Source organism: Argopecten irradians, chromosome 2 (assembly GCF_041381155.1).
Source record: "Argopecten irradians isolate NY chromosome 2, Ai_NY, whole genome shotgun sequence".
Taxonomy (NCBI): domain Eukaryota; kingdom Metazoa; phylum Mollusca; class Bivalvia; order Pectinida; family Pectinidae; genus Argopecten; species Argopecten irradians.
Window position 1 is genome coordinate 32,069,779 of NC_091135.1, and position 144,179 is coordinate 32,213,957.

The following is a 144,179-nucleotide window of genomic DNA, read 5'->3' on the forward strand; positions in this document are numbered from 1 at the left end:
TTCGTCTGAAAACAATATAAAATCACCAGGTCCGTTTTAAATTCATAAACGAACAACTTGGTCCAACCAATCAAACCGAATAATCGAAAACGGTTTTAGTTTTAATTAACATATTTACTTTTTTAACATTTCCTACAGATAATTATTCTGCTAACCATTTTCAAAAAATGATTTAATGCCAATGCATGTCCATTAAGGGATTTTTCTAAAAAGTTGCACCAAAAATCAATACACATGAAAATATAACGGCAAAACTGCATCGCCTTGTAGCACCCCGTGTAGGGTGATTTTACTGATTTTTACAGGTACTGAGATAATCTGATAACTCAGTGATCTTTCTTCATACATATTGCAATTTTACCAGTTTCAAAGATTTTACATTTTTCATGTCAAAAAGTTAAAAAATGTAGCATATTTCATGTAAAATAAATGATGTAATTTGATTTGAATTTAATGTATTTTTCCTTCTTTTTTTCATTTCAATCAAAAGGGTTATAGATGTTTTGGCATTATCAAAATAATCAATGAAATACATCATGCATTTTTACCAAACATTATATTGATAATCAATCAAAGTGTTTTCTAAGCTGCCTATAGTATACAAGCTTAAGGTATCGCACAGCATTTTCTCATCAATGTCCAGTGGGCTATGTACATTGTATGTTGTATGCATATCTTTCAATGTATAAATAAAACAAAAATGGTGTTTTCTGTAAGACGTTGATATTACTTTGACCCGTATCAATACATTCTGTAAAGGTAAAGGTAAAAAATCCTACCTGTAAATAAGTATCAGTAAAAACAGACTTTAACCTTTATGTAAAAAAATGCCTCGATGAGAATTTGATATTTTATGTGGTTCATTTGTCTGATCAAACAAGTTATTCTCTATGGTTTGCATAATCATTACTTTGCTCCATTAGCAGTAATAGGCACCAATTGCAGCTCTAAAGACGATACTATTTTCATGTCAAAAAGTCTTTTGAGCTACAATATTGCAGCTAATATGTGCCTAGCATATCCTAGTATATGCCCTTGATAAGAGTATAATTCTATATTCTTCTTCATAAATATACATAGGTAAATATGTATCTACATTTTAAGACAAGACTATTAACTACAAATAGAGAGTTATTTCCCTTCCATTATTTGAACTGAAACATCAAAAAGCGTTTCAAACTACGGATGGAATATTTCTTGTAATATCATAACAATAAAAGAAAGGCCCCGATAGAACGATCCTTATTAATTTTACACCTTTATATGCTAAGAATTTACTGGACATCTAAGCTTACTGCAAGTTTAAGTTTACATGTTAGCTATTTGTTTCCACACGTTTGTTCTTCCAATCTTAAATGTCAAACATCGGTCATTATTTATCACAACGATTACAATCTAATTTGCGGATGAAAATAAAAACACGTATCCATAGCAGATACACGGCTTGGCTGCTATACTTACCTCTTGTCAAATTTTCTGATTCATAACAAACAGCACATGACTGGCGGAAGTTAGGGTGTACTCAAAAGGGAGACAACTGTAAATAACTTCCTGTTATGAATTGGGAGTCGTATCAAAACCGAATCGTATACGAAGTAGAATTTCATAGGTTACATACTTGATTGATCGTGTTTTGCAATTCTTTCTTTCTTCTCGTGATAAATCCTTATTTTTTTGTTAATTGAAATATTTTTGAGGAATTTAGATAGGAAAGTAATTGGAAAAGCGATAACCTCTGTTATTGGATTTTGAGGAGTACCTGGGCCGTTTTTGTTTATTCGGAACAACCGGTTCGACTGTTTGTTAAAGTCATTATTTCATGTATAAATCCTGAAGAACCTGCATTTTTTTTATACAGGCCTGTGAGTTTTTTGTCAAGGTTCGTCTGAAAACAATATAAAATCACCAGGTCCGTTTTAAATTCATAAACGAACAACTTGGTCCAACCAATCAAACCGAATAATCGAAAACGGTTTTAGTTTTAATTAACATATTTACTTTTTTAACATTTCCTACAGATAATTATTCTGCTAACCATTTTCAAAAAATGATTTAATGCCAATGCATGTCCATTAAGGGATTTTTCTAAAAAGTTGCACCAAAAATCAATACACATGAAAATATAACGGCAAAACTGCATCGCCTTGTAGCACCCCGTGTAGGGTGATTTTACTGATTTTTACTGGTACTGAGATAATCTGATAACTCAGTGATCTTTCTTCATACATATTGCAATTTTACCAGTTTCAAAGATTTTACATTTTTCATGTCAAAAAGTTAAAAATGTAGCATATTTCATGTAAAATAAATGATGTAATTTGATTTGAATTTAATGTATTTTTCCTTCTTTTTTTCATTTCAATCAAAAGGGTTATAGATGTTTTGGCATTATCAAAATAATCAATGAAATACATCATGCATTTTTACCAAACATTATATTGATAATCAATCAAAGTGTTTTCTAAGCTGCCTATAGTATACAAGCTTAAGGTATCGCACAGCATTTTCTCATCAATGTCCAGTGGGCTATGTACATTGTATGTTGTATGCATATCTTTCAATGTATAAATAAAACAAAAATGGTGTTTTCTGTAAGACGTTGATATTACTTTGACCCGTATCAATACATTCTGTAAAGGTAAAGGTAAAAAATCTACCTGTAAATAAGTATCAGAACAGACTTTAATTAGTGTGCCATTGTCTGATTATTCTCTAGTGTTTGTATAATTTCTTTGATCCAAAAAAGTGGGAGAATAGAGAACAAACCTTTCACAGGACCTGATCAAGTGCTTGATTTTTACCGTCCAACACTTGAATTTTTATAACGACTAACTGTTTAACATAATCAATTTCATGACCCCCCCCCCCCCCCCCCCCAAAAAAAAAAAAAAAAAAAAAAACTAATGCAGAAATTAAATGTCAGCACAATATGACATGTGTACCGATACCAGTTTGCAGTAAAGACAACATTTTCTCTTTGGGTGGTCTTTGTAGACAGGGTTTGGTGCAGTATGTAAAACAAATGTATATGATTACATGAGGTGTGTCTTTGAGTATTTTCGGCTGCCTTGTTGTTAGGTAATTATAAAAGACTAGTAAGGACGTCGTATGCTTATACATATTGTGATATCAGAGGTAATTTGTTTGTATAAAACCCACCAGAACAATGTACATACCTGGCGTAAGGTTACAGATAAATAATAGGATTCTGGGCCATCAAGGTCAGTCCCCCACCCCACCAGCAGATGGGAACACTCACCAGTTATCGTGTCTAACTACGACAATGGCTGGTGTCTGTCACTTATCATGTAAAAACTTCACATTGTTTACTGATACCAATATCATACAGTGTCGTATCGAATAACAGAATAAAAACGAGTTTTATCCTCCCCGGCGAAATAGGTTCTCGAGGAGTCCCTTTAGATAAAATGTACAGTGCCCTATATACCCAATAGTCATTGAGATACATACACAGTTTGTTTCCTTTAGTTTCATAATACCGTGCAGTCGATTATTTCACGGGCTAACATTTTCGCGACTTTAACCTAAAAACGAGAAAATTAAGTTTATCGGTTTTAAATTTTAAATTATTGGAATTTGGGGGGGGGGGGGGGGGGGGGTGTTGGTTGGTTGGTTAAAAAAGAATACGCATTTTGCCAGATCATTATCTTCAACTGTCATGGGATGATGGGACAAAGACGATTTTGTAGCACGGGGTCAATGGGGTCAGGTCCTGAGTAAACTAAAGGTAAACGATCACACGAGTTCTTTGATATATGTATACATACCAAAGGTGGATTTTAACAAATTTACCCCATTTTAAATGAGTGACCGTGGGTGTAGGTTAAGTTGACCGCCACGCACTTCAATAATACATATGTGATTTTAGATATGGACATTTTGCTTTAGTGTTTCAAGTTTTGAAGAGTGTTTTTGTTTGTTTGTTGTTTTTATACGTTTTGAACATAACATCTTTTGACCTTTTGAAAAGAGTCAACGTTATATATTGGTTAAGACGTACCAATGTATCACCGCAAACCCTTCACCTCTGGGTCGCGAGTTCGAATCCCATCAGAGACAGTTACATTGTACTAGACACTGACCACTAATTGGTGGCTTTTCTCTGGTTACTCCGGCTTTCATCCACAGGTCTATAAAGTTGACAAATCACACTGGCTGTTTTAATAGAACGTTAAACGAATTAATCATTCAAATTATATCTGCACTCTGGATCGTTGCATCAGGAGACACAGGTAATTTGATGTACACCAAAGGAATTGAGTAACTATACACTGTGCATGGTTGACTGTGTTGCTTTGAAATTGGGTGTCGCTCTCTCTAATTTTCAAAGGAAGTCTCTACAGGTCTGTAATTGGTCTTTTTTTTCTCCTGGACAGCCTTCAGTTTTACTATGAGGTAGTCTAGAGGTGGATATAAATGTCAGTGATAGTAACCCCTGAAGTATGGAGGATGCTATCGTTGATGACGACGGACAAAATATTAATAGGTCGCAATTACCAAAATACTGTTGGGAACCTTTAATTTCTTATCGAGTTATAGCTCTTCGAACAAATCGACTAGGTACATGTGAGGCGCATCCTCGACATTCCAGTGATTACTATCACTGTTGTAATACCCATCCTCGGATTACGTCATAGTAAAATTGAAGGCAACTCATTATCAGGAAAAAAACAAACCTATAACAATCAAATTGAGAAGTCCTTTGATGGTTACAAAGAGCAACGCCCGACTTCAAAGCCACTTAGTGTACCGTTATTCGATTCTTTTGATGTACATCAAAGGACCATATTATACATGTTCATCTGATGTCGCACACGGAGCCCTTAGTTCTAAGACAGTGGTAGTAACCCCTGCGATATCGAGAAAGTTTGAGGGGCAGTATTGTGTGGCTCTGTTCAAACGACACATGGTCATATTACCTATGATCAAATGTATGTCACAAATTAAAAGAGCACATGTTTCTTAAAATAACTTGTTATGCCTATATCCGAGAAGATAATTTTTACCGGAAGTTGGTCCTAGCCCCTTAAGATTATACACATGAGAAAACAAATCACACACCGTCACCAAACTGTCCGGTAAAGGCAATAAACCGGAAACATATCGCTAATGGGTTGGAGAGGGAGATATTACAACGACAGGCTACCTTCAAATTGTTTTTTAACATTATCATTTCCTGCATTGTATATATCAAACATTATTTTACTGTTTTCGTCGTATATTGATATGAATATTTACTGAATAATTCTATTTATCGTGGTTTTACAGCAAGTTAGTAAATTGAAAACAAAGACACGATTGTGACACTGAGCAAAATGTACTTTATATTCTATGTTCTTTTAATTTATTGAAGTCATTGGGAAGTAAACACACAATGCCATGAAGCTGTCAAGAGGTGAACAATCTTCGAATTCGCCGCCAGGAAACTTTACCTGTACCTCCCGCGAGACCGAGGCAAGTACCGGCGAGAAAGGTAAATCCATTAGTTTCCATCAGTATCACAGTTCCGGTTCACATCAATGAAATGGTACATGCTCAATAATTTGCGTCGTACATGGTCATTATAAAATAAAAAAAACACTTTCACCACCAGACGATATGTTAGAAGATCTGGTCCGTGTGTTAATTGGCGGTGCGCGTGGTCTGATAACGCTCCCGTTATCCCACTTCCCGCGACATTCTTTTGTTCTGAGTCTCCTCCCGATACACAGCAACCGCTCGTGGCTATCTCGTGCGTCAACAATGCATTTTATTTGTGACGTTACATGGGAAATAACGTAATTCAGATAACCAAATTTTTCGTGACAGTATATTTCATAGAAAAGGATGAACTTTCATTGGCGGAACGATTCACTATAGAGTGAATGAAGAAAGACATGTTTTTTGTATCACCAACACTGATGGCTACTGTCGCATCTTCTCGTTGACTGACGATTACAAGATTTGGTGGGGGAAAATCCCATTAATAATTTTTAGATTGATTGACAAATTTCGTTTGATCAAGTTCTTGCATTCTTGAGTGGATTGTTTAAGTTACCTGAGCAAGCAGTTAGAGTCAATGGAAATCCAACCAAGGTAATTTTCTTTTACGGACAATTTTTAGTTTAGGTTAATATAGAAGCTACCAAAGACAATGAGATATAGGATCATGCATTTTAGTTTAAAACAGTTGTTTTATTTTTATTAATTATTTCCAACAGATGGAAACAATACCACCGGAGATCGTAAATCAAGCCTGAAATTTTTGTTTACAAGTAGCATTGCCTCTTGGACCGTAATTACACAGAACAGATTATCAATTTTTCATAAAAATGAAACTTGTTTGAGATCAAAACCATTGCACATGTAGTAAAATACAGGGTTGTGTCTTTTATCCTTTGTTACGACAATATTTATAACGCAGGTTAATTTCGTTGAAATTTAATGTTTGCAAAGCATTTAAATTAACTTTTTCCTCACCATTAATTGAGACATTATCACCTTCTTTTCTCACTAAGAGTGCATAGAATATCTTAATATACCTTTATGAAGAAACATATTTGATACAGTTTTACAAATCAAAAACATTAAAATGGTTATTGTTCTTAAAAAATTGTCCGAAAAGGCCAAATTCCATCATTGTTTAAGCCTCTCTATTTCAGGTGTAGGAATATTATATTTAGTTTTTATAAGTGTGTTTGATTGTATAGTTTGCACTTATAGTCAAATTAATCCAATGGTACAAATGGTTATATCGTCCAGATAGTTCTAATGGTTATATTGTCCAGATAGTTTAAATGGTTAGATTGTCCAGATAGTTCTAATGGTTAGACTGTCTAGATTAAGTTCTAATGGTTAGATTGTCTAGATTAAGTTCTAATGGTTAGATTATCCAGACAGTTCTAATGGTTATATTGTCCAGATAGTTATAATAGTTAGAATGTCCAGATAGTTCTAATGGTTAGATTATCCAGACAGTTCTAATGATTATATTGTCCAGATAGTTCTAATGGTTAGATTATCCAGACAGTTCTAATGGTTATATTGTCCAGATAGTTCTAATGGTTAGATTGTCCAGATGGTTCTTATGGTTATATTGTCCAGATGGTTCTTATGGTTATATTGTCAGGATAGTTCTAATGGTTATATCGTCCAGATAGTTCTAATGGTTAGATTGCCCAGATAGTTCTAAAGGTTAGATTGTCTAGATTAAGTTCTAATGGTTAGATTTACCATATAGTTCTAATGGTTAAATTGTCCAGATTAAGTTCTAAAGGCTAGATTGTCCAGATAGTTTGACCAGATAGATCTAATAGTTACATTGTCTAGAAATAATAGTTCTAATAGTTATATTGTCTAGATAGTTCTAATGGTTAGATTGTCAGGATAAAGTTCTAATGGTTAGACATAGATTGTCCAGATAGTTCTAATGGTTAGATTGTCCAGAAAGTTCTAATGGTTAAATTGCCCAGATAGTTCTAATTGTTAGATTGTCCAGATAGTTATAATGGTTAGATTGTCCAGATTAAGTTCTATTGGTTAAATTGTCCAGATAGTTCTAATGGTCAAATTGTCCACATAGTTCTAATGGTTAGATTGTCCAGAAAGTTCTAATGGTTAAACTTTCCAGATAGTTCTAATGGTTAGATTGTCCAGATAGTTCTAATGGTTAGATTGTCCAGATTGAGTTTTAATGGTTAGATTGCTTTGATAGTTCAAATGATTAGAATTTTCCAGAAACCTTATATAGTATTCAGGTTGTTCAAAAACTAAAACAGTTCAATTGTCCACATAGTGGATGTTTTAATGGTTGAGTGATTTTCAGATGATTTTCCGGATAGTCAAATCTGGTAGATAGCTCAAATAGTTAGACTATCCAGATAGTTTAAAACACCATGTCTAGAAAGTGTTGCGGTCCAGTCTATAACATGTACTTAACCATGAAAGACTCTAAAATAGGATACACCAGTATTGCAATTATTCTTAAATTGTGCGACATGCCTATATGTTTACATCATACATAATTATTCTTATTTCAGCTTACACTTTGCATGACCTTGAACTGTATTGACCTGACCTTTTATGACATTGACCTGACCTAATTAACCTGTGCCTGTCCTGACCTCATTGCTGACGTGAGGATATCCAGGAGATGACTTCCAATATGCTAGGGCTGCTACTACTTCTTACCGGTACAATCTTCTTTGTCCAATCTACTGACCAGAGGTCAGATGTAGTGGAGAGAGGTCATCAGGTTTTAGAGGATTTCTATCAGCGTTATTCTTACTATGAAGTAGACCTTGTGTTTGTTTTGGACCGGTCAACGAGTGTGATGGCCGAGGGTTGGGGAGCAATGCTGGCCTTTGTAAGGTCAATTCTCCAACATTTTACAGTAGACAACAATAACACACGCGTAGCCATAGTAACATACAGCACCATACCAACGGTAGATATCAATGACCTTGGGGAGACTTTAGAGGACAAATGTTCACTGATGAGGAGAATAAGACAGAAGCTTATGAGAATACAGCTGTCTGGTTATACAGCCACACATGACGCCTTAGTGACAGTTCGAAACATTCTGTACTCGTCCCGAAGACGCGCCAAGAAGGCAGTGTTTGTATTGACTGATGGAAGGTCTAATATTGGACTACCGCCTGTCCGAGCCTCTGTGGAACTCCGGTCTCTTCGATGGAACTCTACGTGGAATGTAACAGTCGGGGGACCACAACTAGAGATATTTACCTTCGGGATACAGAATGCGGATGTGTCAGAGCTAGCTTCTATAGCCTCCCCACTTCCAAATCATACTTACCATCTACCCAACTTTAGAGAATTTGAAAAGCTGGCACGCTCTCTACACCTAGGTATGTTGTCACATTAAAAAAGTCAAGTTAATGATTAACATTTGAATTAACCTTTGAACTATAGAATCATTCAGCTCAACTAACTAGATGATTGTTAACACATTTAATCATATCCTTATACTATTTTTAGCTCTTTTTGCAACTGACCGAAAAATTAGTGAAAATTATTCAATGTCAGATTAACTGCTGTTTTGCAAAAAGAAATAGATTCAAAGTTATTTTACATTCTTTATCAATTGAAAAGAACCAAAACTGAAGGATGTAATCGCTAATTTTCAGACCAACAGAATGAAAATTGGCATTTTCTATCTGATAGAGAGGTATGTCACATGAACTGTTCTCAGCATGCTCAGTGTGCCTGTGGAACAAGGTCAGGTGACTATCACTGTGTTTGTCGGGGCGGATACAGCGGGAATGGTGTTACCTGTGAAGGTAAGTGAAAGAACCCACCCTATCGACCAATATTTATACATCATTCATGGTTGTGATGTTTCTGTAGGCCTGTCACGATTGGTCACTTTTTTTCTCCAGAAATGCCTTCAGCTTTGCTATGACATAGTGCAGGGATTTGTGTATACAATGTATATGGATAACAACAATGATAGTAACCCCTTGACTATCGAGGATGCCCTATTTGAATGCAAATTAGGCTTGCCATGTATTGCTTATTGAGGTTTTGCTTGTTGCTACCAACTAAAAGACCATATTCATTCTTATATGGCATATATCTCCTGCATCACCAAGTGAATTTCTTGATTCAAGAATATATATTCTTTTTGATTTTGGTTGTTCTGCAACATGTATACAAAATAATTTGTATGACTGAAAATAATATTACCATTACGTAATTGATATTTGTATCTTTGAAGTTACCTTTGTACATTTTCAGCATGTCCAGTTGGATTTTATAAGCCAGGACTGACCCCTGGTAGATGTCACCCCTGCCCCACCCACTCACTGACTAGGTCCCCAGGGGCCAGCTCTATTGAGCAGTGTCTATGTAGATCTCCTTACTATAGGGAAGGGCCAGGATTACCCTGTCAAAGTAAGTAAATGCACTTTTATATAATACTGCTTGAATTTTAAATAATTTACCATTATATTTATATAAGTGCCCCTGTTCCTATAAGCACCATTCCCTCTGTTCCTATAAGCACCTTACCCCCTGTTCCTAAAAGTGCCCCTCCACCTTTTTGAGGGCACAATTTCACTCACCTTAATTTTCAGTAAATGCAGACAAACTATGAAAACTGGGTAGGTTTCTCATTTGATTTTTAGGTCACCTGAGCATAGGTCATGGTGAACTATAGCGATAGTCTTTTGTCCGTCATCGTGCATCGAGTAAATATGAACCAAGCTTAATTAAACTTTGTATGAAGACTAACATTGGAAATATCTTGGACACATTCGAAAATCAACTTGATTTGATGGTAATTTGCAGAATTATTGCACTTTGCACTAATAATTATTATTGTATCTTGTGAACACGATAACTTGATAAATCGAGCTTAATGAAACTTTGTATGTAGACTAACATTGGAAATATCTTGGACAAGTTCGAAGATCAGATTGATTGGACTGTAACTTAATTACAGAGTTATTGCCCTTTGCACTAATAATTATTATTGGACCTTGTGAACACCATAACTTGAGTAAATATGTACTGAAGCTTTTTTTAGACTATATAACTTTGGAAAGATCTTGGATGAGTTTGTAAATCCGCCTGATTCAATTGTAACTTACAGAGTTATTGCCATTTGCAATAATAATTATTGATCCTTGTGAACATGTTAACTTGAGTAAATATGCACCAAGCTTAATGAAACTTTGTATGTAAGCTAACATTGGAAAGATCTTGAAAAAATCAGTTTGATTTGACTGTAACTTAATTATGGAGTTATTGTCCCTTCCAATAATAATAGTTGAACCTTGTGAACACGATAACGTGAATAAATATATGCACCATGAACAAAAGACATCAGTTGGCTAGTAAATGACATAACTAATTTGTATCAAATATCAGATGACCGTTAAGACCCATGGGCCTCATGTTCCTATTAAGCACCTTCTCATTTTTAGCTCACCTGGTCCAAAGGTGAGCTTATGCAATTTTTTGAGTTTTTGTGATAATTAGTAAAAAAAAATACCAAGGTGAGCAATACAGACCCTCTGGGCCTCTTGTTTTTCAATTTTTAGGCAAATGGGAATAATTCACGTAACACGTGATACACTATAAGGTTAATGTGCAGGACACTAGTCCTGCACAAACGTTGTCGGGTATCACGTGGTAAATGAATAAGTCTTATTGTATTTATGTATATATCGATTGTATTTAACCATTATGATGATTGTACGAATTCATCATTGTGCTAAGACGTTCAAAATTACTTTTGCACTAAAATTTGGTTGATTGATTATGCCACAATAAGTACCGTACAAATATTTACATTATTTTTGTTTTTGTATGTGAATAGTAAAAAAATGTGAGGATTTACCCAGCATTCCCAATGGTAGGAAGTTCCTTATACGAGGAAAGGTACATGATGAACGTCCAGACAGTGGAGAGCCATGTGACAACTTCCCTGACAACTCATGTCACTACCACTGTAACCATGGTTACAGACTGACAGGCCACCCAGGGCTAGTCTGTCTACCTAATGGAACGTGGCAGGGTCAGGTCCCCAGTTGTGATGGTAAGAAGCAAACAAATAGATGGGACATGTTAAATGTGTATATATGTGTCTGATTAACACAAAAATACATATAAAAATAATTTATTTTGCTTTTGGTGCTTGCACAATCAGTACTTATTACTTAATTGCATACAGGGCATAGTGCCATTGATTTGTTTCAGGACGCAATTAGTTATTTAGATATTTATAGATCTTAACGTAGACCGTCCCTTGTGTGACGTCATACGTTTGTTACGTCGCTATCCGAATCCCGGCAAACGTATTTTATTTCTCCGTACCCATCTATTACAACTTGCTTCTGAAATTGGCATTCGAGCAAGTATTTCGTCTAGAACCTTTTCTAGTGTTTACTTGAAGTGAATCAATCTAAAGGTGTGCCAATCGGTAAAAATTAACAAGGGTAGATGAATAACATAAAACGTTGAAAAGTTCTACGGATTCGCCTATTTTTTAACATTTTCAGACCAAAATTTAAGGGGTAGTAGGAAGCAAATCGGTCATAATTTGAAAAATAATGCGGTGAGGTATACTTTTTATTGGCTTTTCGTATTGCAAATAAGCCAATCTTCATGGAAATTCTAAAAAATCGATTTTTCTTGAGATCATTTTTTCAGAAAAAAAGAAAACATTACTATTTTGATGCAATTTTTCACTAAAAATGGGTCCAGATATAATTTTAAAATAACAATATTTCGTTTTATTTTGGAAAACCCAGCTTATTGGATATGGTAATGAATTCTAGATCACCTACTGAAGGTATGAACATGTTACAGGTATATTATTTATATGTTAAGGGATGCTACAGGGAGGAAATATTATTTATTTAAAAATCCTTAAAATCCGGATTATTAAGTCATTTGTACATATCTTTAAGCAACCCTGGAAGAAAAATTAACCCGGTGACATATGATTTTTATGCGGTTTTTGTGATCAGGGTATACCTAAAATCAAAATATCAAAAAATGAACGAAATCCATGAGAGGAAACCAGAAGGGACGGTCTACCTTAATCGCCATGTGGTCTTTATACACAGGTTGAATTATGACCCTAGATAAGTGGTCTTATAAAGCAGGTGGACTTTATACAGAGGTTTTACTGTATATGCAATTAAGAATTATAAGCAGAGATAAAATACTGAATACATATAGCTTTTACTACTTCTGCTTCTTAGAAGGGCTCAATACAAAGAATACAGGACAACTGGATTGCCCCTTGTAAGTATAATGTGATAAGTAATACAGGACAATTGGTTTGCCCGTTGTCAGTATAATGTGATTGGTAATACAGGACAACTGGTTTGCCCGTTTTCAGTATAACATGATTGGTAATACAGAACAACTGGTTTGCCCGTTGTCAGTATAATGTGATTGGTAATAGAAGACAACTAGATTGCCGTGTCAGTATAATGTGATTGGTAATAGAAGACAACTAGTTTGCCCGTTGTCAGTATAATGTGATTGGTAATACGAACAACTGGTTTGCCCGTTGTCAGTATAATGTGATTGGTAATAGAAGGATGCTTCAGTGAGATAGCACTATGACATTGATGGTTCTGTGTATTCATCGTGTCAATCGTTGTAAACGCTGACAGAAGTTTGGCTTTTGCTTTCAGTGATAGACTGTCAGAGATTAGACTTCCATCAAGAGGAAGTGAAGCATGGTGTGGCTACCTACACTGATAATAGAACCACATATGGTGCCACTTTGGCGGTGACATGTGACAAAGGCTGGCGAGCATTTGGTGACACAGTGAGGACATGTACTCGCCATGGAACCTGGTCTGGTACAAGGACTTGGTGTGTAGGTAAGATAGAAGTCTGGAGATCTCTGGATGTAGTATCGGTTAAGGTCAATTGTAAGGTTACATTAAGGTTATGTCAAGGTCACTTAAGTTAAGAAAAGGTCAGGGGTTACCTTTCCGATAACGTGGGTTTTCTCTGGACACTTCAGTTTCCTCCCACTCTAAGACCTCTTACATGCTTACATTCAAGGGCCATCAAAAGTGATTTATATAAGTTATATAACTTCTTTAGCAATCGATGTAAAATAAATAATGTTTATGTGATATTTAAGTGTAAAACTGTATTGCTATTATAAGGAGAATTTTTTGAAAGAACAGGTACTTGACACAGTTACCTGGGACATGTGACAACATTTCATTCCAAATGAATCGTTGCCAATTTCATTTGAATTGTTTATCAGTATGGTCCCTCATTAGCTAACAAATCTTTTCTTCTCTTTTTTACATATTTTTTTCTAGAATCCAAGTGTCCACCTTTGCCTCCAATTTCACAAGGGCAGATAACTCCAGAAAACTGTAGTAGAAGTCGCCAGATGCCAGGCCAGGTGTGTAATTATAAATGTAACCATGGTTACCAGATTCATGGCCCTGCTGTTCAAACATGTGACTTGTTCGGACATTGGACAATGGCCCTTAACACTTCATGTGTTGGTAAGTATATATATTCTGCTAATAAGCATGTAAATAGTACAAATTAATAAAATATAGAAAACATAATTGCACATGACTACTGTTTGATTTTTAGTACAGTATTTAAAATTTTTGGTTCGATTATAGTTTGACTTGTGTCAAAAGCCATGATCATTGAACTCATTTACTTATGAAATTTCATAATAGACTGGTCTAGTCTTTGATTAGAAGAGTCTAAATGTGTCTACAGGGGTGATTGAGTGAAGGACAGGTTTTTGCAGCTTTTGTGAAGGTGGATACCAGTGGATCTACCATTAGTACCTGACATCAGTGTTCTATGTTGGTTTTGAATACCTAACCCTGCCCCGATGTTGAAAGACTTGATGTAGAATGTCAGCTGGTAACCATTAACATGTAACGTGCTGGGATGAAGGGCTACCAAGTTTGCTCAAATAATGACCTTGACTTTCATTCAAGGTCATAGGGGTCAAATAGGCTAAAACCTTTAAACAACTTCTTGTGTATAACTAAGAGGCCTAGAGACCTGATATTGAGCATGTGGCATGCTGGGATGAAGGGCTACCAAGTTTGTTCGAATGAATGACCTTGATCTTCATTCAAGGTCACAGGGGACAAAAATGCTAAAATCTTTAAACAAATTTTCAAGAACTACAAGGCCCAGGGTACTGATATTGGGCATGAAGCATGCTGGGATGAAGGGCTACCACGTTTGTTCAAATCGATGACCTTGATCTTCATTCAAGGTCACAGGGGTCAAAAAGGCTAAAATATTTAAACAACTTCTTGTAAGTAAGTAAGAGTCCTAGAGACTGGATATTGGACTTGTAGCATGGTGGGGACCAAGGGACCTTCATTCTTGGTCTAATTCATCAAATATATCAGAACCTGAACTTCTTATATTAAAAGAGTTCTTTGTATTGCCTTAATTGTTTGCCACGACTATTTTCTTTGAGTGTTGTATTGTGCCAATTATCAGATGATTGTTAAGGCCCATGGGCCTCTTGTTTACAGATGTGGAACCGCCAGTTATCACTTGTCCAGAGGACATCAGAGTTCCTATCACCGAGGGAAATTTCACCTTCGTACACTGGCGAGAACAGAGTCCAAAGGTCACGGATAACTCAGGACAGGTCACCATTAAGCCTACTGTTTGGAAAGAAAGTCCTGCCAAAATGTCCTCTGGGTACCATCAGATTGAGTTCATGGCTGAAGATGGAGCAGGCAACCAGGCTTTCTGTACCCTAGGAGTCTTAGTGGTTGGTATGTGTCTGTCCAATAATTAAAGTAGAGATGATATATTCAGATTTACATTGAGGTATATTAAAAAAAAATCCATATGTATTAATTCCTTACAATTTGAATATGATTTTAAAGTGAAAATAACTAATTTTTGAGATTGAAAATGGTAGATATAGTCATATGCCTTCTGCCAATGACCTATATGAACTGTTTTCTGTGGCCACAGAGAGAACTGTGAGGAACACGTATTGTCCCAGTAACATAACCAGAGTGAATGTAGCAGGATATAAAACCCAGGTAACATGGGATCCACCTATATTCCTCGACAACAATAACGAAAGTGTAGAGTTCTACTGCAACCCTCAGAGTGGAACACTTTTCTCTATGGCAACACACAGTGTTTTCTGTGAACCTCTGATGCAAGGACAGACGGCAAGCTGCAACTTCTACATCAGTCTCACAAGTAAGCTTGAATATAACATCAGTCTCACAAGTAAGCTTGACTAATAAATTGTTATCAAGTCTCACAACATATAGTTCACAATGACATCAGTTTCACAAGTAAACTTGACTATGATATCAGTCTCACAAATAAGCTTGGCTGTGACATTATGCTCACATGTAACTTGACTATGACATTATTGTCACAAGTAAGGTTGAGTATTGACATCATTCTCACAACCAAGCATGACTTTGACATCATTCTCACATGTAAACATTAGTCTTATGAGTACCAGGAGAACGTAAACTGCTGGGTCATTCTCACCAAGAGTGCAAGACTAGGAGGGAAAATTACTCACATGGGAATGAGATCTGGATGATAAATCTATCTTGTAGATAATTTGAGAAGTCATTCAAATGAAAAATGTGAGATCTGGAACGTATGCCAATCTGACAGAGAACTTTAATGTTTTAGGAAGAGTTATTAGTTTATTACTCCCTTCGTGAGAATGTGATATTTTAAGGCGAGTCAATCCCACAGAGATTTTAAGTTGTAGAGTGAGTCATTCTCATAGAGAATGTGAGATGTAGATCACTGGCATAAGCAACTCCTTATGAAGATGTTAGAATTAAATTGGAATATAATCACTTGGAGCTTGTGAGAAATGAAGTGTGAGATACTCTATGAGGATATGATAGTTGGGAATGAGCCACATGTAAATATGAGCTTTTAATGTCAATGTTGCAGGGCGCCAGTGTGACTATCCCGCCCCACCGAGACATGGCAGCCTGATTTGTCCCGAGACCGCCGACTACCTGATGCAGTGTATTGTACAGTGTAATGACCAGTATGACTTCTACGACTTTCCTCAGGAAGTCTACAGCTGTCAGCTTAATGGTCAATGGTCACTCAGTGATGGTCATTTCTGGCCAGACTGCTCAGGTCAGTAAATGTAGATCCATTGTACTATAGAATGCACACAGCAGATTTATTTTATTTATACAGGGCAAACACCATGGCAAAGCTTGTAAGACTTGGTACTACTTAAGTAACAACAAAGACATTCCATTTGAGTTGAAAATGGCCGTTTATTATATTAAACGACGGTTGTAACAAAATATAATATTTGTTATATTTATACCAAAAAAGTCTTAGATGGGGGTCAAATCCGCCCATAAAAGTTAGACAATGTATAACATCAAATGAAAAGTTAGACAATGTATAACATCAAATGAATAATAAAAGAAACAGGAGGCTGTAAAGGGGAAGGTGGTGGGTAATGCTTAAAACTGTAAATTTAAATTAAATAATTGATGCAAAAGCACAATTAAAAACAATTGACCTTGACCGTACGAACCTTGTTGATCCATGATTGTCGTCCTCAGCTTCTGCTTGAATTAAGCTGCGTAATTGGTATTTATAGTGGTCTAAAAATAGCCTAAATTAATGCGCCACGAGATTAGACTGACCGCATCATGCGCTACGAGATTATACTGACCGCATCACTTATCCCTACCAGCCTCTTCATACATCTATATACATAGATCAATCTAACAGATACAGGAATAAAACATAGTCTGCCTGCATAAATTACATTAAAACAAGTTTTAATTTGCATTTATACAGGGCAAACTCCATGGCAAAGCTTGTAAGACTTGGTACTACTTAAGTAACAACAAAGACATTCCATTTGAGTTGAAAATGGCCGTTTATTATATTAAACGACGGTTGTAACAAAATATAATATTTGTTATATTTATACCAAAAAAGTCTTAGATGGGGGTCAAATCCGCCACAATGTTTTCCGCATACACTTAAGTGTATGCGGAAAACATCCCCCATCCGAAGCCATGGAGTTTCCTAAACCTGTATAACAACTGGGATATAGAAAATGGTAAACATGTAAATGAACCAGCTACTATTAAATGAGAACTGAATATAACGTTAAATCAAATCTTTCAGATTAGATATGTCTTAAGATATAAAACCTATTAGAATGAAACGACAAAAACTGTTGACACTGTCGATGAAATGGCCTTGAAATAATGTGGCACAAGCACTTAATGTACAAAAATATGAGATTTTGAGTAAATGCCCAGTCTCATATCCTGTTTACAGAAGCCATATTCATGAACATATATATATAAATATCTAAAGTTATTCTACCTAGCTTACAGACATTAATGACAACAAATATAGAATATTGTGTTGTTCACCACAAAGTGGTAGTTTCTGCTCCTTTACTCAGCATACTGGGAGTGGGGCGACTAGATTGCCCGTTGTCATTATAATGTGACCGGGTTGAGTGTGTTGCATGATGTCTTCAGTGACATGCTTCAGTGATATAGCACTATAAAAAAGACAAGGGTCCCACTATACAAGAAGACACAACACAAATAAACCGCAGTCTCCCAAAACATGCAACGCACGCTTCATCCACACTACTCACCGCATAAATGGGAGGCCATCCTTGCATGACCCTGGCTGTAAATTGGAGGTAAATTTAATCAAACAATCAAACAAACCATTTATTTGACAGAGAGGCATTTTCCTGGAATGGCAATGATGCAGTCCGAGTACGAATATTACTACTACAGTGGAGAATGTGAGGCTATGGAACCACATGTGGTGACCAGGTTCCTGTCTAAGATCCAGGCAGTGACACAGCAGATGTGTGGGGATGTCCTGTGTACTACAGGGGATGTAACTGTTGAATGTGGGGCACAATCTCGTAAACGAAGGGAAACTATATTGGACAAAAGTGAAATGTCAAGACTAAAAAGGGAAGTAACTCCTGATAAATCCAACTATAACTCATCATCTGATGGTCACAGACAAAAGTTGATCGTTCATTTTACAGTAAATGTTAGCAACCAGGGTTTCAACGACACTCTACAGGGACAGAAAAAAATCCTACGAACAATGAGGAGAATCAATGTAGCCTTACGGTACCACTTTACGCAGCAGAATTTGACCATGACCGACCCTGTCATGAATGAGACAATGGAGATATTACTTAGTGAACACAATCCTATAATACATAGACATCAGTTTGAGGAATGTGGACGTGGATTTGTTTCCAAAGTGCTGCACATCAATTTTGTATCCTGTGGTAAGATTTTCCTAGTGCCGTATTTATCGTAATTAGCGCCCCCCTCCTTCTATAAGTGCCCCTCCACTCTTCTGGAGAAGGGGTTACTAAGTTATATTAATGCCCCCATCCAATGGGTTTTACAATGTTTTACAGTTGTGTGATGCTTAATTCTAACATCAGCAATGTGTCCTATATTACATAACCTTGCAAGTCGTTCACATGTGAATTTGTTATAATTCAAGTTATTTTTGAGCACCCTTGGTACTAATTACGGTAATATAGTATCTTAATTTTACTCCAACAACACAAGAACTAAATAAACAGAATCATTCAACCCCTCTAAAACATTTTAACATTGACAAGCATAATGCTGCATTTGTCTCACACCAGTCATTTTTCTCTCACTCTAACTTTACCCTGATGAGCATCTTAATATATTGCCATATGATTTAAACCAATGCAAAAGAATATTGATTTGACATTATTGAATTGTTATTGTTAAGACATTGCATTTCTGTCTTGATGATACATTCAGAATCTGAATCAATGTTCTTGTGAAGCTTATGTTTCACTTGGGTGACAAATAAAAGGGAAAAATATGGTGAAAACCTCTATTTGAAGTAATAAAATCCTTTTTGTATGTGTTCCAGGATCATCATCACTGAATTTCCTGAAATTGATTCATATGTTCTATGACCTTAATGTGATAATAGACCTTAGAACACATGCTCCATAACCTTGATCAATTTCCTTTTAACCTTCTTGCATGTATTTCATGACCTTTAATAATGTGTTCCATAATATTGATACATGTGTTCCATGACCTTGAGTCATGTGTTCCATGACCTTGAGTCATGTGTTCCATGACCTTGATTATATGTTCTATGACCTTGAGACATGTGTTCCATGGCATTGAGAATGTTTTCCATGACCTTGGTACATGTGTTTGCATGACCTTGATACATGTGTTCTATGACCTTGGTTTATTTTTGTAGTTGCCTGTCCGGTTGGAATGTTCCATGACCAAGAAAATAACACGTGCAAGTCCTGTCCAATGAGGACATACCAAGATAAGGAGGCGAGTACCCACTGTGAACCTTGCCCTCGTGATACAATAACCTTGACCCCTGGAGCTGATAATGTCACCAAATGTTTAGGTAGGTAGCTTTATGATTGATTACATGAGAAAAAAAAATGTAAAACAAGGGACTTATTTAACCAGATTTGATACATGTACACTAATGAAACCATTTGATATGGAAACTTCATTAGGACAGCATACATAATATTCTGCATTAGTAAATAAATGTACAGATGAATTAACAAGGATAAATTGCAATTTTGTCATATTTAATGTTATGTTGTTGTTTTCCTCCCAAGAGCATTGTCCTGTTGGCCACTATTCATTGAATGGTCTAGAACCCTGTTCTCCCTGTAGAGTCGGGTCATACCAGGAGTTCAGAGGTCAAAGGTCATGCAAAGCTTGTCCATCTAACACTACAAATATTCCAGGACAGACTGAATCAAAAGAACGCTGTAAAGGTGAGTATCTGTGCGAGTCATACTTCATGTAATGGCTAGTGTTTACAGAGGTTAGATAGTAGATACCATGATGATTATTGCTTATATAAGTCAGATGTAGTGTAAAGTGTTAATATAGGTCAGAGATAATATAAAGTTCAAGTTTTAAAGGCCAGGGATCATGTTTGTAAAGGTCAGAGTTCATGTAAGGTTTGATGTTAATTTAGGCTAGAGATGATAAAAATCAGTGTTTATAAAGGTCAAGTCAGTTAAAGGTTAAATGAAATAAAAATCTAGTTTCTTTTTATGTAAAAAAAAGATAAATGCACATAGCTTCAGAATGAAGTTTTCCTGTATTCAGAGAGATGTAACCCGGGGACATACAACTCTGAGTCTGGACTGCACCCCTGTGTTCCCTGCCCTGTGGGAACCTTCCAGCCTAATCCTGGATCTCTCAGCTGTATCCTGTGTTCTAACAACATGACAACACCTTTATCAGGGGCCATAACTGGAGACACTTGTCAGGGTAAGTACTGTCTTTATAGAAGACAGAACTGTATGTTAGACTATAACTGTAGATTTTTGTCAGGGTAGTTACTGTCTTTATAGAAGACAGAACTGTATGTTAGACTATAACTGGAGACACTTCTCAGGGTAGGTACTGTCTTTATAGAAGACAGAACTGTATGTTAGACTATAACTGTAGGTGTTTTTCAGGGTAGGTACTGTCTTTATAGAAGACAGAACTGTATGTTAGACTATAACTGTAGGTGTTTTTCAGGGTAGTTACTGTCTTTATAGTAGACAGAACTGTATGTTAGACTATAACTGTAGATGTTTGTCAGGGTAGGTACTGTCTTTATAGTAGACAGAACTGTATGTTAGACTATAACTGTAGATGTTTGTCAGGGTAGTTACTGTCTTTATAGAAGACAGAACTGTATGTTAGACTATAACTGTAGGTGTCTGTCAGGGTAGGTACTGTCTTTATAGAAGACAGAACTGTATGTTAGACTATAACTGGAGACACTTGTCAGGGTAGGTACTGTCTTTATAGTAGACAGAACTGTATGTTAGACTATAACTGTAGGTGTTTTTCAGGGTAGTTACTGTCTTTATAGTAGACAGAACTGTATGTTAGACTATAACTGTAGATGTTTGTCAGGGTAGGTACTGTCTTTATAGTAGACAGAACTGTATGTTAGACTATAACTGTAGATGTTTGTCAGAGTAGGTACTGTCTTTATAGTAGACAGAACTGTATGTTAGGCTATAACTGTAGATGTTTGTCAGGGTAGTTACTGTCTTTATAGAAGACAGAACTGTATGTTAGACTATAACTGGAGACACTTCTCAGGGTAGGTACTGTCTTTATAGAAGACAGAACTGTATGTTAGACTATAACTATAGATGTTTTTCAGGGTAGGTACTGTCTTTATAGAAGACAGAACTGTAGACTATAACAATAGATGCTTGACAGAATGTATACAGTTCAACATGATAGTTGAAGGTAATTAAAATGAGCATGCAAAATATCTATAAACACATCAGTGCATATTGGAGAGAAAATAAAAGATAAATTCTTAGATGTCTTGTTTCCTCAGATTTTGATTTTTGTGGTAATGTAACACGTGACCACTGTAACCATGGTGACTGTGTTTCTCTGGTGGATGGATATCAGTGTAACTGTCACCAAGGCTATACCGGCGACATCTGTGATGTAGAGAAAAATGAATGTGAGGATGATCCCTGTCTCCACAACTCTACCTGTCTCAATTCTGTGGGCAGTTACCTTTGTCTTTGTCAGCATACCTATACAGGTAAGGTATTCAACTACAACAGATAACTTGTATTCAACTATCACAGGTAAGGTATTCAACTATCATAGGTAAGGTATTCAACTATCATAGGTAAGATATTCAACTGTCATAGTTAAGGTATTCAACTATCATAGGTGAGTTATTCAAATATTACAAGTAAAGTATTCAACTATTACAGGTAAGATATTCATTTATCATAAGAAAGGTATTTTAGCTATCATAAGTAAGTACATATTCAACTATCACTGGTGTCACAGGTAAGGTATTCAACTGTCATTATATAATATAAGTTATTCAAATATCAATTTATCCCATGCCATTGTTTATTATTTAAACTGTTACAGGAGAGAGATGTGAGACACGGGTAAGTCTGTGTGACTCTGATCCATGTGAGAATGGAGGCTCCTGTCAGGATACTGAGGAGGGCTACCATTGCTACTGTCCCTTCTCTTACACAGGAAGTCAATGTCAGAATTATCTCCCCTGTGCCTCCAGACCATGTTACCATGGCGACTGTGAGACAGATGACCTTAACTTTCGTTGTAGATGTCACTCCGGATTTACAGGTAATGACAATAAGACAAGTGTATTTGTCTTGATCCGCAGCAATGTCTGTGTTTAGATACCCTACAGATCCAGACATTTGAAATTAGTTTTATAGCTGTATATTTATAACTCATTCATTTTTTTTTTCATTAAATAACATGCAGATCTACAGAAATGACCTTGACTTGGGTAATTCAATGTTATATTAGTTAACGATTAAAGATCCATGAATAGTATAAAAAGTTGTAATGCTGGTGCTTTGTCTAAACACGTTAGTAATATATGAATTACAAATATAGATGAGTGATGCAGACCCTAATACTTCTTTGATTTTAAGTATTTTATTAATTAATTTACTAGGTAAACTCTGTGACCAGCCTGACCACTGTGTACCTCAGCCTTGTAGAAATGGAGGATCATGTGTCTCCCTACTAACGAATCACACCTGTAATTGTCTACCTGAGTACACAGGTGGAGAGTGCGAGATCCCCAGCAGAGAGACATGTGTAGGAGTTGTGTGCGGTAATGGTGGTGTTTGTGTAGTTAAAGACCGACGTCCAAAATGTAGTTGTGCGGCAGGCTATGGAGGACAATACTGTCAGCAAAGTAAGGGTCTTCATAAAAGTCTGCAGTTACTGAAATGTGACTTGTTATAAGAAAAATTCTCAATGACCAGGTAGTAAAATCAATTCAATATTAAGATCACATGGCATTAGTCATGTCAGTTTATTTGCAAACTTGAAAACTTTTTTCAATCTAATGACAAATAAAACCTCCTCATATGTCCTTGGTGGATGATATAGAGAAAGGAATTTGTTTGATTTGCCCTAAGATTAATAGATACTAACATAACAATGTCATTGTTGTCTAAAGTCAGGGTTGATCAAAACATGGAATATTATCAACTAAATATGGATAATTTGTACTGTGACTCGTAAATAAGTTATTGAGAGAATTAGATAAAGGAGCTCCTTAAGTGAAAGTTTGGCATTGTATGATAATTTCCAAGGATACTTTGTCTTCAATTTAATCATACCTGGATAATTATTTAAATCTTGCAGTCATATCCCCTGACTTTGACCTGGTGTTTGATAATTTGGGTCCTCCTGGGTCTGTACTGCTCCGCCCCACCCACGGGGATCTAAAGTCTATCACAGTTTGTATGTGGCTGCGGAGCGTGGACACTATGAACTATGGTACACCATTCTCCTATGCTGTGGAGACCAACGACCTATACTGGCAGGAGAACAACATGTTCACACTCTCTGATTACGGACAGCTTACGGTAAACAGATACCATGGTATCACTGCCATTACATTGACTGGATCCTTTCTGTATAAGTGTATATCAAAGCTCTTTTCAAATATGTTTTTATAGTGTTTCTTATTAGGTATATAATTATCTAGGGTGCCAAAACAATTTTTGAGGGGCAGTTATTGGAAAATTATTCCTTGATTATTCTTCAGATTTCCCAGATTATTCCGTAAGCTGTAAAGTGGAAAATGAAAAAGCAAAAAGAAAGATCCTTGAATTAATTAGATTTTCAAAGAAATTTTACCATTAGTCAACATGCCCTTGATCACTTGTATATACTGGATGTTGGTTGATGTTTTTTTTTTCAGGGATTCTAGTTTTTCTTTACTGCTTATAATAGCCTGGCAATACGGGGGCTTTAAGATATAAATTAGTAACACCTTCTGGTGATTGTATCATCATATTTCGACACAATTGTGGTGATGTCATTATCTCCAGAAGATGGGACTAATCGACGATAAATCATACTTTACCCACAATGTCTTGGGATCTCAAAACCCCTGGGCCCTGTATTAAAACAGATTTGTATTTCCTTGAGTTAACTTGTGAAATCCCTAAAAAGTAAAGCGTTAAATCAGCATCTATACATATGCATTAATATCTCGCAGTTATATGTCCATGGTGATGTCGCAGTGACCAATGTCGGGGTAAATGATGGTAGGTGGCAGCATATATGTGTGGCTTGGCAGAGCAGTGGCGGCCTCTGGTGGCTGTATGTCAATGGAACGACCGTGGACAGGGGAGATAACTTAGCACCAGGTCAGACCATTCAAGGAGAGGGATACCTGGTTTTAGGTAAAATTCTGTAAGACATAAAAATAATGCCATATTATTGTCTAGCATGTGAAGTGTTGCTGTAAGTTAACCTACAGATGAAAAAATATTGATTTCATTAAATTGATTTTTAAAACAAATTCATTATTTCAAAGTCAGAGTTGAACCTTTTTTTATGTTTATCATATTTACCTGACTGGTCTGTACTGTTGTAGTTTGTCATATTATCTTGACTGGTCTGTACAGTTTAAGTTTGTCATATTAACCTGACTGGTCTGTACAATTGTAGTTTTATCATATTAACCTGATTTGTCTGTACTGTTGTAGCTTGTCATGTTAACCTGAGCTGTCTGTACTGTTGTAGTTTATCATATTAACCTGAGCGGTCTGTACTGTTGTAGCTTGTCATATTAACCTGACTGGTCTTTCTTTACTGTTGTAGTTTGTCATATTAACTTGACTGGTCTGTACTGTTGTAGTTTGTCATATTAACTTGACTGGTCTGTACTGTTGTAGCTTGTCATATTAACCTGAGCGGTCTGTACTGTTGTAGCTTGTCATATTAACCTGACTGGTCTGTACTGTTGTAGTTTGTCATAGTAACCTGACTGGTCTGTACTGTTGTAGCTTGTCATATTAACCTGAGCGGTCTGTACTGTTGTAGTTTTGTCATATTAACCTGATTTGTCTGTACTGTTGTAGTTTTTCACATTAACATGACTGGTCTGTACTGTTGTAGCTTGTTATATTAACCTGGCTGGTCTGTACTGTTGTAGCTTGTCATATTTACCTGACTGGTCTGTACTGTTGTAGCTTGTCATATTAACCTGACTGGTCTGTACTGTTGTAGCTTGTCATATTAACCTGAGCGGTCTGTACTGTTGTAGTTTGTCATATTAACCTGAGCGGTCTGTACTGTTGTAGCTTGTCATATTAACCTGAGCGGTCTGTACTGTTGTAGTTTGTCATATTAACCTGAGCGGTCTGTACTGTTGTAGTTTGTCACATTAACATGAGCGGTCTGTACTGTTGAAGCTTGTCATATTAACCTGGCTGGTCTGTACTGTTGTAGCTTGTTATATTAACCTGATTTGTCTGTACTGTTGTAGTTTGTCATATTAACCTGACTGGTCTGTACTGTTGTAGCTTGTCATATTTACCTGACTGGTCTGTACTGTTGTAGCTTGTCATATTAACCTGAGCGGTCTGTACTGTTGTAGTTTGTCATATTAACTTGACTGGTCTGTACTGTTGTAGCTTGTCATATTAACCTGACTGGTCTGTACTGTTGTAGTTTGTCATATTAACCTGAGCGGTCTGTACTGTTGTAGCTTGTCATATTAACCTGAGCGGTCTGTACTGTTGTAGTTTGTCACATTAACCTGAGCGGTCTGTACTGTTGAAGCTTGTCATATTAACCTGACTGGTCTGCACTGTTGTAGCTTGTCATATTTACCTGAGCGGTCTGTACTGTTGTAGTTTGTCATATTAAGATAAAGATATACTGTAAATTGGGATATTTTGGATGTGGTCATATTTTGGCTTATATGGCGTTTGGCATGAAAGCACCAAAATTTAACACCAAAATGTGGCTATGTGTTTATTTGTTTGTATATAACGATCAATACATCTGCATACCATTTATTAGGTATGTAAACATGTACTCTCAGGCAAATTACTTAATCACGTTTTATAAACAAACAATTAAGGTATGTGCTGTCTGCCGGAAAAAATATGTTACCTGCAGGAGTCTTTCTTTTGTGCAAACATGTATATAATAAGATGTGTGACTATTAATCACTTCTATTGAAGACCAATATTTCAAAGGGTTGTCTTTGTATCGATAAGGCTTCTAAACTATTCACGTCGGTTTTCCATTGTAGCGGGATCTATGTGGATAGACAAAGTAAATCTTCAGTTGTTTTTTTCTTTAATCAAATCAAGTTATGCACCAAAATCTTACATGACATAGGGAAACTACATGGCATAGGGAAACACCAAATTTAAACAAACCAAAATTTAGCCAACCTATTTTGATACAAAAATACTGAATTTTCCAGACACCAAAATATCCCAATTTACAGTAAATGTATCCAATACAGTCATCAAAATTATTGCATTTTCAAAAAATCTCTGCATATAGAAATTCCTTTTAAATATTTGATACAGGACAGGAACAGAACACTGTTGGTGGTACATTTAGTAGTTCAGAGGCCTTCATTGGAGAAATGTCACAGTTTAATGTCTTTGATCGGCTGCTAAATAACGATGATATCAAGAAATTAGCCAATCAGGACATCTGTAACAAAACTTTCGGAAATATTGTTGCATGGACAGAAGTGATTGGAAATGTCCATGGGAGTGTCAAAATTCGGCAAGGTAGTCACTGCTTAGGTATGTATTTCACATCTTCTATATAATTTTACAAATAATTATGGTTTTACTTTCATATTAATAAATGTGAATTATTATTCCCCTATATATTTATTTTATGACAATGGTCTAGACCACTAAGGGAGGGATTGCAACAATTTTGATGCAACATAATTATTGGCCAAATGATGGCTCCCGAAAAGGTTTACTGTAGGAGGAAGCTGGGCTCAGTATCCATGTAGTTAGGAAGACTGTCTTTGGTAGTATATAAGTATAATGTATATTTCATTGAGATAGCGCTATATATTTAACATCATCTTCGCACAGTCACAAGGAGACTTACATAGAATTAAACACTGTAAAAAGCAGCAATCAGAGGGACATGCAGCTTTATTTACTAATACTTCAAAATAAAACCCATTTATTTATAAGACATGTGTTAAACTTTAAATTCTTATCCATGTCATACATTATTTCCAAGATAATATTTTTTTTGGCTCTGTTTGAAAAGACCAAACAGTATTGAATTTTAAATATGTAATTATATACCCCCTGCAACGAAGTCTGTCTGTCTGTCTGTAGATACTACTTTATGTCCGGCAAACTCCTCCTAAACTACCTGACAGATTTTTGATAACATTGGTATGAACAGAACCCTGAACCCTGACATAAAGGGGAGTTCAGGATAAGTTATAGCGTTCTGCAATGTCCCCTATTACTGGAGTCATTACTAAAATTGTGCAGGGTAGGGGGGGGGGGGGGGGGGTATATTAGGGGGTATTCACCTTGGTGACATGGTTACATTTCTAGATCTATATGCCTCATTAACATGATTGTAAAGTGAGTGCCTGTCCAATGACTGTGCCATACATAAGACAGTTTGTATAGACTTGATTGTTAGGGTTTGAATGCGATAAACTGTCACTATGGTTACCAGCGGAGAACCACAAGTTAATGAACCAATCAATGAATGTTACTTGGATGTATGTCATTTTTTTTGGTTCTGTTTGAAAAGACCAAACAATATTGAATTTTAAATTTTAACTACAAGACTTGTTATATGACCTATGTCTATACAGACCCAATCTCTTTTGTTCCTGCGTATGTAATTATATACCCCCTGCAACGAAGTCTGTCTGTCTGTCTGTAGATACTACTTTGTCCGGCAAACTCCTCCTAAACTACCTGACAGCTTTTGATAACATTTGGTATCACAGAACCCTGAACCCTGACATAAAGGGATGTTCAGTAAGTTATAGCGTTCTGCAATGTCCCCTATTACTGGAGTCATTACTAAAATTGTGCAGGGTTGGGGGTGGGGGGGGGTATTAGCTGTTCACCTTGGTGACATTTCTAGTACTATATGCCTCATTAACAGATGTAAATGAGTGCCTGTCCAATGACTGTGCCATACATAGACAGTGTATAGACCTGATTGGAGGGTTTGAATGCAAGAACTGTCACTATGGTTACCAGGGAGACCACTGTGATGAACCAATCAATGAATGTCTACTGGATGTATGTCAGAATGAGGCTAAATGTTCTGATGGACCTCTTCCTTTTGATTTCCTGTGTGAATGCAGGCCTGAATACACAGGTAAAATATTGAGATGATTAATTTGTATATATCAACAAATCTGCAGTCATCAAATTTTCTGATAATTTGAAATTAACTTTCAAATGACTGTTTTATTCCACAAATGAATTGCTTAAGAAGTCTAGATATAACTGTTAGGCCAGATAAAAACAGCTGTCTTAGTTAGCAATCGCCTATGTATAAAGACCACATACTTCTTAAAGCCTCTTTCTTTATGTTCCAAATAGAACATTTTAACACAATTGACTTGTCTATAAGACCTACTGTCTATACAGACCCTATATCTTTTGTCCACTGTGTGGTCTATATTGACAGGTTCCAACATTCATGACTATATTTATGAAATCAAAATTCATTATCAACTTGTTTTAAATATGTCCATTTTACCTTTACAATAATTGCATTACTCAATGAATCTAGGATCCAGCTGTGAGGTTGTTATTAATGTATGTGACTCGAGCCCATGTCAGGCAAACAGCACCTGTGTGATTGGTTCAGACGGTCGCCACAACTGTCTCTGTCCCTCAGGAGTCAACAACTGTGATTCCCCCATCCAGGCCTGTTACCATGGTTACTGTCAGAACAACGCCATCTGTACTCAAACAGAACTCCACAAACCACAATGTGTATGTTCTCCAGGCTTCCAAGGTCAGTTTTGTGAGGTCAAGGACTGTCAAGGTCATCCTTGTCAGAATGGAGGGACTTGTACAAGTACAGGTCAAGGATACAAGTGTAGCTGCAGAAATTCATGGAAGGGAGATAACTGTGAGATATCCTTTGTGCCAAGCTGTGAAATGAACCCTTGTCTGAATAATGGCACCTGTGTTGTCTCCCCTGACGAGGAGCTGGGGTATAGGTGTAAATGTAAGTCTAAATCTGGACTGACACTGGGACCAAACTGTGAATATAACCCCTGTGAAATAAATCCTTGTCAGAACACAGGGACCTGTATCTTGATGGAAGACAGTAAATATCGCTGTCTCTGTCCAGCAAATGTTAGTGGTCAGTTGTGTGAGGGAGATAATGAAAAACTGACCACTTATCAGAATATCAAGACCTTGGTCGTTACACAGACTTCAACCCTGAAACATACAGGTAAACATACACTAACACACTTGATTAATTCATATAAGTAATACATGTATTGAAGCAGTTTAATCTGTTGCTGTAGTCATATTTACTATTACACTGTACAGTTTCATTGCTCTTGGGTTGTAACAGGTACCCGGTACATGTTATATTAGTGTATAATGTGTATGCTTTTTTAGTCTTTTATTTAGGTTGAAATGAAATCAAATATTTCAAATAGTCCTAAATATAATTTTTTGAGATGGCATGCACCAAAATTTTTTTCTAAACCTATGATGTGGATGTTTATCATCATAGGAAGTGACAAGATTTGTACAACTGTGGAATGTGAGAATGGAGGGACATGTATAACCAGGCAAGGACAGGATCACTGTATCTGTACTCTGGACTATACAGGGTGGGATTGTACCAGGTATAGACACAGAGGTAAGGCCTAGACTATACAGGGAGGATTGTACCAGGTATGGACACAGAGGTAAGGTCTAGACTATACAGGGAGGGATTGTACCAGGTACAGACACAGAGGTAAGGTCTAGACTATACAGGGAGGGATTGTACCAGGTACAGACACAGAGGTAAGGTCTAGACTATACAGGGAGGGATTGTACCAGGTACAGACACAGAGGTAAGGTCTAGACTATACAGGGAGGGATTGTACCAGGTACAGGACACAGAGGTAAGGCCTAGACTATACAGGGAGGGATTGTACCAGGTACAGACACAGAGGTAAGGTCTAGACTATACAGGGAGGGATTGTACCAGGTAGAGACACAGAGGTAAGGCTAGACTATACAGGGAGGGATTGTACCAGGTATAGACACAGAGGTAAGGTCTAGACTATACAGGGAGGGATTGTACCAGGTACAGACACAGAGGTAAGGTCTAGACTATACAGGGAGGGATTGTACCAGGTATAGACACAGAGGTAAGGTCTAGACTATACAGGGAGGGATTGTACCAGGTAGAGACACAGAGGTAAGGTCTAGACTATACAGGGAGGGATTGTACCAGGTATAGACACAGAGGTAAGGTCTAGACTATACAGGGAGGGATTGTACCAGGTAAGACACAGAGGTAAGGTCTAGACTATACAGGGAGGGATTGTACCAGGTATAGACACAGAGGTAAGGTAGACTATACAGGAGATTGTACCTACACAGAGGTAAGGTCTAGACTATACAGGGAGGGATTGTACCAGGTATAGACACAGAGGTAAGGTCTAGACTATACAGGGAGGGATTGTACCAGGTACAGACACAGAGGTAAGGTCTAGACTATACAGGGAGGGATTGTACCAGGTACAGACACAGAGGTAAGGCTAGACTATACAGGGAGGGATTGTACCAGGTACAGACACAGAGGTAAGGTCTATACTATACAGGGAGGGATTGTACCAGGTAGAGACACAGAGGTAAGGCCTAGACTATACAGGGAGGGATTGTACCAGGTACAGACACAGAGGTAAGGCCTAGACTATACGGGAGGGATTGTACCAGGTACAGACACAGAGGTAAGGTCTAGACTATACAGGGAGGGATTGTACCAGGTACAGACACAGAGTTAAGGTCTATACTAAACAGGGAGGGATTGTACCAGGTTATAGACACAGAGGTAAGGTCTAGACTATACAGGGAGGGATTGTACCAGGTACAGACACAGAGGTAAGGTTCTAGACTTACAGGGAGGGATTGTACCAGGTACAGACACAGAGGTAAGGCCTAGACTATACAGGGAGGATTGTACCAGGTACAAGACACAGAGTAAGCTAGACTATAAGGTACCTAGACATAGCTAGAACAGGGAGGGATTGTACCAGGTACAGACACAGAGGTAAGGCAACTAGACTACACAGGAGGGATTGTACCAGGTACAGACAGACACAGAGGTAAGGTCTAGACTATACAGGGAGGGATTGTACCAGGTACAGACACAGAGGTAAGGTCTAGACTATACGGGAGGGATTGTACAGGTACAGACACAGAGGTAAGGTCTAGACTATACAGGGAGGGATTGTACCAGTACAGAACAAAGTAAGTACAGACAAGATAAGGTCAGGGAGGATTGACCAGGTACAGACACAGAGTAAGGTCTAGACTATACAGGGAGGGATTGTACAGTACAGACACAGAGGTAAGGTCTAGTACGGGAGGGATTGTACCAGTACAGACACAGAGGTAAGGTCTAGACTATACAGGGAGGGATTTGTACCAGGTACAGACACAGAGGTAAGGTCTAGACTATACGGGGAGGGATTGTACCAGGTACAGACACAGAGGTAAGGTCTAGACTACACAGGGAGGATTGTACAAGGTACAGACACAAATGTAAGGTCTATACTAAACAGGGAGGGATTGTACCAGGTACAGACACAGAGGTAAGGTCTAGACTATACAGGGAGGGATTGTACCAGGTACAGACACAGAGGTAAGGTCTAGACTATACAGGGAGGGATTGTACCAGGTACAGACACAGAGGTAAGGTCTATACTACACAGGGATGGATTGTACTAGGTACAGACACAGAGGTAAGGTCTAGACTATACAGGGAGGGATTGTACCAGGTACAGACACAGAGGTAAGGTCTAGACTATACAGGGAGGGATTGTACCAGGTACAGACACAGAGGTAAGGTCTAGACTATACAGGGAGGGATTGTACCAGGTACAGACACAGAGGTAAGGTCTATACTACACAGGGAGGGATTGTACCAGGTACAGACACAGAGGTAAGGTCTAGACTATACAGGGAGGGATTGTACCAGGTACAGACACGGAGGTAAGGTCTAGACTATACAGGAAGGGATTGTACCAGGTACAGACACAGAGGTAAGGTCTATACTACACAGGGATGGATTGTACCAGGTACAGACACAGAGGTAAGGTCTAGACTATACAGGGAGGGATTGTATCAGGTACAGACACAGAGTTAAATTTATAGTACTTATCAAGTTACATTGTGCATTTCAATTTACTTTGGTTTACTTCTTTTTCAGTTACCATGGAGTACACAGCCACCATCATGGTGAAGATGCCATATCACACTTTCTACAAACATGGCTGGCTCTTTAAGCATAACTTCACTAAAGAGGTGGGTCTCCATTAAAAACAGTCTCGGACATATAAAGGTGAGGACCATTGTTACAGTTGATTGAAATCCACCTTTTATTGTGTTGTAGGTCAGTATGCTGTACTCCGGGATGATGAATGCTGAGGATTATGTCAGGACAACTAACATCCTCATCAGGTGCAGTTCTAATTACCATTTCTAGGATAACAAAGTGATCACCTTTTTATGAATCGGTTACCCATGTCTATCTTGTCTAGTTAATAGATCACCAGACAGCTAGTATAGTCATGCCTAATAAGTGTATATGCTGTAGCAAATGCCATAGCATATACACAATATATAATGCAAAGTGACGTACGGTACCGGGAAGGTTTGATTGGCAGTTGGTGATTTGTCAGCTGCTTCTTGTCCAATCATGTCATGTCATATGAATGATACAATATTATTTTAAAATAATAATAACTGCATGTTGTCTCATTCTGTTCTGATTTCATATAAAAGGAGGGGGAGACATCTGTTACGGACATTTTTAGGTAATCCCAAAGTCAGATATTCACCTCAATTATTTTGTCAACTGTTGAAGAATGCTTCTTTATTGATATTTGTACAGACCTGGTCGCCGACAGCACCAGATGATGGTCACCTTTACACTGGTCTATACCAAGTTCGGAGACAGTGACGGTCACACCTTGACCATGTCAAACCTGCGCCAGGTCCTGGAGGACAGTCTCCTCAGTGGCTCCCTAGGGAGTCTCCCTGTGTCCCACAACAAATTCTCCTTCAGGCCATTGGATAATGGTACGGTCACAACTTTATGAAAGTAATATCTTGAAGTAAAAAAAGTAAGAATGGATAAATGAATACATAGGAATCTAAGAAAATATATGGAAGTGGTACTGTATCTTATTATCTGGTTATCATTAGTTAAAACCTGATGTAATGTAATCTGGTAATATTGAACTCTCAATAATTATATGATTCAATTTTATAAATGATTATTAAGTTATTTAATTATTCGAACAATTAAATTAAAAGTAACATGCTATAATTACAATGTAATTTGATGTGTTCCAGGGGAGAATTTGAGACGGAGAGGATCTGACCCTGGAAAGGACACAGTGACCTACTTAGTGGCTGGGATTATCTTCCTGCTCCTCAGTCTGATTGTACTGGCTATATTTGTGGTGGTTCGTCTGCGGAAAGTGGCATATAATCGGACATCCAAGTAAGTATTTGGAAAAGTTAACTCTAAATTGAGATTAAGTGGCAATTACCCTCAAGTTAGTGATAAATTTTCTTGGTGATTGTTTGTAATCAAAACTTGATTTCTCATTGAAAGTGAAAGGATACGGCAGCCCTTTCACATAAATATTTTTAAAATGACCCAGCATATCTGATGCAGGTGCCTATAGGGTGATCACCACCTTTATTTCTGTCTGTCCATGTTTGTCTGGCCATCTACAATTGGAAATGTTCTGAAAATAATGTAAGGCTGAATTGCTTCTCATAATACTAGCTAAAAGTGACTTCGACCATTTTACATGTAGCTAATTATTTAACTGAGAATATGTCTGTTTTAGGTTGATGCAGAGAGTAAGACTGAACAACACCAATAACATGTCTCTACAACTGTTGTCCAATCCTGTGTTTGATGACCTCGCAGACCGCCATCCATCAGGTAACAGGCGACATAGTTCTGACTCGATAAACACAATAAGATATTAATGATCTGGGTACGTTATTTTACCTTTAGTAGATGCTTACTATGAAGATAACATGCTCAGTTAAAAAGATTATGCACCGATTTGAATGATTCTATCAATGATCTTCCAATGTCTTAATATTGTATATAACGTTACTACTTGTACTCTAATAAGCTCAGTGATGCTACCATTGACCCTTTTGTTTTATATAATAACTTGTATACTGATCGGAGACATTTACCATGTAACATCTGTTTTATTTAGATAACTTGTACGCTGAGCTGAGTGACTCGGTCATTGATCCATACTGTGTAAGCACTAAATCTGAGATACAGCGAGGCTCATCAACTTATTCCTCCAAACGCAGCAATAAGGAATGTAACCTGGAAAGAGAGGCTGCGCGTAAAACCTCCGAACTTTCCGACACTGCCAGTGACTGTGCCAAGAAAATGGCCCCCGCATATGACTCTGTTTTTTCAGACAGTGACAGCTATATTAGTCCCTTACACAACAAAAACCAGTTCGAGTACGCAAATGTGAAAGAAAAAAATGAAAACAAAATGTTACTTTCCCTGTCAACAAAGCAAGAAAAGACTGTCGATATGACAACATCAGATTCAGAGCATGACATGGAAAGTGTGGGGTTTGTACCAAGTTATAGTGAAAGCTTCGACAGTAAGGAAGATTTCTTACCAAAGGGAGGTAATCCTGTTGATACAGAAACAATGTCCAGTAGTCTACAAACCAGTACTGATGGAACTGAAAATCCTTCAATACCATCATATGCCAACACAAATACTGAAAAGGTAAGAATGTGAGAATAGCCCCACAAATATGAAAATGGCCTTACTGTGAGGTTGAGTGAAAATTTTATCAGATAAAAACAGAATGGATTTTGATTAAACAAGCTTCCATTTACTTTCTAATTAAATCATATTTTTGGCTCTTAGGGATTTTGAAAAAAAATGAGGTAATGACTTAAAAGCTGCGGCATAAGAAATAAATTACACAATGTCATTCAATTTGTATGTTGTCTTTTCAAATTTTTATACACTTTCAGCAATGATTGTATAATCAATTTTGAATTTTCAGGGATCAGAAAATAGCTGTAAGTCTTCAGAGTCTGCAGCATGTGTGTTAGTGGCCAGTCCAGATGACCCGCCTTTATGTGTACAGCAGGTATCTACCGGTACATCCCCCGACATCCAACCCGCCAACCTTACATCTGATGTAGATAAAACATTTACATCACGGAACGTTCATACCTACCATAACTCACTGGAGTCTGAGTCTCCACCACTAGAAGTTACGTATGACATTCCAAATGCACAATGTCCAGAGACACCTGCAGTAGAAGATGACAAAAATCCAAAGTCAGAGACAATTAAGGACAAAACTTCCATTAAACCCAGGAAAATTTCAAAAACAAATAAAGAAGATGAGAAAAAGCCGATCAAGAAAAAGAACAATACTACTATAATGAGGACAGAGTCGGCCAGTCAGACCGATTATGTAGATATGTCTAATGGACTTGTTCTGGACAAAGTCATTCGCTGGAGACGCAAGAGGACAGAAGAGACAACTGCCAAAAATCCAGAGGATGAAGATTACAACTATTTTGAGCCCAATGTTCCAGAAAATCTGAAAACGAAGCAGTCTGGGTCCAAGGTAAATTGGATAAATTACTTTTTTGAATTTGAATATCATTTAACATACTAAGAGTGACTTATATGTGGACGAAAACTAAAATCGGGCGAAGTTTTTGCAGTATTACATCAGTATGAATAGGAATTTGAGTCACTGTACATGCTACTATTACACTGTATAAACTTAATTGTTCTGGTGTTACAGATCATCAGGAAGGACTCTGCAAGTCAGACGGATTACCTCGATATGACTGGAGGCAAGTTGTTGTCACAGTTTAGTCGTCGGACATCTAACATCAAAGAATCAGACAGAGAGTCTTTCCGCAGGAAATCTATGCATGACTACCTTGAAGTATTACCTGGAGAATCTAAGGATGATAGTCACACATCCACCCTCCCTCGACCAATGAAAAGATCTGAACGACTTGAAGCCATGGCTGTCTCTACCCTTCCTCGACCAATCAAAAAACCTGTCTTATCTGGATCAGTTTCTGTTTCCTCTATTTCCAGAATAGGAAGAAAGGATATGTCTAAGAGACAGTTGCCTCCCCTGCCTAGGAATGCTGAAGTGTAGACAAAAATTTGCATGTGGTTGTTCTTATCCAATAAGGGAATTATTTTTATGTAAGTTTGTCTCCACTTTCAGTGTACTATACTAGTATCCTTTTTGAACTACAGAGGATTAAAGAATAAAGTGTAAAATCATATATTAGTTTTGTTTCCTATTCCTATTATGACCAGTTTATGATCATAGAAAGATGAAAACAGTTGTCTCCCCATAAGAAGCACAGTTAAAGTGTTAGACTGCTGTTTCCCCTTTCCCCTTAAGTCACAAAGTAAGGTGTTGACTGCTGTTTCCCCTTTCCCCTTAAGTCACAAAGTAAGGTGTTGACAGTTGTCTCCCGTTAAGAGGCACAGTAAAGTGTTGCCAGTTGTCTCCCCTTAAGTAGCACAGTAAAGTGTGGACATTACATGTTGATAATCGTCTCCCTTTAAGAAGAACAGTAAAGTATTGACAGTTGTCTCCCCTTAAGAAGCACAGTAAAGTATTGACAGTTGTCTCCCCTTAAGAAGCACAGTAAAGTGTTGACTGTTGTCTCCCCTTAAAAGCACAGTAAAGTGTTAGACTGCTGTTTCCCCTTTCCCCTTAAGTCACAAAGTAAGATGTTGACAGAAGCAAAGTAATAGAGCAAGGCAACAATCGGAACTTCTAAGATATGATACAAGAACATCCATTTTCAAACTTAGGTACTACTCTCATACATGTTATAACATGGTTGCCACTGATGGGGGCACTGCTTCTTGAAAAGTGTCAGTTCATTGATGCTGTGTGTTGTCCGTCTCATAGGAGAAAAGGTTGCATTCAATTTCTTAAAAAAGATATAGTATTTCGACATTTTGATAACTGTTCATTTTCTTGAATTTAGGGTGTAATTAGATTTTCTTACACAGTTTTTACACCTTTTACATCGGATGTCATGTTATACATCCAAGAAAGAGTGATGTGTAGACAGTTGTCTATTAAAGACCAGGTTGATGAAGCCAATAATTAGAAGTTAAAAGTTGTCTCCCCTTAAAGGGACACATACCATATCTGTATATGTCCATTTTCATGCTAACTTTATACTGGACACTGTCAAGTACCATAAATATTTATCAATTTCACTTTTGATTGTATGAGTAATTAAAGATAAAGGTCTTGTTATTGATTTCTATCTATATACATACATATCCGAGTGGATGTATCGCCACAATATTACATTTACTTCATGATTCCCATTCTGATATATCAGAATTACTTCCCTTTGTTTCACGTGCACTCTGTCCATGAAGGGAAGTAACTCTGACTGATCAGAATAATATCTAGATAATTGGTGTTCCTTGTTAAACATATAGATACTATTTACCATCCGTGTGAATCATTTGAACTGTGATATATTCCCATTTTATACATTAAGCATGTAATAAAATATGTTAACTATTACTAATTGTTAGCTATAGCAAATGTTATGTTTCTATACAAAATTCTTTTTTTCTTCCTTCATATATAAATGTATCTTGTACCTTAATCACAATGTATAATGAATAACAATAAAAAACTAGAAAACATAAATACCATCTGTCCTTATTTTATTTGCACATAATTAACATTTAATGTAACGACAATGTACACAATATTCTTCTGTCTTTTTTCTCCCCATACTGACCACACTCAGACTCCTATACCATTACCACTCGCCATGTATATAAACCTTTCACACAACAACTCAATCAGCAAACAACCAATCTCTCTAGATTTTTTCATCTCTCGGACACCACTCAAACCACAAATAAGCCAAACAAACTCATTGTTGTCACTTTGTCCCACAAGTGAATATCGTTCTGATTAAAATCTTTGATATCTTGATCCACCATTAGAATGTTATATTGTTAGAATCCTACTAGATCAGGTCAGCTATTATTACTGACATCACCGTATACCCGGCTGCTATCTAGTTACAACCTCTTTTTCATAGTATGCTAATTACTTCCCCCACTCCTTTAGAGTAAACTAGTCCCATCAACTTGTATCAAACATCTCATTGTTCCATAGATCCACCTAATTCCACGGAACATACACAAGAGTGATCTAGTCCTGCCTATTCTGTATTTGTATATAACATTAGTTATCTGCTCTTGCGTTTAGGTATTGATTGTGATGTCATGTGCGTTTAGGTATTGATTGTGATGTCATGTGTTTGAAAGCGTAACTTCATTCTTTTCAGAGAAAATTATATAAATTTTAGTCACAAAATCATGACGTCAGAATGGATACCTACCTGCAAGGGAGGCAACTCTGTTATATGCAAAGACAAAATCTCCAAAACATGCATGTCCATCATGATAAACAAGTCCCAGCCACATCTAGAGGAAACATCCAATAGTGTTATCAAGTCCTGCTAATGATCATAGGACAAGTGCATTATTATAATTAAGCCCCACCCATTCAATAGAACATAATAAACAGTGTTTTCTATCTACACAGGCAATATGTCTTCAGGTCAATTTGACCTGAAAAAATCTTGATTTGAAATTGACCAGAAATTCACATGAAATTCAACTGAAATTGAGGTCAATTTTACAAGAAGATTTTTTCAGATCAATTTCCTGAAAAAATCTTCATGTGAATTCAGGTTAAAATCTTCCTATGAATTTCAGGTCAAGGTTTTGACCTGAAATGACGTTTTTGCTCTTTTCAGGTAAAATTGACCTGGATACATATTGCCTTTGTAAAGTCCCACCATCCCTATAAGATTAAATTATTTTCAAATAATCAAGACCCACCTATCTCCACAGGCCCCGTCCACTTTCACAGGACAAATCCAATAGTGAAATCAATAACACCTGTTATACTATCCATACAATCACACAACATGTACTCACCTGTCTCTCTCAAACTAGAACTATACACAATAATGAAAGACATCTCAAATGACTTGAATGAAGTGAAATATAATAATTAAATATATTCTTTAAATAATCTATTTTATACATTTCACAAGTTGGCAGTTGAATGAAAAGTTGTGAAATTTAGTTTCAAAGTAGTTTTGTTATCAATATCATTTTTTTTTAATTTTGATGAAGCAAGAATAGATACCAGGTAAATAAAATAGTTGCTGTTTATGCTTCACTGATCCCTTCTCCATACAACTAGTTAGTCAGGTGACCTGTACTTCCCCTTCAGTCAACCCCTCAACATCTTTACATTATCAATAGTGATTATCTTCAGCGATTTCATCTCTGAGAATAACCCAAATAGAAAAGGAATTACTGTACAATTGATTTAATAAGACTGCATTCTTAACATATTTAACATTACAATAGTGGCGATTTACCAAGCTGATTCATGATAAAAAATAACATCACGAAAAAACTATCTCTGTGATTTAAAATAATATATAAATTATAATGTTTATCATAATCACGTCCGATATCAACACAAAATAACATTGATATCATCAAAAAGATTCTCAACATAAATGATATTTGTATACAAGACTCGGAGCACTCACAAAAAGTAACCTCTTGCCAGTTCAGTACGAACTACAAAATATGAGCACCATATATGCTTAAGTACACCATGTACACCATTCATTTCAATAGAAAATCATGTACACTCACAAACCATGTACACATACAAAGAACACAAATACATAATGTACACTTGTACAAGTACACAATGTTTACCCTACCATCAGCTTCACAAGAAGCCGGTATATGCTGTAATCAGTTTCATTAGAAGGCTTTGTATGCTGTAATCAGTTTCATTACAAGCCTGTATATACTGTAATCAGTTTCATTAGAAGGCTTTATATGCTGTAATCAGTTTCATTATGCTGTAATCAGCTGTAATCAGTTTCATTATGCTGTAATCAGTTTCATTAGAAGACTGTATATACTGTAATCAGTTTCATTAAGAGGTTTTATATGCTGTAATCAGTTTCTTTAGAAGGTTTTATATGCTGTAATCAGTTTCCTTAGAAGCTAGTATATGCTATAATCTGTTTCATTAAGAGGTTTTATATGCTGTAATCAGTTTCATTAGAAGGTTTTATATGCTGTAATCAGTTTCATTAAGAGGTTTTATATGCTGTAATCAGTTTCATTAGAAGGTTTTATATGCTGTAATCAGTTTCATTAGGTTTCATATGCTGTAATCAGTTTCCTTAGAAGCCAGTATATGCTGTAATCAGTTTCATTAGAAGCCTGTTATATGCTGTAATCAGTTTAATTAGAAGTCTGTATGTACTGTAATCAGTTTCATTAGAGGTTTATATATGCTGTAAATCAGCTTATATATGAATAGAAAGCTGTTTATATGCTGTAATCAGTTTCATTAGAAGGCTTTTATATACTGAAATCAGTTATATTAGAAACCTGTATATGCTGTAATCAGTTACATTAGAAGGCTTTATATACTGTAATCAGTTTCAATAGAAGCCTAATTTTGTAACACAAACATCTTATCTCACTATATGGTAAACTAAAGTTTAGAGAGATATTCTTATTATGACATTATCAGTAATGCATACACAATTGACTTTACTTTTGATCTGATGACCCAAGTGTGAGAGATTACTAATCAAACTATTTGTAAGATATTAAAGGTCATCAGATCCTAGTCAGTGGATCATGACTACAACAATACAGGTAATTCCTCATCATTAACATTTGATTGTTTTAAACTACCTTTGGTAAGTAATGTGGCATTTTTTTAACACTACATATTCATGTTATCAACATCTTTACCCACATGTCCAACCTCGTTATCATCAATCAACATCCATGATGTCCTTATATGGTCCGATATGGTATAAATATAGGACTTTTATCCACAGCTTATCTGAATCAGGGGTCACCACATTCAGTGCTTATCACATCCATTGGTCACTGCTCATCTCTACCAGTGGTCACTACATCATCAAGTAGTCAGCACTATGTGGCCATGACTCGGTTCCTGTCCATTACCATATCAACTCATAGGAAGTAAGTGATCACTATGTGGACATGACTTTGTCCTCACTGACCACAGACACACAAAATAAACGTATTCTTCTATGTTCAAAAGTCAGGACATTTGGCGACGGATTTGGGAGAGAAATCTTTGTCTAGGTTCATAATTCACAAGTCTTTGTCCAACAAGGTATCTGTGAATCAGAGTAAATTATAGATAGCATGGTGAAATTATAAATTACATCAAGTAGCCATTGAAATTTTATAATGAAATCTGTATTTGAATTCCATTACTTTTAATATTTGCTCAATTTACCGGAGTAATGTCTTTTATACATGCGTTACAATAATATCAATAATATGTATTTATATTAAGCAAGAAATTGTTAAGTTATTATCGCTATGTGTTTTCAGGGATCCACAGACATAGGAAAGACTAATGACAGATGATTACAAGGTAAATAATATTTCATTTGGACAAAGAGCAGCAGCATACAGTATAATGAAGTTTTCAAGAGATCCTTTTTGGTACATAAAGGAATGTCATAATGAATTCAACACAGGGAAGAGTATCATGAGAAAGTTTAAAGGTGATCCTTTCTGATATGGGCTAATAAAGTGACTTTCATCTCACACTAATGCAATAAACGTGAAACAAGGAAACAGCAAACTAATTAATTTGTAAGAAATACACTTACTTGTCATTTTTGATGTGCTCATAGAGCCTTTTAAACTGACGAATTTGGAACATTCCAAAAAGAACAAACACAATGCAGGCTAAGAGGAAAGGATATATTCTTCTTAATACCAAGTTTTGGGTCTGGAAATTAAAACCTGAAAATAAACAAAGAAAACAATATATTCTACATAAAACCTGAATATAAAACCCAAACAGTTTTTGAACAATTAAATGTCAGTGATAGAGTTTCTCTAAACTAGCTCATAATTTTCATGAATTTTAAGTCACAAAGCTAGTAATCATGTTAAGTTACCACCGTGTTTCTCGAAAAGTTGAACTAGAAAGTTGATGTGTAATCCACGAATACACAGTTATTACTATCAATATTATAGACGCAACAAATAGTCATTGTCAATTGAAAGTAGCTTTTTATTTACATCCAAGGTATGCATATTATGAACTTTATAATTATAATTACCTGTTCCTTCATTTGTTTATGTAAAAGCACAGTAGTTTTCTTCAAATTTTCAAAGTTTTAAACATTTATAATTTAAATGAATTTAGAATACCCTAAGCAGTTGATATCAGATGTATGCATATATAATGGAATTTTAATTCCACAAATATCATAAAACTTACCTAAATAAGGTACAAAACTTTTAGCAACAACATATGGCAATGACAGTGACATGCCAAGAATACCAACGACGGGTGCACACAATTTGGTGAGAATGAATCTAAGGTTCATATTCCGTATACCATCATTGTAAACCTGTAAAACAAACATCAAGTTATTTTCAAACCTTTCAAAAACTTAAGGTACAGTAAACATGGATATTTTTAGAGTTAATGATATAAGTCAGCCTTAAAACTGTTGAAATTATTCACAATCATGCGAAAAATTAAAATTGCTAAAGTTTGCACATATATATGTATATTCACAGAGATTTAATGAAAAACAAAATAATAATTTCTCTGTGGATAATATACCAGTTTAACACAAGTTACTCGGACACAAATAAATGTGTATGAAAAACTGGGTCAAGGTCAAATGTACCTGTTCGATGACCCGCTTTAGCCACCACTGTGGTCCCATCATAGTTACTGCACACACAATTTTGGCATGGAGGACTCCGAGGGCCCAGTCCTGGTTATTCAGAAAAGGACAAATTACAAACTTCCTGAATGATCAAGGTCACAATATGTCTGAGGTATTGTCAGGATACATGTCTGAAGTGGTTTCACAAATTATCCAAGGTGATGTCAAGGTCACAAATTATATGCAATGCCAAGGTCACAAAATATCTGGTTATGTCAGGGTCACAATCATCAAAGGTGATGTCAAGGTCACAAATTATTATAGGTAATACCAAGGTCATAAAATATCTGATTACATCAGGGTTACAATCATCAAAGGTGATGTCAAGGTCACAAATTATCAAGGTAATGTAAAGGTCACAAAGTGTTTGGATTGAGGTCAAGATCACAAACTCTCTGGAGTGAGGTCAAGGTTAAAAATTTGTGTTTGTGTACAATGACGAATAGAGGTTCCATATTTCATTTTCATGAATCCTAAGTGGAACGTATATATACATAAATATGTTAGAATGTCAAATTTTGTTGTATAATTTGAAAGATTATCTGCTACTTACCTGCCATGGGAAGAATATAGGTGTCTGCTCTAGAGGCACTCGTAGAGGAGCCACGACGACAAGTTCAAACAACAGGCCCAGTAATAAGGGTACAACACCAATCAGTAACGCAGCCACGATAAGACATTTCATTGCCTGTAAATAAAGACATTTATCAGTAACGCAGCCACTATTAAACATTTCATTGCATGTAAAAGTTCCCAGACAATAAATTAGCTGTTAAGAGATCAGCAAGAATTCAACTTGATTTTCCTAATATGAAATCTCATTCCAAAACATTGATAATTTATCCTGAAGATAAATTTGATTATAATTTTGGTCAAACCACAGGTTGTATGTACAGTTATTAGACAACCTACCAGCACTGCCCACTCCTTGATCTTGTTGAGAATGGCCGAGGTGCCCTGTGGGATCCAGTTGTACAAAACAGTGCTAATCCTGAGGATCATCCAACATACATATAACCCACAGGCCGCTGTGTACAGCTCATGGATCTTAGCATCCCCCATCCACAGCGACATAAGCTTTCGCCCAAAAAATACTGCCAACAGAGAAGCAATAAATTACAGAGTGCAGGAATGAATGAAATTGAAATTCCCATTCACCTTGAATCCTATTATATGTATTTTGACAAACAATATTTCAAATAATTATTTAACACTAAAATGTATTTTTTCGTCATTTTTTGATGACAAGTTTACAAGCAAAAGACTGTATCTAAGAATAAGAGTGACATATGGTTATATCAATTAGCAGTTTTCTAAAATCAACAATTTGTTTACTAATATACTCTAATTTTGATAAATCTATAAAGTTTAAGAGCTTTATGTGTATTTCAATCTTAAGAATGATATTGATAATCATCAAAAAATTTCCTATCCAAACTAATACATACCTGGCAATACAAGTGACATGAGGCTGGAGGCGAACAGTGTGACACACATGAACAGAACAAGTAGCATGATCTGTAAGGGAGATAACTACTGTCAGTACAGTAAAGGGAGATAAGCATCATTCTCCACATAAAAGGGAGATAACTGTAAACCTCACCCATAATCAAGCAGTTAGGAAACTTAAGCCTTATAAAGGACATTAATATTCATTCCATATGTTATATCACATAGCTTGAAATATACTATGATAAATGCTCTTTCTCTCTAAGATAGAAGAACACCAGACACCAGACTTTTTGAACAATTCTTAGAATACCTACACTTATTTAGAAGAGTATCAGTATAATTATGAGATTACCAACCCTTAGATAGAAGAGCTGTGGCAATTTCAGTATAATTATGAGATTACCCACCCTTAGATAGAAGAGCTGTGGCAGTTTCAGTATAATCCTGAGATTACCCACCCTTAGATAGAAGAGTTGTGGCTGTTTCAATATAATTATGAGATTACCCACCCTTAGATAGAAGAGCTGTGGCTGTTTCAATATAATTATGAGATTACCCACCCTTAGATAGAAGAGCTGTGGCCGTTTGTATGCCTGGAAGCCTGTAGGTCCTCCTCCTTGTAACATGGCCTGGTGGGCGGCACCCAGCCCTCCCCCTAATCCTCCCCCTCCACCGCCTCCAACGGCAGCAGGGGCAGCATTGTTATTGGCTGGGGGTACCACAGGAGCTGGAGGGTCTCCCTGGACCACATTATCCTAGACAAAACACACACAATATTAATAGGTTTCAAATTTCAACGAGATATTAGGTACTATATGCAGATATACATATGTAGTGAATGTCTGTGACTAACAGGCTAAATGAGGTGGTATTCAGCTTAAACTCCAATAATTAACTGTTAAATATAACATTATGGTTTGGCTCCTGACTTTGTTTCAAATCCTGACATAGCATTTGTCTTATTCCTTACATATTCTATGTTTGTTATCATATTACAGTCATCTGCAATTGCAGATAGGTTTTGATTGTGTTGTTGTATTTTTTCAAAGATGGAATAAGCGTTTATGTGAAAATATAGATACATAAATAGAGAATCTCTGTGGTATCTTCAATCAGTTTTATTTGTTGAAGTTACAAACAAAGGAGTAAATATGATAGGACCAGTATTTGGCCTTAATTTTTCAGGCCGAAAAAAATTAACTCTGATCCCCATCAATTTCATATCAATAAATACTCTCATACTTGCCATTCATCAAAACATAATTTTTTATAACCATGTACACGATGTGTCCCACCTATGACGTCATCAAATTGATGATTTTCCTCTTCTCGCCAAATTTTGCTAGAAATTCATCATCTTTAGGTTAGAAAAGGCTTGAAATGGATTTGGCCGCCACCTTGGAGCAACTTTACATTTTGCATGGATATGCGTAAATACACGATACACAACGTGTGAAAATCTCTTTCTGCTCCACGAAGGTGGCCACATTCATTTTTAGAGAAAACCACTCAAAAAGTATGATTTTTCAAGGATTTTTGTGAAAAATGGCGGGAAACTGCATGTTGATGATGTCATAGTGAACATAATTGGCACATGCGGGATATTTTCGAGATGTAATGTGTTAGCAAATGTATTCAGCTGTTATATGGCAAAATATGTTGTTCTTTACTGGAGAATTAATTTTGAGGCCATATTCAAGTCTTAACGTACCTTCTCCTTTCATTAAGAATTACATACCCCCTCTTGTAAAGGTAAATCGCCGAGTAGGTAGGACCGTAGTCCTAGCATGGACGCCATAGCTAAGGTCCAGCCTCGCACCATCCCCTTGAGCCACATGCGGGTGTGTCCCTGCTCCAGTAGCGCTGGTAGCACTACCTGTAGCAGCAGGAGTTCTAGGGACAGCTCACTGACCGGTGCATCACTGTAAATAATCATACAAGAACTGCAATGTTACTACTATACTTACATTTTTGTATAAAGTAATGGTGATTGAGTTAGAACAAACAGTTCACATATTTTCCCTGAAGTAACATTATCCTATAAATAGAATTACAATGTCAATATCAATACCTTTTAGATATCTTGACCACATAAATTAGATTACCGCCAAAATATGATTAAAGCTAAAACAGGCATGTCTGCAGTATGTTTTAATGTACAATTATAAAATGTAACAATAGATTTCAAAATACTACACAAAGAAGAAAAACTAAAATACACGTAACTCACAGCCAATACTGCTTTTAATAATTTCACGAAAGCTTACAATAAAACATTGCCACCCGTTGAAAAACTCCACTTTCATTATCTATCAAATAGAATTTTAAACATAAACATCACTTAGACATCTGTTAACATACCTAGACAGCATGACGTGGTAGGGCAGAAATCCTGTGAAGACTTTCTTTATAACACGTACCGGCAGCCACAGCATTAGAAGGACTGTACTCCCAAAGATTATCTACAAACAGAGTATTAAAGGGACAATTCATTCTACGAGAACATTAAAATTTGTGTATATATATCGGAAACCCCCCAGTTCTAATGCAAATTAGATCAGTCGGTTTTACTGTGATATGTCAGAAAATCCCATGGTGGTGAAATGCGTGTGAAATGTTCAAACTCACTCGCTGTCCGCCATTACACATTGTGGTCGAATATCTTGTATGCCGAACCCAGTCCCTTGCTCGTAGAGTAATGCTACTTTTGTCTAGAACAGCTCAAATCGCTCTGACAGAAGTGTGTTTACCTTATTAGGTGAATTGTCTTGCCTAAAAAATAATTTTATCACCTCCACAGTGGTTATGTAGTACATTTGTTTAACGTGCGTGACTTGGGCTCGGATATGGGTACAGCGTACATATTATACCTGCTTAATCGTATTGATCAACGATTTGTAATTACAACGGTATCAATTAAAATACTAAACAATGACGTGGAATTTGTTAAACTATCAAAGTTGCTGTCTTAATATCAATATGATTTTTAACAAAAACTTACATTACATGTTTGAATTATTGGTGGTTTATTTATGGGAATCAAAAAATAAATGAAACCTATTCTGGCATTATCTGATAGATTTTAAAGGCTTGACTTTATGTTCTTAATCTTGTGTCTGCCATAACAATTTGTTAATTTCTGTGTGGTATCTTTTCAGGGACATTCCAGGTATATAATACTATTTAAGTCACCTACCACAGAAGCTATAAAGCGACGGCCATGTCTGTATACCGGAAGGTGGATCATCTGGAACAAAATGTGTAATGTAAACCAACAGAATTGATAAAATCACTGTAACCTATATTTAACTACAAGTTACCCAAATGAAAGGTTTTAAAAGAAATATTTTGTAATTCTTTTCCACTCTTGATGCATTTATTAGACTTTAAGTTTTGATCATCAATTAAATATTCCACTTTTGAAAGGGCAAACATTTCAAAATCATATTCTGTGTAAATGTAAAATGAATATCGACAGATAGACTTAATAACTTAAATTCATATTTGTTTGGGTCATTTAAATAATCTTTCAAGACTCTTATAAGCCACTTCTATGCCTTCTGGATTGTTTTCATACTAGTTCTACTAATACATCATGATATGTCAAAATCAATGATATGGTTGGAGTCCTACAGCAAAAACATAATGGTGTGGAGAATGGTTTTAGCTGTACAGACAAAAGACATTATACTCACCTCCTGTATAGGGTTAAACTCGGGATCGTTGAGGTTTCGAAGAAACCAGAGAACGCCAGGTCGAAGGACTTCACGTAGCAACAGAATGAAGGAGGCAAAGTAGAAAACATATACCATGCCTACCAGCCAGTGAATAAACATGGACGTCCCGGGGGCCAGGTGGAAACTGTTCTTACGATCCTTCAGGGTCGCATCAAACATGGACTAAAGCAGACAAAGCAATTAGGTATTTGATAGATGGGAACAGATTTTTTTCATTTATATCTACAAGATCAATTAATCAAAAAGGGGTTCAGCAATGAATGTCAATTCAGATATAAAATTAAAATCTGATGGAATCCTAGATACAAACTTTTAGAAATTTCATGAAATTATTCAATGTGAAATCATTTTTAGATTTTGAATAGAACAGAAATGGATAATGCCAATGATGATCCACAAACAAGTGAATACTAGAAAGTATTTTCTAGCAAATATTCATATATTACTAATAGTTATGTATGTGAGAAGTTGTACAGGTTACATGTATTAACGAGTATGCTCATTACAACAAATTATTTTTTTTCGTCACAAGAGATCTGGTATGCATGTGAATGTATTCTATTGCAAGATATTTTTTATTGTATCCTGGTTATACTTATAACTGAGCGACCAGAAAGCATTTTCATTGAATCAATCACTTGAAAGTGCAAATAACACATTTTCCCCTCTAGTGTATATGGAGAAATGTTATGAAAAATAAAAAGAAGTCATTTTGAATATTAAATCATCCAAGTTCCCCTCAGCGAGACCTTCCCCTACTGTTGTAACTCACCAGGGAACACACATCCAGCCACCAGCCACAGATAAGGGGAAATACCCCAATCTCTATGACAACCAGTAACATCACCTTGACAACCACATAACACAATCCCAGTACCCTTCTGAACCTGAGGAGGAAGGGATATTGTACACATGATATAGGGAAACATGATCAGGGCAAAATACAACAAAATACATACATGTACTTAATGTATCTCAAATATCAACTTTTCTTTCATTTGATTTAAAATCATGTAAAATACTTTTCAGAGTTATGACATCATAGACACTAGAAGAAATATATTATAAGTCATTTTTTTGTATACAGTACTCCATATAAAACAAAAAGAAAAAATCTAACTTTTACAAGAATTTTTCTTAGTTTTAGTATGAAAACATATTTAGACTTAATTTAGTGATGTCTTCATTAAATTAGATGTCATTGAGATATTTCTGTATTTCATATGTAGATAAGACTTACTTTTTGAGTTTTGCTATGGCACACATCATGTAGAGGATAACAAAGGACACAGCTATTACAACATATCCTATCATAGTGGTCATCAGTCCCTCAAAGTGGGAGGACAGCGCCTGTAACACACACACACATCGGCTATCAGTTAAAATCTTACAGGACCAATGTCCATTTAGTTTGAAAATCAATTATAAGACTATAATCAAATTTTCTGCACATTTTGAGTAAATCCAAGATATCAGATTTAAAATGCTAAAGCCTTTCACACAATCCAGGATGATGCGACGGACACAAACCATCAATCTGGAACAGTCTGTGACAATCTGACATCACCGTGTATAGACCGTGTATGCATCTGGTGACATCTAGAATCATCTGGCATGACAATGCTAGCTGGTCTTGGATAAAAAACCAAACATGTTTCCTACACTGGTAAAAGTTGTCCATACTGATTCCTGTATGATCTGTGTTACAACTGAGATGTTTGTGTAGATGTTATGTCTGGGATCACCCTTATACAAATTTTTCCTTCAAAGAACACTGGTACATAAGGATTGTACACAGAATGTCCCAAGAAGTTATACCAGCCTAAGATGTTCTAATATAATGATTATTTGTTGACATCATAATTCCTCAGTGAAAAAATCACTTAGAGACCAGCACACACTGTAATGCTCCATGCAGTCCGTAATCAATCTGGTACATTACGGTGGGTTGTCGGGAGACGACCGGGCAGTTACGATGACTGTAAACAAGTTGGTGTTGATCATGTAAACCATTGTGTTATGACTGCGTTAACACCACCATTGTGTTATGACTGCGTTAACACCAGGATTAAGAGCCCTGGGACACAGGATGATCCCGTATGATAAAATTTGTGGTGAACCATTGTGTTATGACTGCGTTAACACCAGGATTAAGAGCCCTGGGACACAGGATGATCCCGTATGATAAAATTTGTGGTGAACCATTGTGTTATGACTGCGTTAACACCAGGATTAAGAGCCCTGGGACACAGGATGATCCCGTATGATAAAATTTGTGGTGATCCGGCGCTCATCCTTGAATGTGTGAAAGGGGCTTTACAGAATAACACCATCAAGAAATGACATAAAACTGTGACAATAGACCTGGTATAATTACCTATCTCTGGTTTACATCAGTCAATATAAACAGGTATATACTTACAAAGTCGTCTAAGTGGAGCCCCACCAGTGTGAAGTGGCCGATGTGATAGGGACAAAACGCTGTAAACATATAAAGGCAGGGGTGATTTATAATTACATAGTGAATATACAAAATATAATATAAAAATTTCCAGTACTGGCATTATGATGTCCAAATTTCAGAATGATCTACTAATAACTAAAAATAATATTAAACTTTGAAAGTGTAACACAACTTATGGGACACCCTGTACTAACTTTATCATTGATAAACTTTGAACATTAACATTTATGTAAAGTACAGTATACATGGTCTTAGTAATATTAATACTGTGTATCAAAAGGTTTTGCAATTTAACATTGCTCAATTATGATTCAATACTTCATTTATTTCTACCATCTAAAACCACAAATAGGGTTTTCACTTTCTGAAAATGGATATACAGTAAGCTATGGTACAAGATTTCATGTATCTATTACAGGTATATGATATGGAATGTATCTGTTAGAAATTAAGATCTTACCAAACACAAGAATGAAGAGTGTGTTGAGAGATACCACCCAGAACACATGTTCCTGTAACAAAGCCACATACATCATATATAACAGTGAAATACATATCATATTGAGATTAAGTAACAAGACTTGGTTTATAATCAAAGTACCTTCCATAAATTTTATTAAAAGTAAGCTAAAAGGAAAGATGATGGTCAAAGTGACCTAGTACATGTGTACCTATAGTCACATGATCACCTTACCAAGAGCAAACAATGACTCAATACTAGTTTTAATTTCTCATGTCATATACCAATATTGGAAAGAGGTGAGCTAGGCTATTCATGCCGTCTTTGCATTTTATAGAGTTACCTCCCTTGTGGGTAGATGTCGTATTTTGGGTGAAATTCACGTCTTCTTCTCTAAGAAAAGTATGATGTTAAGCTTGCAAACACATGATGTCACAATCAATACCTACCCGCAAAGGCAAATAACTCTATAATATGCAAATACATAAAACCTTAGGATGACATTGTCAAATGTCAAAATATAGGTTAAAAGTGACTTTCTTCTGGTTTTTGATAAAATGCTAACAAAAGTGAACCAGTGATTTAAGCATGAAGAGTAGTGCCAGGACAAGACATAACAATCATGTTATTATCCCTGTCTGGCATAATCATGTTTCAGACAAAAATGTATAAATTTTCAACATTCTATGTGTATTAAATTAATACCTGTAAGATTGTACTTACCAGGAACACAAGTGAACCGTCCAGTCCCAGTAGCTGTGAACATACAAACCAACATTTAGTCTCTAGAAGGTAAAGGTTATTGCTAGATAAATCATATACAGAAAAACATGGTTATAACAAACCTCTGGGGACCAACAAATCATATACAGTAAAACATGGTTATAACGAACCTCTGCGGACCTTCAAATCATACACAGTAAAACATGGTTGTAACAAACCTCTGGGGTCCAACAAAATTACTTTGTTGTAAACATGACTCATTATATACATATTGCAGATACCATAAAGGAACTTTGACAGGAAATGAAAATTGCTACGTTATAACCATGAATTCGCTGTAAGCATGTTCATTATAAACGTGTTTACAGTAACAAAAGCGTTTTACAGCAATAATAGCTGAAATGGCACATTCTGTCGATAAAGCTACAGCAATTTTGAGTGTTTGGAGGCAATGCAAAATGTTTTGAACGAAAGATACAAAAACTGAGATTTTGTTTGTAAATTTTTTTTTTCCAAAATGAAACTCAAAAACGTACCTGTGCACTATACTCGGGTGCGCACTATACGCGCAAAAATATGGTACACTTATCATTTCTTTCTTGTAATATGTTTGACCTGACCATTACAAGTGAGAAAGGAAATGGACTTACATTGCCTATCTTTATTTTATCAATATCATTAATTTTGTGAGACCTTTATTCAACCTGATTGACCATTGAAAATTCCTTACTTACATTATTTCTCGAGAAAAAGCTATAAAAAATGACATTTGATTAGTCAAACCTGCCTATAAAGACCACTCTATGAACCAGGCAAAAGTGGTCTCTATAGCCAAGTTGTCAATATATACAGGTCACATTGTGTTATAAATGGTTATTGGGAACATTTAAAAAAAGGTGTTGATAAGCAGCATGCAGAGATTTATGTAGGACTTTAAAGGTGAGTCTAGAACACTACTTTTAAAATTCTGACGGGTCCCAGTATAAAGAAATAAAGAGGGTTCTCAAAAAATTGGTGAGTCCCACAGAAAAATCCTGAGTCAAGGACTTTTTTAGACAAGTCCCGTAAATCACAGGCAGGTCACTAAGGCAGGTTTCACTGTATCAATAAACTTCATATCTATATGTACAACGTTTCCTATGACTGTTTTATTTATTATCAGATATCTATTCCTTCAGTAACAGAGCTATGTAAGACTTGTTGCTCACCCTCTCCCAGGTTAACTCCTCTGCAGCTCTGTCCCACTCGATAGGGTTCCAGTTATTATCATCTGAACAATACAAAGAGATTTATATTAAACTGTTACATCCAGAATCTTTTTCAACGCAGAAATGATATCTAAATAAATAGTCACACATTTACATCACATACATAAATATTAAAATCAATAAATAGTTACACATTTAGATCACATACATAAATATTTAAATCAATAAGAAATTATATTACTTATAATAAAATTGTAATAGGCATACTGTTAACATATCATCCTAAAAATCAGTGTTTTAGCACTTTTTCATGTGTACAATGTAGCCCTCATATTTCCTTCATACAACACATTGACAAATTGACGCAATGAAATATGTACTAATTGGGGTGGGGGGGGGGGGGGAGCATTTTCAAACAAAAAATTTGCCATTCATTATTTATTTCCTGTTATTACGATGAGCTTAGTAGTATCCACTGATCATAATGTTAATCTTTTATATCTGCTTCATTATGCAGTACACAATACAGTGGAACCTCCCAAAACCGATCCTTCTCAAAACCGATCACCTCTAGAAACCGAACATGGATGTCATGTACGGAATGAATTCCTCTTTATTAATAGTATATAAAATTTCCCAAAACCGATCCCTCCCAATTCCGAATACCGGACTGATTTTGAGATCGGAATAGTCAAATGTAACTAAAATACACTTCTGAAAACCGGCCTTACCTGAGCGACACTGTTAGATTGCATTGAGGTCTGATCAACCGACCGTGAAACACACACGTACCTGTACCATAGTTGTCGCATGCCATGTCCTGGGGCATGTATACAGATGTGAAGGCTATAGGTACACGGTAATTATACCCGAGATGGTGGTGCAATTATTTAATCATGCCTATTGTTTAGATATCTAACGAAGGTCTAACCATGTGCATGCGGTTTGTTTACTGTAGGAAAACAAGCAGAGCTAGTAATAAAGAGGAAGTTTCGTATTCAAATCACACGGGTTTTTTTTAATTTACATATGTAGTTGTCGGATAACGTAAATTATCTGTATGAAGAAGCCGAAGCCATGTATTGTTTTAGAAAATGACTATGTCATATAATGACCGGCATCGACTGATCATCGTGTAATTAGACCATATAATTTGATTCTTGACGTAACCGGAAGCGATCGGTCGTATGAGGGTTGCAGACGAGAACATTCACGCAACTAACTAACTAAACTACGTTTATAAGCGGTAACAAAGTCAAGTTTGCTGTAATCCATTCCTTTTAAACGTATGATTCTCTCTTTTGCGATAACATTCACATTAACAATCAATATCGGTAGGTTTTAACGAACACTAGGCATAACGTTACATGCGGTGCACTAGTGTAAAAAATGACTTCCGATCGATTAAATCCGGATCGTGATGATCGGTATTCGGTGCACTTCTCCAAACCGAACCCTCTCTAAACCGGCCGAAATTATATGCACCGACCATGATCGGTTTCGGGAGGTTCCACTGTATTATAGTGAGTACAGACCTGAAGTGTGCATTTTATAATAATCAAATTCATTGAATTAAACTAGTGCTTTGAACATAAAAGAATTTCTATATCTGTATATCTCTATTTCTATATCATTTTCAGCTGTTTATCATACCACTGTATATGCCTTGGTACACTACATTAACAGACATTTCCCCTTCGCTGTATTTCTATAATTATCCTAGCCTATTTAGGGCGTCCTAACCTTGTGCTGCATTGTTGCCGTTATTAACACCGTCCATGCCAGCGTCCTCCTCAATCTCCTCTTCATTCACTACAGGATTGGGAGCTGCCATTGGTGGGTTGTTAACATCATTCTGATTGGCTGGTTGGGCTCTGGGAACTCCGCCTCCTCCTAAATTTACTAAATTGTTCACCACTCCACCATCAAGGAAATTCTACAAAAGTAAGGTGTCTGATTAAAATATATCAGTGAAGAGAAAACATTTAAGAAGCAGATGTACTTTGTAGCTAATACATATTTCATGAACTACCTATCATTTATCAGACATTGACAGAATCCCCTCTCTCTGCTGATACTTAACTCAATGGTTTAATTCCTGGTCATCAACCTTCAACATTTACTTTACATTTATACCTAGTCTGGGTTGATATTCCTCCTGCTCCAGCCAGTCCCCCTCCCCAATACATCCCCATTCACCAACTTTATACCTACCCTGGGTTGATTACTCCCGTGAGTTCCACGCTCCAACCAGTTCCCCCCTCCCCACCAAATACATCCGGTCACGCACACAACCTACTATATACCCACCCTGGGTTGATTACCCCCGGGATTTTCCTGCTCCAGCCAGTCCGGTCCCCCTCCATGCAGAATCTGCTCCCTCAGCCAAACCAGACTTATGAATGCACAAAGTGTGCAGGTTACCACAAAACAGCCATGGAAACAATCTGAGGCTAAGTTATCACTGAAACATGGCAATGATTACATAGGTTATCACTGAAACATGGAAATGATTACATAGGTTATCACTGAAACATGACAATGATTACATGGGTTATCACTGAAACATGGCAATGATTACATAGGTTATCACTGAAACATGACAATGATTACATTGGTTATCACTGTGATTATATAGGTTATCACTGAAACATGGCAATGATTACATGGGTTATCACTGTGATTACATAGGTTATCACTGAAACATGGCAATGATTACATGGGTTATCACTGAAACATGGCAATGATTACATAGGTTATCACTGAAACATGGCAATGATTACATAGGTTATCACTGAAACATGGCAATGATTACATAGGTTATCACTGAAACATGGCAATGATTACATAGGTTATCACTGAAACATGGCAATGATTACATGGGTTATCACTGAAACATGGCAATGATTACATAGGTTATCACTGAAACATGGCAATGATTACATAGGTTATCACTGAAACATGGCAATGATTACATAGGTTATCACTGAAACATGGCAATGATTACATAGGTTATCACTGAAACATGGCAATGATTACAAGGGTTATCACTGAAACATGGCAATGATTACATAGGTTAGTTATCACTGAAACATGGCAATGATTACATGGGTTATCACTGAAACATGGCAATGATTACATAGTTTATCACTGAAACATGGCAATGATAACATAGGTTATCACTGAAACATGGCAATGATAACATACTAGTAGGTTATCACTGTAACATGGCAATGATTACATAGGCTATCACTGAAACATGGAAATGATTACATGGGTTATCACTGAAACATGGCAATGATAACATACATATTTTTAATTCAATACAATGCTTTTAATATCTTATTACTGTTCATCCCCATATATTTTGATTTTCAGTCAAATAATTGTCCTTTATTTGTAATATGATAACAAGGCAGCCAGTGGCACAGTTAGGGATTTCAACTCGTTCCAAACATTTCTATTCTAAATTAATTTGCAACACCAACTTCTTAAGCAGAAGTACTACTTACGTAGAAAGCATGTCTAGTGGTAAAGTGAGAAGAGAACTGACAGAGCCTGTGAACAGACATCGGTAAATTCGACCTGCAACAACCAAATTAACCATTTATAATATGTGATTACATGCAGTATGCTTCAATTGTAAAGCAGAGGGGCAAATCTTAAAGTTGTTTTACAGAGGTAAGAAGTATGAACACATCAATTGTATAATGAGAATTCAGCATAATGAACAGTCTGGCTGTGCTAGAAAGGTTACCTAGAAGGCCGACACCAAATTCACTAGTCATCATTGAGGAGAAAGTATCAGATCTATTATCGAGGCAATCTACTCTTTGGAGCAGGTATTGCTTATTTTGATTTTTACGCCATTAATGTGTACAAAAAATATGTTGTTTTCCCAAAATTGATGATATAAACATCATAAACAAATGATTTAAAAATTTCAACTTACAAGGAAAGATAATGCCACATAATAATCAATCACATGATCAACTGCCCTTTTTCAGGCAACAACCTTGACCTTTCAAAATTGTAGTCATAGAGCAAAACAGGATTGATAGATTCACTTTTGTGCAATACCTTAAAAAGAAAACATACTTTATATGTTGAAATGAGGTTATCAAACTTACAGGCAGTGAGTGGAACGACCCCCAGCCAGGCAAATGCCACTAATGTGTAGTGAAACCAGTAACGTATAGCCCGACCTACGCTGGTTAGAAGGCCACTGAAGATATCCCTGATAGGAAGTCGTTTTGGCATATCCGGCGAATAAACTGAAACATTTTTATATCAGACATGGTGAAAAGTGGGATAATAGTAGAAGTATATAATAAACCATTATACATCAGATACTGTGAAAAGCTGAGTGAATACTGTTAACAAACTTTTTTCCTGGTCACTTTATTCAGAGATTTAATTTCGCGGTTTAGAAAAATGATATAAGGTTCTATTTTACCTGTGTTCAAAACTTTTTCTCTGGGATTAATTTTCACAATTTCTTTGTATATGCTCATGAAATACTGATACACAAAATATATCAATCACAAGCAAAAATACATGTAGGGGTTTTATTCTAATGAATTCTTTTCCCACTAATATAAACATATCTACAGTGGATCCATCGTGAATAGAATCAATATATCATCAAATATATATCCAAATACTTAAGATTTTATTAAGAATTATCTTTATACTTTGAAATGTACGTGCATATACATCATATGAGTGCTTAAAATATTTAGGTAACATGTTGTAGAAGTCGTCTAAAAGACTTTTTTAACACAAATAATAACCAGTACTACAGATTTTTTATGATACTTACTTGGGGTAAATGTGAATCTGTGCTTGCATAGTTCACAGTATTCTTTCCGACTATATGTTAACCATTGTAAAAGACTGAAAAATATATACAAATGAACATATAGTAGGTTTAATATCGGGATACTCAAAACATATTTCTTCATCAGACTGAAAGATAATATATGTAAAACAGAATTCAAACACCTCATAAATATTAAGGATATTATTGATTTCAAAGAAATTACATACTATTACATGTATTAAAATTGAGTTATTAGAAAATTCAATATATCTCATGTGATAATGACATTCTTAAAGCTTGTAGATCTAGAAAAAAAAAAATAATGTAATAACATATACATGTAATTAATCTAAGCTCACCAAGATTACCATTATATTACAATCTCTTGAGATGCAAACAATTTTTGCAACTTCTTGTTTGCATCAAACAGAAATCTGTTATGGAACTCATCTTTAGACTTTTTTTTACCCAGAGTCAAGACCACTACACTGCACCATCGTACAACATCAAGATTAGGAACAAACTTTTCAATGCAACCACTCTTGATCTAATCATAATAATATAATAAGACAGTCAGATGTTTGGTACAAGAATTTGAAGTAGATGCTATTTCACCAGCAACATACAGACAGGGGCCATAATACAGTACACAAGCAATTTTTTTTGGTATAAATTCTTAGTAATTTTACATTTTTAAAAACTTGATCCTCTCCAGAAATCAAATGCAAACGTAAAAACTTCAAAGTTGACAACATCAAATAAAAGCTAGTTATCTAGCACTTATTTTGAAATACTGTACATGTTCTTCAGTTGCATTTATGTGCGAGATATGGACGATCATATCCAATCATCGTTTAATGACGTCGCCATTTCCTTCTTTGTCTATAGTAAAATGGCATCATAAAAATTACATGTCTACACTTAAGACCGATTTATCAATAAATCGATAAAATATGGCCAGAAGATATTTTAGATAATTTATATAGGATGCAAAACTAGTTCTTAGTCAGTTCCTTAAACATAGTTATGATTGAATGTAAAAAACAAAGTCATTATGACTTTTAAGAATTAAAATATGTAAAATTACTAATAATATATAGCCAAATTTTCACTTGCGTACTTTATTGTTGATCTCTGAAATTGTCATGTGTTTGGCAAGTTTTGGATCAGATGAAACTTTAGATGTGGACTATAGATTATCAATATTTCTTACCATTCCTGATGTATGTATCGTATACTTCCAGTGCAAACGCACGGATGGTACAGCGGCTTATCAGGAGTACTCTCACAACGACAAACACGACATATGTCTGAAAATAATAAACAAATTATATATAATTAACAAACATATATATAAATAAATTCATTAATTTTAATTATATATAAATTTACTGTATTAAACGTTAACCTGCACCATATTGGTGTGATGATCATGTATCCACAATTGCAAGTATATAGGACATCATGTCTGTACGATATTAACCATGCAGCTAAATATATCTGCACATGGACGTGGTTCATCATATAAAGCAAGCACAAAATTTACCTGATAATACTAATGTTTTTACTTCATTTCAGATAAAAGATCTATCTGCATTATTATGCATGTACATTGTGAGGGTCAAAGAAGTAAGATCAACAGGATTTTCCAGATGACACGGGACCCCATCAAACGGTAATTAAAATATAAGTCTGTAGGATACGAATTACTTCAAATGGTAAATATGGGACAAAGAAGTAATTCCAACCGTATGGCCAAAAATGGTCAAATTTTCGAGGCGACCTGCCCCTTTATCAAGACACAAAACAAATATGATTACACCCTCTGAAGGGTTAATTGCACTCCACTGTGCTGTTAAATATTTGTCTTCTTTCATTGTCCCGTACTACTATTCGATTCATATTATGTAATCGTATTCGTTTTTTGTGTCTTGATAAAGGGACAGATCGTCTCGAAAATTGGACAATTTTTTTTTTCCACACGGTTGGAATTACTTCTTTGTCCCACATGTATATTATGGATACAGTTGTATATATTTGCAGCTATAAATATTTGTTTATATTCATGAAAGATATATATTTGACATACACTACACTTATATATCTAGGCCTTTTTGAAAAAATACCCTTTTATCAAATTTTCATGTTCTTATATCTAGAACACAAAAATATTGTCAAAATTAATATATTGTACGATGAAAGCATGCACATAATGAATACAATAGAGTTAATTAGCTAATTAATTCCATTTAATTCCATTATTGTATTGATTTTCATACATCAAGTAGATTGGACACCAGACTTCACCTTTCAACCTTCATTATTATTTTCATAATAACTATTAATTTATGATTTTAAAAGGTTTTTTGTCTTATAGCTATAGCTAATTCACAGGTTGATGGTCTCGTATATCTGAACTTCAAGCACCTGCATTATATATGTTATATCTCATTTCATCATGATCATGATCAGTATCTCATGATCGTGATCATGATCACCAGTCCAACATCAATGGAAAACATCAATGGAAAGCTTTTAGATATGATACGATACATGGACTAGTGCTCGCAGCCGTACTACGTATTAGTCCTTTCAACCTTCATTATTATTTTCATAATAACTATTAATTTATGATTTTAAAAGGTTTTTTGTCTTATAGCTATAGCTAATTCACAGGTTGATGGTCTCGTATATCTGAACTTCAAGCACCTGCATTATATATGTTATATCTCATTTCATCATGATCATGATCAGTATCTCATGATCGTGATCATGATCACCAGTCCAACATCAATGGAAAACATCAATGGAAAGCTTTTAGATATGATACGATACATGGACTAGTGCTCGCAGCCGTACTACCTAATATATGTATTTGTCCTAGTTTGATGGTTGAAATCCTGAAGTGCATCTTTTGGTGCTTGTTAAGTCGATGCTAAAAATGTTTAGACCTAGCTACATTGTTTGCATTGACCACATCCAAGGGAGATCTAGAGCATTTCAGGTTTCCACTTTAAAATTTGTTAGACAGCATGTTTTTGTTGAATTTGTTGGTTTTCACCGTTGAATAAATATTTGACCATTAGGCCAACCATATACATTATTATAAGGTTTGATAAGGAAAACTTTGAATTAGCGATACCGGTAAATAGGACCAAAATAAATACACCGTTTCACGAGTTCAGGATACAGATTGTTTACTGACATCCAAAAATAGTGTCATGAAATAGTCTATCGGATATTATTATATTGACCACCTTCATCAAGCTGAAGTTTATGTCAAATCTAATTCAGCATATAACCACATATTAAGCACACCACAATAGTTCAGAAGCAAAATGATGTCATTGTGATGCAAAATACATAAATGTATCCCACATCAAGACGCCGGGAAGGTAGAAATAAATATGTATATTTCCAGTACCTGTTTGTACGTCTTGTTCTTGTTCCTCCATCTTGTCACACATACTTATGTCGTAAAATCTATGGAAGAGAATCGGCATAAACAGTTAGTCGATATATTACGTGAAATGTATGTTCAATGATTCTCAATTGGGACATATTTTTAATTGAGAAAGCAAAAATCTTAAACAAATTTTAGATTTTTTCAGTTTAAATTACGACATACGTCTACCGGAAGTTCAGTGCGTACAGACTCATTGGCAGCAAGTATTGAGGAAACTAAGGACGCGAATAAAGGGAAAATGTGAAAAATGTCCGACGACGAAAGTTACTCTTTAGCCATAGAAACAACTCCTATAGATTTTGAAGAAGCTGAAAAGGAAACCAGAGCAACATGGGAACATGAACAATTAGCACAGGTTAAAATATATTTAGGCAAAATTTGATATATCCAAGTTGTTGATCAATATTATGCATGTTAACAGGTTAAGATGTACTCCTCTGAGAAGTCAAAATTTTCTTGTATTAAACTTTTTTTCTCATATAGGCCTAGATTTTTGGAAATAGGAGTTCATACCATGAAAGAAAATGGAAGAAAAAACATATGTCCGTGTGCTCGTTTTTGAGCTATTGTCACTCAAAGATACCAAAATGACAAAATAGTGGATTTTATTGGAATTTAGCCGTTTTGACCTAATACACTAGAATTTAAAGCCATAATTCCCTAATGAGGTGTTTGATATTTATGGATGTTTGTAGAATTTATTTTCAAGTAGGCCTAGTCTTCATTAAAAATATACCAGTTATGATTAATAAGAGTCATGTTTTTTCTCAAAATAACAACATATGCTACCCCTACCCCTTAATTTTGAGCTCCAAAATGCATCATTTTGCAAGGGTTGTTCTTTCTAAATCAGGCAGAAAAGTGGGGGGGGGGGGGGGTTCCATGTGCTTACTTTTTTGCCCCATTTAAATATTTGTTATTTTTCAATATTTTTTACTAAAAAATAAAAGTGCTCAAATTACCATTACATGTAGAAATAAAGTGACAAAAGTGTATTATTTCACACATTAATGTTCAATATTTTAATTAACATGAACCCAGTGAAGATTTACAGCAAAAATTAACTCGATACAGCTGAAAATGCTGACGCGGTGATGATTTAAGTAAAAACAATTTAAGTTAAAAATGGGAAAACGGTGGCTCTACTCAAAGCCAAAAAAGACACAATTTCCAAATGGCTGCCAAATGGGCCATTTCTTAAAATCGCTGTGTAAAAAAATCTACCAAAAATAGAAATGTAATTTTTTGACAAAATTTGCTACAGACCACATGCTACATATATTGATAAATCGCATTTGAAAATCTCATAACGTTTTTGATCTATGTCGAAACGAGACTTCAACGGGACTGAAACCACAGAAGAATACATCTTTAACTTACTAGCTGCAGACTCAATGCAGTCTGGTAGACTCTCATGATCACTTCAACTTGACAAGATCATACAAACATTTCCATCACCAGCTAAGCTACATGTAGTGCACTCTGCCATGTCATCATGACAAATTTTGCTAGTTGATGTGGCCTATGGATTGTGCTGAAATTTCAAAGGACTACTGAAGTAGACCTAGAGTGAATATAGTTTTAGGTTAGTTAGGCCTATATTTTTTATAAGTATCATTTTCTATTGGTCCACAATGCACTCCTCTTACCATGACATAATAGTCTGACTGATAGATGAATGTTATCATACCAGTCTTTAAAATATGAATTTCCTTTTGGTGATGAGTCTTACTGTTTAACAATGGAACAGTAAATAAGCCATGATGATGAGTATTCTTTTTTGGTTAAGTACTCTATAAAAATTAATGTGACCAACAATACAGATGTTCAAATTTTTCTTAGATACACACAATAAGTTAATTTGATACTCCTTTCTCTGTGATGTTCAAAGTTTGATTTAAGTTGTTTTCATTAACAGGTTCGGATCAAGGTGTTCAGGGGACATTTTGGTGCTGTGAATTCCTGTCAGTACATCAATAATGATACACAGATATTATCAGGATCATCAGATAAGACGGTGAAGATCTGGGACATTGACACTGGAATTGTATCTAACACCTATAACTGTCACACAGACTCAGTCAGCACTGTCAGCATCAATGACAATGGGCGTAGGTGAGGCGTACAAAAATTTCATAGATAAAAAACCCAAACAACAGTAAAAATTATACATTTCAGATTGAAGAAAAAACAACTATATATGAAAAGTATACTGTAAACCAACTTTTTAATTACTATCGCAATTTTCACAATCACACATTTCATGATCACAGTAAATTCAGGAGTATATCTTCTGGATACATATAAACCTAGCTGGCCTATATTCATTAATATTTAAATTTAATTTTCAAATTGGAGAAAGTTAATCTTCGCAAATTGCTTTAAAAGTTAAAAGTGAAAAAAGAATGTTTTTTACAAGAAATAGATATATATTTTTATGTGATGTCAGTTGTATTATTTATTTATTTTTGAAGGTTTGCCTCATGTGGCTGGGATAAGAAAATTGGTGTTTGCGATGTTGAGTCAGGGAACATGCTGGTAAGTATTGTTGATAATTTTTTATTTAACATGACAGGTAATATGTAAATGCATGATTTTTTTCATGGTGGTTAATATTGACCATTTTGCCAAACAGCAAATTTGGTTATCTTTCTCGATTTCAGTGGTCATGGCTTTTTATCTATAACCTGGTATAGTACATTAAAAAAAATCTTGATATTATAATACCAGCTCATCCTTGCTTAAAAAAAAAATATTTTGTGCTTGAAGATTTGTTTCTTGATGAACCTAATGAATAAGTAAATCTATTTAAGTACTGTATTTTCATAATAACTAACACGATGAATTTACAGTGGACAGGGAAACATGCTGGGATAGTTACAAGCTGTAAGTTTTCACATGATGGAAAATTAGTAGTGTCCGGATCAGACTTAGACAACACATTGAAAATATGGGATGCAAATTCAGGAGAACTCATCTACAACATAGAAGGTACATAATATTAAAAATATTAATATTAAAATAATTGTATGGTGATAGTTGCCTGACATTTTGTTTGTCTGCCCTGACTTCACTTGTGACTATGACTTTCTTTCTCAATGAACAGACTGACATTTGAGCAAGACTGCATGTAATGCATCAAAGTAGGTCACTCTGACCTACATTTTGACCTACTGTTTGGATTTTGTCTCCTTACTGCTTACCATTTGGAGACTGTTATCTTTTGAATTATCTTGTTTATTGTAGATATACACACCAGTACCATCACCAGCTGTCAGTTCGCTCCCCTTGATGACAAGGTCATCACAACATCTATGGACCAGACAGCCAAGTTCTTTGACCTTCGCTCAAACAAGGTCACCATAACTGTAGAGTAAGTATGCAAATTCACATTAAGGCTCTTGTTTATTCTGTCAACATTCTTAGTCATCACTATATTACACATATTAACTAACAAGGTAAACCTGTGCATGTGTGTTTCCTTGGCCATATTATAGTTAGGATATTTGCAGAAGGCTATGATCTAGATCAGAAATTTAATTGTAAAAAGATCAAAATAATTTTTTTCACATATTGCAATGATTCAGTATTATTAAATTAACAGTGATATATGGTATGTCGATTATTAAAAAACCCCAGGAAAGTTAACAAACCAAATTGAAATTCGAAATCAAAGAAAAGTAACTTGCTGGAATGCTCCTGTTAAACAGTGGACATATCAATGTGATTTCATCCTGTGATGTGACGTTTGATGAGAGGAAGTTTGCCACTGGTTCATGGGACAAAACCGTTGGTATTTGGGACATCGCCACCGGAGGATATAGGTAAATTATTTGTGGTAACAGGTAGAAACACCTGACTAATAAGGCTTGCCACAAGGACATTGATGTAAGAATATATTTCTTCCATAATTTTTCCCCTTTTCAATATTTTTATTGAATTCTCATACCAGATTATTTCCCCCTAATTTGAAACTAACCTGATCCTTACATTTGATTTTTGAATTCTTCTTAATTCTAACATTAAATAACCTCCCCTTCATAGGATCTTTAATACATGATCCACAAATATTTGATACAATTTAAGCAGAATTTTAATACCAGATTATCTCCCCCTAGTTTTGAATTGAATAAAAATCTCACCTACCTGGTAAATTCTCATACTAGATTATCTCCTCTTAATTAATTTGGTCTTACATGACTCTTAAGTTTTTGATACAATTTAAGCTGAATTTTAATACCAGACTATCATTCCCTTGTTTGAAATTATAACCCAGACCCAAAATTTTGAATTTCTATTTGGAATTATAAGGAGAAATTCTTTCTCATTGTAGAAAATGAAAGAATATTTACCAGCTGAATTTTATTGAAAGAGTATGGCATTTCCTCCTAGTTTTAAACTACAGTGTAATCTAATATAATATAACTCAATTTTCATGCACCCCCCCCCCCCCTCAACACCTGGAATTATATATATTATAACCATATTAGATTATTATCCCCAAATTTGAACTTACCTGAACCTAACGTTTTTGACCACTCCCACCTCCACATTGGAAATTTACCTTGATACATTTTTTGAGCTGATTTCTCTCATAGTTTGAAACTTAAATTAACCCCTTTCAAGTTTCTGATACCATGTTTTGGCTATATCTTGAATTATCTCCCCCTAGTTGGGAAGTTCTTTTACTCATACGATTCTAAAACTAGACATTCACCTCCTAGTTTTAAAACTTGTCTAACAATCCTATTAATATTGTTAGAATTTTAGGAACTTACGCTCTGATCACACTTTGATTACTTGATGTAATTAAAAATCGGCCAATCTTGAACTTCAGATAAGCTGGGTGTATAGAATAATTTTGTTCTTAGAAGTAAATATATTCAAATTATGGGTTAACCATTGATCACTCATTATATGATCTGTAATATGTTACTATACCTTGCAATACACTATATACCGTATTCGACTCAATAAGCGCCCCTGTTCCTAAAAATGCTCCTCCTCTTTTTGGGACCTCATTTCATTTGACCAGGCATATAGACCAAAACATAGACCAAAACTGTATAGATTTGCAATTATAATGTCATCTTATTAAGCACCTATGTTTTTTCAATTTTTTAAACACCCAGGGCGCTTTTTGCGTCAAATATGGTATGTCTAAATTTGCAAAACAGAAACAAGATTATATTCAAAACTTCAACACTATAATAATATTTTCAACCTTGAGGCGACCAGGTACATCAATGTCTGTATCATTATATTGTACAGGTATCAAGGTTATCAGTTTTACCTATTTTTACAGATCGAAGGGACCGATGACCCTCTCTGGCAGCCATGATGGGTCTGTGAGTTCGTGTTCCTTCAGTAATGATGGTTTGATGTTAGCCACTGGTTCTTATGATAAAACTGTGGTTGTGTGGGACGTGGAAAACCAAGTTCAGAAACTCAAATTACAGGTAATAAACTACTGGTGTAAATATAAGTCAATGACAGGTCAATGATAAAAATTCATTGAACTTAATGAAAATCATTCAGATTATCTGTTATTCTTTTAAATGATGAAGAATCAAAATGTATAATAAAACAAGAGATCCCAGAGGGATCTTGGCGCCCACCAAAGAATGATCTATGTCTGACAATGGAAAGAGGGATCTTTTCCCTGCTTTTCAAACTTTTTCAAACACACGACATATAAAATTTGAGACAGATCGCTATAGTACTTTCTAAGAAATAGTGGTAACAAACTTTAACAATGAAATCTATGATGGCGGCCGGTTGGCCATCTTGTTTACCGATCAGTCCCGAAAGGCATTATGCATCATTCCTAAAAGGTACTATGCACAACTAGGGTACAAGGGGAACATACACATAAAATTTGAGAAAGATCCCTTCCGTACTTTCTGAGAAATAGCGGTATCAAACTTTAACAATCAAAATCCAATATGGCCGTCGGTCGGCCATCTTGTTTTAATATAACAATATGCACAACTATGCCATCTTGATGACCGATCGGTCCTAAAATGCAATATGCACAACTAGGGCCCTAGGGGAACCTACATATGAAATTTGAGAAAGATCCCTTCAGTACTTTCTGAGAAATAGCGGTAACAAACTTTAACTATCAAAATCCAAGATGGCCGCCTGTCGTCCATCTTGTTGACCGATCGATCCCAAAATGCAATATGCACAACTAGGGCCCTAGGGGAACCTACATATGAAATTTGAGAAAGATCCCTTCAGTACTTTCTGAGAAATAGCGGTAACAAGAATTGTTAACGGACGGACGGAAGGACGGAAGGACGGACGGACGGACGGACCACGGACCACGGACCACGGACGAAAGGCGATTTGAATAGCCCACCATCTGATGATGGTGGGCTAAAAAAGTAATAATTATGGTTGTATTTACTTTTTATATTATAAAAAATACTGCCAAATGAATTCATGAGCTCATTTGAAAAATATATTAAAGCAGCACGTTTACTTATGAGAAAATAATTAATCACAGATATTTGGATCTACAGTAAAGCACGATAACCAACCTCTGGGGACCAACAAATCATTTTGTTATATATAAGTATAAGTTTGTTATACACTTTTTTGGTACATTTTATAGAAACCTGATGGGGAATGAAAATTACTATGCAATAACCTTGAATTTGTTTTAAGCATGTTCGTTGTTATAAACATGTTTTACTAGAATTTGATAGAAAATCAATATAAATCACTCCCAGCATGGCTACCCAAGAGATGAGCCATTTTACACTAATATCTTGTGTCACTTTCTCTTTAGTTTTCTGGTGATACAGGTGTTTTGAGGTAGAATTGGAAGTGAAATTAAAAAGTACTAAATATCAAAGTTTATGGTCATATTCTTTTCTTCTGCAAATTGTTTAAGATTTAACTTCTCTTACATACTGGTTAATGTCCCCTTGTCTCCTGATTTTTATTAATTGGTGCATGACTTACTGATAGATTTAATTTCTACAGGGCCATGATGACTGGGTGCTGGATGTTACCTTTACCAAAGATATGCAGCATGTGATGTCTGCTTCAAAGGTCTGTATATGTATTGTATTTGTACCATCTTTAATAAGTTAATTATACTTATTTTAGTAAATCATTCAACCCTGCAGACATCTACGCTCTTATTAATCATAGACTAGTCCAATTACTACTGATGTATCAATGATTCAATCTTTAAAGGTTCCATTATTCTACTTCATAGTTATATATCAAAGATTCACTATAGATTTCAATCATTCAATCAATTTGGTGTTTATTTGCATCACTCTTTTTCAACAAGATAAATAGCAAAATGGCTTTGCACATTGCACATTGTCAAATGCCACAGAAAGAATTATAGGGCAAGGATATGTACGTATTAAATTTTATAACAGAGAACTGCTTTCGGTGATAACAGCAAGTAATAGGGTTACACTCTATCACACATAATTTGCTTATAGGTATTTGATAATTAAACAAAGAGACTTCACTAATCAATATGAAATAAAACTGGGTGACCATTTTGCATTTGGTTGTGAATGTGAAGAAATTTCAAAATTTTATGTAATACATGTTGGAGAGATTTTTAAAATCTGGTTACAGGATGGCACTGTAAGGGTGTGGAATGTAGAAGAATCTGATAAAATTCCTGTCGTCATGGAAAGGAAGAAGGCCATAGGTCTCAAAATCATCAAGGTAATGAGATGTACAACTTAGTTCCCTGATTCAGAGCTGTTTTGAATGTCTTATTAATTGTTATTAAAGGATATACAAATGTATGATTGGTTTTGTGAATGAAGGGCTAGTGGCAATAGAAACACCATAACTACTGAGTCACTATACACCTCCGGGGGCCAGATTCATATAAAGTATATAGATGCATGTATCTATTATAGATTCAACAGCTTTTATCCATTAATTCCCAGCCGACGTGATTATAGATTAATATATAAATTACAATCAATTAATTGTTTTACCACATGTTGTATGCTTATGAAAATAATTTTAAGGATTAATTTTCTGTGAAATAATAGTCACTCAGTTGTATTGATATTTCCATATTTTTTTTTCAGTGTAGTAAATGTGGCAAGCCATTCTCAATGACCCAGCTAGAGAGCTTCCGAGATGTTTCTGTGTGCGTGTTCTGTCGTCTAAAGAATCGAGAGAAAACAATGCTGGATATAATGAATATGGTGGATTCTTGATACCATGTTAAAGAGCGCTACCATGATTACATGTATATAAACTGTAACAAGATCTGTAATTATGGTTACAAATCTACAGTTTATGACTTGTGATGGCTTTGGACAGTGACTTTCTGTGACAGATTTGGGTAGCATGATGTGACTGTTTCTGTCCTGTTCGACAGTATTACACATATACAGTAAAACATGGTTATAGAGAACCTGTGGGGGTCCAACAATATTACTTTGCTATAAGTATACATAGTTCATTATACATATATTACAAACATCGTGTAAGAACTTTGATGGGGATAATAAATTTTATATGTTATACCAACTAGTTCATTTTAAACATGTTTGTTATAAAGTAACATATTTTACTGTACCAAGAAGTCACCATACAAGTCTGTGATCTTTAAAATTTATACATTTCATAATATTATGATACTATAATATACATACATTCTCTTTAACCTAAACTTATCATAGTAATATGGTTGGAATATTGTCCCTTTGGTATATAATAATATAAGACTCTTTCATATTTACACATGGAGGATAGGGGTATTCCACCCGAGGGTTCAGAAAATGTGGTAAAACCCGAGGCTTGCCGAGGGTTTTACCACATTTCTGACCCTGAGGGTGGAATATCCCCTATCCTCCATGTGTACATATGAAAGAGTCTTTTTCTCTCATATCATTAACAAATTTCTGTTAAAATACCTGCCGGTCCATCATTTTACTTCATTTTTTCCGATTTCTTATTACCTAATTTTATGCTAAAACAATAAGATATCCTTGAAAAGCATACCCGTTTTTGGCAAACTTTCAGTTTGCGGACAAAATAAGATCCTTTTGTTGTATCTTATCTGGGTGAATGTATAATTCTCTGAAAAATATTTCGTGGCCTGACCGACTTTTTTCCTGTACCCGATCACATGGTACACGTTTGCGTACATCCGCGAAATATATAGCGCCAATGTACAAAACAAAAAACAATCAAAGAGAAAAGATTGATTTTATGTGGCACATGTATTTCAGTTCTAACTACAACATTGTTGTCATTTTGAAGAAACGTAGCGGTAATATTTTCACTGTTTTGTCACTTCAGTCGAAGCACTGTGTCATACGTCACGTCACGACTTTCATCGGAATTCCATTCATATATTGGCGGTCAAGGCTACTCCGAGTCGCTCTCGATCACCGAGATGATCAGACGATGTTTTGATTTTGGAGCTTGTTTTGTTGTATCAACCTTTTTCCACAGTTGTTCATATGGGATCCAGCGAACATGATTTCGATACGATTGTCCGACCTTTGTTGTGATACAGGATTGTACGTATTTAAACGTGATTCTTGTTTAGAAGTGAAGCGGAGGTCTGTTCTCGCTCAGATGGTTGGCTATCGTACGTTAACTATAATATGTGGTTTTCATATTCGACAGCATGTTTGAAATCATAAATTTGTGTCTATCATTCAGAGTTCTATAATCATTTAGCGATTGTGTGTGTTGTCAGTAAGTTAACAGAAACATGCATGCTACAGTACGTGACATGATAGTCGGTCATTTTTGGACTTAGGCCTAACCGGATGACGTGACACAGGGGCACGCAACATATTAATTAATGATTACGCCTAGTAGATATACATGCAAGTCATATTCTAATAGGATACGATGCACGCATGATCAAAATATTATATATATTAACAGCATTTACGTGCCCCTGTGCAACAGGTAGGCCTAGATGGCATATTTCAACAGTTGTCTCCATGTAACACAAATTAATCTGCGCGCGTGAAATGCCATGTAAGATAGATTTATCTTACATAGCTATCTTACATGGGCAAACTCTATATAACATTGCCTGATATGAGAGAATATACTTTCTTCAAATTTCTCACTTATATTAGGTACTATGATCAGGTTAGGTGGAAGAGAATGTATGTATATTATATATTAATAAGGATCCAGTGTTAAAACAACCGTGGATATTACTATCGTGACCCATATATGACATTATTATATCTCATGTTTATAACAGTGTCTGTGATTAGTTGAAACACATCACATAACAGGGAAATAAAACGTCGTATTTCCCTCGGGGGAAATAAAACATCATATGTCCTTGGGGCGCGTGCCCCTATGGTTACTGCCCGTCTTTCACATGGAGTTATCTCTCCTTCTTATTGTAGTATTGTGCACCAATGACGAACGAAGAGTAAAATGTCATTTTCACTCATCCCAAGTTTAAGTAATATTTAACCCAGAATATCAAATTGTGAATTTGCGGTACCATAAACAATTTATGTCCCCGATGGCAGTGTGATATGAAGGGAAATATTATATCGAAGGGTAAATAAACCTACATATCACACTGCCATCTGGGCCATAAATGCAAAGTATCATATTATTATAAAAAAGTCTATTAAAAAGCTATACCCTCAATCTTATGTACATGTATATAATATATATGTTTTAATGTTTGTTGCTGTTTAAAAAATAACTTGTTGATATGAAACTATAATTTACAATAAAAAGTCAAGTCTAATCATGTAGTTGTTATAGTTACGTTGGGTTTGGTATGGGTTTACTTTGTTTGACAGCCTGAGTAATTTAAGGAGATTTAGAAAGTGGAGGGAAATCAAGTACATGTACTGTGTTCAGTAAAACATGGTTATAAAGAACCTCTTGGGACCAACAAAATCCCTTTGTTATAAACAGAGTTTGTTATATACATATTGCAGTTATCCTTTGGAAACATTGACTGGGAATGGGAATAAAAATCACTATGTTATAACCCGGAATTCGTTGCAAGCATGTTCATTATAAGCATATTTTAATGTAGTTATCAATTGCTTTTACTCCCGGGAGATTAAATTTTGCTATATTTAGGGTCAAGTAAATTAATTACATGAAATTTAATGGAAAGAAAGACAAGTTTAGCTTATTAATGTTTCAAAATGACCAATGCAAAGAAAAACCTGTGAAATATCTCTCTGTGAAGTTAAACTATAGTATACAGTACTCAGAATAAAATTACCAACCTACTTTCGGTACCGGACAACTCTTATATTTTGGTCATATAAAAACCATTATAATTATTTACCTGTATTTGCATGTAAAAATTATGTATACATGTCTATGAGTTTTGTGTTGTCTATGAATAAACAAAGTATAACAATTTGGTTTGATTAGTTTAACGTCCTATTAACAGCCACGGTCATTTAAGGACGTACTAGGTTTGTTGGTGGAGGAAAGCCGGAGTATACCCAAAGAAAAACCACCGACCAGCGGCCAGTACCTGGCAACTGCCCCACATGGGATTCTAACTCGCGACCCAGAGGTGGAGGGCATGTGGTAATATGTTGGTACATCTTAACCACTCGGCCACCGCGGCCCCACAAAGTATAACAAACTAATCAATATACATTGTACATGTATTTCACAACAACAATTTTATTTTTGTTATACACGTATAAATATAAATACATATGTTAATAATTTATCATAATTTCTAACCTATTAAAACTAAAAGCATTTTTTATGTAGTTCCTGTTATAATAGTTGGCATACTAAATGTAACTATAATATAACATATAGGTGTGATTAATTAATCATCTTTTAGTGTCTACTTTACTCATGACAGGGTGGCATGTTTTTGTCCCAGTGTTATCTGTTTTGTCTGAGTTTTCTGTTTTGTCGATGTGTTATCTATTTTTTCTAGGTGTAATCTATTTTGTCTGAGATTTCTGTTTTGTCGATGTGTTATCTATTTTTTCTAGGTGTAATCTATTTTGTCTGAGATTTCTGTTTTGTCGATGTGTTATCTATTTTTTCTAGGTGTAATCTATTTTGTCTGAGATTTCTGTTTTGTCGATGTGTTATCTATTTTTTCTAGGTGTAATCTATTTTGTCTGAGATTTCTATTTTGTGTTTGTGCCTTCTGTTTTGTCTTTGTGCTTTCTGTTTTGTCCATTAATGTGTTGTCTGTTTTGTCTATCAATGTCTAGTTGTTTTTTCTGTGTGTAATCTGTTTTGTCTATGTGCTGTCTGCATGTTATCTGTTTTGTGTGCATGTTATCTGTCTTGTCTGCATGTTATCTGTTTTGTCTGTCTGTTGTCTGTCTTGTCTGTATGTTGTCTGTTTTGTCTGTATGTTGTCTGATTTGTCTATGTGTTGTCTATGTGTTTTCTATGAAAGTATGGAAACAAATTTTCCATTTTTGATAACTGTGACCTCGAGCTCATGATCTGTGACATTTGGATCTCATAAAATATCTTGAGCACTTGGGAAAAAAAATTTGATTGAACAGAATTTTTTAAATCGCTTAATTCTTGCATGCAACCAAAAACTGCCCTGTTACAGGCAGTAATTAGAAATGAAAATATTGACTGATACAAGAGTCCAGCATTTACAGTTGGCTACGTTTTCTGATTAGTGTATTTGAAATGATGCTAGTGTACGTTTATACATAAACAAGAATCACAGGTAAAAGCACTTCAAATTTCTTAATGAAAATTTTCTTAAAATTTTTCATATAAAAATTAAATCTCAATGATGAATAAAAACAAAGGCATAGGTACAGATTACAATACAAGTACTTAATGAATTTGCCATTTCCCAAAAATGTTGAGCCTTTGTCAAGTATCTAATGTAAGTAGAGTACGTAGTATACGTTAACAAGTCTTTACATAAAACTAAAGATTCTTGACCGATTATGCAGCACTGTAAAGATTACCTATTACATTCACAAAATTATGCTGTTGTAGATTTCTGATGACGAAGCATCTAATAATTGGATATAGTTGTGACACAGATAATGTGCTGCAAACCGACTTGAGTGTGATTAACATTCTGATATTTCTTGGGCGATAATAAATCATGAAAGTGAATCACAACAAAAAAAGTTTCAAATACAGGTAAATTAGAAGAAAGGGGTCTCTATGGCCACTGCGAAATTACCGTAATATATTCGCTGTAATTAGTGCCCTTCCCCCTATAAGCGCCCTCATCTTTTCTCGAGAAGTTGTATAAACCCCCGTCCCTTGGTTTTAACAACATTTCACAACATGTGATGCCTCTAACATCAGCACTGTATCCCATATTACATGACTATGTGAGTCTTTTACATGTGAATCACGACATATTAGCTCATTAATTCTCAAAGATTTAACGGCATATGCATGTTTACTGTAACAGATTAATGGTGTCTCACATATCGACGTCATAATAATGTCACCAAGATGTTAGGATGTCAATAAGACATATTAGACATTATCTGAAAACTGAAATAATTCATTCTTTTCAAACAGATATGATGGTGTCCTAATGCTGCAGTTCATTAAAATTATAATATGCGGGTTTCGCGACCCAACATGAGTAGTACTTGTGAAGTCATCTTTCGACATGATTTTTGTGATGTCATAATCACTGAAAGAAAGGACTAATCGACAGAAATTGTACTATACCTATGCCGTTTTGGGGTCTTGATACCCGCGTATTGATGGGACACACAGTTGGTTATGTAAATACATGTATCCATTTGTGATGATTAACTGCAGAATTTGTGAAAGTAAATTTGCACACAATAGAAAGTTGGTTCCCAATAACATAGAATCTTAATAAAGTTATCAAGAACAACAATCTGATTAACATACAGATCCCCATTATACACTACGTTCCATAATGTAGTGTAACGTAGTGTATAATGGGGATCTGTGTTTTAATCAGATTGCAAGAACAAGTAAAATTCTATGAACTACTGATATCTATACAATTTTAATCCATTCAGTCCTACAATCCATTAAATTGTAAAATACATTAAGTCGTATAATCCAATAAATTGTACAATCCATTTGTACAATCCATTAACTTGTACAATTCATTAACTTGTACAATCCATTAACTTGTACAATTCATTAGGTCATACAATCCATAAAACTGTACAATCCATTAAATTGTACAATCCATTATTTTATACAATCCATTAAGTCTTATAATCCATTAAATTGTAAAATACCTTAACTTGTACAATCCATTAAATTGCAAAATCGATTAGATTAAATCGTACAAACTATTAAGTCCTACAATCGTACAATCCATTAAAACCTACAATCCATTAAATCGAACAATAAATACCAGTAATATGATAACAGTAACATTTGGCACACACAATAAAACAAATAAACTTTGAAAACAAAATCGGCAAATGGAAATCATTATGATAATTTAAATAAGGCAATCCTCTAAGTTTCAACTAAATAAAACTTTTAGTCATATTTAATATATTTATGTCATTTAATCACCACAGAAACTAATAAATAAACATTCTATATGTCTTTTATGTCTACTTACACTCACAGCATTGACATTCTAAATGAGCACTAGCATCGAACAATAAATTAACAAGAAGCCCAAGAGGCCATGACGGTCATCTGAGTGCTGATACAGAATGAGCATTGCAAAGTTGGTTCAAATCTGTAAAAAGTATTTACGAATTAGAATAAAATTTAAAGTTGAACCTCCGAATAAGAATTTTTATTTTTAGTTTTTCATTTTGATAGTTAGTGTATTATGTAACCGAACCTTTTGCTTAAAATTCCAATTTTCTTTGCCAACTTTAAACAACAAAACCAAACTAGAAGTCATTCAGTGATTTTATAAATTTCACTTTTTAGTCTTAGAAGAGTATTTGGTTCCATCAAATCTGTGAATTCAGAAGAAGATTTTTAAATAGTTAGCCAAGTTGACCCATTTTGGCCCCGCCCCTGTGGACCTTGGGGGTCGGTCAGGATCAATATGGATATGATGTTAAAATGCTATCTCAGGCTAATAATTCTAACCCAGTTTGGCTAATTTCATATAAAAACAATGCAAATAATGTTCATAAATGTGTTTTTCCTATATAAACTACCTATAGTAAATTTGACTCCCTCTCCAGGGGGAAATCCAAGATCCCAGGGCCATGTAATTCACAATTTTTGTAAAGGGCCTTAAGACCTTCCAATCTATGAAGAGTATCTGGTTCCATCAAATCTGTGAATTCAGAATAAGATTTTTAAAATTCTAACCCAGGTTGACTTATTTCATATGAAAACAAAGCAATTAATGTTCATAAATGTGTTTTTCTTATCTTGTAAACTTGGCCCCAGGGGGAAACATGAGACACTAGGGTCATATAATTCACAATTTTTGTAAAGGACCTTAAGACCTTTCTATCTATGAAGAATATTTGATTCTACCACTTCCAGAATTTCAGAAGAAGATTTTTGAAGTTTTAGCCTATTTGACCCCTTTTGGCCCCTCCCACAGCCCCCTGGGTGTAAGGGTCATATAATTCACATTTTTGATTGGCCTTATGCCTTAGAAGGTTTCTGCAAAATTTCATTAAATTAAGCGTTTTGGAGAAGAAGTTGAAAATGTAAATTGTTAATGAACACATGATGCACGATGGAGGCGATGGACAAAAGGCGATTAGATTAGATAGGTCACTCTTCATCTCGGGTGACCTAAAAAGTGACAATCAAATAATGTATGATTGATGTAGTGGCATGGCTGACCCCAATGACAATGAATAAAGTATGACCCCTATGACCATGGATAATAGTTAACACTAAAGAAGAGTTTTGCATGATTTAATGAATGTTAATTTGAAAGGATAATAATGCATGACCCTTATGACCTTGAATAAGGGTGTAATGAGATGTTTTATCCCATAACTAGCCTGTCCAACCATGTCATAAACATTGTAAGACACATGTGTGATAACACTATTGTGACATCACAGGTAGCTTTTATGTCATAATCTATATAGGACGTCGCATGATTGTCTCAATAGACGGAAACGTCACATCTGATTTCTTCTGTGTTATATAGAGATAATATCTTAAGTTTTGCTTATATTTCTATTAATAAAAGTTATGTGATAAATAGAATCTTACACTCACCTAAATGCTAGTGGCATATCAAATTATTGAACTCATTTGATAAACTTCATATCACACAGCCACTCATGTAAGATCCTCTATGTATGCTTGCATGATTGATCCCTGTGACCTTGCATTGTCAGAAGGTTGTTGTTAGAATACATCTTAAATTGCTGGGAACCCCTACAAAGCAAGTCTAATATATCTATCAGGTCTCTGTCTTGTGTTAAATGAAAGTTGCTGAGAGGAAGACAGAAAATCACACAGATGTATTAACGACACAACACTTTGACATAAGCTAACTTGTGTTGCAGGCAATTGAGCAAATACCAGCCTAACAGTCAACACCGGAGATGGAGAGTGCAGTTCTGTGACAGGACATCTGACAATCAACTGAGAAAAAGCAAGGGGCATGTTTTAGAGTGCCCTCTGTGATAACTATATATAGTCCATAAGGTGTTAAAATTTTGCAGTCTCCGCCTAAACCTTTCATTTTAAATAACTGAAAAGATTAGTTTATCTGGGCATGACTCAATTATAATTGAGGGTTATCATGCTCTTCAAATTGTATAGAAAAATAAATAAAATAGAATCTCGAGGGTTTGGATACTGTTAACAAGAGATCCCAGAGGGATCTTGGTGCCCACCTAAGAACGATCTTTGTCTGACAAAGGAAAGAGGGATCTTTTCTCTGCTTTTCAAGCTTTTACTACATATTACTACACATGAAATTTCAGAAAGATCCTTTGACTGCTTTCTGAGATATATAGCGGTAACAAACTTCAATTATCACAATCCTTGATGGCTACTTGTCGGCCATTTTGTTCACCGATCGGTCCTAAAATGCAATATGCAAAACTAGACCCCTAGAAGAACCTCCACATACAATTTGAGACAGATCCCTTCAGTGCATTCTAAGACATAGCGGAAAAAACTTCAATTGTCAAAATCCAAGATGGCGTTCTGTCGGCCATCTTGTTTACTGATCGGTACCAAAATGCAATATGCATAACCAGGGACCTAGGGGAACCTGCACATGAAATTTGAAACAGATCCCTTCAGCACTTTCTAAGAAATAGTGGTAACAAGCTTCAATTATCAAAATCCAAGATGGCGTCCTGTCGGCCACCTTGTTCACCGATGGGTCTGAAAGAGCAATATGCACCACTAGACCCCTAGGGGAACCTGCACATGCAATTTGATACAGATCCCGTGAGTACTTTCTGAGAAATAGTGGTAACAAGCTTTAACTATCAAAATCCAAGATGGCGGCTTGTCAGCCATCTTGTTAATCAATTGGTCTCAAAATGCAATATGCACAATTGGACCCCTAGGGGAATCTGCACATGCAATTTGAGACAGATCCCTTCAGTACTTTCTGAGAAATAGCTGTAACAAAGTTCAATTGTCAAAATCCAAGATGGCGGCCTGTCGGCCATCTTGTTCATCGATCGGTCCCAAAATGTAATATGCACAACTAGGCCCCTAGGAGAACCTGCACATGCAATTTGAGACAGATCCCTACAGTACTTTCTGAGAAATAGCGGTAACAAACTTCAATTGTCAAAATCCAAGATGGCTGCCTGTCGGCCATTTTGTTAACTGATTGGTCCCAAAATGCAATATGCACAACTAGGCCCCTAGGGTAACTTACATGTGAAATTTGAGAAAGATCCCTTCAGTACATTCTGAGAAATAGTGGTAACAAAATTTAACTATCAAAATCCAAGATGGCTGCCTGGCGGCCATTTTGTTGACCGATTGGTCCCAAAATACAATATGCACAACTAGGGCCCTAGAAGAACCTACATATGAAATTTGAGAAACATCCCTTCAGCACTTTCTGAAAAATAGCGGTAACAAGAATTGTTAACGGACGGAAGGACGGACGACGGACCATGGACAAAAAGCGATTTGAATAGCCCACCATCTGTTGATGGTGGGCGAAAAACCAAACGATACAATAGTATACTTGTATTAATGAAACAATACTGGTATAACGATAATAATACTATAATATGTTTGAAGAAATACATTGGTTGTTGAACATACTTTGTAGAAACTTCATTTACTTAAAGATGCTCCACCGCTGACAAATGGTATTTTTTCACTATCAAAAACAGGAGCAGACGATTTTGTATTTTTCTTCAGTTAAAAAAGTTACTTACTTTACACTATCACCACCAATGAAAAGTTTGAGCTTCTAATTTTACTTCAAGTTAAAAATATGAAAAATAATTAATTGCATCCCGAAAAAATTCTGTGGCACTATATCTTATATAGAATAAAGTAATGATTGCGCATGCACCAATGCAAAATAAATTATTTTATGTTATATTTTGTGTTAATTTGGCATATATATACACAATTAAGCACCAATTATTGTTCAAATGATGAATAGCATTTATGCTCTGTTGGCGGTGGAGCATCTTTAAACATTGTAACTATAGAAGAAAATACATTAAAGTGAATAGTCGGGCAAAGAAAATTAAACCAGTCTTAATGCGGTCTATGGCCTTCCAAAAGTCATTGCATACCATAATGATAGTCAAATTCTGCTTACGGTGTCCAGTTTTGACCATTGAAGTTATGGGGAAGCCCCGTGTAAAATTAGCACAGTTCTAAATATAAATTCGCCTAACTCTTTGAAAACGAGGCTGCGTGGAAATGTCGTTAAAAGTGAACTGCACTGATAGCCGGCCGGGAAGACGTATTAGGATTCCCATAATATATATTAAGTTCTTCGCATACAGAGCGATTTTGACAGGATATTTTATTTTTCTATTTCATTAGAAATTATACTGGATATATTAACACCATTTTTACCGACTTTAGCCTTTGTTTGTCCGACTATTCGCTTTAAATTGTTGTGTAGTCAATGGACTTCATTACAAATAAAAGGCAAAGGGCCTTAACGGTCAAAGTGCCTTAACGGTCATCTGACTTCCTTGGCAAAAGTCATATAGGAAATTAATTAGACATGGATGGTTTCATGGTAGCCATCTTTGACTTGGGATCACCCAGAGATGTAACAACACTTTCAAGATCATATCAGGATCATTTCATGCAAGTTTCAGCTAAATCGCACTCGTAGTACTAGTCTGCTAACCCTGCCTATATTTTTAAGCCCTTTTAATTAATATATAGAGCCAGCAAAAAAAAAACAAGAGATCCCAGAGGGATCTTGGCACCCACCAAAGAATGATCTATGTCTGACAATGGAAAGAGGGATCTTTTCTCTGCTTTTCAAACTTTTGCAAACATACTACATATAAAATTTGAGACAGATCATTTCAGTGCTTTCTGAGAAATAGCAGCAACAAACTTCAACTATCAAAATCCAAGATGGCTCCTTGGCAGCCATCTTGTTGATCGATCGGTCCCAAATCGAAATATGCACAACTATGGCCCTAGGGAACCTATATATGAAATTTGAGACAAATTCATTCAATGCTTTCTGAGAAATAGCGATAACAAACTTTAACTATCAAAATCCAAGATGGCAGCCTGGCGGCCATTTTGTTGACCGATCAATCCAAAAACGCAATATGCACAACGAGGGCCCTAGGGAAACCTATATATGAAATTTGAGAGAGATCCCTTCAGTACTTTCTGAGAAATAGAGATAACAAACTTTAAGTATCAAAATCCAAGATGGCTGCCTGGCGGCCATCTTGTTGACTGATTGGTCCCAAAATGCAATATGCACAACTAGGGCCATAGGGGAACCTACATATGAAATGTGAGACAGATCCCTTCAGTACTTTCTGAGAAATAGCGATAACAAGAATTGTTAACTGACGGACGGACGGAAGGACGGACGGACGGACGGACTGAAGGATGAACGGAAGGACGGACCACGGACCACGGACAAAAAGCGATTTGAATAGCCCACCATCTGATGATGGTGGGCTAAAATTTTAAAAAGCCTAATAATATAGGCAGGTTTAGCGGACTATTGTAGTACTTGAGAAGAAGTTCAAAATGAGTTTTCAAAATGGTGGCTGTGGTGGCCATCTTGGATTTCAGATTGACCCTTAAAATAACATCACTTGGTCGGGACCATGTCAGGATCATTTCATGCAAGTTTTAGCTAAGTAACACTTGTAGTACTTGAGAAGTTCAAAATGTGTTTTTAAAATGGTGGCTGTGGTGGCCATCTTGGGGCCATCTTAGATTTTGGATCGACCCGAAAAATAACAACACTTGGTCGGGACCATGTCAGGATCATTTCATGCAAGTTTCAGCTAAATCGCACTAAGAACTTGAGAAGAAGTTCAAAATTTCAAAAGTTTACACACTGCGGATGACGACGGACAAAACACGATATATTGGGGTCAGATGACCTATAAAGAATTTACACATTGTTGTCTGTCTCCTTAATCTAGTAACTTTCACTCATTGAGGTCTTCAAAAGTTCATGTATTTATTTTTCTAAACACTGATAAGAGTACCAGTACATTTTAAAACGGGTATTAACCAGTATCTGTTTAAATGTACTGATCAATATCTAACCCTACAAAATCTCCCTAGAAAAATAAAATTTATATTTCTCTAAAACATTATATATTTATTGGCCCTGCCATTCAGGCTGTTCTCTCGACACAGCATTAATTGCTTCTGTTTCAGAAGGATCCAGCAATTCCTGTTTAGGAATGCTGAATCCTGTCTGCATATTCAAGTGACCTTCACCTCCATCTTGGCTGTTGTCACCATTGTGACCTTGATCTTTTTCGCAGCTATCATCTGTGGAATTGTCTCCTTGGTGCTCCCTCTGGTGGACCTGGAAGTTATCGTATTGGGTAAAAGACTTGGAACACGTAGGACACTCCAACATCTGGCTGCCATGATGACGTTTCAGATGAATCTTGAGGGTGCTGTTCTGGGCGGTGGCATACTCACAGTAAGTACATTTGAATGGCTTCTCACCTGTTAATATACAGATTTGACATCATCTCATCAATTATCCAATATTTACATACTATAAAGTACTGGCAATGAAAACGGTTCTAACAGGCAATAGTCACATGTACATGTTTAACTTAAGGTTTGCTTGCTGACTTGAATATGTATAAGGTCATCAGCTGGATCATGGGAAATCTTAACATCTTTTCTAGTTTCTTCCCTTTCTAAAAAGGTATGCTTCTGTCAAGCATACAACAAGCATATGTGAATATAATATAATCAACTTGTTTTACAATGGTTAGGGAACTCATATATCTAATCTAAAGTGTGTCATATGCCCCTAACATCCCATTCATTGAACAATTTTTAATCCCCATGCACTATATAGAGAGTTTTTATGAGTTAAATATGTGCACTCTCTATCACTTTATTTTCCGCTTAGAAGAAAATGAATACAAGTTAATTGATCTCTTTTAATCTCCGCATATTTTTTTTTCAAAATGTCAAACTGGACACCAAATTAATGCAAAAGTATTGCAAAAGCACTTTGGAGCAGATAAACTACTAAAATGCATTGAATTATGTTGAATACACTACACATTACATGGATTTCTCTCCATTTTTGTTCAAATTCAATAGATAAAATTACCTGTGTGTATACGGATGTGCACCTTCAGATGACTTCTCTCCACAGTAGAGTAATCACACTGCTGGCACTTGTATGGCTTAATTCCTGTTTTCATACATAAAATAATAATGCATTTAACCATTGTAGCAAGACATGTATACATTTATAGTTGTTTCATGTTTTTCTGTTGTGCTATGACTTGACACCGTGATCTGCTTTTAACACCATCCATCCAAGTCTATATATTTTTAACATCATTTGCTACTGATATGTCACCAATTAGAATTATTCTTCATCAATCTCTATTGTTGTGCCAAACAGCCTCCATATGATATCCTTAAGGTAATTTGATATGTATTATATTACATTTACAAAAACATTCACTTCCTAAAAACCAAACGTTGTCTCTTATATCTCAAGGTAAGGAATGTTTTCAACAGGTAATTGTTTTGAACAATATTAAACCTATCTTTGTGTCTAAACATTATCTACATATTATATATGTTAAACCCTTGTCTGACAGAACAAATGTAGAATATACTGATGAATTCATAAGATAACACTTACCTGTGTGCTTACTCATGTGTTTTTTGAGGTGGATCCTCTGGTTGAAGGCGTTATCACATTGGTCACATTTGAAGGGTCTGGAGGTTGGGTAACGTCGCTTCCTCCCCTGGTAATAAGAACAGTTGGGATCAAGACTGTCAGATCCTGCATCAGTGTTTGACATGTCAGAAAATATCAAAGTCTCAGTGATCTCCTCGGAAACAGCTGAAGATGTTGTTTCATTCTGGAGAACAGGTGATGATGACATGGCTTCTGCTGTAGAATGTTTTGGCGACGATACTTGCCGACTTGGTCCTGGAATAGGAATAATACTGGTGCGTGGACGGCTCCCTGAAGACACAGTGTTGTAGGGCAAAGGAATGGAAAATGTTGCCCCTGGCTGAAGGATGACCGATCCACGGCTTGTCATATTGTTTTCTGAGTTATACTTTTCATCATCCTCAGACCTCTGCACATTATCTTGGGTGCATGTTCTCGTCTGTGATCGTGGAGGATCGTCCCTTACATCCTCAACATCAATATAGATTGTCCCTGCACTCCGTCCCTTGTCTAAACCGCTGTATAAACGACGGCGATTATACCGAGACCATGAGTAGGACATGTGTTTGGTCTCCATGTGACGCTTTCGTTTCTTTGGTAAAACTGAGGTGCAGCATTTCCGCATGTTTTCATGAGTACCAGGAATGACAGTCACTCCACATGACTGATGTTCACAACAGGCTTCATTCTCAGTCTTAGTGACTCCATTCTGGACACTTTTTAATGACTTGTCCATCTTGTTCTTCATCGCCATTTCATTGTCTGGAGAGCAAAAAGTCATCATAACGCTATCTTGATGAGAATCCTTCCCATAAAATTGCTGTACGGAAGCTTTGCTGTTAGTAGATAGTTGGGGAGCATGGTCCTTCAGTGCTGATTGATCTATCATAACAACATCATTATTTATTGGGGTAGATCGTTGTCCTGGGGTGTCTGGACACTCATCAGCTGCCTTGTCCAGCTTATCTGGTCTACCCATACTTTGATTCTCTACTGGGCTAACAGGTGTGACATCTTGAGAACTAGGAAAGACTGGGCTAGTAGACTGTATTCTGGACGTTTGTGTACCAAGAACAGATACATGTGTGTTGGGGTTGGGTAAATGTGTATCAAAGCTGGATACATGATGGCTTGTGTGTGTACATTGGCTTGTGGCTTTTGACGTCGAGGATTGACTGGGCACAGTTGCATTTTGACAACTAACTGCTGACTTAAAGGTGGTGTTTGGTTCGTGTGTATGTGGAGTCAGTGTGCATCCTTTGGCAGTCATGTCGACCATCTGCCCAGATAAAAGTACAATAGGAACAACCTTACCAACACCCACATCCTGGCCAACTAATACTGATGTATCCGAGGGTGTGCTGCCATCTGAATTCAGAAGTTGAACTGGAATGTTGATTTTTGGAGGTGCAGCAGCTGGCAGTGATGTGACAGGGAATAGAATTGGCTGTCTTGTGACACTTGGTTGGTCGTCTGCTTTGTGACTGCTCACAGATATAGAAGAATTGGGCTGCAAGTTCGATTTCTGCAATTGCTTGGCGCTTGAAGGCTGCTTTTGTTGAGGGGTGGATTTCTGCAACTGGTTTGTGCTAGGTTGTTGTACCTGGACAGTAGCAGGTTTTTGCGCAACTTTATTTGACTGGTTCTGGCCAGAAGGCGGAATCTGTGGAGGATTCAGTTTCTTAGTTTGATTCATACTAGGTATCTTAACAACAGGTGCAGATATTTTCTGTGACTGGCTTGTGCAAAATGTCAGTATCTGCTGCACAGGGGCTGTTTTTTGTGACTTGCTAATGCTAGGCGATGAATGAACTTGTGGAGGAGAGCATCTCTGAGTCTGGGTTAATTTTGTGCTGGGAGGAGAAAGTGTCGTACTGGAATGTGAGGAATTTTTGGCTGAGGCTTTTAAAGACTGGTTTGATGGAATCTTCGGGAGTTGAAAGATTGATGGATTTGGTATATCATTCAATGAGCTTGTCACTCTTTGATGTGCTGTATCAACATGAGATAACTTTAACTGGTCTGCTTTGTCTTGGTAATATGTTCTGGTCGTTTGAGAACATCCCGATTCTATCTCCTGACTACAACTGGTCGACATGGCAGTCTTTGTGGTCCTGCTTTCCTTTTGGACTTCTTGGACAGAAGCAGAAGTCAACAAAGGTGGTAGGCTGTTAGGAAAGATAGCACTCTCTATCCCTTTAGAAAAGGCCCCCTCTTCCAGGAAAAGTCGCAAATTATGTGAAAATTGGACATGTTTTAACAAGCCCATAGCAGTCATAAAGGCCTTGGGACAGGATACACACTGCAAACCTAGAAATAATATAGATATCAGTAAATACATGTTGTATTACCAGTAAGCTAAAAGTAATCCTAACACCATTTTGAATTTCAATATTGAAATTATAGAAATAAGAAAAATGTCCTAGCTGTACAGTGAACCTGTGATAATCTGGAAAACTCACAATTCGATGGGAATGTCTGAGAATGGATTCAACTATCAATTACAAGGTAAGTAAATGGCACTTGGCAGTCCAAGAACTTCACAATCTGGACAGTTTGGACTGGGGACACAGATATTCGGATTATCAAAGGTCCATATTGTACACGAATAAATTAAGTGGTACCAGGTCTTTGCTGTCAAATATTTTCAATTCTGAAATGCTTTTTAATTACATGTTTCCAAATTCAGACTCACTGTTACTAAATTCAGACTTAATCTTGAGATAAATAACTGTTCTGATTTATGCATAACGAAGTTATGATTTTCAATATGATTACACTATTGCTTTACCCTATCTAAGGTGAGCATTATTCATACCAGACTCTTTGCTTTTGTTTGCTTCTTCAGGCACTGGTTCAGCACATTCCTGTTTCTTATGTTCGATGAAAGAAATTATCTTTTGTAATGGAAATTCACTGAGACACCTACCACAGGTAAGGTAATCTTCTTCCGTTTTATCTACAAATAAATAATTAATTTTTCATAATTTTCATTCAGAATGCAGCTGTCTGATTGGTATAGATGTTTTCTCCCAAACCTCAATGGGAAAAAACATCAATATGATTAATTACAGATTCAAATACATAACTGTGTTATCACAATATGAATACATATATTGTATCAGTTTTGTGTATTGTTTGTGCATACAAATGTATCATTTCATTCTTTAAATGTTCTATGTGACTTTTCTTCATCCACCTCATGATCATCAGATCAGGCATTTAGATCAAGTACTACTAAAATGAGAATGGGTTTTAACAATTATGTTTCTTTGTTAAAGAGAGTATTGTTCCTTGTTAGACGCAAGTATATTTAATTTTTTGTGAAATTGGACTTATAATTCCGCTCCTTTACGATACTCTACATTACACTCCAATACAAGATCTAACATTAATTACTCCCCCGTACCCGAGCCGAAATCAGGCATGTTAAACAAATGCAATACACATATAACCACTGAGGAGTTGATGAAATTATTTTTAGACAAGAAGATGTATCTAATAAGGTAAACACACTACTGTAAGTGCGATTTGAGTAGTTCTAGACAAAAAATTCTTTGCTACACTAGCAAGGGCCAGGTTTGGCATACAAGACATCCGGCCACTATATGTAATGGTGGACAGTTAGCGAGTTTGAACATTTCCCATACATTTCACTAGAGTAGAGGGCTTTTCTGGCATTTTATAGGCCATAGTTATGTCTTTTTCTGTTTTGCCTCATTTTGATTTTCTTAAACCTATCAGCCTGCAAGGTGAAAAAACACACACACAAGAAAATAAACACAATGTTTTACTAAGGAACTAAAGTTTTTTGAAGGTTCAAATTGATACTGATTTTGTACATTTTCTACAAAAATAAGTTATTTCATTTCAACTGATTAAATTTAGAAAACAGTTTTCTTTTTATAGATTTTATGTAATCCTGGTGAATACTAGCCGCAATATACCATCGATCGGTTGAGCGTCAGACTAGCTAGTAACCCATAGGTCCTGAGTTTGAATCCTAGCAGAGGCAGTGATTATGTTTGTACCAAATCATGTGCTCCGTTACATTTATATCAATGGAAATTGTAGGAAACATTATTTACCCCATTACACACCTCATTTATTGCCTAGTTCGGAAAAAAAGAAGTTTGTGTTTGTTTTTTTACTCAAGATAACTAACCATTATCTTTGTGTGCTTCAGGTAGCCGTCATCCTTTGAGTAAAGAACAGACTTTATAAGAAGGAAAGTGTTGAATTATCATTTATGACGGCTACACTTTTCCCTGCATTATCGAGTCCCAAAATAGAAACATTAAATTCGTCTTTTTGAAACATGTATTTCCACAGACCTGACAGTAATGTATACATCTTGTGTTTGGGATCACAATGAAACGCTATAAATCTGTAACATCGACCAAGACAGCTATTTCAGTTGATGACAGATCCGTCAACGTCAACAACGTATGGAAGCCGCCATTGCCCAAAAGGAACAGGGCAAAGCGACAAAATGTGCAGTAGGAGATTCCGCAGGCGCCATGAGTTCCACTCGGAAACAGCTTGGAGACTCTAAACAACAATCGCCGTCATCAGGATCAAAATGTTGGGCATGTGGTGGAGCGTCTCACGGTTCAAGGAACGACCGGAAGACCCGTTCTCAACATTGTGAAGCATGGACATTCACTTGTGGCAAGTGTTCAGGAAAAGGCCACTTCACATCATCGTGCAGTAAATGTACAACTTGTGGAAGTTGGGGTCATCGCGATGCGTCGTCGAGAGCTTGTCCGCAATCACAAACAATTCGCAAGAACTCAAAAAGTCGTGCATCAGGAACATCTTCGCAGGATGTCAACACGGACAAAGCCACTTATGTCTACGATCAACTGTGTAGCACTACCGAGGACAGTGAATCAAACACAAACACTTGCTCGCAAGACGCTCCTAAACATGGTCATGAGACTCAACGTCAGGCCCCGAGGCTTGACCATCATGTGTTTGACAGACAATGGATTTCCCGTCCATCCAAACCACATCCAATGATATCGGTTCAGATGACACCCTCACCGGACGATCACGCGGCGTTTGGACATCCCATGAAAGACAAATCTGACCTTAAAACAGTGACAATGTCGATGGTGGCTGACACAGGGTGTCAGAGTTCTATTATACCCCTCAAATCTGCCAACACGATGGGGGTACGGAAACGTGACCTGCTTCCAGTTAAGTTAATCATGCGAGGAGCCATAAAAGAAGATCTTGGCGTGATAGGAGCAGTCGCAGTTGACATTTCTACAAGAGACACTGACGGATCTGAACAATCGACCCGTCTTTTCTGCTATGTATCTGACACCATGGAAAAAGCTTTCCTGTGCAGAGAGGCGTTGGTCTCCCTTGGGGCCATTCCTGAAGAGTTCCCGAAGACTGCACAATCACGAGATGCAACTGCTTCAGCGGCTGACACAGCGGAAGAAATGTGTTCGTGCCCCAGACGTCGTAGTGAACCTCCTCCACTTCCTACTTCGCTACCGCCAGGGATCCAGGCAACAGAGGATAATGTCGAGAGCCTTAAAGAATGGCTTCTTGACTACTACGGGTCTACAACCTTCAACGTATGCGAGCACCAGCCACTACCTCTGATGAAGGGTGAGCTATTACAACTCCATGTCGACCCTGATGCAACGCCAGTCGCGACCCCTAAACCAGGCATCGTTCCGATTCACTGGCAGGATAAAGTGTATGCCGATCTACAACGTGACGTCCACATTGGTGTATTGGAACGTGTCAGTGCCAACACACCTACAACATGGTGTTCTAGGATGGTCGTCACTGGTAAGGCCGACGGAACCCCACGACGTACCGTAGACTTACAGCCTCAGAATCGACACTCTGTCCGCCAAACCCATCATGTACCCAGCCCATTTCACCTGGCAGACCGCATTCCACAAGGTACCAAGAAAACGGTTACAGATGCCTGGAATGGGTACCACTCGGTGCCCATCCGAGAGGAAGACAGACACTTCACGACCTTCATTACACCATGGGGACGCTATAGATACAAGGTGGCTCCGCAAGGATTTCTCGCGAGTGGTGATGCGTACAACCAACCCTTCGATGCCATAATCTCAGACTTCCCGAATAAGGTCAAATGCGTCGATGACACGTGCATGTGGGAAGACTCCATTGAAACGGCATTCTTTCAGGCGTGCGAATGGCTCGACTTATGTGCTCGCAACGGCATCACACTCAATCCCAAGAAATTCCAGTTCGCCCAGGATACCGTTGACTTCGCGGGATTGACGGTCACACCAACGAACATTCGACCAAGTGCAAAGTTCTTAGACTCCATCAGGAACTTCCCTACACCGACAGACATCACAGGCGCCAGAGCTTGGTTCGGACTTATAAACCAGGGTGCATACGCCTTCGCTATGACAAAACAGATGAAACCATTCCGAGCTTTATTGAAACCGTCCACAAAGTTTGTCTGGACAGATGAGCTGGATCAACTGTTCCGTCGGTCAAAAGAAGTCATCACTCAGGAAATGAAAGAAGGTGTGCGTCTGTTTGACCCTAACCGACCTACCTGCTTGGCCACCAACTGGTCTGTTGACGGGATAGGCTTCCTCCTGATGCAGAAGTACTGCTCGTGCACGAAAAGGACTCCCGCCTGCTGCCCCGACGGTTGGAAACTGTGTCTAGTTGGCAGCAGATTCACACACCCTGCAGAAAGCCGCTACGCCCCAATTGAAGGTGAAGCATTGGCTGTTGTTTACGCACTACACCAGACTCGGTACTACGTCCTGGGATGCAAAGACCTCCTCGTAGCAACCGATCACAAGCCGCTCCTCCAAATACTGAATGATCGATCACTCGCGGACATCTCTAACAGACGCCTCCTCAACCTCAAGGAAAAAACGCTCGGGTACAGGTTCACAGTGGTGCATGTCTCTGGAAAGAAGAATCAAGGTCCCGATGCCGCCTCTAGACACCCTGTTTGCAAAGCGGATCAGTTACACCTGCCTGGTGAACCGGAAGATCTGGATTTGGAGATCGAGCCATTTGTTCCTCTACACGACACTCTCCATAGCCTTTGTCAACAAAGTGAGGATGTAGATCTGGCTGATGACTCGCTCACCGTTGCTGCCGCCACTACTGCTTTGTCCTCTGCCGGTACAGTGGTCACGTGGGACATGGTTCGGGAGGCAACTGCCTCAGACACCACATTCGCCGACCTCATCCATTACGTAAAAACTGGGTTCCCCGACGAATGCAGAAAGATGCCGATGGCACTACGACCATACCATCGTTTCTCGTCTAGTCTGTGTGTTGTGGATGGTGTTATTCTTATGGGCCAGCGCGTGCTTATCCCGACGGTACTACGAAAACCTATACTCGAGGCTCTCCATGCAGCCCATCAGGGTGTTAGTGCTATGCGTGCGCGTGCAGTTGACTCTGTGTATTGGCCGGACATCACGATCGACATTGCCAAAGTTAGGGATCAATGTTCTCACTGCCATCAGATGGCCAAGTCCAACCCAATGCAACCGCCAGCTGAAATAACGCCCCCGGACTACCCATTTCAGAAAATCTGTAGTGATTACTTCACATACAATGGCAAGGACTTTGTAGTGATTGTTGACAGATACTCTAATTGGCCGATGGTGTTTAGATCGGAGTCCGGTGCAGATGGTCTGGTTAAGCGGCTGCGTGAGACATTTGTAACATTTGGCATCCCCGAGGAATTAACGTCTGATGGTGGTCCACAGTTCACTGCAGGAAAAACTCAGGTGTTTCTTAAAGACTGGGGTGTCCGACACAGGATTTCTTCGGTGGTGAATCCTCATGCCAATTGGCTGAACTGGCTGTTAAGACGATCAAACGGATGCTCATGGACAATATCAACGCATCCGGATCCCTTGACGTGGACAAGTTTCAGAGGGCTCTGTTGATTTACAGGAACTCCATTGACCCCGAAACGAAGGCATCTCCAGCGTTGATATTGTTTGGTCGACCCATTCGTAATGCCATCCCAATACCGATGGGTCGATACTCTCCCCATGAGACGTGGACGGAATTAATGTCCCATCGGGAGAAGGCTCTCGCGTGCCGCCACACCAGAGAACACGAACGGTGGAAAGAGCATACTCACCAGCTTCCACCCCTCAAAGTCGGAGACAACGTGTACCTACAAAATCTTGTTGGGAACCACCCTCACCGATGGGAGCGAACAGGAGTTGTTGTAGAAGTACATCAGTTTCACCAATACGTGGTTCGAGTGGATGGCACCGGTAGAGTGACATTACGAAATCGTCAGCATCTCCGCAAGTTCACTCCCTTCAACACCACCTCGCCTTATGCCGCAGTTTCGCCACCCATATCAGACGTACGGCCATCTAAGGTGATGTTGCCTTCCGATGAAATTCCGTCTGCAGCTGCAGCCCCACGACGACAAGGTGACCAATCGCCGCCTCCACGGACGACACAGGCCACGGCTCCTGTATCACCACCGGCCCCACTCCCCCAACTGTCACCACATGTGCGCGGGACACCGGCTCCTATGAGTAGCATGACAACACCGTCACAGGGGGCCACTCCCCCACCAACACCACGTCGGTTAAACTTTAATACAACAGGTGACCATGACAACATCCCTCAGCAAATTGAGCCAGTTGTAACGCGAGTACCACGAGCTCTCTCTCGACTTCAGCCACACAACAAGCCAGGTATAAAGGAACTGGAACCACACGGACCTCGTCATAGTGCAGGAGTTGTACCAAATGATTCATCGTCGTGATATTAACTCTCATACATGTGCATGTGGACTTCAGGACAAGACTATTATTTCAGTTTTATATGTCCCATAAAAACTTGCCCTTGGGGGAGGAGATAACTAACCATTATCTTTGTGTGCTTCAGGTAGCCGTCATCCTTTTCCATATTCCTTCAGTATCATCCATGTATTGAATTTTTCAGCTGGGGGGAGGGATGTACTTTTTGTAATCTGCAACTTGTTTAAATCATTGTTTTATAATTATGTTGTTTCATAAGTTGATTTATGTTGTAGTTAATATGTTATTTTCTGAATACCTGTAAAATATACATGCATGTTCACTGTATATGTCATGATGGAAAAGTATTTCATCCTTTGAGTAAAGAACAGACTTTATAAGAAGGAAAGTGTTGAATTATCATTTACAAGAGACCTAAAACCTATAACTACCAGCAAGCGAACGCAAAACAGAAAAAAAACACAACAATGGCCTTACAGTAAAACCAACTTAATCAATTTCTATTAGAACTGGTTTGTTTCCGAAATATAGGCAAATTTTAATGTACTATAAGAATGAATTGTCCTTTTAATAACTTTATGAATATTTATTTTACAAAACTTGGTCAATATGGAAAGTTTAAAAGTTTAAGAGACAGAGAAAAATATGTTGAACACTTCAAATACTTTTTCTATGCCAAAAATACAGCAAGTCACAGACCATACAACTTTAAAATTAACACTCATATAAGAACACATGTGAACATTATGGGACAATGTTGAGTGTGGAAAAATAGTCATCGTTTAATTAGGCCAAAAAAAAATGTCTGTTAAGGGTTACCCGACCGACCCTTATTTTTTACCACCGACCCTAATTTTTTCCCCCACTTTTCTACAAAAAAAATTTAAAAGTAGGGATTTTGATCTCAGACTCCTTAGAGTCAAATCGGCCCAGAGTAAAATCGGCCCAGAGTAAAATCGGCCCATAAGGTTATATGTGTATCACCATGTGTCTTGTTTTTAAAGTATTGACTAACAGTAGCAATACTTCTTCTTATAAATACATATTTTAAATTTATATATAAAAACCAAAAGAGTACAAACACCAATTATATGTCTCAGTATTGTTTTTTACAAAGTTAATTATTACTTGTGAACAAAACGGTACTAACATTTTAATGTTATGCACCGTGCAGGAATTATTCAGTCTCAATATCAATACCAATTCCCTTTCAATATTTATGTACATAAAGCTAAAAGCTATTTTAGAGTGAAAGACACTAAAAAATGTAACCCTAAAAAGACATATTATTCTTTTTGGCTTATAAATGACAACAAAATTATCATTGCGGCATGTCACAAAACGTGGAAAACTAAATGGACGAACTACTTGCTTGTTGTTTCCTTAGCAGAATGACTAAAGTTTAGGCCTTATCAGCAGCAAAAAAAAAAAAAAAAAAAAGTAATGTAGATCTACTCTTGATTCAGACTTACAGCTGATTTCTAGCCAAACAGACTTAAAGTAACATCGATGAAAGAATTACATACTGAATTTGCGTTGATTAATAATATCTGTAGCCATAATTTAGGAAGTTTGACACGTGTATCATAGTCAAACTGTAGGAGATCTTCTCGACCTGCTATATCATATCGAATCCTTCCGTCAGCTGTCGTGAGTTTGGCACACGGCACTACAGCTTCAATCGGTGACGTGAACCATAGGTGTACATTTTAGATAAAGGTTAGTACTAAACGAATTCACGTGTCACTTCACTATCACGAGTAAACTGTGAATTTAACGACACTCCAGATGACATACAGATATATCGTTTACAGAGACATGCCGAAATATTATTCCAAAAACAACACACAAAACGCACAAAAGTGAACAGGAAGTCGTTGTAGGGTGTGTAATTTATTAAAATTTCCGATCAATATTTCCGGAATATGAATATACGTTACATAAGTGCACGATGCTGTTCCGTAAAAGTCATATAATAAGATAATAGTTTCCTCTCCTCATTAATTTATGAAAGAAAAATATAGTATCTCTTATTTTTTGTCATTTAATGCGGGTTTGTGTCAGTTGTACAGTTAACAAAAGAAATATAGATATCTACTGTATACAAGTACATATGTATTCCCAAAAAGCTAAGAAGGCTACCATACAGCATTATTTATAAGGAAGCAATGATAGCAAAGCTTGACCAAGGATTTATAAGTGCTCATATACGTCCTTGGCTTGACGAATTGTTTTGTTCACAGTTGGCTCGCATTGTTCTTATGACAATTTAATTTTGAAGAATGATAATTTATAATAATAAGCATCGCCAGGTCAGCCTGACATCAGTTACATGTAAAATACTGGAAACCAATATACATGTACATGTAAGTGAGCACATAAACGATCGAAGCACATGAGGATCAACAAATATTTTTTTCTAAAAAACAGCACGACTTCATATTAGGTCTACTTCTCTACAATTACTTGAAGTTTTAGATAAATGGACACATGCTCTGGACAATGGTGACGCTATTGATTGCATATAGTTTCAGTGTTCGTCACCGATATGCAATTTAACCTCGTATAGTGGATTTTTATAGGATCGTCGACTCTGTGGTTCCGTCTCGACTTCTGCTGGCTAGGTCTACAGGTCAACGGACGGCAACACAATTCATAAAGTTCAACATTTTATTATAGACAAGACACAATTGCTAACCATGGAGATGATATACAGAACAATTATACATCACAGAATATTTACAAAGAACGCATTTCACCAGCGAGACAACATGGCCAAAATAATACAGGCCTAATTAGCTGAGCAACTAAGTACGTATACAGCACGCAAGCTATATTTTAATATAACCGACTCCAACGACCACCCTTCTCCCGACCCTGGGGTTCACTATATTAACATTTACCACATTTTAAATACTGCCTAGCGCTGTCTATATGGAACACAACCACCCAACCCGGAGTAATTTTGAGGACTACGGCCGAAAAATCTTACATAATGAAACGAACTGCTTCCTCGTCTCTACTTGAGGGTTTCTCACTCAAGTCTAAAATACTGGGTTGTGATCACAGATCATCTGATTAACCAATTATCGGAAAGAATAACTCAACGTCTCAATACAAGTTCATACATATAATTCTGATTCTGCAGATATAGTGTCACAATGTGTAATCACACTCTCTATCACTCTAATTTACTGTATAATTAGAGGTTATAAATGATAGCGAGTAGAAATGTACAATTATCTAAATTGATAATTAAACTCCCTGTTATAATATATGACTTGTCTTTTTATAAAGAAACAATAAAATGATAACTAAAATGTAATAGCAACAATCGCGACAACAGAATAAAGATAATAGTAACTCTGTATATTTACATGTAGTTAGTAGTTTATAAAAAATGATCAATATGCATCAGTTTCTCTATTACAAGATTTCAACCCAAATATCTTGTAATAGATATACAAGAGAACTCTAGTCTCTTGTATTAACACATGTAATTATCTACAATTATTTATGGAAATTGAGCAATGCATCAATTTCCCTATTACAAGATTCACAATTCCAAATATCTTGTAATAGAAATACTCAAGGCTTTTAAACCACTGTGTTTGTTATGAACACAACTATTTAAAGAAATTGATCAAGTAATCAATTTCACTATTACAAGATTAACTATACTTTGTAATAGAAATACAAGAGTACGCTAGACTCTTGTATTATCATATACAAATATTATAGAATTAAGAATAGTTTATAGAAATTTATCAAGTAGATCTAATAATCAATTTCACTATTAGATCTACAAGATTAACTATATCTTGCAATAGAAATACAAGAGTACACTAGACTCTTGTAGATAATATCTATTATCCTAAGTACAAACTATTTATGGGAATTGATCAAGTCATCAATTCCTCTCTTACAATATTCAGCTCTAAATATCTTGTAATAATCCCTATTGAACAATAGACGATTTGTATATAAGTTATGCCAACTTTCCTAAAATCGATATAAGGGAGATAACTCCTGTAGGCCTAGCTTACTAATGTGTCATGATGAGCAAGAATAGGTATCCGATGCCGGGAGGAGACGTTAAAAATCACAATATTTCCATTCTACTTTCAGTTTCCCGTTTAATCTATGTTAAACCAGATGGGCAATATCTGGCTATGAACTCCATTCTGGTCAAGCGTATGAATATTTGACGTTTCCGCCGCGTCTTTTTAAAAGTGGTTTTAAAGTTGTGCGGTCTGTGAAATCTAATGGTATTATCGTGTTGACAAAATAGCATGTAGGCCTATTATAAAATATTATCGCATAATTTTCATTTGTTCGCTTGTTTCAAACCGTTTTGTGTTGAACTATATTCAGAATCTGATGCTATGGCTGTTCCATTTATTGAACTTGGTGACGTCAACACTAGCGCAAGCGGGAAATTCAAAAGATATACATGTATAGTTTTGAATTTGAATGATTGTAATGGAAATATAAGAAATAAACCGTTACCAGATTGGACATACAGTTGATATGAAGCCCATCCGTCCGAAAGATAAATATTCATGGCGCCCGTTAGGGCGCCATTCTATCTATCTTCCTTCCGGATGGGCTTCATATCAACTGTATGTCCAATCTGGTAACAGTTTATTGCTTAAGTAATCGCTCCGCCTTATATACCCCTCGGGCGTCCATATTTCCTTATATATATAGAAAAAGTGGAGGCAAAGTGTAGGCCCTCCAGACTGTTTACAACAATTGTCGACGTCACAATATAGTGCCAAAAATGAAAGCACAAAGAAAAGGTTATACATAACATAAAACAACTGTTTATCGACTGAAAAATGCTCTATAAATACACAAAATATAGTTACAAGTCTCTGATTCCGTTTCCGAGCCGTATTTAAAAATGTACTTGGCACAAAAACCAACCGGAACGTCAGCGTCAACAGTTTCACCGTGAAAGCAGTACAACTGCTCGGACCGAATATGTCTTGAAATCGACCGTTGTACGCCACAAGTACGTAGTAAACACATACATTTTGATGAATAGTATTATTATTGTCTTAACGATCACTGAATTAAATCATAAGATTGATCATGGAGCTTACATAGACAAAATACCTAAATCAAATTCTGACCGCCTGCTTAGTCACAATCCAATATGGCGGCTATCGTAGCCAGTGACACACTACTTGCCAACAAACTGTTTCACATACAATCTAATATCACATACATTTACCATCTGATAATATGGTCAGTTAGATAAAAACATTGCCATTTGCCATGTACTGCTAATAATATACAATCCAACCGTTATTACACGTTTATTCCATGTAAACACACCAGGGGTACAGTTCAGTAGCATAAACACACAACAGCTGATCGTCAGTCAGCTGATCTCAAATGAACATTCGTTTCAATAATATCGGGATAATAACCTTGAAGAGATAGAGAGAATGGAGCTGACCAGCTACATGAAAGCTTCCGTCAAAACTCGCTATACTAAGCTAAAACACCTGGCTATATACCCAAATTTAATAATATGCCATGAACAGCACGTGCTCAAGCTATATAGGTGAGCGGACTAGGTATCAAAAATAACAGCAAATCAAAATTTACATAAGTATGAACCGGAAATGGGATTCCCAATCGGGAAAATTCCCATAACAAATGGAGTCTCGATCACAACACACATGGTTTGTCACGCAGGACATAATAAAAACACCGAGCGTAAGTACGGATAAATCCAATACTTTCACATATCATATATACACGAATAAAAAAAAAAGGCCTTCGACACGGTCCCTCACCAACGTCTCCTCAATAAAGTAGGCGCATGTAACTTCTCAAGTCAACTAATCACTTGGATCTCAAACTTTCTTACAGGAAGGCATCAAAAAGTTACAGTTAACGAGGAAGATTCAGAGTGGACAAAGGTCACTGCTGGAATACCACAAGGTTCAGTGCTAGGACCACTTCTCTTTGTCGTCTTCATTAACGAGCTCCCAAATCTAGTAAACTCTGAGATATATCTTTTGCAGACGACACAAATATTTTCAAAATAATTTCCAAAGAAGAAGATAGCGAAAATCCTGCAAAGCGATTTGGACACCATGAGCAAATGGAGTGAATATTGGTTACTAAAAGTGCATCCGGACAAATGTAAACACATGCATATTGGAAAGTCTACAGATAAATCACTATTACAACTTAATGAATAAACGACTGCTAACTACAACAAGTGAGAAAGACATTGGAATAACTATAGTATCAGATTTAACCTATGAAAACTATATAAGCAACAAAGTAAAAAAAAAAAAAAACCAGTTCAGTGTTTGGTATGCTGCGTAGAACATTTCATTTTATGGACACAAGGTTATTTATACAATTATACAAATCACTTGTCAGGTCCTAGCTAGATTACGCAAGTACAATCTGGTATCCGTACGAAAACAAGGAAATCGACCTGATAGAAAGTGTTCAGCGACGTGCCACCAGATGCCTGGGTACATGATTGAGTTGTTCAAAAATGCTGTAACTGTATAAGCTTATATGTGGCTCCCAAACACAGAGCTAGAGGGAACTCAAAAAACCTCTATCCCCAACATTCAATATCAACATTGAGGAAAAACTATTTTACTGTACGAACTGTCAGAATTCGGAACTCTCTCCCAGAATCTGTTATATCATCAGCAAATATAACTGTTTCAGAAATAATTTAGACAAAATCTGGGAAACCAAGATCTACTCTATTAGTATAGAGCAGAGTTGTTATTATTATGAACTGTTTTAACAATGAAAGCAAGAACATCTTAAATTATCAACATTGAAATCTAACATTTCTTAAAAACTTAACTAACGAAACTATATAGAATATTACCTGCAATACTACATGTATATTATATATAATGTATGTATTTATTGTATGATTAACCATTTGTGAGTCCAGTGAAGAGGATCTCAATCCTATACTGAAAATAAACTTAACTGAACTTATTGCTTACACATTCAGTGTAAAAGATAATCAACTTCGATCATGAGATTCATGAAAGGGCCACTAGTTTATATTTCCAAGACAAAGATTTTAACGTTTCTTTAAAACAATTACAACATAATTAATAAGCGCCCAAAGTCAACACCGGGAAATATGAAGGTTTTTGTAAGGGAAGGTGATACAGTGGAGCAGTAGAAGGCAGCTACAACATCATTGCTGGACCGACTGGGAGCTCAAAGTGGGCCAGGATTGAAGGCTTGTTTCCCCAATAGTTGGGACTACATTACGTCCGGACATGGCTCTGTTATCGAACCAGTCCAGAACTATCATTGTAGCGGAGCTCACAGTAGAGCCGTGGGAAGAAAAGTGTGAAGAGACTCATGAAAGGAAGAACTTACAGTATGCGGATCTAATAGCAGACTGCAAAGAGAAAGGATGAAAGGCATGGCTGTTCGCAGTCGAGGTTGGATGCAGAGGGTTCCCTTCCCAGCTCATCGAACAGTCTTCTGCAACATGTAGGAGAACGGGGGAAGGCAATGTCATCAGGCTTGAGAATTGTTGAAGCTGTTGAGAAAGCGTCTTGCTGATTTAATATGGCATCATCGGGGCGACTTGGAATGGAAGTCAGGATCTATCGAGTAGTGGATTGGCCACCACTAAGTGACCATCCAATTAGAGGATGTCGTGGTTTAGGGTTGAAACATCTGAGGATAGTTGGCGACCATCTGACGACGATGGAGGCTGACAAGTTAGCACCATGGGGCAGAAAACCAGGCATTTGAACGACAAGGATGCCAGGAAGATTGTCAGAATAAATGTTAGTGAATTTTCATACACCACTATGAACATATAGAAAATGGTGTGGTGCTCCCTATTTTATGTACGCCGAGGAGTTAACGCCCTTCACCTGATGTTAAAAGGTAATTTAAGAACGCGCTTGAGTTTGAGCTTGGATAGAGTGACAGGAATCAAGAAATGAAACTTTTGTGTGTAGTGTGAGAATAGATACAGCGCGAGGACCGCTCAGTGTGTGAATCCTAAATAGTTACAGTAGTCAGCTGATGGTGACAGCGCGTCCAGTGTTATGTAGGCCGGTCTAGTATAGAACAGATTGTTGGTATAATGTTGTTTTGTATACTTGACATTCCTATTGTTTTGTTATTACGTCTCATTTAAAGTTAAATGTACTTCAACGTTCATGTTATCATTTCATAGTCAAGTTAACAAACATCTTCCAATATACCTAACGAAAGATCCCAAAAGAACTAAGTCAGGGATCAGGTGAGCGGAAGCGTCTTGGGACGTCGTCTGTTTTGTGTCCGCCCCATTTTCGATATTTATTAATCTTTTTCTCTGACAAAGATGATGCAGCATTTGATTAGCTGAATTCCAGGAAGACTGGTGATGGGTTTTTGCCTTATGCCTATATTAGGAAAAAAAATTAAATGAAGCATATAGGCAGACTATATTTTGATGACGGAACCTTGTGAAAGTTCATTAACATTTCAATGAAAATCAAATGAATCATTCTGTAAAATATCTGTATACATGTAAGTTGTGCAATATTTCCATGTCCAATATAGAATGGTTTATAAGAATTAAGTTCCATACACTTACTTCCTCTCTTTCTTGGATCAACACCTTTTGTCATCAAATCTGTGCTTCCTTGAATGCACGGCTTGCTTCATGGTATGCGGGAAGCAAATCATTTTAAATTAATAAAAACAACCACATAAATTTCTTAATAGTTATGATTTTATTGCCGGTATATTGCATAGTGTATATTCAAACTTTCCCTCAGAAAACAGGTACCCACAAAACAAGCCTAGTGGTTTCGCCTTTGAAATCTCCAATGGTTGACCAAGTTTCAACGCTGCAGCAAAAATGCGTTGCTGCAGCAGCATTGATGAAATATTCATCACCAGATGCTACTAAAGGTTATTTCGTTAAAAACTATAAAGAGGAACTTGGTTTTCTATCTCAATACTATTTCATATATATATCATAAACAATAAGTCATTGAAATACCATTAAAGCATTCTACAAATGAGTAAAGTGTACTACACTAGTTAAGAAAATAGACATTGTAAACTTGAAGATTTTTTAATCGGATTTCTGAATAATCAACTCTATGATCATGAGTTTTATGACAAAAAAAAGCGTTTCAATTTACTACAAATGCCAAACTTATTGATAAACCATAACTACTGAGTATAATTCTGTATCTGAAGTATGAGAATAAAGAATACATTGGTCAGGAAAACCCCAACTGTAACAGATATTCAACATACAGTGTACCTTGTAAGACTGTCCATTTATGAATGCAATATATGGTATACATGTATACCCAGATCAGTTATGAGGTTATTAATAAGAATAAGATACAAATTCTTGATTATTGCTGAATAGATACCACTATTTTAATAAAATTAGAAATTCTGTTGTAGCAATCAAAAGTGGGAATATAGACGTTTTGTTCGTATCACCCGAGATGCTAATTGGGCACAAAGTTAGTATGATAACACATCTGGTCGACCAAATTTGCACACTTGTTTTCGATGAGTGCCATTGCATTTCCGAATGGTAAGTTAGACCAAGGTATATATATTGTTTTGTGTTGAGGATGGAAACACAATGTGAGGTTCAACATGATCTGTGTCTGGTTAAATGTGAATGCAACAAGCCTAGTATTCAATTTAATTTCTATCTATCTTTTGTCCTACTAATAACAAATCTGGAAATACATATTAGTTCTTTGACTCTTTTTGTCACCTAAATGAACTCATCAGACAAACATACAAAAATGTACTCAACATATAATTATGTGCTTCCAACATCAAACATCTGTTATCTTGTCAAGGGTTTGGATTTCCGTCAAGATAATAGGAAAGTGGCAGACATAGTTAGCATATTTGCTTATGTCCCAATTCTACTTCTAACTGCTACTGCAACACCTAAAATCCAGAGTGACTTGTATGACTTACTAGCCCTTGGTGATGACACAGTGGTTATTTCTAAACTTCCTGATAGGTATTACTTTCTTACTTTCTTCATAAATCTTAAGATTTCAACACTTTATGCCTTATTCACCTGAACTTCTTAAAATTAAAAAACAAAACAAAAAACAAAATGGGTATGAACATTCTGCAGCTATATAATGATTATCATATAAGATGAAAGCGACGCACAGCATATGGGAACATTTCAACTGTGATTTCCATGCGTTTACAATGCAATAAGTTATATAATAATGATAATAAGAATGTAATGTACATACATATATAATGCTAATGTACCTTTTTCTTTGTTTGATTTTGTTTAAATAAATCCCATCGATAAACCAGGGTCAATTAAGGACAAAAATGAGCGTATAATAATAAACAAATAATAAACAACAACAAAAAGAAAAGGAGCTCATTTTAAGAGACAGATTATTCGGTCTACTGTTTTTCTGCACGGACTTTTGCACAGACATATTATTAATAGACGGAAGGAAAGATCCGTGGATACCCATGTGCAGCTTTATATATATTCATCATTTTATTAGCCCGAACGTTCTTCAGTTCGTTCGTTCATTGTTCTTTTCTACTTTTGGTCGTTCGTTAGATATTTCTTTTGTAAATGCGTTCGTTCGTTCCTTCGATTGTTCGTTCGTTCATTCAATCGTATCAAAGTTAAAACAAAGACCCTTGGTTAAAATATCATTAATTTCTTTCAGAAATATTTTATCATCAATATAAATATAAAGAAAATTACAAAATATTGTTAAAAGAATGAGACAACAGGCGCAATGTCTATATCAGTCTTCTTCTACTACTTCCGGTTAGGCTTGGTAGAAAGATATTATGTATCAATTGATTGTTTCTACAGAAATTATATATCATAACATATAAAGTATCTAATTCATTATGGATTAATGAGTATTAGATATTCATCATGAAATTAAATAGAATATGTGATATGATTATAGATAACTACTACTCAAAATTACCTATAAGTGAAGACACAACACATGTCCACCAAGTCTAAAATGAAAAGTTATAATTTATGTAATATATATATATAAACAACAATAACACAATCACACACATTCATTTGCACATTCATACTAGAATGTTTTAAGGTGTATTAAACATATCAAACTAGCCTTGCTATTGTGATAGAACGGGTTTCTATCATTGTTGCATTTATTTCTACAGTATGTATATTTGTTATTGCACTCTTCTAAGTCTTCACTTCAGTGATCTGTTTATGTATCTTTGACCCAGTTCAGGGAGACACCGTGAGAACAGGTCTTATCTATGGTGTGCTTGCTGTTTAGCAGTCACATTCATCAACCTAGTTGTCCTCATGGTCACCCCGATGCTGACCGCTGACTGCTGGCCGGAGTACACGTGTGGTACACGTGGGAGGTGTTTATCAGTCAGTTGAGCCTTGTCTGTATTTAAGCGGAAGTTATATTTAGTGTGTAGGTGGGTTGTTGTAGCAACGGTTTAACCTAAATATGGTGCTCTGTCCGGACTTTGACCAATCAGTGGTCACTTTGGGGTACTGGGTTGATGTGTCGTTATAAAAGGGGCTGCTTCTAAGGAAGCTTTGGGTCTTGACTAGGGAGAATGGGTTAGGGACAGAACCACGCCGTGCACTGTCAACAGTGCAACACTTGCGGGGTCTCTGAACTACCATTTGGGTTTATACTTAGAGCTACATGACTAACAAGGGTTTGTGTCGTTCTAGGGGATTGTCAGGGGCTTAGGGCTTAGACATCCATAGGAAACCTAGTTCGCAGTTAGTTATGTCTCTTAGAGTTGGGAACATTTGGTAGGTTGGTTGTCTCCCGTTAGGTGTTGTTGGACTGTGTTTGGGAACACGTGGTCTTGTTGTTCTGTAGCTATATAATTAGGGTTTTGCTTCATATAGGATAATTGTATACTTGTTTCTCTTACTGTAAGTTGTCTACATCAGGCACTATTGTAAATATATTCTTTATCAATTCTGTATTACTTGTCTTTTATATAATAAATAGTTATTTGTACCTGTATTTACCTAGTTGAGTTATTGGATTAGTGTCAGTGCTTCCGCTACATCCTAGAGATCGAACCTGTTGAGATACAGGCCTGTAATCTGTGGAGGAAACGGGATCCGGAGAGGATTTGTGACGACTGTGGACTCTGTTGTATACTAAAAATACTATACGATCACGATTTGGGACTTATACATATAACGGGAGCTACAGTCGGATCGCCCCTCCGGGTCTTTTGTGGAAAACCCTCACTATTACAGAATGGTGCGTGTGACCAGGATGTAGTTGTGTAAGTACTGATTACATTATCCAATTTCTCAAAACTTGTGATAACTATATAACTTAGTTGTTTTTGTAACATTTATTTACCAAGCGTTTATATAGTATGATTTAAACTTTATTTGTGACGTGGTAGGTGCTTTATCTCTAGAATATTCAAGGCCTCTAGTGATAGACAGTCTACTAGTGTTAAGGTTATATGTACGCTGTTTTTAGTTTTATTTGGATATTGTTGGGTGGCATATTGTTTAGGGGACTATTGTTATCATGGAGAAGGGTTTCTTGCATGATCAGGATAGTAATAATGAGGTATCGGGACTGGAAACCAGTTCATATGTACCTCTTGTACCTCCTAGTAGGGTTAGAAGAAAAGAGAGACACCCTGACACATTCGATGGTCAAAGCTGTGATTGGCAGGATTACATCGTTCATTTTGAACAGGTAGCTGCCTGGAACGGGTGGACAGACATAGAAAAGGCCCAACAGTTAAGTATAAGTTTAAAGGGAACAGCCCAGAAATTATTGAGTAACCTTACTGTTGGAGAGCTATCAGATTATCAGTCGATAAAACAATGTCTCACCCAAAGGTTCAATCCTAAAGAAAGGAGTGTGGCTCATAGATTTACTTTTAGGGAGCGTAAACAGGGTAAGGACGAAACTGCGTCTGATTTCGGGTATGATTTAAGGAGAACTGCCCTCCTAGCCTACCCTGAAATCCCGTACCATTACCTGGAATGTCAGGTGGTAGACCAGTTCGTTAACGGCCTACATAACTTTGAAATGCGAAAGAAAGTAATTTTCAGCCATCCTAGTACTTTGGATGAGGCTATTTCCTCTGCAGTCGAATATGAGGCTGTAACATGTAATTCCACCAAGAAACCTATAGAGTCTGAATCGGTATGTTCTATACAAACAAATAGTACTGTAGAACAAGTTCTTACAATGGACCAAATAAGTAACTTGTTAGATAAGAAATTGTCCAGTAAGAAGGGTAAGGATAAGAAGTTTAAAACCCACACTAAGAATTATGGGGAAAATATAGTACAAAAAGGTACTTGTTTATTTTGCAAAGAGGAAGGACATTATGTCCGAGAATGTAAAAGGTTACAAAACCTACAGAAACTAGAAGATAGAATTAGCCAGTTAGAAAAACTAACTAGGGCTGGGATCAGGGCCGAGACGTCAGCCTGTCCAAATACATTAAATACTATAGGTATTTCTAAGTCAGAGTTGGGGATTTGGGAGAAAACTGAAAGGAAACTAGAAAGGGAGGGAAAAGTATCGGGCCATGTTCCATTAGGGTTACAAAATGTACGTTCAGGCATAGGTTGTCTGTATGCAGAGGTGCAAGTACAACAGGTAACATGTGGAATGCTGATAGATACTGGGTCCCCGGTTTCTGTTCTATCCTTTGACGAGTTTATAAAGTTGGGGCTAGGTGTAGAGTCGCTACAGAGATTTGATACAAATCTCACCACAGCCGACGGGAACCAACTCGAAGTAAAGGGGTGTATTCCTTTAGTGTTTAAAATTGGACAATCTGTGTTCATACAGAACTTTGTAGTTTCAAAAGTTAAGAATTTGTCTGGGATACTGGGAATGGATTTCTTGTCAGCACATTGTAGTTCCATTCAATTAGAAAATGCCATTTTAGAGACAAATAAGGGGGATGTACAGCTAATCAGACAAAAATTTTGAGTGTAATAAAGTAATTCTCTCTGTTATGAGTATAGACCAGCAGGTTGAATCTAACGAGAGAGAAAATAAAACAGAGCCTGTAACTACAAGGGTAGTAGGTCAACAATCTACTATGGTAGATGACGAAATAACGTTTGAACTTCAGGTCGGCAATACTGAGAACATTGCTACTGATAAACGGGACAATGAGTTAGTAGAAGACTCTAGGGATGTTCAAGTATCAAACAAGGATGAAAATGAAGCTAGCCTAGCACACAAAGGTGTTACTTTGGTAAAGTTTATGGTTGCCATGGTAGCTATAGGGTTCATTTTGTTAGCTTTACTTGGAATGATTAGGTCAACTAACTTAAGTCCCATTTGTCCTGAAGATACTGCTAGTAAACACAAACCAGTCTGTTCAAGACTACTGATGATACTAGAAAAGGATGGCTTTTGTCAGACTGCTAAAGTAGTTAGAGCAAGTAAACCAAAGGTTTGGTATCCTCCGTAACTAGGGTGTATACTTGTAGGTTGTCTCGGAAATTGTACATGTTTATAATTAGGGAACGAGATAACTAAATTGTAAATAGTTATGCTGTAAACAATAACATGCGGGAAGGGGGTACCTACAAGTGTAACAATCAGAGCGACTGCAAACAGTTGCCAGTATTGAATTTAACTTTGTCTTAATTAGATTAATTAATTGTGTGCGTATAATCCAAACTAGTGTTAGGCTAGTGGGGTGAATCAATTATATTATAACTGAACTCCCATAGTATCTCTTGGGAGGGGGTCTATAGAAAGGGGGTCAGACCACTTCAGGGGGAGTGCTGTTATCTGATCGGCCAGGGTCAGATCTAGAGGAACTGGTGTATCGGTACCACGGATATCGGATTACCTGACTGGATCTAACTGACCAGTACTGGAGTTCCCTCCTGTGAGGATGAACACTCGTTTGTCCTGAAGTGACCTCACCACATACTTCAATGTCTAGACACAATGGACCTGCACGTGTATTCTGTGAAACGCACATATTTCAACAGACGTTATGGAAATCATCAAACGATGTCAGCTGTACAGACGACACGGGGACGTTACGTACCTCCGTGAGGGAGAAGAGGAACCAAAAGCCGAGTTGATGTTGGACCACATGTGAAATTAACAATATCCAGTGTTATTGAACTGTACTAAAAGTGAACTCTGACTGTATTTATTCTTTTTGGATAATGGATTAACTTCGAAACAGAAAAGACATTGCGAAACTTAAAGTGATAATGTGATTTTGTACATCTATTTCTATTGGATCTTACAGTGCCATAATTTTCAGCTATAAATTTTATATCACTTATTTTGCAGGTGTTTGTTTAGTAAACCAAGTATTGATACTACTGGTAGGTTTTTAAGAACTTTGGTTAAATTTAGGGTCATGGGAGAGCCAAACTTGACATAGCTCTGGATTTTGTTGATATTTTCGAGCTTAGTTGGTTGTCCATGTTTCTTATTCTTATACAGTTTATAGTGATTATATACATGTACATTGGTGCTTACATACATTGGGTACATGATGGAGGTCAGTACTGCCTGCTCTATTATGATACATTTGTGGATACTGATGTTGGAAGACTATACACATGTAATATACTCAGTCATTATTGGATAATAATACTAAAGGTTATATAGCTAGTTATCTTTAATTGAGCTTACGTCTATCATGGTTATAGAATGATTCTGTTTAGGTTGTGATGTTGTTACTATGGGTTGGGTGTAGTTGACACCATCCTAATTTCGAAACAATTGGTATGGTAGTGCTATATCTTCGGGCATATGTTTCCTGTGGAATGGTCGTTACTCAGGTCTAAGGTTACAGGGGTGTAAGAGTTGACCAGATATCTTGGTAAATCCTAAGTCAGAATAGATGTACGATGCAGGGATGCACATTACCTATAGGGGGTCATGTGGCATTTAAGGTTATTTTAGACAAAGGAAATTTGTTGTCAAATTGTACTTTGATCTTAGGGGGGAGGAGTGTGATAGAACGGGTTTCTATCATTGTTGCATTTATTTCTACAGTATGTATATTTGTTATTGCACTCTTCTAAGTCTTCACTTCAGTGATCTGTTTATGTATCTTTGACCCAGTTCAGGGAGACACCGTGAGAACAGGTCTTATCTATGGTGTGCTTGCTGTTTAGCAGTCACATTCATCAACCTAGTTGTCCTCATGGTCACCCCGATGCTGACCGCTGACTGCTGGCCGGAGTACACGTGTGGTACACGTGGGAGGTGTTTATCAGTCAGTTGAGCCTTGTCTGTATTTAAGCGGAAGTTATATTTAGTGTGTAGGTGGGTTGTTGTTAGCAACGGTTTAACCTAAATATGGTGCTCTGTCCGGACTTTGACCAATCAGTGGTCACTTTGGGGTACTGGGTTGATGTGTCGTTATAAAAGGGGCTGCTTCTAAGGAAGCTTTGGGTCTTGACTAGGGAGAATGGGTTAGGGACAGAACCACGCCGTGCACTGTCAACAGTGCAACACTTGCGGGGTCTCTGAACTACCATTTGGGTTTATACTTAGAGCTACATGACTAACAAGGGTTTGTGTCGTTCTAGGGGATTGTCAGGGGCTTAGGGCTTAGACATCCATAGGAAACCTAGTTCGCAGTTAGTTATGTCTCTTAGAGTTGGGAACATTTGGTAGGTTGGTTGTCTCCCGTTAGGTGTTGTTGGACTGTGTTTGGGAACACGTGGTCTTGTTGTTCTGTAGCTATATAATTAGGGTTTTGCTTCATATAGGATAATTGTATACTTGTTTCTCTTACTGTAAGTTGTCTACATCAGGCACTATTGTAAATATATTCTTTATCAATTCTGTATTACTTGTCTTTTATATAATAAATAGTTATTTGTACCTGTATTTACCTAGTTGAGTTATTGGATTAGTGTCAGTGCTTCCGCTACATCCTAGAGATCGAACCTGTTGAGATACAGGCCTGTAATCTGTGGAGGAAACGGGATCCGGAGAGGATTTGTGACGACTGTGGACTCTGTTGTATACTAAAAATACTATACGATCACGATTTGGGACTTATACATATAACGGGAGCTACAGTCGGATCGCCCCTCCGGGTCTTTTGTGGAAAACCCTCACTATTACACTATAATAGTTAAGCAAATTCAATTAATTGTTTTACTACTAAAGGCAGTATTAAATATAATGTCTTATTTGTACTTAGAAAAACGTGTTTAGGATTTAATATATAAGTTTACATGATATAAAATTGAATTATTGAAATGATCAGGAGCATTAAGGATGACACACACTAATCAATGAAGATTTATATAACATAACTAGTTGTAGATAGATAGAATATGGTGCCTAGGTTTTGAATGCATGGGGCATTAGAAGAAAAAAATGCACTAAATCTTCACTAGGAGCACCACATACACAATATGGATTATCAATAAGGTGATCAAAATATTTATCATAATTAAAGTCACTTTTAAATTTCTAAGCTGGCATACAATTACATCAAGTTGTCTGGGAGCAGAATTAATGAATAGAAATAGTTGTATCATTAGTAGTCTTTAACTATAAACATTTAAAAGAAGAAATTGAGATAGAGTCTCTAGGAGAAATATCAAGTGAATTCCACATAGCCATAGTTGAAGGAAAAAAACTTTTCATGTAGCTACAAGTTCATGACAGTGGTATATTAAATACTCTGTTATTTCTAAAATTGTATATATTGTTTACATTTAAATATGGTTGTAGAATATTGGAGAGATAAAGTGGAGTAAAGTTATTAATGATTTTTAACATCAAAATAAGTTTATGATTCTGTCTTCTTTTACCTAAAGGTTCTAGTTCAGTTTCATTATATAAGATATGGTGAGAGGTACCTCTTCTGAGTCCTTTTATTATACGCATGGCTTCCAGTTTAATAGATTCAAGAAGATCAGATTCGGTTCGAGTGTAATAGTCTCAAACTACATCAGCATATTCTAATATTGGTCTAAATGTATGAAGTATATAAAGTTTTCAAAGTTTTCCTATCAACTAATGTTTTTAAAACGCGAAGTAAACTTAATCTAGAGTTAGCTTTTTGATACAATATGGTCCGCCTATGTTCCTTTACATGAACTTTACTCCATTGTATCTCATATATTCTACAACCATATTTAAATGTTAACAATATGTACAATATCTACATGTAAATTTTTTTCCTTCAACTATGGCTATGTGGAATTCATTTGATATTTCTCTTTCATTTGGTCCAGCTGGTTTGCTGTTATGATTATTAAAAATGTTAAGTTGATCATATACCTTGTTCAGTTATTGTAATATCAGATAGTTCAGCATGAGACAGGGGAGGTAAGTCGGGCAGATTAGAGTCAGTAATATCACAGGCAATACTAGTAAAATGTGTATTCAATGCTTCAGCTTTATCCAGACGATAGATAAGAATTTCATTATCATTTTTTTAAAGATGCTCCACCGCCGACAGAGCATAAATGATATTCATCATTTGAACAATAATTGGTGTTTAATCGTGTATATATATGTCTAATTAACACAAAGATTAATATAAAATAATTTATTTCGCCTTTAATGCATGCGCAATCAGTACTTCATTCCATATAGGATATCATCCTCGATATTCCAGGGATTCCGATCACTTACGATCTCTACACCCCTGGACTATCTCATAGTAAAACTGGAGGCAACAGAATAGAACATGTAATTTAGTCATTTGATGTACATCAAAAGAGCCGTATAAAGGTACACTGTGGTTGACTGTGTGGCTTTGATGTTAGGCGTCGCTCTCTCTGTAGTCTTCAAAGGAAATCTTTGCTAGTCTGTGATTGGTCAAATGATTTCCGCTGAGCTGCCTTCATTTTCACTCTGAGATAGTCCATGGCTGTAGAGATCGTAAGTGATCGGAACCCCTAGAGCATCGAGGATGATAGGATATAATTAATTATATTTCATGTTTTTAACTTGAAGTAAAATTAGAAGCTCAAATTTTGCAATGGTGGTAATGGTAGAAAGTAAGTAACTTTTATAACGGAAGAAAAATACTAAATCGTCCGCTCCTGTTTCTGATAGTGAAAAATTACCATTTGTCAGAGGTGGAGCATCTTTAAAGTAAATGATTTCTTGCTATTATTAGTAATTTCCCCTATATTTTTGGTAATTTGTCACCATTTTCTAGGATTAGTAGACTTATCAGCAAGAGAGCTCTGGTTTTTTTTTCCATGTAATTATCCTTAGTTTGCCTAATCAAATCAATAACTTCATTCTGAAAGTTTCGAAATTTGGCCCAGTCCTGTTCCCATATTTTTTCGTTTAGCAAATCGATTTAACCTGTTCTTTTGTCTCAATTTATCGATGTAACCTGTTCTTTTGTCTCAATTTATCGATGTAACCTGTTCTTTTGTCTCAATTTATCGATGTAACCTGTTCTTTTGTCTCAATTTATGTCTTATTTCACCAGTCATCCACGGTTTATCATTATGATGTACAGTAACTGTTTTATGTGGGATATGTGTACTAGTAGTAGTGTTTATTTTCTCTAAGACTACAGAATATAAATCATTCATATTATCATTGTCATTAAATATGGTATCCCAATCAACGTTAAGTAACTCATTATTAATATTATCCAAATTTGTTTCATTAAAATTGAAGACATCTTTTTGTATGGTTTGCTTTTTAAAGTTTTAAAACAGATAATATCTAGGATTGGCCAGTGATATCAACAGAGGAGTGAAAGTACTACTGTTGAATTAGAGATATTCACATTTTTGTTTATAAAAACATTTATCAATGTAGCAGTGTTAAAATTTCACTAATATCATTTTCTGTATGGAAATCCAGTGTTTTGATCGTGATCAAATTCACGGAAATTTCACAAATACATAGCTCTGTGTTACTTTACACTATTTCTAGTAGCGCTGCCCTGGGCTGGGGGGGGGGGGGGTGGGCTTAGATGCTCCCCAACCCCTCACCTGAGATTCCACAGGTATACATGTGCAGTACCTTTTATTATGCGTATACAAGTTTCTCCTACCAGCGGGACTGTTTCACATGACTACCATGCCATGTAATATAGCCTCGCGACGTCACGGTGGTAACACAAATTGCTGTTTCGGTAAAATTTGGAGCATATTTTTATGTGTATGAAGTATATTGACTCGCTGTATACGCTAAACCTGCCATACTTCAGTGGCGTATCATTGCTGTTGATCAAGACTCAAGACGGAATTATTAGTAACCATATGACCCTTCAACTCACCAGTATGCTAATGGAATTTTGGACACGGGTCGCTAGTAGTTTGGTAAATTGACAGAAGTTGACGATATTTTCACGATTACTCCGGTTGTATACAAGTGCTGGCAAAGAATCTCTGTGGTTGGTTTCAGCTATTTGTAAATAGAACGATGGCTGTTGGAATCAAAGTACTGAAAGTACTCATAGTCAGGCATGCCTAGCGATATAGGTCATATATACACGTAGCATTAATAGGTAATGTACTACGGTAATACTTTTAATTTCCTCATGCTTTTATCAATGTAGTCAGACAAGTCAACAAAATTATTCAATAGTGTTCTTTTCACATTTGATTATCTTATACTAAAACAATATGCCGAGTGTTAATAAAATATCTTTGATATCATTCAATATCAAATACGGGGTACTGTTCATTTAATATCCTTTACAAATTAGAATTCCCATAGGCACAGTAATAGCTGATGGAGAATTAGAGATTTTCATTGCTGTTTTTATCAGGTCATGTGGTTGTCAAAATTTGTGACAATAACGGTTAACTTCTTGTATCAATCACACAATGTTTCATTATATATTGTAGCATTTACTGCAGTTGTGATAGAGGTAACTTTATGGAATGTACATGCAAGTATTTAATGAACAATTAACACTATTATTTACACTTATAGTTTTATTACAAAATTTGAAAAAGATACTGTATTGTCGTGGAACATTTAAGCAGATTATCATCATGAAACACATTTGTATAATGTAATACAAAATGAATTTTAAGATTTCACTGTTATTGCTGAATCATCTTGCGATGAAATAAAATCATTAAAGCTTAGAAAAAAGTTCAACATACATTTTGTTATCATGTCAGTGAGGCTATTTTACATGTTCATTGGAATGTTATTGCCAACACATTGCTAGTTATGTTAAATTGAGGTAACAATTGCAAATAAAAAAAGATCTGTAAATTCCTACAGCTCAAGAGAGTGCGGTGATGCAAAAACTGGGTATGTTCCAGCTTTTTGAGAACAATGAAAATTTTTAAAAATGTATATTTTTTCTGCCATTCAACAGAAGTTATTATCCAGTGATTAATATATGTTTTACTTGTAATTTTACAAATTGAAAATAACACAAAAATCTTATTTTGCATAAGGAAACCATATCTGTTTAACTGTAAAATTCTATTAAATGTTAAACATAACAATGCATCTCTGATATACTAGTTACTACACATGCAGTATCCATTTTAAATCATCTATCGATTTCAACACTGATATTATCTATTATAAATCATGTACTGACTTCAATACTTGTAGTATCCAACATCTAATGATTTCTACTCATTATTTGTCAAACATAAATCATCTACTGATTGATTTCAACACTTTCTTCTATTAACTTCTATACTAACATAAATCATCTACTGATTTCTACACTAGAAGTATCCATCATAAATCATCTACTGATTTCTACACTAGAAGTATCCATCATAAATCATCTACTGATTTCTACACATTAAGAATCCATCATAAATCATCTACTGATTTCTACACATAAATTGTCCACAATAAATCATCTACTGATTTCTTCACATTAAGTATCAATCATAAACCATCTACTGATTTCTACACTAGAAGTATCCATCATAAATCATCTTCTGATTTCTACACATAAATTGACCATAATAAATCATCTACTTATTCTACACTAGAAGTATCCATAATAAATCATCTACTGATTCATCCTAGATGTCAATTCTTATTGTTTTTCACAATATTTAGGAAAGTAGGTCACACTGATCTAATTTTACAAAATTCATGTTCGGTATGTTTTGGTCATCCCAGATATCAATTCTTATTGTTCTATAACAATATATAGAAAATTAGGTCACACTGACCTAATTTTGCAAAATTCCCCTTCACCATCTATTGGTCACCCCAAATGTCAATTTTCATTGTCCTGTGGTAATTTTTAAAAAAGTAGGTCACACTGACCTAATTTTACAAAATTCATGTTCGTTGTGTTTTGGTCATCCCAGTTATCAATTCTTATTGTTCTATCACAATATGTAGAAAAGTAGGTCACACTGACCTAATTTTACAAAATTCATGTTCGGTGTGTTTTGGTCATCCCAGATATCAATTCTTATTGTTCTATCACATTATGTAGAAAAGTAGGTCACACTGACCTAATTTTACCAAATTCATGTTCGGTGTGTTTTGTTCATCCCAGATATCAATTCTTATTGTTCTATTACAATATGTAGAAAAGTAGGTCACACTGACCTAATTTTGAAAATTCAAAAATGCAAGATCAGTAAGTTTCGCACTCATCTCAGATATCAATTTCTTTGGTCCTATGATAATATTTAAATATTAAGTATTATTTAAATTTAATGTACTAACAATGACCATATTTTGTTTGTTGTTTCTCCTGAATGTCGTTTTTAGGTCACCTGAGACGAAGTCTCAGTTGACCTATTCTTGTCGTCTGTTGTCCGTCGTCGTGCGTCAAAATATTACAAGGAGTCAACTTATTTTAGGTGTATAGGTTCCATAATAATTGGATCAATATATAAATTGCCACAAGATGAATTTGCCCTTGCTTTCTCACCTTTCAGTGTGCTAGTTTCATATGGCGGCGGGGAGTTTATGTCTTAGATATTTTCTATTTTTTTTTGCACTTTGTTCTTTATTTATGCATCAGAACTCAGGTGACCGGTAAGGCCCTTGGGCCTCTTGTTATTGTTATGCGACAATTTCAGAAAAATAGGTCACACTCATGAGTCATGATTATAGACGTCTTTCTGTGTTATAACTATTTTATCTATTGATCATTCAAAGATTCAAAGTAATGTCAATCAAACCAAACATAAATTCATTACAGGTTTTACATTTAGAATTTTAAAATTTGTTAACATTTACTACACTTATGCTAAAAAATGTGCTAGGCCTCATGTTGTCTACAAAGTCTGAAAAAGACATTTGTCACCAACCAAATTTTATCAGCAACTTAAAGCTCCAGGAATGTTAAACTGGATAGGAACCAGTGTAAACAGGTACACCGGAATAAGTAAAACAATACACACAAGCATGTGCGTTTGTCACTTGGCCTCCAATGTAACAGTACACGAGGCGCATTAATCTGAAGCCGTTGTCTAAGCTATTCACAGGCTCCATTGACGGAACAGCGAAAACAATTACCAGTATATGGTTTTATTTCAGGGAGGGAAATTGATCAGCCATTTCTTATCTGAAAAAGCACGGATATTTGGCATATCTTTGATAAAGACAAATCAAAGAAAAAACAACTTCTACCTAAAACTTTCATTTTGATTTTCATACATTTTTCTTCCGCATTGAATGATGCTGACTATAAAATACAGCTTCGAAATCACTGAAAAGCCAGGGACTATCTTCAGCAGCGCATTGATTTCACTGAAGGTAGTAAAAGGCAGTGAAAGTATTTTTCTCAAATGGTCGCTATGCCTATAGTCAGGCATGCCTGACTAAAAATGAGGTAAGCAAAGATGAGTTGGGACATTTCAACACTAACTTCAAATGTAACATACCAATTTGAGAAAGTTACGTCTACACCAGGAACTTCATTGATAGATCGATGACAGTAAGCATCCGAGACTATTCGACGTGATAAAGAATTAATTTGTTTACACATTTGTCTTTTCTTTAGTTCGGTAGGGGGTAGGAGGTATACATATGAGTGTGTTCTGGTCAGGCCCGAAGTGGGTAAAGGGGCATATCAATATACATGTAAGTCGATAATTGACTAGAAATTGAGGCGGAGGTTTACTATCATTTAATTGTGAATTTTCAAGCACCATTATTTTATTTCTAATTTCCTTTCCGTTGGACTTTTCGAAATACGCAAATGTAGTACCGATTCTCCTAATACACTGTATACCGTAACACCATTTATTTACCACGCCATTTGTAACAATAATATGCGTAACAGTTTACTATGGTGGCTGATTACGACCATCTCGTGTTGTCGTGTTGTCGCCTTGTCGAGTTTCGACAACCCTAGATTCAACAGTTAAAATATCGACTTGTCGCGTTTACAACACGACAAGAAAACAAGTCGAAAAAACACGCTAATTAGCGCGTACAGAATCTCGTGTTGTCGCGGTAAAATGTCGCTTTGTCGTGTTGTCGAGTTGTCGCTTTGTTGTGTTGTCGTGTTGTCGTGTTGTCGACTTGTTGCCTTCCTGTTTCACATATGCAAATCATAGGAAATAGCATGAAATTTACAAATGAATATTGACTCGGTGTTTCTAAAAATGGACACATCGAGTCGATATGCTATGTATTGAACGTCACGTGACCATGTATTGTGGAAAATATTAATAGACGTATCAACCTATCTAAGATGGCGGCTTAGGTCAAAGGTCATAGGGGGGGAAATCTCGCAATGAAAACGTAAAGAGTGCCCTCATCGCTTCGGATGAGACGTTGTTGTTTGTTATTGTGCTCCCCGTTTCTTATTTCACCGTGAACCAAGTTTGATGTTGCTTATCATACTTTAATTATGGAGCTATATTTCAAACAGGAAAATGAATAATACAAGATATGACGCTAAGTACTTGTTTATTTTAGCAAAACGAAAGTACAATTTACCGGGAAATTTCGCACATATGTTGCACATTTCTATATCTTTGACACAATCGGAACTCCTCGGGCATTCTGTAATTTTCTCGTTTACGGAAAGTGCCGAAGGTTACCGATTGTCTTTGACAGCGTGATAAAAGATCCATCACGTTTTGACACTACAGTTCATGATAAATTCATATAAATATTTTTTTTCCATTATTTCATTATTTAAAAGCATTGCAGATCTGTCATGGAATCCTACTGATTAAGGCGATACCGATTGCCGAATGCTGCGAGGCTGTAACAAACTTAGTCTCAACTTATAAATTAACATTGTTTTGTAAACATCGTCACATGATTTTGAAAAAAACACAACACACTGACTGTTACTATGATTATTAGGTCAGTACATGTATTTTACAAGCCCCATGAGTGTAAATAATTGACCCAAAATTTACCAAATATCTAATATTGTATATATTCTGTTACCATTGAAACAACAGCAAATCTAAGAGAATATTATAATTTAACAGCTTTTCTAAAATCATTAAATTATTTGTCCAATATAGATCTATACATTATTATATAATAATTCATTTTTGCTTGTTACGAGCATTTTCATTGGCTTAAAAATTTACTTTATCAGCCCATAAAGGAAAAAATGGCGTCGCCGTTTGTAACGTCGCTTCTGATTGGCTGAGATGACGGCGTAATAATTTCATAGACAAAAGAGTCCCAAAATGAATTTTAAATGTTGAAGAGATTATCTTTAGTAAATTGAATTATAAGGATTAATTTGAATAGATTTTTTATGTTATGGAGAAATAACACAAAAATCTGAGTGTACTCTCATCATAAACCGCTTCGCGGTTTATTTATAGTACACTCAGATTTTTGTGTTATATCTCCATAACATAAAAAATCTATTCAAGTTAATCCTTAAATATATCTTATATAAATACATGTACAAGTAAATAATGTATATTAGGAACTGTATAAAATCTAACTATCAGGATCCCGAATTAAAATTTAATTAAAATTTCAGTACAAGTACTGGGTATATACTTCACCACAGTATGTGAATAACATTTAATCAAATGGGTCAAAAATAGACTTAAAATGGATAACAATAAGAAAGACTGTTATTCAAGAATGTTGAGATGATTAGTGTTGTGTTAAAAAATTGATATGTACATCAAAATAACTTGATTTAAGAATCACATTTTAAGTAATAGCTGTATCTATATAGTTCTTCTACTATACTGATACTATGGTTTCAATGTATACAATTTTTTGGATACCTATTACTTGTAATTTTATATGTGTAGGCTTCATTTTGTTTTGTCATTGATTTTTTTTATATATTTTCAGCATAGATGAGTGCAGTATATATACATTAGACAAATCTTATTGGTACCTTGATAGTTTACATACATGTAGCTTTATATGTACATATATGTAGACTTATATATAACAGTAAAGAAGTATAGAGATTTATTGTGGTCAAGGATCAACTGTAGTCTGTTTACATATGCATGTCAATGTAATCAACAAAACACATGAATTTCATTCACATTTCCTACTTTTTGATCTATTTTCAATATACATGTATGAAAACATACATATATATATATGAAACATGTACATGCATATTTCTCTGGAATACACATGTAGGTCTGCTGCATATAGAGCTAATGATTGACTTTTAATTTTCCAATTAAACATTGTAACATAGCTATGCATTTATCTATGTAATACAACATGAGGAACAACATAACAGAATATATGTATAAAGCTTTCAGTGTACTTTTTCAAGAATAATGAGTAAAATAAAAGAAACTTATTCTTTACTTGCTTGTGTATTATCCATCAATTAAATAAATCCCATCTGCTGAGAAAGGCAGAGTAATTTTATTTCTTTCTTAAGGACACAATATTATCTTAATTTGTGAATGGAAGATTTATAAGCAGAAACATATATCAAATATCTCAATTTTATGTTGAATAATATAGGAGTATGTGTCATCATGTACTCTTCATTCAACAGCAAGTAAACACATGTATATATATATATATACATGTACTTATACACATTATACATGTATCCATGTATGTAGTTACACTGATGAAAACACTTGCAAAATATATTGATTCATGTATTGTCATTTTTCTTTTATTGTACTGTATATAGGGAACCATGAAGGACCATATACCTTAAATCACATTTTTATGGAAATCAGTGTATAATTTTGTGCAAACAGAAAGATGTTCAGATATGAAAAGTATTAAATATGATGTACATGTAATTACTTACATATACATGTACAGCATGCAGTATTTGAAGGATTCTACAGTCAGGCCAGAAAATTGATTCCAAATTTAAAATACCTGAATTATTGAGATTTGTTGTAATGAGAGTCCAACAGGAAAAACACAAGACACTTAGTATAGCATTTAATCTATAATAACATTATTTTAGCTGATACACCATTTATGTCTTCTAAAAATACTACTAATTTATTCGAAGATTCTTTTCACAATCCAGTTTTATGAAGATGATATACATGTACCAGTCTACATTTGTTGAGAATAATGGAAATGTTAATCATAGTTTTCCTTTTGTGAACACTGAAATAAACCTGTACAAAAAGTATATTCTTATATCCACACACAGCTGAAAATATGTCTCCAATTAAATTCAAAGGTCCCTTTGTTATGATTTGACAAGAATATACAATAGTTGAATCATGTATGTTAATGAAAGAATTTCAAAATATGTTTAAAAAATACGATAATTTTCTGAACCTTCCTTGGATTGTCTGACATACACTGTACTTCATGGTCCTTTCAATGAAAAAAAAAAATAAAAATCAATTTTAAAAGGCTGCTATTAAGCAAACATTTTTTAATCCATGGCTAAACAATGGATTTTTGTAAAAGAAAAAAAAAATTCTTCATTTCAGAGGAAATCTTGTTTTCAGACTCACTGTCAGCTGTCAAGAAACTGACATGAAGACAGTTGTTTGTTAACTTCAGTTGAAGCACTCCATCACTACAAGATCTGCATGCAATCAAGGATCTTTTATATACACTGTACTTCCATTATTACTTATGCATACTGAGTATGATTTGTTTCTGATTATCTACATGTATGTAGTGGTAAAACTACACAAGGATCATTTTGGGTGAAAAAAGGGCATGGGATGGATAATTTTCAGGAATTTGACAATTCTTAACGGGCCATTCTGAAAGAAATATATGATAGAAATTTTCCCAATCATAGGGACCATTTTCAAAATTGAGGGGCCAATGGTCAAGGGCCCCTCCAAAATTATCCCTGCATGTCTACATATAATATATAAATGTACCCATGCAATCTCCCACATATAAAACAATCTGATATTCATAACAACAACAAAGACTGATTTAATTATGATTTATTGATTCCTGGTGTATGACTGCTGATGCAAGTGCATATTTTCTCTCCTAACATGTATAAATACACGCATCTAAATTTATTTACGGCTAATTATGTACATGTAGTACTTTACAAATGAAACCTTACAAACGGTACTAGTGTACATTTACATGTACCGTGTTTCGTATTTTTCTATCATTATAATGTACAAGATAATATATAAACTCTTCAAAAATAAACAAAATAAACGCTGCTGAAGATACAGTTGAAATAAACATAAATTCCCTTTTTAAACAATTATTTTTTTTGTAACTGGGCCGTTATTGCAGTGGGGCCGTACTGACTGGGACCGCTTTTACAGTGGGGTCGTTTTAACTGGGATTCCACGGTTCACGACAGACTGAAGTCTGTGACAACGACGAAGACGTGAATAAATGGTAGTTAGGTACAGTTATATGCGAAAAATAAACATACATAGCAGACGATATATGTATGCTTTATGTTTGAGCAAAGATTTAGATGTAGTACATTGTGTCAATGTCACTGGATTGTAGACAATCCACTGCATGGAGAAACACGTGTTTGAGAGTATGGGCTCGGTTTACGCTCAATGGGGACAACCTACGTCATCGGAAGTGATATCGGGCACACAAAAACAATGAAAAAACGCCCGCTTCAAGATGAAAAGCGGCTGAAATTATGACATAAAAGCAATGCATCTTCTAAACCTATCGCGCGTCAAAGACAGTGTATTGTTAGAGACTCTGTGAAACTATAAGATATCGTCAAACTAGCTCAGATAATGCAAACACCTCGACACAATATTTTTCGACAGCAGGGATATCGGTCACATTTTATTCAATTAAACGTAACAAGTTGTAAAAAAATAAATTTTGCTGCCACAAAACCGTCCCATTTACTAATATGTAATATATGACTATTGAAAGAAAATATTTCATTCATTTTATCTTCTAGTGGAGAAACATAGACGGTGCTTAATTAGAAATTATGAAAGTGATATCGGTCACACTTAGAACTTTAGGGGTAACAGTCACATCCAAAATTACGAAAACTGAATATTACAGCATTGTACATGTAGTCGTTATTTACGCATTCATGCAACTCCAGTGTGAAAAGCGCCAATACACTTTCATTGAATTAATCTGATCTTGAAAGATGACTTTTTTTTACCGATTATCAGCAAATGGTTGGCGAGCTATAAAAACCTTTCCCCCATTGTCATCCATCCGTCTTTTGTTTCTGTTATTTCTCTGACAGTACTGGAGGGGTTTCATATGTAGATCCAGTTATGTATAAAATATTTCGGGATCAATCAGAAATCGAGATGGGAAACAAGAAAACATCATTTGTTTCGATACAAATACATGTATTTGCCAGAGTGTATTAAGGATCTATTTTAAATTCCATGTTTAGAAAGTCATTTTTCTTGATTCTAATAGTTGAACTTGCTGCTATGGTTCAAATTCCACATGTGAGCATAGTTATGCATATTTAATTTTGGGACCGATCCATTGACACAATGGCCAACTGGTAGTCATCTTTGGTTTTCATATAGGAGTTATTATCCATATTTATGTACTTAATGGACCTTCTGGAATTTTATAAGTACTATCTCTCTCTTTACCATTGTTGTGCATAATGCACCATTTAAAGCACGGTAGTCGACAACCTGAAGTTCGTTGCCATGTAGACATACAATTATCAAATATCTTGTTTGATATAGATATTTTGATATTTATTTATGTCATAGGGTTGTATTTCTTAATGCTCATTTTCGGGACAGATAATATTACTAAATATTGAATATTTGGCTATCTTGGAATTTTTTGACTTCCACGGTGCTTAATAGCATTCATATACATGTAGATATATTTACTTTTTCACTGCAACCCCACTATTTATACTTACCAAGTGCATTTGACATTCAGGGTTGCATGATCTGCTATCCGCCTATTTTCGTGTAACGTCATAATTTGTGTGCCATCGATCACATTAACTATAGTTGTTTCGTCCTTGACGATATTGCTTTTTTCCTTAGATATGCAAATATCTTTAAATGTTATCATACAATTGTTATGAAATTAAAATGCGTCCAGTTGACAATTAGGGGAGCATGAACGCCAACTGGACATCGGCTAATTCAACATGAAGCGCTAAAGATATTGGACCCACATATCAAATTGACTAATTTGCAAATCCAATGGTAGACGTCACGATATTTCCTGGGCCTCTTGTTATCGACTGATTTGCTTTTATAATTTGTTTGCGTATGATCATTTGTGATATTGTTGTTAAGATATATTCTATTTACCTTTTCAACCGTTATAGTGTGTTTATTTGTATAAAGCAAATTATTGAGTTGAAAATCTTTGGAGAAACTATCAGTGAACTGTCATGAAGAACTGTACAAACGCTATCAGCTAAAAACCCTCAGTGATCCTGTCTATCATGTATTCACGTATCTCTGTTGATTATAGATCAGTGTGGTTTTCCTTTTGTTTACATCGGATTGCCTTTACATCTATTTAAGTTATTTTTGAATGTTTATGTTTCTTTAAACTGTCACTGCGAAGATTTTAAGGTAATAATTAACTTCAACGACAGTAACGTACTTTTCTATTTTAATACTAAGGTACTACATGGGCAGAATTTGTAATTATTGGTCTCTTGCGTAAGGGTTTTTTGTGCCCCAGTTGCACACTTGTCTTCCATCAAGCTATTTTCCCACGGCAAAAGTTGGCTAATGCATGTAAGAATACCAAATGGGTTTAGATTTGTTCAATAATAACTCTGTTATTAGACAAAAAACAAATACAAAATACCAGTGTACGCAGATAACCAAATGTAATCAGCAATAAAAAACCATTTACGAAAATAGTTTAATGAGTGTTTGTTCTCATGTATTCTCGGTGGTATTTCCTCTTGAATGATTAGATAAGGAAAACCAAGCTGCAATATTTCAGCAATCTTTACGAAGCGACAAACCATTTCAAAAACTTTGGATTTGACCGTTACCATGTGAACGACATTCTTTTCAAAAACAACAAAACGCCAATTATACAGGTACGTCACTTATGAAGCGGATAAAAATGAACTATAGTTACTACTTGAAATATAAGGTAATTTATATCAGTAAATAACAATAAAGTTACGAAATTTACACTTGACATATTTTCAGTGAATAAATTGTGACCGATAGCCACGCTGTCAAAACAAAAAACGGACGGATGACGAGCAATGGACGAAAGGCGATTTCAATAGCTCGCCAACCATTTGCTGATAGTGGGTTAAAAGTCGTCTTTCAAGATCAGATAAATTCAATAAAGGTATTTTTGCGGCGTATCCACTGGAGTCGCATGCTGCTTAAATAACGACTACATGTACAATGCTGTTATATTCAGTTTTAGTTACTTTGGATGTGAATTGTTTTTGTGTGTGCCGATATCCCTTCCGATGACGTAGGTTGTCCCCATTGACGCTGCCCAAAGATAATAAAATAAGTGTAGTAGGAGGCATTTCATAATGCCCTGCATCTAGTTCTTTTTTTCAGCTGTTTGTTCTATGTTTTCACAGTTGCAGTTTAACTGTTATGTCATATAAAATCTTGCACCTAGCTATTTTCAATGTAGGCATGCAAAATTTTGTAATGATGTAAGAGCGGTTTTTCCCCTATGACATTTGACAATTGGTTTTTTAATCCCTTCGCTTAATGAAATTACGTACTGATTTAGACCCCTATTGATACTTTGTACAAATATAATAATTAAAGTCTAATTTGTAGGAATGTTACATTAACGTTTCATTGTGAATAAATGTTAAGGATAGGGATATAAAGCACAGACTGAAAAAAACTCATTACAGTGGCAAAATTACGTCATCTACAAACTGTATGATCGGGATCCTCTTGTAGTATACCATTTTGAACTACTTTCAGGGAAAAAATGGCTTTAGGCGAACTAATTAAATCCTTCAAAACAATGCAAGTTGGCCAATTTCAAAGGTATTTTTTCATAAAGATACTTGGATTAATAAAGCTGTGATTCCCGAGGGCCAATAACTTTTAATTAAATCGCCTATTGTAATGGGGATTTGTCTAATTTTAACCAATCAGATCAATATTCGTGAATAAAATAGGTATCTGTTGCTCTACATGTCAAAACTTATTTTGTTATATTTAAATGAACTAACCCTTTTTTTTTATGTGGCACAAAAAAAAAATATGGACTGATAAAATGTCTAATATGGTACAGATTTAATTTATTGCTCAAACACGGAGCCCACGCTTTGTTTGGGATGCTTCAATTTTAACCAGTTTTGTTCTTGCAAGTGGTAGAATAGACAATATTTCATAAATAATCTCCTTGTCAATGATTCATTGATATGAAGAACAGAATTGAATGCAACAAACATATTTCAACATTAAAAATTATTAAAAGAATTGTCCGATTGAAGTATGAGAAAATTGTGTTTTCCATGGTGTCTGTTGTAAATTAATCTATTAAATGCTGTTGATCATATAATTTAGCCTTTCTAAAAAAACATTTAATAATAGCCTATTTATACATTGTATTGTAACTTGTTTTCTGTATTTTATACATACATATGCAACACCATGACGACAGTACAAACAATTCTTCACACTTTGACTTCTATCCATCTCTGCTTTGTCATTCTTTGCAAGTCTTTCATTAACCCAAGCCTCATAACTGTACTACCACAACTACATAATCGATATACAGTCTGTTAGAATAAAACTACAAGATAATATTTAATATTTGGGAGTTTAATTAGGCCATAGTTGTGTTTTTTTCTGTTTTGCGATGTCTCTTACACTATTTGACTAAGAAACAGTGTGCACAAATACATGTACGTGTGTCCAATCAGCGATGTCTTTGTTCAATCAAAAGAATTGATATGGATTTTAATATTATATCTGAATTATATATTGAATATATTTAATATCAAAAGTATTTCAGCAGATTTTTAATAATTTAACATGAAATAACCTTAGCCTCCGGTACACTTACTTGGATTGAGATATTCTAGTATTACAGTTTTACTCGTCAACGCCATGATGCCAAAGGCATTAACTTTAGAAACTTTTCATTTTTTTATAATCTTGAAGTTTGAACTCAAAGAACGCACCAAACATACCAAACCCCTCTAACAATTTATTCATAAGTTTGACCTCAAGAGGCGAGTCATTTTTCGAGGAAAGAAAGCATTTGATCAGAGTTTTATCCAAAACAGCTTTTGTTCTTTAAAATCTTGTAAACAAAATTGTATCTCGGGCACTGGCCAAAAAAGAAACTGCGAATAAGTTTGGTTTGCATACTTGGAATGCCTATGGATATGTTATCGTTTCATTATTCTAAATGACCAATAGACATACGACCTAATTTGACAACTTTTCAGCCGTCCTCACTCCGTCATATTTCAGAAACTAAAGATCGAAAACATCCTGCATCACATTTCGATTGCTAGATGTCTTCTCGTGGTCCTTGCGGCGCTTGAGCGATAGCGAGATTAGTGTATTCGCTGTGAGTCAAGCGTTGAGGTGATGCTTGCCACAATTGACTAAAATGGAAACCGGAAACAGGCATATTTCCGGAAATTTTATTTTCGGACGACTTTTTACGAAATCTAAAAAATAATAACTTGTGTTTGTTTTTGCCTCACAATAGCACAAAACCTACCCGCACGCGGACGCAAAACAGAAAAAAACACAACTATGGCCTAATATGTATATTAATAGCTGCAGTATTAGTAAATTTGTTTGTACATGTATGATTATAATGGCTGATAAGTAAAATCAGAAGAGGAGTTTGTAATAATTACGATAATGTTTCCTTGATTGTATATATGTTCACGTGTATATATATAGATATACATTGTATTTATATCTCATTTTCTGTATCTCTTATTCGAGGAATAAAAGTTTTAACTATGGGGAATTAAATTTTTAATGATATATTAATTGAACTGATAATGCCACGCGACCGGAATCACGGATGAAGCATGTAAACAAATTAGATTATTGTCTATATCGTTTTCATATGAAAAAATGTATCTTATCTGGTCTTCAAGTTGGAACAGTCACCACACAAATAAATGGATATTTCGGTACAAATGTGTTTTAAGATGCTCCATCGCCGACAGAGAATAATCAATACTCATCATTTGAAAAAAAAATGGTGTTTACTCATGTAAATGTATGTCTTACTAACACAAAAATATGTAAAATAGTATATTTTACTAAATGGTGCATGCGTGATCAGTACTTTATTCCATATAGGACATAGTGCTATGGACTTTTTTGGAAAGCAATTAATTATTTTTGACATTTTTTATTTTGAAGTAAAATTAGAAGCTCAAACTTTTCAATGACGGTAATGGTGTAAAGTATGTAACTTTTGAAACTGAAAAAAACTTGATTCGTCCGCTCCTGTTTTTTATACTATAGAAAAAAATACCATTGGTCGGCGGTTTTAATGGTATAAATAACGCACGAACTGAGGTACAATTTATGAACATTCTTCAAAGAAGTATAATGTATTAAGTCATATATTCCATTCATAAAAGGTTACCGTTGGATAAATTTTCTAAAACATTTCATAGTTTCTTGTTCGAGCATTCATGTTCATTCCAATAAATATATCTCATACGTCTTGTAAAACACAAATTTAGATAGTATAAATCAGGGAGTTTGTTTTAAGTTCTTCTTTGTGGTACATATAGAGATTTGAAGCAGACAAAAATAACGCTGTATGTTTCACAAGGGAGGTAACCCTCTATGATATAGTCCTACGGGTAGCGGTAATTTGGCCGATGTCCGGCGGATCACAAATGACTGCTGATGCAAGTGCATATTTTTCTCCTAACATGTATAAATACACGCATCTAAATTTATTTACGGCTAATTATGTACATGTAGTACTTTACAAATGAAACCTTACAAACGGTACTAGTGTACATTTACATGTACCGTGTTTCGTATTTTTCTATCATTATAATGTACAAGATAATATATAAACTCTTCAAAAATAAACAAAATAAACGCTGAAGATACAGTTGAAATAAACATAAATTCCCTTTTTAAACAATTATTTTTTTTGTAACTGGGCCGTTATTGCAGTGGGGCCGTACTGACTGGGACCGCTTTTACAGTGGGGTCGTTTTAACTGGGATTCCACGGTTCACGACAGACTGAAGTCTGTGACAACGACGAAGACGTGAATAAATGGTAGTTAGGTACAGTTATATGCGAAAAATAAACATACATAGCAGACGATATATGTATGCTTTATGTTTGAGCAAAGATTTAGATGTAGTACATTGTGTCAATGTCACTGGATTGTAGACAATCCACTGCATGGAGAAACACGTGTTTGAGAGTATGGGCTCGTTTACGCTCAATGGGGACAACCTACGTCATCGGAAGTGATATCGGGCACACAAAAACAATGAAAAAACGCCCGCTTCAAGATGAAAAGCGGCTGAAATTATGACATAAAAGCAATGCATCTTCTAAACCTATCGCGCGTCAAAGACAGTGTATTGTTAGAGACTCTGTGAAACTATAAGATATCGTCAAACTAGCTCAGATAATGCAAACACCTCGACACAATATTTTTCGACAGCAGGGATATCGGTCACATTTTATTCAATTAAACGTAACAAGTTGTAAAAAAATAAATTTTGCTGCCACAAAACCGTCCCATTTACTAATATGTAATATATGACTATTGAAAGAAAATATTTCATTCATTTTATCTTCTAGTGGAGAAACATAGACGGTGCTTAATTAGAAATTATGAAAGTGATATCGGTCACACTTAGAACTTTAGGGGTAACAGTCACATCCAAAATTACGAAAACTGAATATTACAGCATTGTACATGTAGTCGTTATTTACGCATTCATGCAACTCCAGTGGAAAAGCGCCAATACACTTTCATTGAATTAATCTGATCTTGAAAGATGACTTTTTTTTACCGATTATCAGCAAATGGTTGGCGAGCTATAAAAACCTTTCCCCCATTGTCATCCATCCGTCTTTTGTTTCTGTTATTTCTCTGACAGTACTGGAGGGGTTTCATATGTAGATCCAGTTATGTATAAAATATTTCGGGATCAATCAGAAATCGAGATGGGAAACAAGAAAACATCATTTGTTTCGATACAAATACATGTATTTGCCAGAGTGTATTAAGGATCTATTTTAAATTCCATGTTTAGAAAGTCATTTTTCTTGATTCTAATAGTTGAACTTGCTGCTATGGTTCAAATTCCACATGTGAGCATAGTTATGCATATTTAATTTTGGGACCGATCCATTGACACAATGGCCAACTGGTAGTCATCTTTGGTTTTCATATAGGAGTTATTATCCATATTTATGTACTTAATGGACCTTCTGGAATTTTATAAGTACTATCTCTCTCTTTACCATTGTTGTGCATAATGCACCATTTAAAGCACGGTAGTCGACAACCTGAAGTTCGTTGCCATGTAGACATACAATTATCAAATATCTTGTTTGATATAGATATTTTGATATTTATTTATGTCATAGGGTTGTATTTCTTAATGCTCATTTTCGGGACAGATAATATTACTAAATATTGAATATTTGGCTATCTTGGAATTTTTTGACTTCCACGGTGCTTAATAGCATTCATATACATGTAGATATATTTACTTTTTCACTGCAACCCCACTATTTATACTTACCAAGTGCATTTGACATTCAGGGTTGCATGATCTGCTATCCGCCTATTTTCGTGTAACGTCATAATTTGTGTGCCATCGATCACATTAACTATAGTTGTTTCGTCCTTGACGATATTGCTTTTTTCCTTAGATATGCAAATATCTTTAAATGTTATCATACAATTGTTATGAAATTAAAATGCGTCCAGTTGACAATTAGGGGAGCATGAACGCCAACTGGACATCGGCTAATTCAACATGAAGCGCTAAAGATATTGGACCCACATATCAAATTGACTAATTTGCAAATCCAATGGTAGACGTCACGATATTTCCTGGGCCTCTTGTTATCGACTGATTTGCTTTTATAATTTGTTTGCGTATGATCATTTGTGATATTGTTGTTAAGATATATTCTATTTACCTTTTCAACCGTTATAGTGTGTTTATTTGTATAAAGCAAATTATTGAGTTGAAAATCTTTGGAGAAACTATCAGTGAACTGTCATGAAGAACTGTACAAACGCTATCAGCTAAAAACCCTCAGTGATCCTGTCTATCATGTATTCACGTATCTCTGTTGATTATAGATCAGTGTGGTTTTCCTTTTGTTTACATCGGATGCCTTTACATCTTTAAGTTTTATGTAGTTTCTTATACAATATTGTCACTGCGAAGTTTTTAAATTATAATTACTTTAACACAGAAACGTACTTCAAATAAGTACAATGGTACTACATGGAGATGTAATTTGTCTTGGTAAGGATTGCCCCAGTTCCACTTTGCTTCAGCAAGCATTCCACGCAAAGGCAATGCAAGAACAAATGGGTATGTACAAATACATGTATAGACAAAAACAAAACAATATACAGTGTACGAATAACCAAAGTATTCAGCAAAAAAAACCAGTTACGATAATAGTTAATGATGTTTCATGTATCTCGGTGGTATTTCCTCTTGAATGATTAGATAAGGAAAACCAAGCTGCAATATTTCAGCAATCTTTACGAAGCGACAAACCATTTCAAAAACTTTGGATTTGACCGTTACCATGTGAACGACATTCTTTTCAAAAACAACAAAACGCCAATTATACAGGTACGTCACTTATGAAGCGGATAAAAATGAACTATAGTTACTACTTGAAATATAAGGTAATTTATATCAGTAAATAACAATAAAGTTACGAAATTTACACTTGAAATATTTTCAGTGAATAAATTTTGACCGATAGCCACGCTGTCAAAACAAAAAACGGACGGATGACGAGCAATGGACGAAAGGCGATTTCAATAGCTCGCCAACCATTTGCTGATAGTGGGTTAAAAGTCGTCTTTCAAGATCAGATAAATTCAATAAAGGTATTTTTGCGGCGTATCCACTGGAGTCGCATGCTGCTTAAATAACGACTACATGTACAATGCTGTTATATTCAGTTTTAGTTACTTTGGATGTGACCGTTACCCCTAAAGTTCTAAGTGTGACCAATATCCCTTTTATGATTTCTAATAAAGCACCGTCTATGTTTGTCCACTAGCAGATATAACGATTGAAATATTTTCTTTGTAATTACTTACATATACATGTACAGCATGCAGTATTTGAAGGATTCTACAGTCAGGCCAGAAAATTGATTCCAAATTTAAAATACCTGAATTATTGAGATTTGTTGTAATGAGAGTCCAACAGGAAAAACACAAGACACTTAGTATAGCATTTAATCTATAATAACATATTTTAGCTGATACACCATTTTGTCTTCTAAATACTACTAATTTATTCAAAGATTCTTTTCACAATCCAGTTTTATGAAGATGATATACATGTACCAGTCTACATTTGTTGAGAATAATGGAAATGTTAATCATAGTTTTCCTTTTGTGAACACTGAAATAAACCTGTACAAAAAGTATATTCTTATATCCACACACAGCTGAAAATATGTCTCCAATTAAATTCAAAGGTCCCTTTGTTATGATTTGACAAGAATATACAATAGTTGAATCATGTATGTTTATGAAAGAATTTCAAAATATGTTTAAAAAATACGATAATTTTCTGAACCTTCCTTGGATTGTCTGACATACACTGTACTTCATGGTCCTTTCAATGAAAAAAAAAAATCAAATCAATTTTAAAAGGCTGCTATTAAGCAAACATTTTTTAATCCATGGCTAAACAATGGATTTTTGTAAAAAAAAAAAAAAAAAAAAAAAAAAAAAAACTTCTTCATTTCAGAGGAAATCTTGTTTTCAGACTCACTGTCAGCTGTCAAGAAACTGACATGAAGACAGTTGTTTGTTAACTTCAGTTGAAGCACTCCATCACTACAAGATCTGCATGCAATCAAGGATCTTTTATATACACTGTACTTCCATTATTACTTATGCATACTGAGTATGATTTGTTTCTGATTATCTACATGTATGTAGTGGTAAAACTACACAAGGATCATTTTGGGTGAAAAAAGGGCATGGGATGGATAATTTTCAGGAATTTGACAATTCTTAACGGGCCATTCAGAAAGAAATATATAGAAATTTTCCCAATCATAGGGACCATTTTCAAAATTGAGGGGCCAATGGTCAAGGGCCCCTCCAAAATTATCCCTGCATGTCTACATATAATATATAAATGTACCCATGCAATCTCCCACATATAAAACAATCTGATATTCATAACAACAACAAAGACTGATTTAATTATGATTTATTGATTCCTGGTGTATGACTGCTGATGCAAGTGCATATTTTCTCTCCTAACATGTATAAATACACGCATCTAAATTTATTTACGGCTAATTATGTACATGTAGTACTTTACAAATGAAACCTTACAAACGGTACTAGTGTACATTTACATGTACCGTGTTTCGTATTTTTCTATCATTATAATGTACAAGATAATATATAAACTCTTCAAAAATAAACAAAATAAACGCTGAAGATACAGTTGAAATAAACATAAATTCCCTTTTTAAACAATTATTTTTTTTGTAACTGGGCCGTTATTGCAGTGGGGCCGTACTGACTGGGACCGCTTTTACAGTGGGGTCGTTTTAACTGGGATTCCACGGTTCACGACAGACTGAAGTCTGTGACAACGACGAAGACGTGAATAAATGGTAGTTAGGTACAGTTATATGCGAAAAATAAACATACATAACAGACGATATATGTATGCTTTATGTTTGAGCAAAGATTTAGATGTAGTACATTGTGTCAATGTCACTGGATTGTAGACAATCCACTGCATGGAGAAACACGTGTTTGAGAGTATGGGCTCGTTTACGCTCAATGGGGACAACCTACGTCATCGGAAGTGATATCGGGCACACAAAAACAATGAAAAAACGCCCGCTTCAAGATGAAAAGCGGCTGAAATTATGACATAAAAGCAATGCATCTTCTAAACCTATCGCGCGTCAAAGACAGTGTATTGTTAGAGACTCTGTGAAACTATAAGATATCGTCAAACTAGCTCAGATAATGCAAACACCTCGACACAATATTTTTCGACAGCAGGGATATCGGTCACATTTTATTCAATAAAACGTAACAAGTTGTAAAAAAATAAATTTTGCTGCCACAAAACCGTCCCATTTACTAATATGTAATATATGACTATTGAAAGAAAATATTTCATTCATTTTATCTTCTAGTGGAGAAACATAGACGGTGCTTAATTAGAAATTATGAAAGTGATATCGGTCACACTTAGAACTTTAGGGGTAACAGTCACATCCAAAATTACGAAAACTGAATATTACAGCATTGTACATGTAGTCGTTATTTACGCATTCATGCAACTCCAGTGGAAAAGCGCCAATACACTTTCATTGAATTAATCTGATCTTGAAAGATGACTTTTTTTACCGATTATCAGCAAATGGTTGGCGAGCTATAAAAACCTTTCCCCCATTGTCATCCATCCGTCTTTTGTTTCTGTTATTTCTCTGACAGTACTGGAGGGGTTTCATATGTAGATCCAGTTATGTATAAAATATTTCGGGATCAATCAGAAATCGAGATGGGAAACAAGAAAACATCATTTGTTTCGATACAAATACATGTATTTGCCAGAGTGTATTAAGGATCTATTTTAAATTCCATGTTTAGAAAGTCATTTTTCTTGATTCTAATAGTTGAACTTGCTGCTATGGTTCAAATTCCACATGTGAGCATAGTTATGCATATTTCATTTTGGGACCGATCCATTGACACAATGGCCAACTGGTAGTCATCTTTGGTTTTCATATAGGAGTTATTACCCATATTTATGTACTTAATGGACCTTCTGGAATTTTATAAGTACTATCTCTCTCTTTACCATTGTTGTGCATAATGCACCAATTAAAGCACGGTAGTCGACAACTTGAAGTTCGTTGCCATGTAGACATACAATTATCAAATATCTTGTTTGATATAGATATTTTGATATTTATTTATGTCATAGGGTTGTATTTATTAATGCTCATTTTCGGGACAGATAATATTACTAAATATTGAATATTTGGCTATCTTGGAAATTTTTGACTTCCACGGTGCTTAATAGCATTCATATACATGTAGATATATTTACTTTTTCACTGCAACCCCACTATTTATACTTACCAAGTGCATTTGACATTCAGGGTTGCATGATCTGCTATCCGCCTATTTTCGTGTAACGTCATAATTTGTGTGCCATCGATCACATTAACTATAGTTGTTTCGTCCTTGACGATATTGCTTTTTTCCTTAGATATGCAAATATCTTTAAATGTTATCATACAATTGTTATGAAATTAAAATGCGTCCAGTTGACAATTAGGGGAGCATGAACGCCAACTGGACATCGGCTAATTCAACATGAAGCGCTAAAGATATTGGACCCACATATCAAATTGACTAATTTGCAAATCCAATGGTAGACGTCACGATATTTCCTGGGCCTCTTGTTATCGACTGATTTGCTTTTATAATTTGTTTGCGTATGATCATTTGTGATATTGTTGTTAAGATATATTCTATTTACCTTTTCAACCGTTATAGTGTGTTTATTTGTATAAAGCAAATTATTGAGTTGAAAATCTTTGGAGAAACTATCAGTGAACTGTCATGAAGAACTGTACAAACGCTATCAGCTAAAAACCCTCAGTGATCCTGTCTATCATGTATTCACGTATCTCTGTTGATTATAGATCAGTGTGGTTTTCCTTTTGTTTACATCGGATGCCTTTACATCTTTAAGTTTTATGTAGTTTCTTATACAATATTGTCACTGCGAAGTTTTTAAATTATAATTACTTTAACACAGAAACGTACTTCAAATAAGTACAATGGTACTACATGGAGATGTAATTTGTCTTGGTAAGGGTTGCCCCAGTTCCACTTTGCTTCAGCAAGCATTCCACGCAAAGGCAATGCAAGAACAAATGGGTATGTACAAATACATGTATAGACAAAAACAAAACAATATACAGTGTACGAATAACCAAAGTATTCAGCAAAAAAAACCAGTTACGATAATAGTTAATGATGTTTCATGTATCTCGGTGGTATTTCCTCTTGAATGATTAGATAAGGAAAACCAAGCTGCAATATTTCAGCAATCTTTACGAAGCGACAAACCATTTCAAAAACTTTGGATTTGACCGTTACCATGTGAACGACATTCTTTTCAAAAACAACAAAACGCCAATTATACAGGTACGTCACTTATGAAGCGGATAAAAATGAACTATAGTTACTACTTGAAATATAAGGTAATTTATATCAGTAAATAACAATAAAGTTACGAAATTTACACTTGAAATATTTTCAGTGAATAAATTTTGACCGATAGCCACGCTGTCAAAACAAAAAACGGACGGATGACGAGCAATGGACGAAAGGCGATTTCAATAGCTCGCCAACCATTTGCTGATAGTGGGTTAAAAGTCGTCTTTCAAGATCAGATAAATTCAATAAAGGTATTTTTGCGGCGTATCCACTGGAGTCGCATGCTGCTTAAATAACGACTACATGTACAATGCTGTTATATTCAGTTTTAGTTACTTTGGATGTGACCGTTACCCCTAAAGTTCTAAGTGTGACCAATATCCCTTTTATAATTTCTAATAAAGCACCGTCTATGTTTGTCCACTAGCAGATATAACGATTGAAATATTTTCTTTCAACATTCATATATTACACTTTAGTAAACGGGACAGTTTTGTGACAGCAAAATTTGTTTATTTACAACTTATAACGTGTTTGTGAAAAAATGTGACCGATATCCCTGCTGTCGAAAAATATTGTGTCGAGGTGTTTGCATTATTTGAGCTAGTTTGACGATTTCTATTAGTTTCACCAAGGATTTATAAGTCATATACGTCCTTGGTTTCACAGAGTCTCTAACAACACACTGTCTTTGACGCACAATAGATTTAGAAGATGCATTGCTTTTATGTGATAATTTCAGCCGCTTTTCATCTTGAAGCGGGCGTTTTTTCATTGTTTTTGTGTGCCCGATATCCCTTCCGATGACGTAGGTTGTCCCCATTGACGCTGCCCAAAGATAATAAGTTAAGTAGGACATTTCACATGCATCTAGTTCTTTTTCCAGCTGTTTGTTTATGTTTTCAAAGCAGTTTAACTGTTATGTCATATAAAATCTTGCACCTAGCTAAATTTCTTATGTAGGCCGCCATGCAAAATTTTGTAATGATGTAAGCGGTTTTTCCCCTATGACCTTTGACACGGCTTTTTAAGGCCGCTTAAGAAATTACGTGTTGATTGGTCTATACATCTACAACATATAATAATAAAGTTACAAGACTCTTTCATATGTGGATATAAGGATAGGGATATTCTACCCGAGGGTCACAGAATGAAGTAAAACCCGAGGCTTACCGAGAATCACAGAATGTGGTAAAACCCGAGGCTTGCCGAGAGTCACAGATAGACTGGATTGCCTGCCGTAGTTTTTCTACTCTCCGCTAGGCTTCGCTCCGAAAATACTTATGAGCGCGGCCTAGCGGAGAGAATTGGTACTAAGGCAGGTAATCCAGTCTAGAGTCACAGAATGTAGTAAACATAAAGTAGTAAAACCCGAGGCTTACCGAGAGTCACAGAATGTAGTAAAACCCGAGGCTTGCCGAGGGTTTTATGTACAACATTTTGTGACCCCGAGGGTAGAATATCCATATCCTTCATTTCCACGTATGAAAGAGTATTTTTCTCTCATACTTCAACGTTTAATTGCAGTTTTACTATTACGACTTTCCGCCATTTTGAAATGAATTCGAAAAAAATGAGAGAATGCAAATCATTTCTCCATGCATGATAAACTTTGTGTGATATTTTCAACGCAATTTCATTTGTTTGTATTTTTAAAGTTAATACAGCATAGTTTCTGAAAAAAAAAATTGTACCGAGAAAGTAGTAATTTGTTGACGCTGTGACGTCACGAGGCTTTATTGCATGTATTGCATGGGTAGCCATGTAATACAGCTTCAGGCGACATGAGTGTATTGCCCTAGACCAGCCAGTATTACACGTGTAGGTATCAGAGAAAAAGACTTACATGTGTCTCTCCTAACCAAAATTGATCGCATAGAGAAAAAATGAGAAAAAATATTATATAATTGTTACATTCATTTCGTAAAGTGAACACATGTCATGTTTAGGTCTAAAAGCTCAACGAGAAATTTTAGACGAAGAAATACAAATTGTGTGTGTTTTTATTTTATTTTTATTTTATTTTTTTTGCAAGAAATCCATTAAATTAGATGTCCCCCTGGAAGTATTTATGCTCCAGTATTTGTACACTATTTTATGCACAGATTAGTGTAGTGAATACCATTCAAGTTACACAATCAAGCATTCCAGGATTAAATCTTACTGTAACACAATATACAGATTTTATGTAAAAAAATGGTTACATTTCATATTGCGATGCATGATGAAGACCTTGTCTGTTTCATAATGCCTGGCCTAAATAAAAGCTTTGATGTTTTATACCCATTTGATATCAAATTCGGTATTAGATCTTAAGTTGAGGTCACTGTTTGAGGTACCACACATATCACCTATTATAGTAATCAGTAATATTAGATAACATTTCATCTTATCAGTTCTGTTCTCCTCAATTCTTAATTCAATGTTAAAAGTATTAACCAATTGATAAGACAACATTATGAAAAAAGAGATTTTACAATTAAGTTGATACTGTTCATTCATTGTACATGTATCTTTTTGTTTGTTTTGTGTTTTGACGACATCCTTTATTTTGTTATAATTCCTGTTAATTATACATGTCATAACAGTTAATAATGACAAAAACAGTTTTATTCGTCTATTATTTTAGAAACACACCAAATATAACGGCTATTTCATATGATTTGCGCATGTGTAACAAGAGGGCAACAAGTCTACAACACGACATGCAAAAGGCGACAACTCGACAACGCGACAAGGCGACATTTTACCGCGACAACACGAGATTCTGTACGCGCTAATTAGCGTGTTTAAAATGTCGACTTGTCGTCTTGTCGTGTTTTCGACTTGTCGCGGTTCGGAAACGCGACAAGTCGACATTTTAACTGTTAAATCTTGGGTTGTCGCAGTTTGAGACCGCGACAACTCGACAAGGCCACAACACAACAACACGAGATGGCCGTAATCATGATCAGCCACCATCACTGTACCCAACCGGATGTGGGTAACTGTAGTGACGCTCTACAAAAATGGTGACGGTGATTCAAGTCAGATTTCACATGTCCCGGTTTATGTAATGTTTATGTAAGATTTTAAAGGTTTTTATTTGTCTCTCGTGAATCACTTTTGTAAAAAAAATAAGATTTGAAGCGTAACGCTTACGTAAAGGACTATGAATAAGCGAAACAAGCCATCACAAAATTGACATTTAGCGGATAACTGAAATTCAAATGTGCGTAACTGAGTTATGATTTTTAGGTGAATGGTGGGTAACTGACAAACATGGAGCGTAACTGACGAATTAAGCTTGGATCGACCAAACTATGATACTTATATTTGTTTCATTATTATGCATATTTAGGGTTTTTACCTATGGGTGAAAAGACCTGTTGTTTTTTGTTATGTTTTTTATTATTCTTCTGCACAAAAATTGGTATATAAAGGATCTCCGAAATGGTAAGAGATATACCCATGAACATGTTAGCATAACGTAGGGCATGCGTTGAAGGTGTGACAACAGCATTTTTATGCTTGTCGGACATTCAATATGGCCGCTATGACCTCACTTCCGGTTTTAAACCAATGTCAATATCTCGTTGACGGCTTTACGCATTTCTTTCTGCTTTGGATATGTTATGTAAAATAAGAAATGGAGCTAATAACTAATGTAACACTTTTCTGTAAAACGTCAACTTCTGGTTGGAATAAAGGTCAAAGTTTAAAAACGCATTTTTTACGAACAAATCATTCAAAAATCTTCTTCCCAAGTTCTAGAAGACCCAGAGACCAAATATTAGGTATTCTGAAGATCTAGAAAGCATATAGTCCTGATATTGGACCTGTAACGCGTTGCGATAAAGTGCTACCAAAATTGTTAATATGAAAATCTGAAAAGCCCATCAAATTATCAAGTGACAATTTCCAGTTTTCTTTGTTTTCATATACTACATCCGTATTTCTGATTGGTCTGTTCTTTTCATACCTCTAGAAAAGTTGAAAGTTCTGGACTTTTGTTATTTTAGTTAACATGTCAAATGGCCGAAATGTTTTAAGTTATTTATATAGAAACATGTCTCAAATGATTGTAAGTAAGTTGTAAACTACTGATGTTATATCCACTATGTCTCATTCTTTAAATATCTACGTCTTTCTTCTCTCTTATCTGTTCCGCTTAAATAAAAATAATTATGGTATAATTAAAAAAAAATAAAATTATATGATATAACAGCTATTATATGAGTTGAAAATTTTAATGGGGAGCGCGTTTATAAGTTTTAACTTGTGTCCCGGCGTGGAACCCTGACGTTATTGTGACGTCACAATAGATACAACGACGTTGGGTATTTATTTCAAACAAAGCTTATGTATGGTAAATCAATGAAATTGTACGTTTAAACGTATTTTATTTTATCCTGTAGTCTCAAAAATTAAATATAAACAAAATGTTTTTCATACCCCGATGAAGTTGAAAATAGTGACATCATTGCTTAATTATCCTGATGTCATTGAAGAAGGAAAGTCCCTTCATGTTTTAGAGATTATGACGTCACATCTAAGGGCAGATTTTGACACAGGTTACTGGACTCGCAATATAGTATCAGTCCAGTTTCCTCGCGTGTTTTTCGCCGCTGAATAAAATATTGATCTAATGTATATTTATTGTTTACGTTTTATATGATTTAGTGTTCTGAATATTTACCTTCCTCCATAGTTTCAAAGACGACACGAGGTGTACATGTATAAGAAATTGACAGGTAAAATGGCGTAAGTCATTTCTTAGCTCATAGTATACATTAACCTTTTGATAAATGAATGGTGATTATGAATATACATGGTAATTTATTATCGGCACAAGTCTATTCTGTATTTGCATATTACAAAGTTATCTGCCGTTGCGGGTAGGTATTGATTGTGACGACATGTTTTTGCGAGCGTAACGTCATACTTTTCGGGAAAACGACATAAATTGCGCCCATAAAATAATGACGTCACAATAGATACCTATCCTCAAGGGAGCTAACTCAGTAATATGCAAAGACGGAATTGACGTCTGTGCACAAGAAACAGAAATATGTCAACGAGATTAACACCCGGCTAGTCTGATATAAATTAATTGAAATTAAGAAATCCTTATTATACATACAAAAATGGTTATACCCGGTACCTATCATATTTGACAGAGAGGGTATCGTACTGAATACCTTGTATAGCGAAGTTGAGTATAGCTGTACCAAGTAATTAAAAAAAAGTTTCTTATGATTCGCGTATTTAAAGTGAATAGTTGGGCAATGGAAGGCTAACGTCGGCAAAAATGGTGTTAATATATCCAGTGTAATTTTTTATGGAACAGAAAAATGAAATTTGCCGTCAAAATCGATCTGCATGCGAAAAATTTAATTTATGTTTTTTAAGAATCCTAAAACGTCCTCCCGACTTGCTGCATTTTGGTATGTCCGTGTTGATACGTAACATTGCTTTCAAAGATTTTGGCGAATTTCGTTTTGATATGTAAGGGCTTTTGGAAGGAAAATGAACACATTTAGACTGGTTTTCTTTGCCCGACTATTCACTGAATCATCTATATAGTCTTAATTTGTTAGAGCAAATGATGTGGATTATTTTTTTTCACCATAGTTTCATTCATATTCGCTATCTCAGTAATATAATCTTACAAAAAATCAACTCGTAAAAAGGTGTTTCGATCTGCAATTAAATATTCATGTCAGTTAATGCTTGTGTGGTATTTACAAGACAATTCACTATTCCATTGCATTTCAGTTACCTACATCTAGTGAATCAGTTACCCACTGATGAGATCATAACATGCATTCAGTTACCTTCCAACTGGTCATATTTGCATGGCTATTTTCTTCTCTTATAGAGATTTACAGTTGAGCGCCACGCTTCAAACTTTATTTATTTCATCTAACAAACATATTTAATTGACAGTACGGTCAGCAATGCCATACAAACATGTAAACTGAGGCATGCGAAATCTGACCTAAATCTCCGTCAACATTTTTGTAGAGCGTAACTACAGTTACCCACATCCGGTTGGGTACAGTGACCATAGTTTGCAGGTTAAATGCATGCTAATATTCTATCAATAAGTGTTTATTGAGGTAAAATAAAACTGAAAATAACGATGACAGCGAGAAAACATTTTTGTTGAATGTATAGATGGTTAATAATAATGCATCATATTACAGGTTTGTGTTGTTCGTGTTGTGGTTGCTGGTGACGTTGTACAGCGTAAGACGTAGATTCACCACTGGGATCAAGTACACAGACTGGAGACAGATTTCATATATAAGGGGAGCATCCCCTACTGCGAGTCGATACAATGAGCTGGCAAATCCTGTCAATCACATAGCGTTTTTGAAAATATTTAAGGCTGCCAGCACCACAGTGCAAAATATATTTCTACGTTACGGGGATGAAAAAAACTTTACCGAGAATTCGTTCAGCAGGCGGTAATTCATTGGATTCGACATTTTTCTACCCGCACCCTCAAAAAAACGGAACTTATGATATAACATGTACTCACATCCCATATAACAGGACACAATTTAGCCGTGTTTTACCCAATGATACCAAATATATAGGTACAGTAAGGGAACCATTTAGCCACTTCAAGTCAAGGATATTGTTTTCCTCTTCAAAAAGTATACTTAAAATACCAGGAGATAATCCAGTTTTGGAATATTTGATGAAACGTATAAATGAGAATACCTTAAGAAACAAATATGATAACTCGTGCAATTTTATGTCAATTCGTCCATATGGGGTCCCAAACACGAAAGACGATGACAAAGTACGTGAATATTTACATAAGCTTGAAAATGAAATGGATATTGTATTGGTAGTAGAATATCTTGATGAATCACTCGTATTGATGCGACGAATGTTAGACTGGGATCTCAGGCATGTACTCTACGCTAAACTACGCGTAAATAAAGTGCAAACTCCAAGACTGAAGTTTGGATCAGACGTGAAAGAGTTGCACAAAAACTGTGCACAATTGGAGTATCTTTTCTATGAGTTCTTTCTCAACAAAATAAAGGAACTTATAAACAAACAACAACAAGATTTCTATGAGGAACTGTCTTACTTCAGGAAAACTAGAATAAAATATGACAATTTCTGTTCATCTGTAATACAGGAAGAACTTCAAAACACTGAAATGACATTTCCAGGCAGCCCATGGAACAAACCATTTGTTATCACATTGAAACAATGTAAAAGACAATATATTCACGATGTTGTGTATCTAAATATATTGAAAAAGAAACAGCAAGTGGAGGATGATAGTTTAAAATCAGTGCCTGGTGAAAAGGATAAGGAGCTTATTTCAAAGGTGTAAAGTCTGTTTTATTCACAGACCTTATTTGCATGTTATTGTTTTAAACAATTCCATGGCATTTTTTATCGTTTCAGTTCAGTAAACAACCATTTCTTGTCAAAGGGATACACTACAACATGTAATTTGTATATACTCCAATGAACAATGTTTTCTTGTCATAGGAACACAATACGACATATATTTTGTATATATCCCAATGAACAAGCATTTCTTGTCATAGGGATACACTACGACATATATTTTGTATATATCCCAATGAACAAACATTTCTTGTCATAGGGATACACTAAGACATATATTTTGTATATATCCTGATGAACAAACATTTCTTGTCATAGGGATACACTAAGACATATGTTTGTATATATCCCAATGAACAAACATTTCTTGTCATAGGGGCACACTACGACATGTAATTTGTATATATCCCAATGAACAAACATTTCTTGTCATAGGGATACACTACGACATATATTTTGTGTATATCCCAATGAACAAACATTTCTTGTCATAGGGACACAATACGACATTTATTTTGTGTTTATCCCAATGAACAAACATTTCTTGTCATAGGGACACACTACGACATATATTTTGTATATATCCAAATGAACAAGCATTTCTTGTCATAGGGACACACTACGACATGTAATTTGTATAATTCCAAATGAACAAACATTTCTTGTCATAGGGACACACTACGACATATATTTTGTATATATCCCAATGAAACAAGCATTTCTTGTCATAGGGGCACACTACGACATATATTTTGTATATATCCCAATGAACAAACATTTCTTGTCATAGGGATACACTACGACATGTAATTGTTATATACCCCAACGAACAAACATTTCTTGTCATAGGGATACAGTACCAGATATGATTTGTATATACCCAAATGAACAACCATTTCCTGTCATAGGGATACACTACGATATTTTTTGTATTTACCCCAATGAACAAACGTTTCTTTTCATAGGGATACACTACGATATCTTTTGTATATACCCCAATGAACAAACATTTATTGTCAGGGATACACTACGACATATAATTTGTATATACCCCAACGATCAAACATTTCTTGTCATAGGGGCACACTACGACATATATTTTGTATATATCCAAATGAACAAGCATTTCTTGTCATAGGGATACACTACGACATGTAATTTGTATATATCCAAATGATCAAACATTTCTTGTCATAGGGACACACTACGACATATATTTTGTATACATCCCAA

The 144,179-nt window shown here is 35.7% G+C and overlaps 6 protein-coding genes across 10 annotated transcripts; 4 read left to right on the plus strand and 2 right to left on the minus strand.

The window, feature by feature from the left end:
• Positions 1-5,438: 5,438 nt before the first annotated feature.
• Positions 5,439-36,943, plus strand: LOC138315172 (sushi, von Willebrand factor type A, EGF and pentraxin domain-containing protein 1-like). 5 transcript variants are annotated; one of them, XM_069255978.1, is made up of 32 exons: positions 5,439-6,096; positions 8,040-8,867; positions 9,147-9,299; positions 9,757-9,912; positions 11,342-11,560; positions 13,173-13,364; positions 13,821-14,012; positions 15,024-15,272; positions 15,478-15,714; positions 16,441-16,635; positions 18,233-18,805; positions 19,783-19,944; positions 20,168-20,329; positions 20,670-20,834; positions 21,913-22,128; positions 22,473-22,694; positions 23,035-23,280; positions 23,736-23,959; positions 24,598-24,784; positions 26,933-27,157; positions 28,515-28,733; positions 29,154-29,828; positions 30,120-30,234; positions 30,284-30,297; positions 32,814-32,908; positions 32,997-33,064; positions 33,498-33,685; positions 33,962-34,112; positions 34,468-34,565; positions 34,855-35,396; positions 35,683-36,258; positions 36,442-36,943. In XM_069255978.1, the coding sequence occupies exons 2-32, from the start codon at positions 8,153-8,155 to the stop codon at positions 36,808-36,810; spliced, it is 7,800 nt and encodes a 2,599-aa protein (XP_069112079.1). In that variant the 5' UTR covers positions 5,439-6,096; positions 8,040-8,152; the 3' UTR covers positions 36,811-36,943. The 5 variants fall into 5 exon arrangements, with proteins under 5 accessions (XP_069112079.1, XP_069112081.1, XP_069112080.1 ...); XM_069255980.1 differs by lacking the exon at positions 30,284-30,297 and having other exon boundaries at positions 29,373-29,828; positions 30,120-30,248; XM_069255977.1 differs by lacking the exon at positions 30,284-30,297 and having other exon boundaries at positions 5,440-6,096; positions 30,120-30,248.
• A 4,146-nt stretch (positions 36,944-41,089) lies between these two features.
• LOC138315174 (E3 ubiquitin-protein ligase MARCHF6-like) lies at positions 41,090-61,916 on the minus strand. Its single transcript, XM_069255983.1, has 25 exons — positions 61,798-61,916; positions 59,587-59,683; positions 58,374-58,447; positions 57,682-57,825; positions 57,064-57,136; positions 55,862-56,015; positions 55,295-55,487; positions 53,552-53,613; positions 52,344-52,376; positions 51,621-51,672; positions 51,119-51,177; positions 49,937-50,046; positions 49,469-49,583; positions 48,655-48,858; positions 48,156-48,206; positions 47,321-47,421; positions 46,698-46,881; positions 45,520-45,714; positions 44,956-45,025; positions 44,420-44,601; positions 44,061-44,195; positions 43,466-43,555; positions 43,048-43,180; positions 42,428-42,563; positions 41,090-41,923 (listed from the first exon to the last, which is right to left on the minus strand). Exons 1-25 carry the CDS (start codon positions 61,874-61,876, stop codon positions 41,845-41,847), a joined length of 2,805 nt encoding a protein of 934 aa, XP_069112084.1. The 5' UTR covers positions 61,877-61,916; the 3' UTR covers positions 41,090-41,844.
• Positions 61,917-62,025: 109 nt separating this feature from the next.
• On the plus strand, positions 62,026-72,464 carry LOC138315175 (WD repeat-containing protein 88-like). Its single transcript, XM_069255985.1, has 10 exons — positions 62,026-62,194; positions 63,758-63,954; positions 64,314-64,377; positions 64,692-64,830; positions 65,086-65,212; positions 65,550-65,663; positions 67,145-67,298; positions 68,833-68,901; positions 69,451-69,543; positions 69,921-72,464. Exons 1-10 carry the CDS (start codon positions 62,087-62,089, stop codon positions 70,050-70,052), a joined length of 1,197 nt encoding a protein of 398 aa, XP_069112086.1. The 5' UTR covers positions 62,026-62,086; the 3' UTR covers positions 70,053-72,464.
• A 4,231-nt stretch (positions 72,465-76,695) lies between these two features.
• Positions 76,696-94,741, minus strand: LOC138315173 (uncharacterized). Its single transcript, XM_069255982.1, has 5 exons — positions 94,395-94,741; positions 86,916-87,056; positions 84,059-86,407; positions 83,513-83,596; positions 76,696-82,887 (listed from the first exon to the last, which is right to left on the minus strand). The coding sequence occupies exons 1-5, from the start codon at positions 94,426-94,428 to the stop codon at positions 82,529-82,531; spliced, it is 2,967 nt and encodes a 988-aa protein (XP_069112083.1). The 5' UTR covers positions 94,429-94,741; the 3' UTR covers positions 76,696-82,528.
• A 10,690-nt stretch (positions 94,742-105,431) lies between these two features.
• Positions 105,432-106,862, plus strand: LOC138316600 (uncharacterized). The gene has a single exon (XM_069258277.1). It carries the CDS (start codon positions 105,432-105,434, stop codon positions 106,860-106,862), a length of 1,431 nt encoding a protein of 476 aa, XP_069114378.1.
• A 33,460-nt stretch (positions 106,863-140,322) lies between these two features.
• Positions 140,323-142,926, plus strand: LOC138316601 (uncharacterized). The gene is made up of 3 exons (XM_069258278.1): positions 140,323-140,327; positions 141,773-142,036; positions 142,230-142,926. Exons 1-3 carry the CDS (start codon positions 140,323-140,325, stop codon positions 142,924-142,926), a joined length of 966 nt encoding a protein of 321 aa, XP_069114379.1.
• The last annotated feature ends 1,253 nt before the right edge of the window (positions 142,927-144,179 follow it).

Coding starts and splice junctions, on each gene's coding strand:
- LOC138315173 (XM_069255982.1), bottom strand. CDS start 94,428: ATGGCTACAGATATTATTAATCAACGCAAATTCA. Junction 87,057..94,394: donor TATTAATCAACGCAAATTCA/GTATGTAATTCT, acceptor ATTTATTTGTAG/ATAAAACGGAAGAAGATTAC. Junction 82,888..83,512: donor GCACATCCGTATACACACAG/GTAATTTTATCT, acceptor GTATATTAACAG/GTGAGAAGCCATTCAAATGT.
- LOC138315174 (XM_069255983.1), bottom strand. CDS start 61,876: ATGCCGATTCTCTTCCATAGATTTTACGACATAAGTATGTGTGACAAG. Junction 57,826..58,373: donor CAGATTCACATTTACCCCAA/GTAAGTATCATA, acceptor AAAATGTTTCAG/TTTATTCGCCGGATATGCCA. Junction 42,564..43,047: donor AAGTTTTGTACCTTATTTAG/GTAAGTTTTATG, acceptor GTTTATTTTCAG/GTTTTAATTTCCAGACCCAA.
- LOC138316601 (XM_069258278.1), top strand. Junction 142,037..142,229: donor GAGAATTCGTTCAGCAGGCG/GTAATTCATTGG, acceptor CTCTTCAAAAAG/TATACTTAAAATACCAGGAG.
- LOC138316600 (XM_069258277.1), top strand. CDS start 105,432: ATGGAGAAGGGTTTCTTGCATGATCAGGATAGTAATAATGAGGTATCG.
- LOC138315175 (XM_069255985.1), top strand. CDS start 62,087: ATGTCCGACGACGAAAGTTACTCTTTAGCCATAGAAACAACTCCTATA. Junction 65,213..65,549: donor AAGGTCACCATAACTGTAGA/GTAAGTATGCAA, acceptor CCTGTTAAACAG/TGGACATATCAATGTGATTT. Junction 69,544..69,920: donor TAGGTCTCAAAATCATCAAG/GTAATGAGATGT, acceptor TTTTTTTTTCAG/TGTAGTAAATGTGGCAAGCC.
- LOC138315172 (XM_069255978.1), top strand. CDS start 8,153: ATGACTTCCAATATGCTAGGGCTGCTACTACTTCTTACCGGTACAATC. Junction 32,909..32,996: donor AGCATAACTTCACTAAAGAG/GTGGGTCTCCAT, acceptor ATTGTGTTGTAG/GTCAGTATGCTGTACTCCGG. Junction 33,686..33,961: donor CTTCAGGCCATTGGATAATG/GTACGGTCACAA, acceptor GATGTGTTCCAG/GGGAGAATTTGAGACGGAGA.